Genomic DNA, 141183 nt, shown 5'->3' on the forward strand with positions numbered 1-141183 from the left:
TAAGCTGCCTAGCAGACCACCTCCGAGGGATCCACGGTCCCTGGCAGGTTAGAACGTTGGAGGTATTATTATATAGGAAGACAATATACATTCTTCTTAAGGAAATAAATACCGCATTTCCAAGATTCTAAAAGGCACCTTCATTTTGCAAAAGTACCATAAATAAACACATTGGAGCCGACTCTGTGGTTGCTATGGGTGCTTGAGCACCCCCAGTATTGAGAAAATTCCTTTTATGTGTCCAGGGAGGGGTTATTTCCATTGGCTTAGCACCCCCAATAATTTTGAAAAGATTTATTTGCCATTACTGGTAGCTATGTGGTGAGAATAAGGAATTAGGCTGTGTGATTTCACATTTTGGACCACAATTCTAAGTTGCCATCGAATATAAGCCGAACCTACTTTCCACAGACATTAAAACCGGAAAACAAGTGCATCTTAGAATAGAGGAAATGCGGTATAATACTTAGTTTGCAAGTAGCATCAAAACATGTAATTAGGCGAGATGATAGGAGCTAAATAATACATGTGGAACTGACTACTCCGGTACCTTGAGAATCTCCAATAAATAACACTTGAAACTAAACAACGGTGCAATCGATGGAAATTTTGTAAAAACGAATGAAACAACGTTTCTTTTTCCTTATCATATTTCCAACTTCCCAGTCTTATTGTGTGGAAGCACATCATCTTTTAAAAGTGACGTTTGTTGTTTATCAGTAATTCTTTTTATAGCACCTTCTACCAAATGTAATTTATCTTCTCTTCCAAAAAACACTCACTTGTGTATTAGATTCTTCAATTTGTGTAAGAAATAAATGTGGGGGTAAAGGAAGACTCAAGTCTCACCATAGCATCAAGCCTGTGCCCCTTCACCCTGTGCTCAGGCCCCCTCCAAAGTTATTATGGCACCTGTGCAAGTACTGACAGGGGTCCCCAGCCGAAGCGGTGTAGCTCACAACAAGCCCTGCCTGCCCTGTCCCGCTCTGCGCGAGCAGCAAAGAAGGCACGTGACGTGACGTCAGACAGCGGCGTGCTTTTAACCGCCGCACTCCCGCGCAAAGGCGCGCATGCTCAGTTACAGCATGAGCTGGTCGTATGCGAGAGTGCCGGTGTCGACTCGGCAGCAGCAGGCCGTTAATTTCTTCGCTGGTCAGGCAGTATGGGAGGGGGCTTGGGCAGTGGGCCACCTTGGCTGGTAAGGCTTGGGCATCCCCACCAGCAAAGGTACAATTTAACGCTGTCAGGAGGGGAAAGAAATTGGAGGAAATGCATCCCCCCCAAAAAAATGGACTTCAGCCTAAGCTCTTGCCATATACACTGTAAGGTAGTAATCAGTGGCTTAGAGGAAAATGCAGATTTAGAAAGTTGTAGTTTCAAATCGGATGACAACACTGACCTAACTGCCGCACCTTCATCACAAACTTTTGCCACTGCTGGAGTCGCGGCTAAACTCGGCATCTGTGTGACCTCAGTCAGGAAGACCCACTTCAGGACTCCCAAGACTCATCCAGAATGAGAGAGACACTCTTGCTTGAGGTCTCTCGACGCCGGCATCGAAGGTGGAAATCTTAGTTTCTTACCTGTAACGGTAGTTTTCCGTGGACAAAGGATCTTCTAGCCACACCTCTGAATATACGCCACGATGACGTGCGTGACCCGGCTATCCAATAGCAATGCTTGAGAAGTAAAAGCAACAAGTTAGCAGATTCCCGCCCATCAGCACAGTATAAATACCATTCGACAGCCCAGACAGTCAGTTTAATAATATAGCTACGACAACCAGGGAGGGTAGGGAGGGATGGTGTGGCTAGAAGATCCTTTGTCCACGGAAAACTACCGTTACAGGTAAGAAACTAAGATTTTTCCATGGACAGGATCTTCTAGCCACACCTCTGAAGACTCCCAAGCATACACAGGTAACAATCATGTGATAGATCAAACATGACTAATCCAATAAACATGATGAAAGAAAATTTGTTACCTGTGGTAGGAGGAGGAGGACAGTTGTCGTTTACATTACCTCCTGAAGGATCGACAGTCCAAATAATTAATCTGTACATGAAGCTGCATGGAAACAGTAATACTTTGAAAAGTATGCAGGGATGATCATGTAGCTGCCCTAGAGATGTAAAAATGAAGTTGAGGTCGCCATAGCACTCAACGTATGAGTTGTAACATGATGATGTGAAGCATGTTGATTATAACAAAATTTTATATATTGACTAACAACTGAAGAAAGAGTACATTTAGAGATTGGATGTCGATTTTTTTTTTTTTTTTTACATTGTAAGAAAGACATAACTGCGAAGGTATATGACCACCTGATGTACACTGTAAATAACTTGATAATGCGCTTGTTACAGTCCAATGTGTGCAATCTACTATGTTGAGTAGATAAGGAGGTAGAAAAATTACTGCTAAAATAACCGATTAATTTCTACTTTTGGTAGAAAACTCCAGATGAGATCGTAGTATCAGATCATGATGTACAACTTGAGTATATGGGGTGAACAATACAAGTGCATGTAGTTTCCTAAGTCTTCGAGGTGAAGTAATAGTAATAAGAAACTACGTTTTCCAAGGAAAAAATTGAAGGTAACCCAATGAAATGGTGCAAATGGAGGTTCCATGAGGTTTTCTAAAACCAAAGTGAAATCCTATACTACTGGGGGTAAGTGAATTGGAGATTTACGATTCAGAAGATCTTTCAAAAATCTGTTTGCGATAGGATGTGTCATTACTCTGTAATCATCAATCAAACCAGAGAAAAACAGAAAATATGCGCAATTTGGACCTTAACTAAAGAAGTAGCCAAACCTGAGTTGGATAAAAAGAGGAAATATTCCAAAAAATGGAGAAATTAGGCAAAATTTTAGGTAAATCTAATGTGTTATACAGACATAGCGAAATCTGTTCCAGTTAGACAGATAAACAAGTCTGATCGATTGTTTTGGAAGGCAAGAATACATTAATAACTGGTTGAGAAAAACAAAACAAAACCGAATAACCTATCTGGTTACTTGAAGATACCAATTAGAAAGATGGAGTTTATTGATTACTTGGATGAAGAAGTTGACCATTGATCTGCTAAATGAGGTCTGATATTGCATGAAGAAAACCATGGATGGAGGACAGTTAACTGCATTAGTCCAGGAAACTACGCTTGCCTCGGCCAATATGTTGTTATTAGAATTGGAGGAAAGACGTAAAAGAGAGAATTTGCCCAAGAAATAGTAATACTTCTGCGGCTATCATGTTCCTTTAATACCACCTTGAACAATATTTATGACAGTTGTATTACTGTGAGGACGCAAAAAGATGTACCAGAGTACTGTGCAAAGCTGAAAAAGGTCGTGAAGAATTGTGATATCACTTGTGTAAGACAAGTATCCTGCTTAACACATCTGCAATGTGATTCTCCCAATCTGATAGATAAATCACTTGAATCACAGAAGGGAGTGATAGAATTAGGGTCTAAAGTCTGACAGCTGCTTGACACAGATGAAGAGAGCTCATAAGCCCTTGCTTATTTATAGAAAATATTGCCACCTTATTGTCTATACTAACCTATATCACTTGGGATGGAAGTAGATGTTGAAAAGTTTGAACAGCCACTCTGACCGCTCTGAATACGAGGAGAGAATGGAATAGAAGCTGTCCTGAAGTGACCAGTGGCCTTGTGTTGACAAGGGTCCTAGATGTGTCTGTCCCCCAACCAACTTAGGATGCATCTGTAGTAAGAAACTTGGTTGGAAAAAGGTGATTGGAACGGAACTCCTACAAAGAGATTTTGTTCATATGACGTAAGAGGATGTCGATACTGAATCCACTTTTCCTTAAAATACCACTGTAGAGGCCTTATGTGTAGTAGCACTAGCGACAGAACAGCAAATGTTAAAGCCATATGTCCCAAAAGAATTTCGTGATGTTACTGAATGAAGATAATGAACTAATTGTATGAGGAAAATGAGCTCGCGGGAGTGGTGACTGTGGTATAGATTATGCAGAAACCAGATCCACTCCCATGAAAGTCAACTTCTGTGTCGGGATCACCTGTGATTTTTTTTTTTTTTTATTGATCAGTAAACCTAACCTTCAAAAAGAATAATGGTAGTCTGTAAAACTTGAAGATTTTGTTGTGGAGACTGAGCTACCATCAACCAATTGTCTTGATATGAAAAACAGGAGGATTCCTTATCGATGTAACTGAACAATTTGAACATCAAATGTACAAACAAATGAACCAAAAAGAGATCTCTCACAACTTATGTTTCCCAAACAAGGTCTGTATTTAAATCAATAAATTGACCTAATTGAGAATACCGTGAGATCTGACGGTAAGCCAAAATGTATGTTTGTACTGGTAATTTTGTCCTTGACAGACAAACCGAAGGTATCGTCGTGAATAGGGATGAAATAGTAATATGTAAGTCATCATCCTGTAGATCTAGGGCTGAAAACCCTACTCATTGACTTAATGCAGGAAGGAGAAGTGGCCTAGTGGTTAGGGTGGTGGACTTTGGTCCTGGGGAACTGAGGAACTGAGTTTGATTCCCGGCACAGGCAGCTCCTTGTGACTCTGGGCAAGTCACTTAACCCTCCATTGCCTGCCGCATTGAGCCTGCCATGAGTGGGGAAAGTGCGGGGTACAAATGTAACAAAAATTAAAAAAAAAATATTACAAGTAAAAATGGCATTCAAATCTTTGTTTTGGGAGAAACTTGTTGAGTTGTGTTATATCCAAGATGTAGGGGTTGTGAAAATACTAGAGAATAACCATTTTGAAGAATATCCAGAATCCACGTGTCTAATGTTATTGATCTCCAAACAATGAAAACGTGTTGAATTCTGCTCCCCACCAGACTCTGACACTTGGAAAGGTGAAAAAGAATGAGAAAGCTTTTGCTGCTGATGTGTCTGAACAGGCTTCTGAGAACGCTGTTCTCTAGCTGGTCTAGTGTGAAAATATGTGGATACTGAAATTTAAATTGATAAGCAGGACATTGATAAATAAAAGATTTACGCTGTTGAAATCTGGTTCCAGAGGTAAAGAAAGGCCACTTCTTATAACTGGATTTAAAAAATTGGTGTTTATCCTGCTCCGAGGTATCAAGTGTTATACCCAATCCTGTTCATTATACCCAGACTGTAAGCTCTCTCTTGTCAAATGTTCTGGTAGCGCTATAATATAGTATTGGTTGTACCACCCTTCTTAAAAGGTTCAATTAACTGTTTAACACGATCTTAAACGATTATAGGGATTTGAACTCACCACCGCTGGATTAGAAGCCAAATAAGAAAGCACCAGAAGAAAGGAGCATCAGGCACCTTTCATAAACAATGAGCACCCAAAACTGAGGCTCTTAAGCATGATAACCATCTTGAAGGAATTAAAGAAACTACATTTCTGACAGAAGTATCAAAGTGATCATATAAAGTAATGACCATTTGTAAAGAAAACCCCTACTAAATTGTCATAATCTGCTGAAAAAGAGGCATATCCTGTAGAGACATTAATGATTGTAATTGGGACAAATCCTCCCAATTAGTAGATAAATATACTATGTGATGAAGTATATAAACATAAATAGGGGCAGATAGCATAGGAGAGTGATAATTCTTTCTTGCTAATATATCCATAAACTGGAAATCCGTTATTCTTATACATCGTAGATTACACCACCAATGATGCGTGGGTAAGCTGACTCTTATGAAGACTAAAGAGTTCAAGAATCTTATATTTAGTATGTATTGATCCTTAGGTAGATTGAATAGAATATTGTATATCAATCTATGATGGTCCTGAAGCACCTGAGGTATAAGGAGCTTGACCAAATTTAAACCCTTAGTGACTGATGCTTTTATCCTTAGAAACCTCTTCTTGAGAAGTTAGAGAAAAATGCAATGCATGAACCATAAGTACATAAGTAGTGCCATACTGGGAAAGACCAAAGGTCCATCTAGCCCAGCATCCTGTCACCGACAGTGGCCAATCTATGTAAAAAACGTTTGCATAATATTCATCACTTAGAGAAAAGTCTTCCCTGATTAGTGTACTACATATAAAAAGTAGCAGGGATTTTCTGCCCTGTCTGAATAATATGAGTGTTAGGAAGAGCTGGTACAGAGAGTTGTGAGTTCACAGACAAATTGATTGGAAGAGAAGAAGAATGAGATACCCACCACAGCTTCTGCCCCTGAGGAGTGAGAGGACAAGAAGCTACGTAGATGAAATCAAATGCAGTGAGACAGCTTGTTCAGAGTGAAATATAGAACCCGAAAGTTCTGTAACCCTCTGTTGAGTCTGTATAATCCTGAAATTGAACTGTGACGAGACTTTCTTGAGTTCGAGGTTGTTTTTTTTTTGTTTTTGTTTTTTTTTAAACCTCCGATACAGAAGCCTATTTACAATTGTTGTTAACTAGGCAACAATACCGACAACATCCATGCCCAGATGGACTGACCTGTCGAGATGGACGGTTCTGACTGCCCTTCCAAGATGCTGAATTGGGCGCCCATGCCCGACGTCGACCTCATAGCCGACTTCGTCTGGACATCGACCTCTGGAGATGGCAGCGGTCACCAGCAAAAACATCCTAAAATGTTTGCTGTGTATACCGTGAAGAAAAGATGTAATCCCCGACACTGAGGTAAGGGGGAGAGCAGTAATTGAAGACACCTGATCCCCGGGCAGTAAGGCAAGGGGGAGAGCAGGATAATAGTATTCTCCATTAGAGCTAAAGTCTCCGATACCTGTAAAGAAAGTAGTGAAAAACTTACATTTAGATGGATGGCGATGTTGAGGTAAGTACCCTACCTGACATCGATGTCGAGTTCACTTCCTGAATTCGATCGTGACGTCACTGTTCGAGATCGTCGATCCCGTGATGAACATCGACGTCGATCCACAGACCTGCCCATGGAGTCAGGCAAACCCTCTCGAAACGTTTGCTGTCTGATGGGCGAGAAATTGTCCTGATCCCCGGGCACAGAGGCAAGGGGGAGAGCAGGAATTGAAGTCACCTGATCCCCGGGCACAGAGGCAAGGGGGAGAGCAGGAATTGAAGTCACCTGATCCCCGGGCACTAAGGCAAGGGGGAGAGCAGGGATAATATTATTCTCCATAGCAGCTGAATCATGCGATACCTGTAAAGACAGTACTGGTAAAGATTTGGTAAGAGAACTTACATATGAAGAGTACAAAGCTGTTAAATACTGTTTCTATAAGTAAACAATTTACTACATCGTGAGACAATACAAATAATTTTGACTGACTGACTGAATAGAAAAACCACCGGGTCGCTCTGTCAGCGCGGAAAAAATAAAACTGACTGTCTGGGCTGTCGAATGGTATTTATACTGTGCTGATGGGCGGGAATCCGCTAACTTGTTGCTTTTACTTCTCAAGCATTGCTATTGGATAGCCGGGTCACGCACGTCATCGTGGCGTATATTCAGAGGTGTGGCTAGAAGATCCTGTCCATGGAAAATCCTAACCTCTGATCTCAAGCTGATTTCCACCTCAGGCAAGACGGGTGGCTGACCTCTTTGCACTTCTCCTTCCTACAGTGAGGCATCGGGACCGTACTGCCATTGGCCCAGTTATGACAGCAACGAAATCCATGGGATAGGGATGCTGCTTACTCCTTTTAGGCATAAGGTGTTACTAGGTAATTGTTTTAATAGGAAAAATGATGTATGGCTCCAGAACCACCGCTCAGAGCTTTCTTTAGGCCCGTCTTGCCTCCTTATCAATCTGTTCCACCTTTGCTTACACCAGAGGTGCAGCCAGATCATGTTTTTTTGCGGGGGGGGCACATTTTGGCCCACCTCCCCTCCACTCTCCACCCCTACTGCAACCCCACATACCTAGGCTGGCAGGGGTCCCCAAGCCCCATCAGCAGAAGCCTTCCTGTGGTGATACTTGGCACCATCTGCCTGCCTTGCTACTTGGCACCATGCTGCCCACCCTAGTGGCGCACATTCTTAGTTTTAGTGAAATTGAGCATGCGTATGCTCAATTTTATTAAAACAGTGCATGCGCGTGAGGGAGGAGAAAGCGGGGCAGGCAGCATGGCGGCAAATATTGGCACAGGAAAGCTTCTGCTAACAAGGCTTGGAGACCCTGCCAGTCAAACCAGCAGACTTTGGGGGGCCCAGGCCCCCAAGACTCCCTTGTGGCTACACCACTGGCTTACACCCTATGCTGTCTATTAAGGTGTTTTACTGGTATTGTGTTGAGAACTTAAGTAGCATACTAAGCCATACTATGTACCGTTATTTGAATATTGTAACTGCTGTTCAAATTATTCTTGCTGTACACCACATTGAGTGAATTAAAAAAAAAAGCAGCAAATAAGTACTGTGAAAAGAGATCAAAATGGCCCGTGACAGACCATTACACAGAACTGCTTGTTAGCCATAGGCAGAGTTTGCCTGCTTTATTTGTGGAGGCAAGGGGGGGGGGACTTCCCTTATCTCCCTCCCCTTATCTCGGCAACTATTAGCTTTCTCTTTCCAGCCACACACATTCACCCTCTCACCCACACGCAGTCTCTCATACTCACACCCCACCTCCTCAACCTTCCTCACCCATGGTCCCATAATGACCTTTGTGGGCTCTTAGGCAGGCACCTTTGCCTTCGTGGACCCCTCCCTTGCTGGCATTGAATATATGACTGAGCTTTAAATTTGAATTGTAATTATCTTGTATTTGTATTTTATATTTGTGTGTTCTATTTATTGTGTATCTTTGCAAAGCCGAAAGGCAAGGCATGAAAATAAATAATCATTTCTCTAGCCTTTCCTTTTTAATCTTTTTTTTTTCCTTTGCCGCATTTCCTCTCTCCTCTGATTTCAAATGGGTTTATTTTTCTTCTGTTACTAATTTTTATTCTCTCAGCCTTTCCCCCTAGATTTGTCCATCCTGTTGTCATTTTTCTTTTGTTATAGCTTCCATTTATTTTATTTTCCCCATTCTATTTTTCTTTATCCTACCTATAATCTTTCATTTTCCTCTCTCTCCTTTGCTCTTCACTTCCCCACTCACTAACCCTTCCCCATATCTTCATAATTGCTTCATCGTTCACTTCTTTTCTTGATATCTTCCTCCACCCCTCCTTGCTTCTCTCTTCCACACCTTCTGCCTCCTATCTCCACTTTTGCCCCTTCCCATTCATCTGTCCTCCTCACCCTTCTCTCAGCATATCTTCCTCCTCTCTCTCTCCTTTCCCCCTTCCTCACCCTTCACGTGTCCTACCTTTGCCATGGCTCTTCCCTCTTTTATTTCTTCCTCAAACCCTCCACTCTTATCTCCTTTCTCCCATCTGTCATGTTCCTCTTCCTTCCCCCACACATTCTTCCTTTCCTCCTAGCATATTGTTTCTCTCCTGCTCCATCCTTCTTGGCACTCAGTCACTCACCCATGTCCTTCCTGCTATACTCTCTCTCTCCCTCCCTCTCTTGGCACATTCTCCCTCCCTTACCCAGAACTCCCCCTCCCTCATTGCCCCCAAGTTCCCCATCTCCTCCCTTATATTTGATCAAGTTATGATCACTGTTTTCCAGCAGATCCAACACCATTATCTCTCATACTATGCCCCACATTCCACTAAGAATTAGATCCAAAATAGCTGCAGTCATTTATTACATTCAGAAATTTTACCTCCCTAGCACTCCCTGATGTAACATTTATCCAGTCATTATTAGGATAATTGAAATCACCCATTCCATATCATCAAGCTGATCAATCCATAGACTGGTGGGTTGTGTCCATCTACCAGCAGGTGGAGATAGAGAGCAAACTTTTGCCTCCCTATATGTGGTCATGTGCTGCCGGAAACTCCTCAGTATGTTCTCTATCTCAGCAGGTGGTGGTCACACACAGCAGCAGCTCTGGCTAGGCCTCCAAGCCTAATTTTTAGGTTTTGTTGAGTGCCTGGGGTTGAGGGCTCTTTTGAGCAAGTGCAAACCTGGTGGTGCCAGGTCCCTCCTTTTCTCCCCCCTCCCGCTGGCTCCGTTTAAAAAAAAAAAAAAAAAAAAAAATTTTGAACGTCTTTAAGGGCGTTTATTTCGACGTTTATTTAAGCGTCTATTGCAGCTACTCACTGGGACACCAGGTCGTTACAACTCGGAGCGGACAGCAGGTAATTTTTACCTTTTTATAGCGGGCAGGGGGTTCCCCGATTCTTCTCCTCGTGGCATATGGCGTCGGAGGGCGAGGGCGCAAAGGGTCGCTCCCCGGGTCGCTTGAGCGCTTCTAGAGGGGATGCGGGGGTCTTAAAGCCTGATTCGCCCTTGTTGGGTGACAGTTTCGTGACCGATGAATGTCCCGGTCCTTCCTCCGGCGTGGCGGTTTTTCCCGCCATAAACGCCCATCCCCCGCTCCTCGCCTCCGCCATCTTGGCCGGCCACGCGGCTCGGACGGCTTCTTCTTGGGCCACCCTTGAGGTTGGAGACATTAATGCCATGAACGCCCTTAATTTGGGCGACGGCACAGAAGCGGCTAAAGTTAAGAGCCGTTCTTCCCGCATGGCTCCTTCGCGGAGTTTCGCGCCGGACGCCATTTTGGATGCGCAGCATGTCTCTCCCCCGCTATTGCGAGCGCCGGTTGAGGGTGCGTCTAGGGCTGTTGCCCAGGCTGCGGAAGTGCACAGTCTGGGGGGTTTCTCCCCCGAGTTTGTTTTGCTGCTGCATCAGGCCTTCCTCATGCACAACGCTGCCCCCGCTCCCTCGTCTGGTAAAGAGGTTGAGGTTCCCAGAGGTAAACGCCCTCGGGTTGATTCCCAGGCCTTGGAGGAATTTGTCTCCTCCGATGTAGATGAGGGCAGCGTGTCTGAGGTCTCCCAACGGTCCTTTGCGGATTCCTTGGAGGAGACGGATCCCCGCTCGGATGGAGCGGATGACCCCTCTGCAGTGCGGCTTTTTCGCCCAGAGGATTTGCCCAACCTGTTGTTACAGGCCATGGACACTTTGAAGATTTCCTCTCCGGAGGACGTCTCTCCCTCAGCCCCTGTTGGCTCTGCCATTATGCTGGGGACGAAGCGCCCGCCTAGAACCTTCCACGTGCATGATGCCATGCACACCTTAATTTCGGCTCAATGGGATGTCCCAGAAGCGAGCCTTAAAGTGGCTAGGGCTATGTCCCGCCTCTATCCTTTGGCTGTGAGTGAACGTGAGGCCTATCTGTGGCCTACCGTGGATTCTTTAATCACTGCGGTGACTAAGAAAACGGCTTTGCCGGTGGAAGGTGGCACGGCCCTAAAGGACGCCCAAGACAGAAGATTGGAGGCGGCCTTAAGGTCGTCCTTTGAGGCGGCTGCTTTAAGTTTGCAGGCCTCAGTTTGCGGCTCCTATGTGGCCAGGGCGTGCCTGACTATGGTGCAGCGGGCTTCCCCCTCGGATCATTCCTTGAGGGCTGATTGGCCGGCCCTGGAATCGGGCTTAGCCTATTTGGCAGACTTGCTGTATGATGTCTTGAGAGCCTCAGCTAAAGGCATGGCTCAGACAGTCTCTGCGCGGCGGTGGCTTTGGCTGAAACATTGGTCTGCTGACCACGCCTCTAATTCCCGCCTGGCTAGATTGCCTTTTAAAGGCAAGCTGCTCTTTGGGGGTCGAGCTGGACAAAATCGTGACCGATCTCGGCACGTCTAAGGGCAAGAAGTTACCAGAGGTCAGGGCTCGGGCTAGTGCTCGTCCCGGTACCTCCAGAGGACGGTTTCAGGAAGCCCGTCGGTACCGCCCGGGCAGGTCGGGTTCTTCTGCCCCCTCTTCCTTTAAGAGGAATTTCTCCCCCAAGCAGCATTCCTTTCGCAGAGACCGCCGTCCCGGAGGTGCTCCCTCCGGTCCTCCCCCAGGGTCTCGTACCCAATGACGGGGTCTTGGTCCACGCCCCAGTGCAGATTGGAGGACGGCTGTCCTCGTTTCTGGGCGAGTGGACCACAATAACTTCAGACGCTTGGGTGCTGGAAGTCATCAGAGACGGCTACAAGCTAGAGTTCTGCCGACCCTTAAGAGACGGGTTTGTACTCTCTCCCTGCAAGTCTCCGGTCAAAGCTGTGGCAGTGCAGCAGACTTTGGACAATCTGATCCGCCTGGGTGCGGTCGTTCCGGTGCCAGAAAGTCAGCTTGGCAAGGGGCGTTACTCCATTTACTTTGTGGTACCAAAGAAAGGAGGTTCTGTCCGGCCTATCCTCGACCTCAAAGGGGTCAATCGGGCCTTGAAAGTGCGGCACTTTCGCATGGAGACTCTCCGCTCTGTTATAGCGGCAGTGAAGGCAGGGGAGTACCTGGCATCCTTGGACATCAAGGAAGCATACTTGCATATTCCCATCTGGCCTCCTCATCAACGCTTTCTGCGTTTTGCTGTCCTGGGCCGACACTTCCAGTTCAGAGCCCTCCCGTTCGGGTTGGCTACTGCTCCGCGGACCTTTTCCAAAGTAATGGTGGTCATAGCGGCCTTCCTGCGAAAGGAAGGAGTACAAGTCCATCCTTATCTGGACGACTGGTTGATCCGAGCCCCCTCTTATGCAGAGTGCGGCAAAGCTGTGGACCGGGTAGTTGCTCTTTTGAGCTCCCTGGGATGGATCATCAACTGGGAGAAGAGCCAGCTGCGCCCGACTCAGTCCCTGGAGTATCTGGGAGTTCGATTCGACACCCAAGTGGGCAGAGTGTTCCTGCCAGACAATCGGATTGTCAAACTTCAGGCTCAGGTGGACCAGTTCCTAGTAGCCTCTCCTCTTCGGGCTTGGGACTATGTGCAGCTGTTGGGCTCTATGACGGCCACGATGGAAGTAGTGCCCTGGGCCAGGGCTCATATGAGACCACTACAACACTCTCTGCTGCAGCGCTGGACTCCGATGTCGGAGGATTATGCTGTGCGCCTTCCCTTGGATCCAGCAGTGCGCAAGGCGCTGAGCTGGTGGATGCAGACAGACAAGTTGTCTGCGGGAATGCCTCTGGTGACCCCAGAGTGGATTGTCGTCACGACGGACGCCTCGTTGTCGGGCTGGGGAGCCCACTGCTTGGGAAGGACAGCGCAGGGGCTCTGGTCTCCTGCAGAGGCAAAGTGGTCTATCAACCTCCTGGAACTCAGAGCCATTTGGTTGGCGCTTTTGGAGTTCATCCCGGTACTGGTGCTGAAGCCTGTACGGGTCCTGTCGGACAATGCCACGGCTGTGGCCTATGTCAACCGCCAGGGAGGTACCAAGAGCGCCCCTCTAGCCAAGGAGGCTATGAATCTTTGCCAGTGGGCGGAAGCGAACCTGGAGCAGCTTTCAGCGGCCCACATTGCCGGAGTCATGAATGTCAAGGCGGACTTTCTCAGTCGCCATACCTTGGAGCCCGGAGAGTGGCAGCTATCTGCTCAGGCGTTCTTGGACATCACGAAGCGCTGGGGCCAGCCGAGCCTAGATCTGAGGGCGTCATCGGCCAATTGCCAAGTGCCGCGCTTTTTCAGCAGAGGACGGGACCCTCGATCCCTGGGAGTAGATGCTCTTCTCCAACAGTGGCCGACACAAGAGCTTCTCTATGTGTTCCCGCCTTGGCCCATGTTGGGCAGGGTGCTAGACCGGGTGGCAAAGCATCCCGGCAGGGTAATCCTGGTGGGTCCGGATTGGCCCAGACGTCCCTGGTATGCGGACTTGATCAGGCTCTCAGTCGACGATCCTCTACGGCTGCCAGTGGAGCAGGGCCTGTTACATCAGGGTCCCGTGGTGATGGAGGATCCCTCCCCCTTTGGTCTTACGGCCTGGCTATTGAGCGGCAGCGTCTGAGGAAGAAGGGCTTCTCAGACAAGGTCATCGCCACTATGCTGAGAGCGAGGAAGCGCTCTACTTCTACTGCTTACGCCAGGGTTTGGCGTATCTTTGCAGCGTGGTGTGAAGCAGGCTCACTTTCTCCCTTCACTGCTCCAATTTCTTCAGTGTTGGCGTTCCTACAAGAAGGTCTGGAGAAAGGCCTGTCGCTCAGTTCCCTTAAAGTCCAGGTAGCGGCTCTGGCTTGCTTCAGGGGCCGCCTGAAGGGTGCTTCCCTGGCTTCGCAGCCAGATGTGGTGCGCTTTCTCAAGGGAGTTAATCACCTGCGCCCTCCTCTGCACTCAGTGGTGCCTGCGTGGAATCTCAACCTGGTGCTAAGAGCATTGCAGAAGCCGCCTTTTGAACCCTTGTCGAGGGCATCTCTGAAAGACCTGACGTTGAAAGCAGTCTTTTTGGTGGCTATCACTTCAGCCAGAAGAGTTTCCGAGCTCCAGGCGCTCTCGTGTCGAGAGCCTTTTCTGCAGTTCACTGAGGCAGGAGTGACTATTCGCACAGTGCCTTCCTTCCTGTTTCTCGCTTCCATGTGAATCAGCAGCTCTGTCTCCCTTCCTTTCGTAGGGAGGACTACCCAGAGGAGTACTCTGCTCTTAAATATCTGGATGTGAGACGAGTCATCATCAGATACTTGGAAGTGACCAATGATTTCCGGAAATCGGATCATCTGTTTGTCCTGTTTGCAGGTCCTCGTAAGGGTCTGCAGGCTGCTAAGCCTACAGTGGCAAGATGGGTCAAGGAAGCCATTGCAGCGGCTTATGTGGCCGCGGGGAAGGTGCCGCCTATCCAGCTGAAGGCTCACTCCACGAGAGCTCAGGCGGCCTCGATGGCAGAGGCCGGATCCGTCTCCTTGGAAGAGATATGCAAGGCGGCAACTTGGGCTTTGGCTCATACATTCTCCAAGCATTACCGTTTGACTGTGGCTGCACGGGCGGAGGCCCGGTTTGGAGCTTCAGTGTTGAGGTCAGGGATTTCAATGTCCCGCCCTGGGTGAGTACTGCTTCGGTACATCCCACCAGTCTATGGATTGATCAGCTTGATGATATGGAAGGTAAAATTATGTATAATCATACCTGATAATTTTCTTTCCATTAATCATAGCTGATCAATCCATAGCCCCTCCCAGATATCTGTACTGTTTTTATTCTGGTTGCATTTCAGGTTCAAGTTTAGTCTTCAGTTACTTCAGAAAGACTTCGTGTTCAAGTTTTTTCACTTGGATTCTTCAAGAGTTAAGACGAGTTTGTGTTACAGTGAGCTGCTGCATTCCTCTCCCCTCCGTTTTACGGGGCTGGATTGAGACTTAAAATTCTGCCGGCACTCCCTCCCGCTTCGTGCGGCTGTAGGGCAGCTTTGTACCCCTCCCGCTTCGGCGGTGTTAGGGTCAGTCAGCTCCTCCCGCGGTTGCGGTTGCAGGATAAGCCAGATCCCCCCGCATCGGCGGGTGTGGTGTCCCTCCCCCGCTCCGCGGGGATGAGCTGGACGGATTCCCCTCCCCCACTTGTGTGGGGATGAGCTGGGTTAATTCCCCTCCCCCGTTTCGGCGGTGGTGAGCTGGGCAGAGTGTCCCTTCGTGGGTGTAATTCTCTAAGTGCTGAGTCCTGCGGATGGAGCTTTGATATCGACATACTGAGGAGTTTCCGGCAGCACATGACCACATATAGGGAGGCAAAAGTTTGCTCTCTATCTCCACCTGCTGGTAGATGGACACAACCCACCAGTCTATGGATTGATCAGCTATGATTAATGGAAAGAAAATTATCAGGTATGATTATACATAATTTTACCTTATTATAATGTTGCCATTTCTGTAGACTTATTTTCATCTGTTCTTTCTGTCCTGGCAGACAGTAGTACTCCCTCCTTCCACACCTGGAATTTCTATCCATAAAGATTCCACACTGGTGTCTGTTTCATGTAGAATGTTTATTTTGTTTGATTCAATTCCCTGTTTAACAAATAGCACAACCCCCCTTCCAATTTGATGCAGTGTATCATTGTGATATAATTTTTACCCTGCTAACACAGTGTCCCATTGATTGTCCTCTTTCCACCAGGTCTCTGAAATGCCTATTATATCTACCTCCTCATTTAGTGCAATATGCTCCAGTTCTCCTATTTTATTTTTAAGGCTTCTAGCATTAGATTTAGATTGTAAGCTCTTTTGAGCAGGGACTGTCTTCATGTTCAATTGTAAAGCGCTGCGTATGACTGGTAGCGCTATAGAAGTGATTTATAGTACGGTAGTAGTAGTATTTGTATATAGTCACTTCAAATTGTCTTTTTTCCTTGCATCTATAGGCTGTTTTGAAGTTAATGGGGATAATTTGCATCCTTTACTCTGTTCTCCAGTAGAATACTCCTGGCTTTCTTTCACCATTATTGAAACCTCTGTATTGGGATTCCCTAAAGATCCTGTTTCAATAGTATCCTTCAAGGATACTCCACACGGAACCATGCGCTCCTGAGTGACTGTTGACTCCCCCCCTCCCTTTTTAGTTTAAAAGCTGCTCTATTTCTGTTTTAAATATTAGCGCCAGCAGCCTGGTTCCGTCCCAGTTAAGGTGGAGCCCATCCTTTTGGAACAGGCTTCCCCTTCCCCAGAAAGTTGGCCAGTTCCTAACAAATCTAAATCCTTCATCCCTGCACCATCGTCTCAACCATGCATTGAGACTTTAGAGCTCTGCCTATCTCTTGGGTTCTGTGCATGGAATGGGGAGCATTTCTGAAAATGCTACCCTGGAGGATCTGGATTTCAGCTTTCTAAGCCTACGACTCAACCTCTTTCTCACCCTTTGTCTCCATATAGACAGAAGTCTACAGTAGGGAAAACGTTCTCTGAGGCCTCTCACAGAACATCTCCCACAAAACATCAGTGTATACTCGGTATACATTTGTCCCCCACCCACCAGACCCAGGAGGCACATTAAACAGTCTGAGTTTCCCAAAACACATATTTCTCCATGGGACGGGTCTATGCAACAAAGAAAAAAACTTTCCATAGCATCCCCAGATCAATCCAGAGACTTGTGGGTTATGTCCCTCCACTAGCAGGTTAGATAGAGAGAACACCGATGTTCGCCCACAAGAGGGCATGTGCAGCCAGCTTACCTTCAATATTCTCTCCATCTAGCAGGTGAAGAGACATGCTGTGCAGCTCTGAAGTGATTTGGCTCCTATCCCGTTCCCTCGGGGGTTGTTGAGCTTGATTTGGGGTTGAGGTGCTTTGCGCACGTTGGGCTTACACCTGGTGGTGCCAGGTCCCTACCCGTCTCCCCCCACCAGCCACAAACATAGATCCCTACAGGTTAAGCAGTGTTTTCTCAGTCCTCAGAGTTCCAGGCTTCAGAGGTACGTGAGCGCTAGGCTGGGAGCCGGTCTTAGGGCCGATGTCAGCATCAGTCCGTCAAAAGGTGTTCACGCTGTGGGGCACGTTGGATGGTCATATCTGTGCAGCTCTGGATTGATTGGCTCCTGGCCTGGTCCCCTGGGTCTAGTTGAGTGGCTGGGGTCTGAGGTGTCCCGGTCATGGGACTTGGGTGCACACCTGATGGTGCCAGGTCCCTCCCTTCCTCCCCCTTCAACCCCTGTTCTCTACCTGACTGGGGTTTGTGGTTCTCACTCTTGTATATATATGGCCGCCCTTGCTCTCAGTAAAATACAGGTCAATGGCTCAGGCTAAAGAGCTAGGCCTCTGCAAGCAAATGGCTCATAATAAGAGCTAGGCTTCTTAAAATCAGAATCATCTCTGATATAAAAGAGAGCTAGCTTGTAAAAATCAGAGGTCACCTTTGACACAGTTACATTTCACTATGGCAAGTGCTGAACTGGCAAGGGTGGGGGCAATCTACTCTATAAACAATCCTGAGATTGGCACCTGCAAGACGTCATAAGCAAGAGTTGCTATGGTTACGTAGAGATAGTGCTGGGTCAGCTGCACCCCGGGTGAGAACATCCAAAGGGGGGGCTACAGGAAGGTTTGGGTACATGTGAAGTCATTCTGATCAACTGATAAGGACTAGGAGCCCAGTTGAGACAGCTGGGGTCCATTGAAATGAATAGGGCCAAAATTGTATATAAGCAGCAGTTTGAGGAGTATTAGTTCAGACGAGACGAGACGAGAAGAAGAAGGAGATGAGAGGAGAAGACAAACAGAGAAGGGAGACTCCAGAAGGCTAGAGAGAGAGGACGTGCCATGATATGCGGTTCCATTATGTGAATGCTTAACCTACCTGTATTACCATTGGTAAGATTGTAATAAACTATCTTATTATATCTACTACATACTGGGTTCCTTTCTAATTACAAGAGTCCATACTGCCTGACGGTGTAAGCCTGTCATGAGCAGATTCAAGGTTGGGAAAGCTAGATATTTGGAGGGCATATGTAACTTTGCCCAGAGAGATGAGACGGGCCACTGCTTCCGCTGCTGGATTAGCAAAGGCAGATTCAGAGAAAATAAACACTCTCCTGACTTTAAAATGGCGTACTCTCCTGCCTTAAAAAATAAGCATGCCGGCTTGCAGTACCGGCTGAATGGTGTGAGGACCGGCTTGGCATGTGTCAGTGATTACCGAGGGGGTGAGTACTCGCTATCCTATCTGCGCCAGTGGGCAGAGCAAAAGCGGCTCCCAGTGTGGGAGCCACTGGGCTGCTGCAGTTTCCCGTGCTGGGGTTCCACTGTACAGCCCAACTCCGTGGAGCGGTGCGCTCCTTCCCTCCCAGCTCATTTTGGGGGACGCGGGACAGTTGTTTTCTTGGGTGTGCATGCGCACATGATGGCACCATCTTTCTTGCCGCTCCACATGGCAATGCTGAAGCCCCATTGCTCCCATGGGCCCTGTTGTGCTTGCAATTCAGGCAGTTTTATATGTAGACTTTTCAGAAATGTGACTGGGGAACTGGTGTGGATCACTCCCAGTTTCTTCAGATTGGTTATTTAAGGGCTTCTAAGAAAGGAGGCCTGGGGAGGTTTGCAGACTCCAGTGGGAGTACTCGGGTCTCCCACAGCCTTGAGTCTTCCACAGCTTTCCAGGGGCGAGGTCTGACCTATTAGTCGCCTGCAGCGGTGCTGTGGCAGTGAGAGCCTTAAGCTGCAGCTTGGAAAGTACTGACTATCTGAAAGTCTTCTAGTAGAGATGCCTGTGCTTCACTTGGTGATTTTCACTAAGAATATTTCTGGACCCTCCTTAATGAGGTTCAGGGTGTGTGTACATCATTAATGGAAGGGAGAAAGGGATCAGGATTAGGGATCCTACTCTAGGTTTTTCACTCTTTTTTCTCTTCCCCTGTCTCAGAGCATGGCAGTACAGTTTGTTTAGTTAGTCAGGCTTAGGGCTGTTGACTCCATGTTTCTGTGAGAAATGGTACATTTTGAGGCTAGTGCAGGCCTCTCAGATTTCTCTGTTTCCATGGTAATCCTGCACCCTCTGTGCTCCGCTGGTGGCATTTGGTGTGTGTGTATTGTTTACATCAAACTAGTTTTGTTGAGGAGGGTGGCTGGCCTTTCAGCCTGAATGTTACAGGTTCAAGGCTGGTTTTATCCAGCCTATTAGAAACTGTGGGCTCAGCTAGATTTCCAGTGGGGCATATTTTATTTCATTCTCTCTTATTGCTTGCCTGGCCAAGTAGTTCTTACATGACTGGAACAGTTTTCAGAACTCTGCAGTACTAAAGATTGCCCTTCTCTCTCTCTCTCTCTCTCTCTCTCTCTCTCTCTCTGCACACTGATACTGGCCACTCCTTTGCATATTAGCCTCAGCTACCTGGTATCTGCAGCGTACCCGGTACCGGTACCTCTAATTGCTTCTATGGTATTTTTGGCATATTTTCATGGTATGGAGTATCTAAATTTCATGGGGAGTGGTCCAGGAGCTACTTCAGTGTAGAGATAGCTTAATAGTTGTTGCAATCAGCTGAGAGTAAGCACAGGGCTCTAGGGGTGCTGTTTCACGACCCACTGCAGCTTGCTTTTTGTAGCATGCAATGGTGCAACAGCCATATTCTGCTACACCATCTGTCTCTGGTTCTCAGCCGTACTTTTTAGCTCCAATGCACAGCAGTTATAGGGCACAGTCACACCAGCCAATTCTTCTCTATCTGTAAGAAGTTAGCGCTGGCTTAGGCATCAGACCACTGATGTGGCTTCCAAGTCACATTTGGCAACCTGCCTTTTGGAAGTAATCTTGGGACAGGAGAAGATCTAGGGCAGTTGGGTAAAGACCTGAGGGACTTCCAAGTCTCGGAGATTGCCAGGGGATGAGTTTAAGGCTGATTTTTAATCCGCTTGGTTTTGTCGTAGGTTTTGTGGGGCCAGGAAAACCACTTTCAGGGTTTCCACTTCCACTACGACAAGCCACCTGGCTGCTGGTAGAATGAGCTCTGTTTCAACTCCAGGTCAGCCTATGCCTGCTGCATCTTCCAATGCTGGAGTTTCAGTTCACTCCTCAGGCAGGACTCCTGTACTGGTTTCAGACAGAGTGGACCAAGATTACCTCAGCTCAGATGTGTCTTAGTTTTTTCTATTGCACAGTTACAACCTGGACTTCACTACAGATTTTTCTTGGAGTCTACATGCAAGCTCAAACGCTGTCAGGCAGTTCTTGCCACCTTGCCAATGTTTCTTCCTTTAGGCACAGTCGAGTCTGTCCCCAGTTGCAATTGGGGAATGGGAAGTTGTTCCCTTTGATTTGTAGTTCCAACCAGGGAGCTTCCTTCCAGCTGAGTTTGGACATCATAAGAGCCTAGGGTGTTTACGGTTCAACTTTTCACAATGGGAACCTTGCAGGCTTTGCTGGTTTTATTCATCCTATTAGAAACTGTGGGCTCAACTAGGTTTCTTCCTTTAGGCACAGTCGAGTCTGTCCCCAGTTGCAATTGGGGAATGGGAATTTGTTCCCTTTGCTTTGTAGTTCCAACCATCAGAGTCCGTCGGAGGCTCGGTTGTCAATCAGTCTTCTGGAATTGCGGGTGATTTGGCTGGCACTGCAAGCCTTTGAGACTTTGGTGCTGAACCAGTCGGTACGAGTCCTTTGCGACAATGCGACAGCAGTAGCTTATGTCAATTGACAAGGGAGTACTCGGAGCGCTCAGTTGTCAACAGAGGCGCTTGCCCTTTGCCGCTGGGCGGAAGCGCGGCTATTTCTTTTGTCAGCGGCTCTCATCGCAGGAGTCCTGAATGTGCAGGCGGTTTTCCTCAGCCGGAATCGGTTGAATGCGGGGGAGTGGGAGCTCTCTCCAGTAGCGTTTGACCGGATCATGTCTCGTTGGGGGATGCCAGTACTGGAGCTAATGGCCCGTTATTCCAATGCCAAAGTGCCTCGCTTTTTCAGCAGGGGCAGGGAATTCGGGTCCGAAGGAATAGACGCACTGTTGCAAAGGTGGCCGCAGTATCTCCTGTATGTCTTTCCTCCATGGCCCATGCTCGGTCGGGTGATCAGCAGGATCGCGCAGCATTCAGGAGTGGTCATTCTGGTGGCTCCGGATTGGCCCAGGCATCCTTGGTATGCGGATTTGGTGCGTCTGTTGATAGACGACCCGTTGCGGCTGTCAGACGTTCCCGATCTTCTGATTCAGGGGCCAGTGATCATGCAGGATTCCATTCTGTTTGGTCTTACGGCTTGGCTATTGAGCAGTCACAGCTCAGACGCAGAGGGTTTTCGGAGTCAGTGATTGGGACGATGCTGCAAACGCGCAAGCAGTCTACTTCGTTGTACGCTAGAGTCTGGCGAACTTTTGTTGCTTGGTGCTCGTCCTCAGCCATTTCGCCGGAATCGGCTCCTCTTGCGTCCATCTTAGCCTTCTTGCAAGAGGGGCTTGAGAAGGCCCTCTTTGAGCTCTCTTAAGATACAGGTGGCAGCATTGGCCTGTTTCCGAGGCCAGTTAGGTGGTCGATCGTTGGCCGCTCTTCCGGATGTGGTTCGTTTTCTCCGGGGCGTTAGTCATGTTCGACCCCCTCGAATGCCGGTGACCTAGTACTGAGGGCGTTACAGCGGGCCCCATTTGAGCCTCTGAGTAAGACGTCTTTGAAGGATCTCACGTTGAAGACGGTGGTTTTGGTGGCCATGGCTTCAGCCAGAAAGGTATTGGAGCTGCAGGCTCTGTCATGCAGGGATCCCTTTCTGCGTTCTTCAGAAGCTGGGGTCTTGGTCCGTACGGTTCCATCATTTCTGCCGAAGGTGACTTCGCATTTTCACCTTAATCAGGAAGTGCATTTACCAACCTTCAAGCGGGAAGATTACCTGGAGGATTTTCGCCAGTTGCGTTGTTTGGATGTCAAAGGGCTGTTCTCGCATATTTAGAGGTTACTAATTCCTTCGGGAAGTCAGATCATCTCTCTGTCCTGTTTGCGGGACACAAAAAGGGACAGATAACTTCTAAGGCTACGATCGCTCGATGGCTACGGGAAGCGATCATCTCTGCGTATCTTCCATGGGGAAGCCAATTCCTCTTCAGATTCGCGCGCATTCGACTAGAGCTCAGGCCACGTCCATTGCGGAGTACCGGCTGGTGCTGTTGGACAAGATTTGTAGAGCAGCTACTTGGGCGTCGGTACACATTTTTGCTGGACATTACCGACTTGATGTCGTGGCGCATTGGGATGCGTTTTTCGGCGCTTCGGTGCTGTCTTCAGGGAGTATGCAGTCCCACCCTTCTTGACTGCTTTGGTACATCCCACAAGTCTCTGGATTGATCAGGGGACGCTATGGAAGGTAAAATTATGTCTTACCTGATAATTTTCTTTCCATTAGTCCCTCAGATCAATCCAGAGGCCCTCCCTGGGGTGCGCATTAGCTGATTCTGTATGAGGTATATATGGCAGAGTTTGGTATAGTTTATGAGGTTTAGGTTCGGGTTCTGTTGGTCTGGAAGTTTGGATTCAACAAGTTATTGGAAAACAGTTGTTACTGTGAAGCAGCTGGAGGGTTTTCCTTCAGATTATTTGCTTTTTTTGAGAGACAGGAGAGTGAACTATGGTTCAAATGATTTCTTACTGCTTTGGTATCCTATACTGAAGGTAAGCTGGCTGCACATGCCTTCTTGTGGGCGAACTTCGGTGTTCTCTCTATCTAACCTGCTAGTGGAGGGACATAACCCACAAGTCTCTGGATTGATCTGAGGGACTAATGGAAAGAAAATTATCAGGTAAGACATAATTTTACCTTCTATCCCTCATGGCCTCACTCTAGCCAGAAAGTTTGGGTAAGCTAAGTATGCTAACTACTTCAGCAGGACTTGAACACCAATAGGTAGCTTCAAAGGCTGTTGTGCTAACTAGTACAAGCCTTTTCTTTGAAGAGTCTCCTTCCAGCACAGTTGAGAATGTCAGTACAGCTGTGACCAGCAAGTTGTCCCAAATCAATAGAAACACCCAGCTATTTAGATCCACCTGGATCAGGAATACTCAACCCAGTCCATGGGACACACGTTACCAGTCACGTTTTCAGGATACCCTCAATGAATATGCATGAGATATTTGCATAGGATGGCGGTAGTGCGTGCAAATTTATCTCATGCATATTCATTGTAAATATTCAACAGGGTAATCAATTACAAAAATTAACATTGATCGTTACAATATATATCGAACGATCTAAACTTCAGATAAACAATTTCTTTTTATTTTATTTTATTTTAATTTTATTTGTAATTTGCAAGTGAGAAAACCCATGTACATCAGCCTTATAACACATACAAAAACAATGGTCATAGAACACAGTGTTAAACAACAGAAGTCTTCAATATGTGGCCATAATATAGCCTGAACGGTGACCTTGTAAACCCCCTCAACCCCTCCCTCCCCCCACCTCTAATCAAATACATAATGTCAAATATAATATTGTTTTATTTATACATCACAAATTCTCTTACAAAAACGTAACTCAAACAAATGTCCCTCAGAACCCCCAGAGTGTGCTAATTGAGTAATTGACTAATTAGCACATTCTGGGGGTTCTGAGGGACATTTGTTTGCTTTTATGTTTTTAAGCTTTGGGAAGAATATAACATTTTTACTTTACTCATTGATGGAACTTTGAACATGAGGTTTCTCCGAGGCCAAGCAGGCTGGATATCATCACTGATGGGGTCGTCGTCCACGACGGCCCAGGAGACCGGAAGTCTAACAACAAAGTTTTAGAAAGTTCGGGAGCGACGCAGCATGCGCGGCAACAAACACACTGCGCATGCGCAAGTGACTTCCTGCCGGCGACACCCGCGTGCTTCCCTCAGTTTCTTTTTCTCTGCGAAGGGGTGGTGTTTTTTGCTGCTTCTCGTCTGTTTTGCCCAGGAGATCGCTTTTTTCACGTTTATCGCGTCCTTTTTCTTTCTTTTTCAATTACTTCAAGTTTTTTAAAAAAAAAAGTTTTTTTCCCTTAATTTTTAGATATTTTCTCATCTTTTTTGTTGCGGCCGCCTTTCCTTTTTCTATGCCTTTTTAAGTGGCACCATCAAGCCGTTTGATTTTACAGACACTATTTTCCTGCCCATGTCAATGAAGACTCCCAGCAGCTTCAAGCGCTGTACTCGCTGCAACCAGACCATCTCGTCTATCGACCCTCACGCATGGTGTCTCCAGTGCCTCGGGGCCGATCATCTTCCAGCTGCTTGTAAGCTGTGTAAATTAATGAAGAAAAGGACCCAAGTGTTTTGAGAGGCTCGCGAGAGACTTTTTTCGGATCGGTCCGGGCCTTCGATGTCAGCATCGGCACTGAGGTCGGCGGCGTCGACGTCAAGGGAAGCAGCACCGAGAGTCCAGTTAATGGCTGCCGAGAGACCACTTCGAGCTAGGAGTAGCGAGGCATTGAGTGGGTCTCCACCCGTCTCGAGGCCTACTGCTATGCAGGCCCCCCGGGACCCAGCCCCAAGGAGACGTGAGGATTCCACATCCTCATCGGTACCGAGGAGTGTTGACGGGCATCGGGTGAAGGCTAACAAGCATCGCCATCGATCTCCTTCCAGACACGGTACCGAGAGCTCTGGGGAGCCGAGGAAGTCGGCACCCAAGAAGCGTCAGTGCTGGGAGGACCACTCACCCTCCATTCAGGAGGTGCCAATGCGTCAGTCATCCGGCAGCCCCCTCAGATTCTGGCACCGACTCCTGCACCAGCCCCACAGCCTTTTTCGATGGTAGCTCTCGATGAGCGTCTCTGGGCCATTCTTTCAGAAATTCTGAAAGGACTGCTCCATCCATCTGCTTTGGTACCGGAGGTGCTTGCGCCTCCTGTTCCTACTGCTGAGACGGCATCTGGCCTATCTCCTGTGAGGAGGTCCCCGCCCTCGACTGTCCCTCGCCGTCGGTGGAGGAAGCTTCGCCGGAGTCCAGGCAGGGGTTGACTTCTCGACATCCCCCACGAGGACGTCGATCCTCGAAGTCAAGACAGGCTCGGGTTTGGGCTGCTCTTCGAGAGCTTCTGTCCGATACCGAAGAGGAGCGTTCCTGGGGAGAAGAGGAAGACCCCAGGTATTTTTCAGAGGAAGACTCCTGTGGGCTTCCTTCTGATCATACTCCACCTATTGAAGTCAGACAGTCTCCACCTGAGAGTCTTACTTTTTCATCTTTTGTGCAGGAAATGCCTAAGGACATTCCATTTCCCATGGAGGTTGTGGATGAGCCCAGGGCTGAGATGCTCGAGGTCCTGGATTATCCTTCTCCACCTGCAGAGTTTGCAACGGCCCCCCCCTGCAAAATACGCTCAGGGAAGCGATGTTGCGGAATTGGTCTTGCACTCTCTCTAACTCAGTTGTCAACAAGAAGTCCCAGTCCCAGTACAGAGTCCATGGTGAGCCTGTGATGGTGAAGGCCCAACTTCCTCACGATTCTATGGTGGTGGACTCTGCTCTCAGAAGAGCCAAGAGTACTAGAGACTATGCCTTGGTGCCCCCGGGCAGAGAGTCTAGGACCTTGGATTCTTTTGGGAGGCGTACGTATGAGGCTGGAATGCTCGACGCCAAGATCCAAACATACCAGCTGTACATGAGCATTCACGTACAGAACTCGGTGAGGCAACTGTCCATTTTAGTTGAAGCTCTCCCTCCGGAGCTTGCTGAACCTTTTCACCAGGTGGTCAGGCAGCAGAAGGCGTGTCGCAAATTCCTGGCCAGGGGGGTTACGACATTTTTGATGCCGCATCCCGAGTAGCTGCTCAGGGTATCATGATGCGCAGACTCTCATGGCTGCGTGTCTCAGACCTGGATCAGAAGACCCAGCAGCGAATAGCGGATGTTCCTTGCCCGGGGGATAATCTTTTTGGAGAGAAGGTTGAGGATATGGTCGACACCCTCAAGAAGCATCATGATGCAATGGATTCTCTCTCCCACCAGACACCTTCAGCTACTACCTCTTCCACTAGGAGGATTTTTGGAGGGAGAAGGAGTGCTCCCTATTCCTATAATAGGAGTAGGTACACTCCTATGTCTCGGCAGCCTGTTCAAGCTCACTCCCAGCAGGCTCGCTCTCGTCAGTGGCGTGCGCCTAGGGCCCCTCTGGCTACCCAGCAAAAGCAAGGGACGGGCTTTTGACTGGCTCCAGAGCAGCATAAGTACATAAGTAATGCCACACTGGGAAAATACCAAGGGTCCATCGAGCCCAGCATCCTGTCCACGACAGCGGCCAATCCAGGCCAAGGGCACCTGGCAAGCTTCCCAAACGTACAAACATTCTATACATGTTATTCCTGGAATTGTGGATTTTTCCCAAGTCCATTTAGTAGCGGTTTATGGACTTGTCCTTTAGGAAACCGTCTAACCCTCTTTTAAACTCTGCCAAGCTAACCGCCTTCACCACGTTCTCCGGCAATGAATTCCAGAGTTTAATTACGCGTTGGGTGAAGAAAAATTTTCTCCAATTTGTTTTAAATTTACTACACTGTAGTTTCATCGCATGACCCTAGTCCTAGTATTTTTGGAAAGCGTGAACAGACGCTTCACATCCACCTGTTCCACTCCACTCATTATTTTATATACCTCTATCATGTCTCCCCTCAGCTGTCTCTTCTCCAAGCTGAAAAGCCCTAGCCTCCTTAGTCTTTCTTCATAGGGAAGTCGTCCATCCCTGCTATCATTTTAGTCGCCCTACACTGCACTTTTTCCAATTCCACTATATCTTTCTTGAGATGCGGCGACCAGAATTGAACACAATACTGAAGGTGCGGTCGCACCATGGAGCGATATAACGGCATTATAACATCTTCACACCTGTTTTCCATACCTTTCCTAATAATACCCAACATTCTATTCGCTTTCCGAGCCGCAGCAGCACACTGACAGAAGGTTTCAGCGTATTATCGACGACGACACCCAGATCCCTTTCTTGGTCCGTAACTCCTAACGCGGAACCTTGCATGACGTAGCTATAATTCGGGTTCTTTTTCCCACATGCATCACCTTGCACTTGCTCACATTAAACGTCATCTGCCATTTAGCCGCCCAGTCTCCCAGTCTCGTAAGGTCCTTCTGTAATTTTTCACAATCCTGTCGCAAGTTAAGGACTTTGAATAAGTTTGTGTCATCAGCAAATTTAATTACCTCGCTAGTTACTCCCATCTCTAAATCATCTCTATATATAAAAGGCAACCCCAACGTTCTAATGAAGCCTCCACGGAAGTTGAGGCGCCCGAGATATCCGGTGTGCCCATGAGTGTCTGCACCGCCCTTGCGTCAAAACGTGATGACGTCGAGGGCGAAGCAATGACACTCGAGGGCCGAAATGGAAACGGCACAGGCACGGAGGCGCAGCAAAAAAAAAAAAAACCTCCCCACACAGAGCGAACCACGAACAACGTCCGACCGTCACACGGAGGCAGGCAAGCAGCTCGGAGGGAGGGGGCCCCTACCATTATAGAACCTTGCTAGCGCCCATTTCATTGCGCTCAGAAACAGGCCTTTTTTCCTAGTTTATAAATATATTAAAAAGCAGCGGTCCTAGCACAGACCCCTGAGGAACCCCACTAACTACCCTTCTCCATTGTGAATACTGCCCATTTAACCCCACTCTCTGTTTCCTAACCTTCAACCAGTTTTTAATCCACAATAGGACTTTTCCTCCTATCCCATGACCCTCCAATTTCCTCTGTAGCCTTTCATGAGGTACCTTGTCAAACGCCTTTTGAAAATCCAGATACACAATATCAACCAGCTCCCCTTTGTCCACATGTTTGTTTACTCCTTCAAAGAATTGAAGTAACTTGGTCAGGCAAGATTTCCCCACACAAAAGCCGTGCTGACTCGGTCTCAGTAATCCATGTCCTCGGATGTGCTCTGTAATTTTGTTTTTAGCCACAGTAAAAGTATCCATGCCGGACGATCTACCTGTTGGGGGGAGGTTGATATTTTTTCACCAAAGGTGGCCTCTTATAACCTCCGACGGGGGTTCTTCAAATAGTCCGGTTAGGATATGCTCTTAATCTGGTATCCAAACCTCCAAATTGCCCACCGGGAGCTCAGTCCGTCAGCTCCCAGCACAAGCAGGTATTCGCAGAGGAACTCTCCGCCCTTCTAAAGGCCAATGCGATCGAACCCATACCACCAGGAGAAGAAGGGCTGGGATTCTTTTCCAGGTACTTCCTTGTACAAAAGAAAACAGGGGGGATGAATACCATCCTAGACCTAAGGGCCCTAAACAAATTCCTGCTCCGAGAAAAGTTCAGGATGCTTTCCCTGGGCACCCTTCTTCCCATGATTCAGGAAAACGATTGGCTATGCTCTCTGGACTTAAAGGACGCCTATACTCACATCTCGGTTCTCCCAACTCACAGGACGTACCTTCGATTCCGCTTGGGAACTCAGAACTTTCAGTACTGTGTACTACCCTTCGGTCTAACACCTATGCCCAGGGTCTTTACAAAGTGTTTGGCAGTTGTCGCAGCATCGCTACGCAGACTGGGAGTGCATGTCTTCCCTTATCTCGACGATTGGCTGGTGAAGAACACCTCAGAGGCAGGAGTTCTACGATCCATGCAGATTACTACTCAACTGCTCGAGCTGCTGGGGTTTGTCATAAATTATCCCAAGTCTCACCTGATTCCAGTACAGAATTCATAGGAATTCATAGGAGCTCTGTTGAACACACGGACATCTCGAGCTTATCTCCCCCAGGCAAGGGCAGACAATCTTCTGGCCTTAGTGTCCTCAGCTCGAACATCTCAACAGATCACAGCTCGGCAGATGTTGAGGCTTCTGGGCCACATGGCCTCCACAGTTCATGTGACTTCCATGGCACGTCTACATATGAGATCAGCTCAATGGACCCTAGCTTCCCAGTGGTGTCAGGCTACATCTAGAGGATGTCATCCATCTTTCCTACAGTGGTTGACCATTCGCTCCAATCTGACCTTGGGATGTCCATTCCAAAATCCTCAGCCACAAAAAGTGCTGACGACGGATGCATCCCTCCTAGGGTCGGGAGCTCATGTAGATGGGTTTCGCACTCAAGGAGTTTGGTCTTTTCAGGAAACAGGTCTTCAGATCAACCTCCTGGAATTACGAGCGATCTGGAATGCTCTAAAGGCTTTCAGACACCAGCTGTCCAATCATATTATCCTAATTCAGACAGACAATCAGGTTGCAATGTATTACACCAACAAGCAGGGGGGCACCGGATCTCGCCCTCTGTGTCAGGAAACTGTCAGGATGTGTTGGGCACATCAGCACGGCATGCTTCACCAAGCCACGTATCTGGCAAGCGTAAACAACAGTCTGGCCGACAGGTTAAGCAGGATAATGCAACCTCACAAGTGGTCACTGAACATGGACATGGTCTGCAAGATCTTCTGAGCATGGGGCACCCCCTCGGTGGATCTTTTTGTCACAGACCAATCGCAGGTTCCCTCAGTTCTGTTCCAGGCTTCAGGCCCACGACAGACTAGCATCAGATGCTTTTCTCCTACATTGGGGGACAGGCCTTCTGTATGTGTATCCTCCCATATCTTTAGTAGGGAAGACTCTGCTGAAACTCAAGCAAGACCGCGGAACCATTATTCTGATAGCGCCTTTCTGGCCCCGTCAGATCTGGATTCCTCTTCTTCTGGACTTGTCCTCCAAAGAACCGTGGAGATTGAACTGTTTTCCGACACTCAGAATGAAGGCTCGCTTCTACATCCCAATCTCCAGTCTCTGGCTCTCACGGCCTGGATGTTGAGGACTTAAAAGTTGCCTCTTTAGGCTTTTCAGAGGGTGTCTCACGAGTCTTGCTTGCTTCCAGGAAAGATTCCACGAAAAGAGTTATTATTTTAAATGGAGGAGATTTGCCGTCTGATTTGACAGCAAGGCCCTAGATCCTTTTTCTTGTCCTACACAGACCCTGCTTGAATACCTTCTACACTTATCAGAGTCTGGTCTTAAGACTAACTCAGTGGAGAGGAAGTGACGTCATGAGGCTGAATGGCCGCTTGATCCTCTAGCTCCGTACTCTCTCACCCAAAAAAAGATACCCACAGCGGTTAAGAGCTCCTTCCTTCAAGAAACAAAGCAGCGTAAAGGCGGAGAGGCGATCCCCGGTGCGATGAGCAAAAAAAATCCCGCGCCGCCCCGGGACAGCGAGCGAATATCCGCGCGGCAGTCAGCGAAAGGCCCTCACCAGCCCGCGTCCCCTAAATCGCGGAGCACGTGCGAGCCGGAACCGCTTGCCCTGCGTGAAGAACGGGAGGACCCTGTCCTGCCAACGGCCCTCTCGACGGAGATGAAAAAATGCTTTGAAGCACTTCAAGCGGAAATTCGTGCATCCAAAGAGGAGATCCTGGAGCACGTTGATTCTCTCAGTGCAGACCTGGGGGGCAGGGTGGAGGTGCTCGAAGAAAGAATGGACACACAAGAAGAGAAAAACGAGGAAGCCGACAAGAGACTGACTAAAATAGAAGAAAAAGCTGAAGAGCTGCAATACCACTTAGACGACATCGAAAACAGAGGGCGTAGGCAAAATCTCCGCTTTCGCGGGGTACCAGAGGCAGGAGGCCTAGAGGACGTTCCAGAGGTAGTGCGCACTATTTGCGCAAAGTTGATGGGGGACAGTTTGGATGTGGCGGTAATGGGCATTGATAGAGCCCACAGAGCGTTGGGGAAACCCAGAGACATCATGTCGAGGGACATCGTGGTCAGATTCGCTGAATATAAGAGCAAGGAGCAGATTTGGCAAAAAGCTCGTCAGAGCCCTATGCTGGATTACAACGGTTCAAAGGTAGCAATTTACCAAGACTTGTCACTGTTTACTTTGAACCTAAGAAGGGAGATGAAACCTGTCATTGAAATTTTGACCAAAGAGAAGATTCCATACCGATGGGCTTTTCCATTCGCTATTTGTTTCGAACTTAAGGGAGAGCGGATTCGATGTCGCAAAGTGGAAAAGGCATAGCAACATCTATTCACAGCAGGCATGGCGGCGACGGAGACCATGCCGGCCGGGATGCCACCTACCACCAAGGCAAGACTGCAGCGATGGAAGAGAGTGGAGAAAGCAGCGAAGAAGAATACACCCCACATCTGAGCGGGACAGTGCAGTTTCATTTAATCGAAACGGGTGTCGCCGCCTTGGAGGCAGAATACTGCCAGATAAGGCTGTTGTGTTCTTGGAACTGTATATTGGTTTGAAAGGTGAAGAGCTGTTGGGAGTGAGTGAGAAATGTGAGGGTGGGAAATAGGGTGCGGGGAGAGGGGAATGAGGAGTAATTCAAGTGTAAGTATACTGTTAGTTTGTTACAACATTTGCTTTGTCTTGTTTGGCCAAGTGGGGTCTTGTTCTTCACAGTCCCAATTAGTGAGGTTTAAAGTGCTTGGTGGGTGGACCCTAGAGGACGGGGGAGGAGGGGAGGGGTGGGAGGGTTTGGGAAGGGATAGTAGGGAAGGGGGGGATACTAGGCGGGGGGAAGGGTGGGTATGTTTTAGGCCAGAGGCGGGAGGGGAGGTTAGGGACTAGACCAATCATTCATCCACTAGCTTGTTCTGAATGGACGTTAGATGGCGAACTTAAAACTTTTGACTTATAACATAAAGGGGCTGAATTCTCCCTATAAGAGGCATGCATTAGGGCGAGAACTCCGTTTGATGCACCCCCAGGTGGTCTTTTTGCAGGAAACTCATCTTCGTAGGAAGAATGAGGGGCTGCTCCCTTCTAAGTTGTATCCCTTGGTGTGTTGTGCATCAGACGTGAAAGGGGCTCAGAAAAGAGGGGTGGCCATCATGTTTCATAAAGATCTTCAGGTCCAAATCCTGCATGAGAAGCGTGAAGTGGAGGGACGTTATCTTTTTGTACATGTTATGCTGGAGTAGGAGGAATGTACGCTGGCCTGTGTGTATGCCCCTAACGAGAGGCAGGAACGTTTCTTCCTGCGTCTCCAGAAGGATCTGCAGTCATTTGCCAGGGGTAGGGTGCTGGTGGCAGGAGATTTTAATGCGACCATGCAGCCTGGCCTTGACAGGTCAGCACCTCCAACTCCAAGGGATAACAGAGTCTCTCAGGCTTTGAAGAACTTGGTGGATGGACTGGGACTTTGTGATGGGTGGAGACAAGGGAACCCGAGAGGGAGAGATTACACTTACTATTCCCAGGTGCATTTGTCCTATTCTAGACTGGACTATATATTTGTTGAAAAGACTATGCTAAGCGGGGGAGGGGATTATTCTATTGGGAACATTTCAATTTCAGACCACGCACCTGTCTGGGCGGTTATCCCCTCCCTTCAGGAGGAGGTACGAGATAGAAGATGGTCTCTCAATAATTGCATGTTACAAGACCCAGACACGGTGGAAGGCTTTGTCCCAATTATGAAGGAATATTTTGATATCAACATAGACTCGGGCCCCACTTTGGGGGTGGTGTGGGACACCTTCAAAGCAGTGGCCAGGGGATATTTTATTAAGTGTGCAAGTGGCAGAACCAAGGCACGCAAGGCGCGTCTGGTTCAATGTATGGAGAGACTGGGGGTGCTGGAGAGTAAATACAGGGTTACAGGCTCCATTTCGGACTATCGTAGACTTCAGGAGGTAAGACTGGAACTGACTGAGTTGCATGAAGAGAGTTTGCAGTTTGTACATGCCCGTTTAAAACAGATTTATTATGAAAGTACAAACAAGCCGGGCAGATTATTGGCAAACAAATTGCGAAAGATGAGGGCTGACCGGCAAATTTTGAAAGTGAAAGATGACAAAGGGTCCCTATTGCACTCCTCGGCCCAGATTAGGGACAGATTTGCCCAGTATTATGAATCGCTATACAGGGAGGATGCTGCTGTACAGACCGGGGACATAGATAAATATCTGAGTGACAGAGGCCTGCCGGTGCTCTCAGAGCAGAAAAGGAGGGAATTGGAAGCCCCGGTGCAAGTAGATGAAGTACTTCAAGTAATCAAATCTCTGCCGAATGGCAAGGCTCCAGGTTTAGATGGGTACACAAATGAAATTTTTTAAGACCTTTGGGGGGGGTACTGGCACTGTACTTAACAATGGTTATGAACTCAGTGCGGGAAGGTGACAGGTTGCCCCAATCGATGATGGAAGCTTGGATGGCGGTAATCCCCAAACCAGGCAAGGACAAGACAGAATGTGCTTCCTGTCGGCCCATTTCGATACTTAATGCCGATGTAAAGATACTGGCAAAGGTGCTCGCCAACCATCTGGGGGAGGTGCTTCCTACTCTAATACATCCGGACCAAGTTGGTTTTGTAGCTAAGAGGCAGGCAATGGATAATATACGTAGAACGTTGAATTTAATACATCGTGCAAAAGTAAAGGCCATTCCGATAGTGCTACTGGGATTAGATGCAGAGAAGGCATTCGACAGGGTCCACTGGGGGTACCTAGACAAAGTGTTGCAGCGAGTGGGGATTGGAAATTTCTATAGGTACTGGATCCGGGCTCTTTATTCGGCTCCACAAGCCTGTGTGAGAATTAATGGGGGAAACTTGGGGGCCTTTAGGCTGGGTAGACGAACTAGACAGGGGTGTCCTCTGTCTCCCTTGTTGTTTGCTCTGGCAATGGAGCCATTGGCGGCAGCAATACGCGAGAACGAGGATATCTCTGGAGTAGGGGTAGGGGCCCAGGAACATAAGATTGCATTATTTGCTGATGACGTTCTCCTGTACATGACAAAGCCAGTGGTATCACTTCCCAATTTGATGAGGGAAATCGAGGGGTATTCTAGGATTTCAGGTTACAAGCTCAATGCTAGTAAATCGATTGGTATGACTGTCGGCCTTCAACCGAGGGTGTCGGATGCTTTGAAGACATCCTTTGCTTGTAAGTGGGCAGAAAGGGAAATAAGGTATCTAGGGGTGCAAATCCCAAAACATTTGCCTGACCTGTTTGAAGTTAACTACCCGGGACTTAAAAAAGAAATATTAAGAGACTTGGACCGCTGGATGTCTACGGGACTGTCCTGGTTGGGGCGTATCGCCACAATAAAAATGAACGTGTTGCCACGATTACTGTATTTATTTCAAGTAATTCCTATGCGTATGTCCAGGGCTTTTTTGGCCGGTCTCCAAGATAGCATAAATAGGTTCATTTGGAACCAGAAAAGACCGAGGCTCTCCAGAGCACTTCTCTATAAGAGTAGAAAGAAGGGAGGCCTGGGAGTCCCTAACCTCTTTTGGTATTATTGTGCCACGCAGGCACGCGCGGCGGTGGAGTGGTTTAGAGCAGATGAGCATAAACTCTGGGTCCACCTGGAGCAATCTGTGGTTGGTTCCCGTAGGTTAGGGCATTTAATGTGGATGCCGGCGAGGCATAGAGGTCAGGTAGACAAATTCCCACCTACAGTACAGGCTACATTATATTACTGGGACCATATGTTTGGCGATCATCAGCCCTGCACCTCTGGCCTAGCGCCGATAGCGGACAACCCTGGGTTCCCCCCGGGGGTGGGGGACACGATTTTTCATAGATGGGCTAAAAATGGACTAGATATGTGGGGACAGCTGCATCTAGGAAGCAAAGTGACACCCTTTGAGAACCTGGTGGAAGACTATAGACTCAAGTCGGAGGACCATTATGCATATTTACAGGCCCTACACTACTTGCGGGGACCCACTTACGTGGGATGTACGAAGAGGGAAGCACACCCCCTGGAGGTTATATGTGTGGACTTTAAGACCACACGTGGATTGATATCTTCTCTTTATACCCACTTGTCAGAGTGCCACAAACCCTCCCTTATACATAGGAGGAGGTGGGAACAGGAGTTGAATTTCACTTTGCCAGACGAGGAGGGTAGCTTAATGAAATCTGTAAGATCGGTGGCTTTACAGGAGAACACATTAAAGGTTTTCTACAGGTGGTATCTCACGCCAGTAAGGCTGCACCACATGTACCCATCAGTGACAAAATCATGTTGGAGGCAGTGTGGGGAAGTGGGAAATATGGGTCATATATGGTGGAACTGCCGTAAGGCACAAGCGTACTGGAGGGGGGTTCAGGCTAGGCTCCAAAAATGGATAGGAAGGCCTGTGAAGTGGCATCCCCTGGTCTTTGTGCTAGGAAAGCGGCCTGCGGAACTAAGGTTGAGTCAATGGTTGCTGGTGAGGGGAGCTCTGCTGGCAGTACGGACTAACCTGGCAAGGCATTGGAAGGCCCCGAGGGTTCCCTCGCTGTCAGATTGGATCACGAAAGTCAGATATATATGTGAGATGGAGAGACTGACGACTGTGAAAAGAAGAATGGTGCCCAAATGGGAGAAAGTGTGGCTGCCTTTTCTGAATGCAAGTTCGGGATAGTTGATGTTTGGTCTGAAATGGGGGGGGAGGGGAGGGGGGTCTTGTTGGGGGGAATTTAGGAGGGAAGGGAAGGATGGATAATAAAAAATTGTATAAAAACATGAAGTATATACTGTGGTTATGGTGGGACCAATGACATTTAAAGTACCTCTTGAAGCTATTCACACTGGTGTTTGGCCCATTTGGAATATGATGTTATGAGCTGTGTTAACAATGGTCTGTATTATGTTCTTAATGCTCAATAAAGACTTCTATAAATTAAAAAAAAGACTAACTCAGTAAGGTTTCATCTTAGTGCAATCAGTGCTTATCATCAATGTGTAGAGGGTAAGCCTATCTCTGGACAGCCTTTAGTTGTTCGCTTCATGCAAGGTTTGCTTTTATCAAAGCCCCCTGTCAAACCTCCACCAGTGTCATGGGATCTCAATGTCATTCTCACCCAGCTAATGAAAGCTCCTTTTGAGCCGCTGAATTCCTGCCATCTGAAGTATTTGACCTGGAAGGTCATTTTCTTGGTGGCTGTTACTTCAGCTCGTAGAGTCAGTGAGCTCCAAGCCCTGGTGGTCCATGCTCCTTATATTAAATTTCATCATAACAGAGTAGTCCTCCGCACTCATCCTAAGTTCTTGCCAAAGGTGGTGTCGGAGTTCCATCTGAATCAGTCAATTGTCTTGCCCACATTTTTTCCCCGTCCAAAGCCCGCCCTGGTGAGGACAAGTTGCACACCTTGGACTGTAAGAGAGCATTGGCCTTTTATGTGGAGCGGACAAAGCCCTATCGACAGTCCGCCCAGCTGTTTGTTTCTTTTAATCCCAATCGGATGGGAGTTGCCATCGGAAAATGCACCATATCCAATTGGCTAGCAGATTGCATCTCCTTCGCTCATGCCCAAGCTGGGTTGACTTTAGAGGGCCATGTCACGGCTCACAATGTGAGAGCTATGGCTGCGTCAGTGGCTCACTTAAAGTCTGCCTCTATTGAAGAGATTTGCAAGGCTGCAACGTGGTCATCAGTCCACACATTCACATCTCACTACTGCCTACAGCAGGATACCCGACGCGACAGTGGGTTTGGGCAGTCGGTGTTACAGAATCTGTTTGGGGTTTAGAATCCAACTCCACCCTCCTAGGCCCATTTCTGTTCTGTTCTAGGCTACACTCTCACTTAGTTGTTTGTTTTCAGGTGAATCTCAGTTATGTCCTCACCGTTGCGAGGCCCAATTGACCAATGTTCATTGTTTTGAGTGAGCCTGGGTGCTAGGGATACCCCATCAGTGATGATATCCAGCCTGCTTGTCCTCGGAGAATACCTGCTACAGGTATGCATCTTCATTTTCTCCGAGGACAAGCAGGCTGGATATCATCACAACCCACCCTCCACCCCTTTGGAGTTATTCTTATCTTTTTGCTTTTTGTATAACTGAGGGAAGCGCGCGGGTGTTGCCGGTGGGAAGTCACTTGCTCATGCGCAGTGCGTTTGTCGCCACGTGTGCCGCGTTGCTCCCGAACTTTCTAAAACTTTATTGTGAGACTTCCGGTCTCCTGGGCCGTCGTGGACGATGACCCCATCAGTGATGATATCCAGCCTGCTGTCCTTGGAGAATACCTGCTACAGGTATGTATCTTCCTTATACATATTCACTTTGCAAAGATTATGCCTAGATTTAAAATTTTATCACTATCACTAAGGACTTAGGGCCCCTTTCACCAAGTTGCAGCAAAAGGGTGCCTGCATTCGTGTCGGTGCATGTTTTTCACACACGCCGCAGCCCCCTTTTTACCGCACTGAGTAAAAGGGAAGTCTCTCTTTTTTGCAGGAAATGGCTGTACGGCAAGTAAAGTACTTTGCTGCATGACCGTTTTGGGGGGTGGGAGCTCTTACCGCCAACCATTGAGGTGGCAGTAAGGGCTCCACTAACCCAGCTCTAATCGGGCAGCGCGCAGCACTGTCCAATTACCGCCGGGTACACTCCAGCGCTACAAAAATAAATATATTTTTGTAGCGCTGGATATGACGGCATGCTAGGGGTGGAAAGTATCACTGGGCTTACCGCCGCTTAGTTAAAAGGGGCCCTAAATTCTATATATCATGCCTACAAAATCAGCACCAAAACAAAATATGCCTCAATTTCTTTGTGGTTTATAGAATACACTGTGCGCCCATCTGTGTGACTATCTGTACCCTCATCAGTGAGCTTTCTCAGGAGTAGCCCCCACACTCTGGAACTTACTCCCAGAGGGGCTACTTCTAACTCAAGACTAACTCTACTTAAGGAAGCAGGTCAAAGCCTGACTTCTCACAAGCCTTTAATACATGACTGACTATACATTCACTCCGCACCTGGACTAACTTGCTGTACACCCTGTAACTTAGACCAGTTCCTCATATCTTGTTTAACTGTACAAAGATTTTGCCTTGAGTTTCACCGCCCATCTGGTATTTATCCCAATTGATTTTGTATTACCCTTCTTGTCCCCATCTATATAGCTGCACTTGGCCCCTAAACTAGATATTCATTAACCTCTTTTCTATGTTATTTGAATGTTCTATTGTGTTGCTTATTAAGTGTTTCGTTTCATTGGTATTATGCTGACATCATATTATATATGTTATTTGAATATTCTTCCATGCTGTCTATTATGGTATTATTTGTATTGTACTGACATATTTCCAAGTTTATCTTATTTATTGAATTTATGTTTATATTTGGCCTTTTTACTATTGTTATGATATTAACAAAATTGTAAGTTTAATGTTAAACTGGACCTGCTGTACACCACCTTGAGTGAATCTTCATGAAGGTGGTTAATAAATCCCAGTACATAAATAAACCCTGTGGTTGAGCAGTTGACAGTAGGAAGGAGCTGCTCTGATTGTGGACACTGAGGGCCCTTTGGACACTTCTCTCCCCCGTCTCTAACCCTCCTAAATCTACAGTCTCCCTAACCCATGGATTTGCTAGTAGTGTTTAAACCACAACAGTTGTCAACTTTGCATATCAGGGCATCAACACATGCTGTGGAAAATAGAGACACAGACCTTTGTATACATAAATCACAAAACATTGTATTTGGAACAAAAGTAAAACTATTTACAAGCGTTCTTGTCCATTGAACTCATTGTGGCTGCAGCTGCGTCCCACGGAGCATCCTGAGCTCCCTCAGAATTTGCCCCTGATCGTGGCATATGGCTGCCAGCTCCAGCTGCATGTCTCCGTGTATGCCTGTGACTTGCAGCAGGAGTTGGGCTAGGGTGGTTTTCAGGAGGGGCTTGCTAGCAGGCATGGCAGCCGTTTCAGGGGGAGGCTCAGCTGCTGTGACCTCCTACTCAGCTGCCTGGGGGTGGTTCTTTGTTGGCTCCTTCTTCCCCCTCTAGTGGGGGCATGACCTTTCAAGGGTCCTTCTCCAACTCTAGTTCAGTCTAGTGTTGAGTGTGGCCCTGTTGTGGGGTGAGGGGCATCTCTCACTGCCAAGAGTCCAACAGCACTTCCTCCAAGACCCTCTTGGCAGCAGGCTGGTCAGGGCTTGGCTGGGTGGCAGCTGAAGAATGATCTATGTGTTTAAAAGGTTTGCAATTGAGATCAACACATCCTGTAAGTCTTGCATAGTGGTGCAGTTGGCTATCGGTACACAGGGACAGCTGGTGGCTGTTACATGGGGAACATCTATGATCTGTGACACCAATGAGATCACATAACAGGGAACTCCAGAGCCACTGATGTGATAGCTGTCTAAGAGGGTTTTCTCTCGATGGGCTTGCAAGATGTGTCCTGGCCTTGCTGGAGGGCCCTAAGTAACCAGGCACTAGCTGGGAAGTAGTATGCCACTGAGCTATTGCAGGGATGGGGCCATTGCTAAAGTTTTTGTCAGGAATCTGTGTGTGTGTGCGCGCGTTCTCATGCCTATGTGGCCTACAGCTGACTGGGAGATGGCAGGAAACCCTGTTTGACCATCACATCCTTCGGGCCACTTCTGCTGGGACCCCCCCATGAGAAAGGCATTTTATATACTGCAAGTTGAGAAAACCTAGGATTATGGACATCTATCTGTGGTAGCTTTATGCTAGCTGGGTTAGGGCCCTCACAGATGCCAGTGGCTACACATCACCCCATGACTCATGGGCCTGCTCTTGGGGGGGACAGGAGAGAAGGGTACATAACATAAGAGTAGCCATATCGGGTCAGACCAATGGTCCATCTAACCCAGTACTCAAGGTGCAGTCACACCATGGAGCGATACAAAGGCATTATAATATTTTCGGTCTTATTCACCATCCCTTTCTTAATAATTCTTAGTATCCTGTTTGCTTTTTTGGCTGCCACCGCATGCTGGACAGAAGATTTCAGTGTATTATCTACAACGACACCTAAATCTTCTTCTTGAGTGCTGACCCCCAAGGTGGACCCTAGCATCAGGTAACTATGATTCAGATTATTCTTTCCAATGTGCATCACCTTGCATTTGTCCACATTAAATTTCACCTGCCATTTGGATGCTCAGTCTTCCAGTTTCCTAAGGTCTTCCTGCAATATTTCACAGTTCGCTCGTGTTTTAACAACCTTGAATAGTTTTGTATCATCTGCAAATTTAATCACCTCACTCACCGTTCCGATTTCCATATCATTTATAAATATGTTAAATTATACCGGTCCCAATACAGATCCCCGTGGCACTCCACTGTTCACCCTCCTCCATTGAGAGATATGACCATTTAACTCTACCCTCTGTTTTCTATCCAATAACCAATTCCTAATCCACACCAGAGCCTTGCCTCCTATCCCATGACTCTAATTTTATCAGGAGTCTTTTATGAGGAACTTTACCAAAAGCTTTCTGAAAATCTAGATCCACTACATTAACCGGCTCACCTCTATCCACATGTTTATTAATGCCTTCAGAGAAGTGGAGCAAATTGGTGAGGCAAGACTTCCCTTGGCTGAACCCATGCTGACTCTGTCCCATGTTTGTCTACATGTTCTGTAATTTTATTCTTTATAATAGTTTCCACTATTTTGCCCAGCACCGACGTCAGGGTTACCGGTCTGTAATTTCATGGATCACCCCTAGAACCCTTTTAAAAAATCGGCGTCTCATTGGCCACCCTCCAATCTTCAAGTACTATGGATGATTTTAATGACAGATTACATATTACTAACAGCAAATCAGCAATTTCATACTTGAGTTCTTTGAGTACCTTTGGATGTATGCCATCCGGCCCAGGTGATTTACATATAGTTGTTTTCCCTAAGGAGAGGTTTGTGTCACACTATCATGTCGAGGTTTCAAGGGCCCCCAGGTTTGGCCTTGAGGGATGTTTCGTAGGGCAGCATATCTAACTTTGGACCTCACAATGGTATATACAATCAGTGTGGCCTTTGGAGCATGAAAGGCCAGCCATTTTGGTGGCAACATGTACTCTCACAGCCCTCTGTGGTCAGTGCACTGTCCTTCATGCACATTTCTTTGTCAGGTACATGTGTGGCATATGGGTTAGTGCTGTGGAACTACAAAGCAGGGGGCATGAGTTTATTTCCCACTATGGTTTTTTATAGTTACCGTTTTATTTACCCTGCCATAGCTGCTGCAATATGCTAGTTAGCTGTGTGTGACATGCTGGCCACTTTTCTGTTGGTCACAGGACGGTGCTGCCCAATATTCCATCCCTCCTCCCCCCTTCTTTTCAATGTGGCTGCCACATTGTAGTGGATATGGGAGTTGGGGGCACACTACTGATTTTTAGCTGCATATTCAGGCCTTGATACAGGACAGAGCTGTTATAGGGGTGCAGTGCTAGTGGTACTTACATCCAGGTGCTCCCTCGTGCCAGGTGAGGTCTGGGTTTTCCCTCTGTATGCGCTTGTACCTATGCCTGAATGCGTCAAGGTCTCTGTGGATGTCAAATTGTCTGCAAAATAGAAGTTGGTGGAGACAGGGTTTGGGTGATGGGGCTTCTTGGCTTGACATACATAGTTCATTTTAGTACATTTTGTGCAATGCTTCTCACGTATCCTGTGACAGATGGCAACAACTAGATTGGAGGGGAGTGCTGAGGGGGTGCATAAGCAGTATACAGGCACAGGTGATGTGTGAGCTGAGGTGGCCATGGGGACAGAGGATGGCATGGTGCCCTTTCTGTGGAGGGGAGGTGGGAATTGGCAGTGAGGTAAAGCAGATTTGCCTTTGGGTGGCTGCATGTACTTTTGTGAGCTGCTGCCAATGTTTTATTTATTTATTTGTTACATTTGTGCCCCACATTTTCCCACCTATTTGCAGGCTCAATGTGGCTTACATAGTACCGTAAAGGCGTTCGCCAGTCGGTTGATAAAAAATACAGGTTATATTGTGGTTGAAATGAGGTAGGTGTGTATCAGGCACCATGAGGATGGAAGGGATGAAGATTGTATATTGTCCAGTACGATTATTGGTTATGTTGTGTTGCTGGATGTGGGGATTTACGTTGGATCGGTGGGGTAAGCCTTTTTGAAGAGGTTGGTTTTTAGTGATTTCCTGAAGTTTGGATGGTCATGGATTATTTTCACTGCTTTTGGGAGTTCATTCCATAGTTGTGCGCTTAAGTAGCAGAAGCTGGATGCATAAGTTGTTTTGTATTTCAGTCCTTTGCAATTTGGGTAATGTAGGTTTAGGTATGATCGTGATGATACGATTCTGTTTCTGGTTGGTAGATCTATGAGATCTGTCATGTGTCCTGGAACTACGCCGTAGATAATTTTGTGGACCAAGGTGCAGATTTTGAAGATGATCCGTTCTTTGATTGGGAGCCAGTGTAGCTTTTCTCGGAGGGTTTTAGCGCTTTCGAAGCGTGTTTTACCAAATAACAGCCTGGCAGCTGTGTTTTGGGCGGTCTGGATTTTTTTTACGAGTTGTTCTTTACATCCCGCACAGATTCCGTTGCAGTAGTCTGTTCGGCTTAGGACCATTGATTATATTAGGTTTCAAAAAATTTCCCTTGGGAAGAAAGGTTTTATTCGTTTGAGTCTCCACGTTGAGTAAAACATTTTCTTTATTATGGAGTTTACTTGGCTCTCAAGGGTAAGGTTGCGGTTGATTATGACGCCGAGTATTTTTAGGCTGTCTGAGGTAGACAGGGTGTGTTCTGGGGTGTTTATGGATGTGGGTTTGTACTTGTTATGTTGAGATGAGAGGATGAGGCAGTGTGTTTTTTCAGTGTTCAGTTTCAGTTGGAATGAGTTTGCCCAGGAGTCCATGATGTTCAGGCCGTCATTGGTTTCATTGGTTATTTCTGTTAAGTCATGACTGAAGGGAATATAGATTGTGATGTCATCTGCATAGATGAACGGGTTGAGGCCTCGTTTGGATAGGGACTTTGCCAGTGGGATCATCATCATGTTGAAGAGTATTGGTGATAATGGTGATCCTTGAGGTACTCCACAGGTAGCTTTCTACGGTGGTGATATGTTTGAATTTGATTTTACTTGGTAAGTTCTGGTGGTTAGAAAACCCTTTATCCAGTTAAGTACATTTCCATCAATCCTGAAGTGGCCAAGGAGTCTTAGTAGTATATTGTGGTTGACCATGTCGAATTGAAGGAGAAGTATACTTTTACCTGTGGCTATTTCTTGCTTGAATTTGGTCAGGAGAGTGACTTGGACAGTTTCAGTACTATGGTGGGGGCGGAATCCTGATTGTGAGTCGTGTAATATTGAGAACTTGTCCATGTAGTCCGTAAGCTGTTTGGTCACTGAGCTCTCCATCAGTTTGACTACTAATGGGATAGACGCAACTGGGCAGTAATTGGTTAGGTCGTTTGTGTTTTTCTTGGCGTCTTTAGGTATTGGGGTGAGTAGGATGTTACCGTATTCCTCGGGGAAGAGACCTTGTTGTAGCCTGAAATTTAGGTGAGATGTGAGGTCTGCCATGAAGCGGTCGGGGGCGGATTTGAGTAGCTGACTGGGGGCATATATCAGTTTGCAGTGGGTTTTGGCAAACCTGTGAGTTGCTTTTGTAACTGATTCAGTGGTGAGGGGGGGTAAATGTTGACCAGATACGGTCAGCTGGGCATCCACCAGGGATTAGGTCCAGGTCATTGAAGAAGTTTTCGATGTCGGTGTTGTGCTGAGGAAGTGTGCTGCATAACTTTATTATTTTTTCATTAAAGTAATTAGCGAGTTTGTCTGCGGGTGGGATGTCTGTGTTGGTCATGGTGATAGGAGTGGTGTCTAGTAACTTATTTACAAGTTTAAATACTTTCTTCAGGTCTTTGTAATCCGGTCCTATTTTAGTTTTGTAATAGGACCTTTTGGTTTGTCTTATTGCATATTTGTATTTTCTATGTGTTTGTTTCCATGCATTGAGTGTGTTCATCTTTTGGTTTTTTTTTTCCATGCTCATTCAAGTTTCCTGGATTGTGTTTTGAGTTTTTTTAATTCGTCATTGAACCATGGTATCGAGTTTTGTCTTCTTGATATTCTTGTCTTTAGTGGTGCTATTTTGTTTAGTATGTTCCCATCAGTATGGAGATATGGGTCAGCTTGCTGGGGCCAGAGGGTTGTTAGGGGTCTAGAATTATTCAGTCTCTCATTTCTGTATGTGTTGGTTAGTGGTGGGGGCCCCATGGGAGCTGGGGGACATGTTCTAGTTTGTTCTTCAGATATGGGGCATGAGCCAGAGGGGAGGGAGCCTGATGATCTTCAGAACTCACTGTATCTGACCCTGTCTATATGTGGTTCTTACACATGACTGGTGATGTGATCCTGGGGGGGGGGCACTACTTCATGCTCACCTTTCCAGGCTGCTCCTGATGGATCTCCATGCCCTCATAGAGACATTATGGGATGGCAGGTGGTGGTACCTTTTAAATATTTCTCTTCTGTGCCTCAGGCACAGGAGGACCAGGAGCTCAGACTCCTGCATTGAGAAATTGGGGTCTCTCCTAAGAGACACGTTGCCCAGACTGAGGAACGCCCTTCTATGTGTAGAAGTATGTATGCACATTTTGCAAGTAGAGGGAACGTCCTGCTGTTGCCACGGACATTTTTTTTACTTCGGGACCACTACTGCCTCTGGAACCATTTTAAAAAATTGACGTTACATTGGCCACCCTCCAATCTTCCGGTACTATGCTTGATTTTAAAGATAAATATATATTACTGACAATAGTTGTGCAAGTTCATTTTTCAATTCTATCAGTACTCTGGGATGAATACTATCTGGTCCGGTGATTTGCTACTCTTTAGTGTGTCAAATTGCGCCATTACATCTTCCAGGTTTATAGAGATGTCATTCAGTTTCTCTGACTCGTCAGCTTTGAATATCTTTTCTGTCACTGGTATCTCTCCCAAATCATCTTCGGTGAAGACCAAAACATAGAATTAATTTAATCTGTCTGCAATGGCTTTGGCTTTCCTGAGTGCCCCTTTATCACCTCAGTCATCTAGCAGTCCAACTGATTTTTTTGCAGGCTTCTTGCTTTTAATATACCTAAAAAAATGTTTTACTATGTGTTTTTGCCTCCAGTGCAATCTTTTTTTCAAAGTCCCTCTTTGCCCTCCATATCAGCGCTTTGCATTTGACTTGCCATTCCTTATGCTGTTTCATATTATTTTCAGCCAGATCCTTCTTCCATTTTCTGAAGGATTTTCTTTTAGCTATAACAGCCTCCTTCACCTCATTTTTTAACCATGCAGGCTGTCATTTGGTCGTCCTTCCTCCATCCTCTTTTTTAATACACGGAATATATTTGGCCTGGGCTTCCAGGATGGTATTTTTGAACAACAACCACACACATTGGAGCTGACTCTGTGGGTGCTGTGGGTGCTTGAGCACCCCCAATATTGAGAACATTCCTTGTATGTGTCCAGGGAGGGGTTATTTCCATTGGGTTTAGCATCCCCAATAATTTTGAAAAGTTGGCTCCTATGACCACACATGATGTAATTTTTTACCTTTGCAGCTGCTCCTCTAAATTTTTTTTTCACACCATTCTTCTCATTTTAGTCTCCTCTTTGAAAGTTAAATGCTAATGTATTGGATATCCTATGTGTATTTACTCCAAAGTTAATATCAAATCTCATCATATTATGATCATGGTTATCAAGCGGCCCCATCACCATTACCTCCTGTACCAGATCATGCGCTTCACTAAGGACTAGGTCTAGAATTTTTCCTCCTCTTGTTGACTTCTGTACCAGCTGCTCCATAAAGCAGTCCTTGATTTCATCGAGGAATTTTACCTCCCTAGCATGCCCTGATGTTATATTTACCCAGTCAATATTGGGGTAATTGAAATCACTGATATCAAATATTGGAATAAGTAGAATATAAATCAACTATTATCAAGAAAAATTCTACCCTATAAACCCCAGTATTGGAGGTGTAAAGTCACAATTCTACATGAATATAATTGTGGAGAAAAAAAGACTTCAGAAACCATGGAGTTGTCTCTTTAAAGGCAAACCTTTCAATATCCAGAGAGCTCCTCTTCAATCACTAGTCTTAACAAAAAAACTCCACGCTTCTTATTCATGAATTACACGTAAATACACCTTTCACAATACCTTATGGTAGAGGCTCATTCAAACCGCCATTCCTCCGGTGAAGCCAAGAAGAGGCTACTAGCGTGGTGATTGTTTGTAGCTCTGGATAGAAATTATGGATGCATTGTTTAGCCCTTGAAACAGCCCGATGGTGGCGAAACAGGGTTCTCCTGTTGGGCGTTATGGTTAACGTATGCTGTTGAGAATAATTTGCACTTGCTGCACCACTACTATCCAAGCTAAGTAATGATTTAATGTTTATTTCACTGGAGGAATGGCGGTTTGAATGAGCCTCTACCATAAGGTATTGTGAAAGGTGTATTTACATGTAATTCATGAATCAGAAGCGTGGAGTTTTTTTTGTGAAGACTAGTAATTGAAGAGGAGCTCTCTGGATATTGAAAGGTTTGCCTTTAAAGAGACAACTCCATGGTTTCTGAAGTCTTTTTTTCTCCACAATTATATTCATGTAGAATTGTGACTTTACACCTCCAATACTGGGGTTTATAGGGTAGAATTTTTCTTGATAATAGGTAATTGAAATCACCCATTATTATTGTGTTCCCCAGTTTGTTAGCCTCCTTCTACATCTGTCTGTTCATCCTGACCAGGTGGACAGTAGTACACTCCTATCACTATCCTTTTCCCCTTTACACATGGAATTTCAATCCTTAAGGATTCCAAGATGTGTTTTGTTTTCTGCAGAATTTTCAATTTATTTGATTCAAGACCCTCCTTAACATACAATGCTACCCCTCCACCAATTTGATCCACCCTATCACTACGATATAATTTATACCCTGGTATGACAGTGTCCCACTGGTTATCCTCCTTCCACCAGATCTCAGAGATGTTTATTATATCTAATTTTTCATTTAGTACAATATATTCTAACTCTCCCATTTTTGTTGTTCCTATTTACATCTTGCTCAGCAGTTGACAGTGATAATTTTGCAATCTTTTGTCTGCTTTTTCTTTAATTCTCCGAGGACAAGCAGGCTGCTTGTTCTCACTGATGGGTGACGTCCAGCGGCAGCCCAGGACCGGAAAATCTTCCCTAGCAACAAAAGTTTGCTAGTCTCGCGCTTCCGTGCATACCGTGCATGCGCAGCCGTCTTCCCACCCGATCGCGAGCGTGCTCGTCAGTCTTCTTTATTCGCGGTTTGGGAACGCTGCTTTGCCGCTTCTCTGCCCAGGATCGACCTCTTGCACTTTTTTATTGTTTCTTCGCCCGCTTTCGGCGAATTTTTTCTCTGTGAGTCTTTGACTCCTCTCTTTTTTTCTTTCTCTGTTTAAAAAAAAAAAAAAAAATCCTTTACTTTTCTTAGTTTTTTTTCCCCTTAAGTTTCCTTTTAGTTTTTTTGCGCAGCCATTTTGGGCCGCCCGGGCGGTTCCTTTTTTTCTTTTGGTGTCTTTTTTTCAGGCACCATTGCGTTCGACCTCGCCGGCGCGATTTTTCCGCCCATGTCCTCGAAGCCTACCAGCGGCTTCAAAAGGTGCACGTGGTCCCGCCGGACAATCTCCCTTACTGACATGCACGCTTCGTGTCTCCAGTGCTTAGGTGAGAGTCATCGACCTGACGCCTGTCTTCAGTGTCTCCAATTGAAGAAGCGGACTCAGGCAGTGCTTTGGCTCAGTAGAACGTCTTGTTCGGAGCCCGATCCGGTTCTTCGACGTCAACGGAGCCAGCGGTACCGAGGTCATCGCCGGTATCGATGTCAGCATCGGAGGGTGCATCGTTCTCCGGAGCGCAGGTAATGGCTGTCCAGAGACCCCATGCTGGTAGCAGTGAGCCATCGAGTGGGTCTCCGCCTGCCTCGAGGACTCCTGCTGTGCAGGCCCACCGGGACCGTCCTTCGGACCCAGCCTGAGGAGTCGTTTGGATTCGACGTCCTCCTCGGCACCGTGCAGTACCGGTACCGAGCTTCGAGCGAAGGCTAAGAAGCATCAGCATTGGTCACCGTCCCGACACGGTGCCGAGAGCTCCGGGGCGCCGAAAGACTCGGCACCTGAGAAGCACCGATGCCGGAGGGACCGCTCACCCTCGATTCAGGAGGTGTCGGTGCGCTCTGGTAAGGTTTGTCTCTTTGTGGATGATACCAAAATCTGCAATAGGGTAGACACCCCAGATGGTGTCTACCCTATTGCAGATACGAACACTATAGTTCGTAATGGTCTTCACACAACCATCTGCCGACCGAATCCTTTATGTGGTCCCACCACATGAACAGTATCTTACCCCTACACCACATTGTATTTGTTTACTCCGAAGTCTGGAAACAGCTCTCCGGCACTATGTAAGCCACATTGAGCCTACAAAGAGGTGGGGAAATGTGGGATACAAATGTAACAAATAAAATAAATAAACATGAGGAAGGGTTTGGCGAAGCTAGAGGAATAGTCTGGAATTTGCAGCTTAGATTTAATGCTAAAAAATGCAGGGTCATGCATTTGGGCTGCAAAACCTGAGGGAACAGTACAGTGTAGGGGGTGAAGAACTTTTGTGCTTGAAAGAGGAGCAGGACTTAGGTGTGATCGTATGTGGCCAAACAGGTAGAAAAGGCAATGGCAAAAGCTAGACGGATGCTTGGATGCATAGAGAGACAAATAGCCAGTAGGTGATGATGCCCTGTATAAGACTCTGGTGAGACCTCATTTAGAATATTGTGCACAATTCTGGAGATCGCATCTTCAAAAAGATACAAACAGGATGGAGTTGGTCCAGAGGGCGGCTACTAAAATGGTCAGTAGTCTTCATCATAAAGTGTATGGGAACAGACTTAAAGATCTCAATATGTATACTTTGGAAGAAAGGCGGGAGAGAGGAGATATGAAACATTTAAATACATATGCGGCATAAATGCACAGGAGGCAAGTCTCTTTCAATTGAAAGGAAGCTCTGGAATGAGGGGGCATAGGATGACGGTGAAAGGGGATAAACTCAGAAGTAACCTGAGTAAATACTTCTTCACGGAAAGCGTGGTGAATTTGTGGGACAGCCTCCCAGTTGAAGTGGTGAAGATGAAAACAATGTCTGAATTCAAGAGATCTTGGGACAAGTAAATAGAATCTCTAAAGAAGTGATAGGAGAGTAGATGGCTATGATGGGCAGATTGGATAGGTCATGTGGTCTTTATCTGCCTACATTTTTCTATGTTTCTATGGCAAGATTGCTTCCAGCAGCTTTATTGTTTTCAGTGCACTTCGGGAAGCCCAGGGGCATTAAAGAACCAAAAATGGAGGGGCCCAAGTTCCTCTAGGCCCATTTATGGCTTTGCTTCTGCCTTTGTTTCTCCCAGTTGCCCATTCCCCCTCTCCCTAGTCCCCCATTTCCATTCTGTATGTCCACTCTCTTCTTTGTCCTCATCTACCTTCCTCTGATTCTCATTCCTTCCCCAGCCCCAACTCCTTCCCTGTCATTCAACCTTTCCTGGCATCCAGTCCTTTCTTTTTCCTTCATCTTGTCTTCCTCAGTCCCCTTTCTATACTGTTTCATCTCTGTCACACATCTGTCTCTTTCTTCTTTCTCTTACCCCTTTCACAGTCCCCTGTTTCTTTACTCTGCCTTTCATCTCCTTCTTAGATCTTCCGCATCATCTCTTCAGGCATTCTTCCCCATTATCACCCCCTCTCTACAAATATTCTTCCCCCCTTTGAGACACTTCCCCCTTCTCAATGCTTTCCTCCCTCTAAATGCTCTTTCTCCTCAACATGTTCTTCCCAGACTTTTTCCCCTTATTACCCACCCTTTCTCTGGGTTGCTCTCCCCCATTCTCAACACTGGGCTGAGCATGGACTCACTATTACCTACTCTCCCAATCCTCCCCCCTATGCATTTCCACCCCTCCCTCCACACCACCAGTGCCAGTACCAGTAGAAGCATTTAATTGCCTCATCTCCTACTGCCTTAATCTTGCAGTGTGAGCTGTGAGATCCAATAGCTCATATTTGAAACTGGCCCTGCAGTAGCAGGAGGTGACTTTCAGTTAAATGCTTCTATTGGTACTGGCCTGAAAAGACAGGGGCACAGCAAAGAGGAGGATTGGTAACCATAGGGGCATGCTTAAATCTAGCATGGAGAGTGAGGGGAGGGAGGAAAGACAGAAAGGAACAGAGAGAACTACATCCCATCAAACTGGGCAGGGGGTAGGCTACCACAGCAATTCAGTGATAAAAGAAGAGGCAGTAGCAGCTAAGGAGCACTGTGTGGTAGGGGCAGGGAGCATAGAGAAAAACACTTCTGTGGGTGCTGTTAGCTCTGGCCTGCCCAGGCTCTTCTCTGTGCCAGGCAGCAGCTAACCTCTTGACCTAGTAGTCTGTCAGCACACCTAAAGACATTGCTGATTGGCAACCACTGAATTAGTACAGCTGACAGAGCCCCTGAAAATTTTAGGTCCTTAGCACAGCTATGCCTTAATCTGGCCCTGCTTAAATATCTTAAATGCAGACTTTGGCAATTATTTGCACAATACAGGTATAGCTGGAGTTCATGCAGCCTTTCTGTCCTATCCAGATATGCAAAGCAAACAGATCTGGGTGTGGGATATTTCCAGACTACAGCAGGCAGAGTGACTGATTACTGACCCAGAGAAGAGTTAGCCTACACTGTAGTGCAAGGGGGTGGGTTAAGAAACCTTTCCTCCACCCACTTCTTTTTCTTTCTCTTCATGCCTTCAGAAGCCACGTCACCTCTGATACAGCCTGAACTGGGATACGAACTGGGAACCAGCGATTTACAGCAGCAAGGAAAGCTGGTGCAAACTCTTTAAGCTGAAACAGAGCAGAAATTCATTTAGAAGGAAGTTTTACATTGAACTGCAGCAGGGTGGGTGGTTCCCACAGAGCATAAATTGTATTCAGAAACTAGAAAAGGCATTAGCATCTCACACTGGGACAGACTCCCAGAAAATAAAAAAAAATTAGGAAGGCAGTTATCACAAAACTTGGAGTCTATGTACTGGGACAGAGGAATAAACACTGGGCTGCAGGATAAATTAAATCACAAAAGGAGAAATGTCCATCTGAAAAATCACAACAGAGCCAGCTGAATACTGAGTTCAGAAGAGGAAGATAAAGTGGAGAGCTGATAGAGGCATCTTTTGCTTTGTCTCTTGCTTCAGAGGGATCCTTTGGATACGTAACACAGAACCCCCAGGAGACTACAATGAATGTGTTCCGGGTTCTGGGGGACCTGTCCCACTTGCTAGCCATGCTGATCTTACTAGCCAAAATGTGGAAGTCCAAGTCTTGTGCTGGTGAGTTACTTCTTCCTGAAGCACTAAAATATTTGTGGCACAGTAGAGGTGGTGGGGACAAGCTGTAGCATCGTGTAATGTAGCTGATCTCTGTGCACAGTGTAGCATGCCCTTCTTTTTAAAGCTATGGAAAGTCAGAAGTGAGATGGGAGAGGAAGGGGTTAAATTCAGAAAGCAGAAAAGAAAAGAGCCATTCTATGACACTTCTGTTCTCTGAACTGTTCTCTTGTCCAGTCTAGACCAATGTTTCTTAAGCTGCTCCTTGAAATGCCCCTATCAAGTCTGCTTTTCAGGGTATCTTCACTAAAAATAGGCATAAAATATATTAGCACTGCCTCCACTGCATGCAAATCTCTCTCTTGTTTACCCATTGTGGATATCCTGAAAACCTGAGGGTGCAGAGGGTATTCCAGCACCAGCTTGAAAAACATAAATCTCAGTGATGCTAAGTTAGCCAGTTCTAGGCTACAGACTTTTTGGCCGGTCCTGCTTTTAAACTTACATTCCAAAATAGTTTGGGATTTGTAGTGCTTGATCCTGCCCATTGAAATCAGTACTGCAGAATGGGATGGTCAGAAATCCAGGACTGACCCTACATCTCCAGCTTGGAGCTGGGTAACATGGCATCTCTGTGATCTAGACCACAACTGTTCTTTCCATCCTTTCTCACACAGTCTCAATCTCTTTTTCATCTTTCTTCTCATCACACTTTGTTGCTTTCACTTCCCCAATCTTTGACTTGTTTCCTTTCTCACATCATTTATTTTTCTTGTTCCATTCTGTTCCTCTCTAGCTTGCTCCCCTAGCTATTTCTTCTGTTTGGTTCACCTTCCTATCCCAAATTCCTCTGGTCCTCTTTCATGTTACCCCATTCCTCTGCTTCCCTCCTTCCTCTTGGTTTAGTCACACTGGTCTCTCTCCAGTATCATCCTGGGGAGGATGAGGAGGAGCAATGTGACGTGGCACAGGGAAAAACTTTTCTCACCCAAATAAAGTCAGAACTGAACAGGGTATAGGTTTGTGTAAGAGAACACCAAGTTTAAAGGGAAAATAAGTGCAGAGATCAGCACCGAGGCACGGTTCAGACAAATTAGGCAGTGGCCTAGGGTGGCAGTTTCAAAGCCAGCAGCTAAGTCAAAGCAAAGCAATAGATTCTGACAGCCACACAAAATAAAAAGAACAGTCAGGATGTACTCTATCTGCAAGAAGAGGGAGCAATAACCCATTTACTCTTAGGGATATGGTTTTAGGAAATTGCTCTCATTATGTGTGTCTATATCTCTCTGTCTACATCTATCTATCTATCTATCTATCTATCTATACACACTACAGTGGACAGAAAATAAAAAGAGAACCTGTACATTTTACCTCCTAGCGTGAGTTACTGTTCACTTGTTTCAGTCAACTTGTCAGTAAACATGTATTGAAGACGACAAGAATAATACACACCTTTTGCTTGTAAAATATAAGCCTCGAAAATTGGAACAAAACACAACAGTTATCTAGCATACACCCCCCCCCCCTCCACCTCTTTACAATGCTGCATTAGCAGCTGCCTGTGCAGTAATGCTGACACATCCCTTTCAAGTGAATGGGCTATGTTAGCATTGCCGCACGGCAACCGCTAGTGTGGTTTTGTAAAAGTGAGGGAAAGTTAGATACCAAAATCTAGGGCTCCCTTTTCTCCAATCACTGTGTATAAATAGATCTGGATGTGTGTGTGTATGTATTTATATATCAAAGTTTAATATTTAAAAGTAGATTGTCCAATTATGCATTTTTAGAAGATTACTAGTAAAAAAGGCCCGTTTCTGACACAAATGAAACGGGCGCTAGCAAGGTTTTCCTCAGCTCCCCCTGCAGCCACCCATGTCCAGCGACCCTCCTCGCCCACTGCAGCCACCCATGTCCAGCGACCCCCCTGCCCCCCCCTGCAGCCACCCATGTCCTGCGACCCTCCTCTCTCCCCTGCCCCCCCTCCAGCCACCCTCCTCTGGACATGTTTTTCCCCCCCCCCCGGGTTCTGAAGTTGACATCATAATGGCTACGGTGATGTCAGCCTGATCTACGGAGTCTAGCAGACCAACTCGGAATGAGCCACGGTCCCAGGCAGCAAGTCAGAAAGTTGGAGGTGAGAATTATTATATAGGATTCTGGAAGGGGTGGTGTTGAGGTGATTGTGAGGTGTTAAGTTTGATTATCAAAACCTCAGTAGGGGAGAGCTTAGGGATTGAAGGTTAATTGGAAGTCACCCAATATTCTCACACTAGCCCTGGCAGAGACCCCTTCTGGAGTTTCTTGAAGGAACTGATTTGTGCATTTTACCTGGAGAACATGTTGTATGTGTGTGTGAGAGACAGAGATTCACAGGAATGCAGTGGCGTAGCCACAGGTGGGCCTGGGTAGGCCGGGGCCCACCCACATAGGTCTCAGGCCCACCCAACAGTAGTATACGTTTAGCGGTAGCTGGTGGGGATTCCAATCTCTGCCAGCTGAAGACTTCCCCCTGATGGTAACGAAAATGCTGCTGTCCATGATACTGGCACCTACGCATGCTCAGTTTTCAGCACATGTCTGCTGCAGACTGCCAAGGTGGAGAGAAGCATTTTTCCACCAGCTGAGATATTTTTTTGGTGGGGTGGAGAACACTTGGTGCCCACCCACTTCTTGCCTAGGCCCACTCAAAATCTGCTGTCTGGCTACGCCCCTGCAGGAATGTATTTCTAGTGAGACTTCCACATGTTTCAAGTGTGGAACTGTCTGTGATTCTTATGGAGGATACATGTGTCCATGTATGGAAGTATTCTGTGTGATTTTGTCTGGCAGGCTGGCTGTGTAGGAATCGTGTCTTTATAAAATTCTAGCATAGTTTCATGTTTCTTTTTATTTGATAGCAGTTTAAAAGGCAACAAATGAAGAGACACAATTGGGAAATGAACTACAATATATATAGTACAGTCAAAGAAGAGAGAGGGAAAAAGTGTAGGTTGGGGGAAGGAAAAGAAAGCCCAGAAGGGTTATTTCAGTACTGGAATAGAGAAACATAAACATAAATATGCACCATCATATGAAAGTGAGTTTAAAAAGAGGCCAGATATGCATGAAAATGATTTTATAAAATTACCTCAATCGTGCTGTGCTGATAGAGGGATATGTAGCCTGACACTATCCACAAAGCCTTTAATAATATACAGATAGTGGACTTATACATTTGAAAATTGACCTTATAAGAAATACATTCCAATTAAAGTGGTGAAAAATAAATATTAAGGGGGTAAAATCAAAGCCTAAATTAAATCCCAAAGCAAAAATTCATATCACAAATTTTAAAGAACTGGCACCTGAAAGTTCTTGCACTCTATTGTTTAGCCCTCTGTAGTTACTCGTTACATCTCATAACTCACTTGCCTCTTCAATGGTCAACAACACTTTAATGATTTCCAACATTTTCATTTATAATATAAAGAAAGTAAATTTAGCATTTAGTTTTCTAGCAGGACCAATATGCCAACATAGGCCATGTTTCGCGACCAAATTCGCTGCATCAGAGCAAGGTCATGCTATTACAAATTCTGCCACTCTTAAAATATGCCTCATTCAAGAAATAAGTGCAAGAAAACCAAAAGGAGTCACATTCTAAAAATGTAGCCTGCTCTAAAAGGAAAGAAACAATTTCCTAGCAAACGCCTCAGGTACAAAGTGGTTGTGAGGGAGTGAATGGTATAGGGAAGAGTAGTTCCTCACTGGTGATACAGTTCAGCAACCTTGGAGTAGGTGGCGCTAGTCGGCTAAGGCTGAGCCTGTCAGAGGGGTGGGCACAGGCCAGGAGGGCATTAAATTCCCTGAGCCAGAACAGTTCAGACTGAGGTCCCGATACAGAGGCTTCCACCAGGGAGGTCTCTGTATCGGGACCTCAGTCGGAACTGTTCTGACTCAGGGAAGGAAAGGTGTATATGTGCAGTGGCGTACCAAGGGGGGGGGGGGCGGTCCGCCCCGGGTGCACGCCGCTGTGGGGTGCCGCGGCGCACGCCTTTCGGCTCCGAGTTCGCTATCTTCGCTCGTTCACTGCAGCTCCCTCTGCCCCGGAACAGGTTACTTCCTGTTCCAGGGCAGAGGGAGCTGCAGCGAACGAGCGAAGTTAGCGAACTCGGAGCCAACAGGCGCGCGCCGTGGCACCCCCCCCCCAGCGGCGTGCACCCGGGGGGGGGGTGTCATTTCGCCGGGGGGGGGGCGCATCAGCGATCCGCCCCGGGTGCCATCCAGGCTAGGAACGCCACTGTATATGTGTACATACTATGGGGTTAAAGCCAGTAGTTTACAAGCCTGCACAGTTGACTCTTAGTAAAAGAGCCTATACTTGTTGTTCTTTGTACCTGTGGAATAACAGGCTGCAGAAATGGTTTAATAAAAGAGTTTTGTTTTACTTGGCTGTACATTTATGAGGGCTTCCTGCCCAACTCAGTTAACACATTATCACAGTGATTTACCTGTATAAATCATCAGTGTGAGTTGCCCACACTATGCAGGTGTTTCTATTGGAAAAGTATTTACAAAAAAAGGAGCCGCAAGTCCATCGTACAGCCCGACTGAAAATAGGATCTTCAGTTTCTGCTGAAACTGAATCTGCAACCAAAATTAGCCACTCAGTTGTAGCAGAAATTGAAGCCAAAAATGAAATTGGCCCGTCCGCTGCCCACTAGCCCCCACTCCCTCCCCCCACCCAACCAAAAAGGTGGCTCTTGAACCCTCCCAATCTTGTCACTCCTGCTCGTGCCAGTTCCAGTCTCAAAATGACTCCCAGGATCTCCATCCGTGAGTCTTGCAAAACAGCCACTGGTAGTCCCGGAAGCTATTTTGACGTGGAGCCAGCTGTAGTCAGGAGCAAGTGGGGAATGGGATGCTCCTGCACCCACTACCCACCAAGGACAAAGTAAACCCAAGAGGGGGCTTCCACCGGGGGGGGGGGGGAGAGGCTTGGGAGCGGGGTTTTTGGTCAGGAGGAGGAGGTAGAGTTGGGAGGGTGTCGGGGACTGCATACATAGTTTTGGTTCCAGGCAAAAATGCACAAGGTTTTTAATTTTTTCCTGTTAAAGCTTTGCATCAAATGGACCCAGTGTATATTGCTGATAAGATGCAGTACTATCAGCCTGTTCCCTCGTTTCAATCCGAAGAGGAAGACTGACACACCTTCCATTGACAAAGGAGTGATATTAAGCAAGAGTTTGGGCTTGCTCTCTTTTCCAGAGCTGAGCGCGAGGTCTGCAGGCCCCATGTTGAATTTTGGAATAAATTGATTTGGGTCAGCCTAAGTGGATATTCATTTACATCTCTGTTTCCCTTAAGGGGATCTTTTACTAAGCTACGGTAGTGTTTTTAGCTCACAGTAGAAATCAGCTGGCAGTAAACACCGAGATGCCCATAGGATAAAAATGGGCTTCTTGGCATTTATCACCAGCTGATTTCTAAGACTCCCTATGTTAATAGTGGATTGGGGAGACAATATTTGCCAGTTTGCAGAGGTATTTATTTTTTTCTTGTTGCCAATTTCATTTTTATTGGCAAGTGTACGTTTGTCTACTTGTTTAATTGTGATTGGTTTTATTTATTTATGTATTGGGTTTGATATATTACCTATGGCCCAAAGCAAAAATTCATATCACAAATTTTAAAGAACTGGCACCTGAAAGTTCTTGCACTCTATTGTTTAGCCCTCTGTAGTTACTCGTTACATCTCATAACTCACTTGCCTCTTCAATGGTCAACAACACTTTAATGATTTCCAACATTTTCATTTATAATATAAAGAAAGTAGGGGGGTGATGTGATGCCTGCTACCTAGAAGGCAGCAAAGAAGAGAGGCTCCGCAATCCTCCCATCTATATCAGCTAATAGTACCAGACTAACAGGCTGAGATTTGGGGGAGAGTCGTGGCTAAGGAAGAGGACTCACCTTGGCAGTCGATTGAGGGAGTCCCTTGCGAGGTATGCCCACCAAAACCCCCAAAAAGTCGTCTAAAGCAACGAGTAACCGCATGGACAAAATGGCGGGGGAATCACCTAAGCAGACAACACTGGCGATTCCAACAACAGACTGGGCGCAGGAGATCTCCCGGTCTGTATCGGCAGCACTGGAGGACAAATTAAACAAATTGCAGTCCGCTGTAGACGAAATAAATGAGAAGTTTGACTCACATACGACCCGCATCACGGAGGTGGAACACCGGATCTCCGCTAGAGAAGAGGAGGCGCAGGCCGTTGCAGCGCAAGTCGCCACTCTTCAAAAGAATATCACGGAGTTGCAAGAGAAGGTAGAAGAGCATGAAAATCGGGCGCGACGAAATAATTTGCGGGTGATCGGGCTGCCTGAAACCGTGTCCGACAAAGGCCTGTATGACTTCTTTGTAAAATGGCTACCAAATCACTTAGGCCTGGCGGAACAGGAGGGCTACTTCTGCTGTGACAGAGCACACCGTATTGGAGCACGAGGCGAGGGGAACACAAGACCCCGGACGGCAATAGCCCATTTCATAAACTGGCAGGCGAAGGAGAGGATTTTAAAAGCGGCAAGAATGAAGGAAGCGCTCCTCTACGAGGGACACCGCTTGATGCTATTTAATGATTACTCCATGCGCGTGGCCCTAATGAGGAAGGCAATGGCGCCTATATGTACTGCTCTTTACAAAAAGGGGGTCAGATTCGCGCTGCTTTATCCGGCCAAGCTGAGGGTCTGGGTGGATGGGAAGACTCAGCTGATAAACGATGTGGCTGGAGCGAAGGTTTTTTTGGAGAAATGTAACCAGGAGAAGGCTGCAGACCACCCGGAACCGGAATAGCAGAGAGCTGTGGACAGGGACGGTGAGGCCTGATGCAGAGAGTGTTATCGCCATGCTGACAAGGGGACTGCGGACATTTTGCCTGGCTTCAAGAGGTTAAGAAGTGAACAATGTCTACTGATATAGCAGGAAGCCAGAGCACAACCTATACTCAAGATCCCGGGAAGAAACGGAGTGGGGACCAGCGCAGTACCTGAGAGAAAATGTTTATCTGATCATCTCTGTGAATATGTTTCTGTTTTTTCCCTTTTGGGGTTTGTTGGGTAGTTATGAGATAGTCACAGGTTAAAAAAGGGGGAAGCAAAAAAAAAAAAAAAAAAAAAAGTATGGTTTGGTACTGTTTTGAATTAAACCAGGTAGGGTGGGGGGAGGGGTTGGATGTCCTTTCTTTAAGCTGTTGTGGGTAGGTGAAGGATGTGGGGAAGTACATTGGGAGGGAGAGGGGACAGACAGGAGATGGGGGGTAGGGGGAGCGGGGGAGGGATGAGGGTGGGGAGAGGAATGAGTGTGTGTGTGATTGGTGTGTGGAAGTGAGTGGAAGAGGGGGGGGGCAGGGGGGGAGTAAAGGGAACACAAAATGGAATTAAGATTCAGGCTCTGATACAAGGAGGAGGGGGACGGAGAGGAGTGTGGGAGAGAAATGGAAGGTCTTTGATGGGGCAGCGAGAGGGAATTCACTGGCTTAGCTGGGAGGCCAGTGAATGGAATACTAACATAATGATAACAAGGAATCCCAACTATGGTGCCAATGGTTAATCTGAAAGTGGTCACTCTTAATGTAGACGGGCTTCATTCCCCGGTTAAGAGAACGAAAGTGCTCTCCTGGCTGAAAAGGGAGAGATCCGATATAGCTTTCCTCCAGGAGACACACTTGAACATAACAGAACACCAAAAACTCCGGAGGAGTTGGGTAGGAGAGGTAGAATATGCTTCATACAACTCTAGGCAAAGGGGGGTGGCTATTTTGATACATAAGCAGCTGCCCTTTAAAACACAGAAAGTGATCACGGATAAGGAGGGTCGATATGTGCTGGTACTGGGAGATCTCTGGGGACAGAGTATCTTACTGTGTAACATTTATGGACCCAACATTTACTCCCATAGATTCTTCTCAGAGTTAGTGGCTAAAGTGGTGCCCTTCCCGGACTGTCACATAGTGATGGGGGGAGACTTTAACTGTGTAGCGGACCAGACGGTGGATTGTAAACCCAGGAAGCTAAGGGGGGGGAATTGGGGGAGCAGAGGGGTTAATTTTTTATCATCCCAGCTAGGGCTGGTGGATATATGGAGACTTCTGCACCCACACGATAGCGAATTTACCTTCTACTCCCACCCGCATAACACTTACTCCCGGATTGATTATCTGCTTACTACACCATCTCTGCTTTCTAGGTCCTCTGGGGTTCACATAGTGGATTGCGCCCTTAGTGATCACTCAGCAGTTACTATGACAATATCTTTTGCAGGGGGAAGGGAAGAGAGGGTGTGGAAGTTTCATCCTTCACTGTATCATGACAAAGAATTCAGGGAATACATACGAACTAAGTGGATAGATTATCAAACATATAATCAAACATCGGATGTAGATGTCGGCATGTATTGGGAAGCATCGAAGGCGGTGATGAGGGGTCACATAATAGCTTATACCGCGGGGAAAAAGAAGGAAAGAGAGGCAGACCTGCTGAGACTGTCTAGTGAATACCATCAATTGAGAAGAACACATATAGGTACTATGAATGCAAGAGATCGCTCACGCTTATTAGAGGTTAGACACCACATAGACGACATCTTGAATCAGAGGGCGCAACGGGATATATACTTCCAACGTTTTAAACTATTCAAATGGGGGAATAAAGCGGGGAAACTACTGGCAACACTGGTCAGGCCATATCGTAAAAGGCAAACCATTACAGCTATCAGGGATGCGGCAGGGATAGAACACACCACAGATAAACATATTACACAACAATTCGTCACCTATTACAGCTCCTTATACGGGGCAAGAGGGTTTAACTCCGAAGCATGCGAGGGGTTCTTTCAAGATATTTGCATACCTACACTTACGCATGACCAATTACAAACCCTTAATGGTCCTATAGTGGAACAAGAGATCAGACAAGCCATCAAGTCTTTAAAGCTGACCAAGGCGCCAGGACCAGATGGCTATGGACCAGAATATTACCGAATAATGGTGGACTTGGTGGCGGGCCCCCTGGGAGATTGGTTCAATGGGATTGTGGATAACAACTTACCTATACAAAACAATATGGCTCATATAGTACTAATACCAAAGCCGGGCAAAGATCTAAATCAGGTGGGCTCATATCGACCCATTTCGCTGCTAAATCAGGATATTAAAATCCTGGCTGCCATAATGGCCCGGCGAATGAACGGGGTGATCTCCTCCTTGGTTCATGAGGACCAGGTGGGATTTGTCCCGGGAAGGCATGCCTCGATGAATATCATGAGAGCCCTCCTGGCTATACAGGAATGTAGGGGCAGAGGGGGCCTGGAAGGGATTGTGGGGTTGGACATGGAAAAAGCGTTCGACAGCATTTCGTGGCAGTATTTGTTTTGGGTCCTGAACCGTTATGGCATATCAGGGGCATACATATCTTGGATTAAAGCGCTGTACAACCTCCCTGTGGCCAGATTGCTGCTCAACGGCACACTCACAGAGAGCTTTCCCTTACAGCGGGGAACCCGGCAGGGATGCCCCTTGTCACCGCTCCTTTTCTTGCTAGCTATAGAACCGTTAGCAATAACAATTAGGGAAACTAGGGCCATGAGGGGGATCAGGGTGGGCAGAAGGGACTTTAGAGTAAATCTATTTGCAGATGACATCTTAGTATACCTGGCTAATGGGCCTAGGGATCTCCCCCGGGTGCTGGCAATAATAGGTGATTTCGGGGATATATCGGGGCTGCGGGTCAACTGTTTAAAATCAGAGGTGCTCCCGTTATCAGGAAGCACTACAGACCCGGGCTGGTCGGGATTGCCAATACCCCTAGCACGAGGAGCTATGAGATATCTGGGAATCTTTCTTAGTGTTAACACATTGATATTCTACAAAAAGAATGTGGTCGATATAATAGAAAATATCAGGAAGCTGTGTGACAGATGGAAGCACTTGCCGCTTTCCCTGATGGGCAGAATAGCCCTAGTTAAAATGGTTTTGCTGCCAAAGATCTTATACCCATTACAAGCGGCTCCCATATGGCTGTTAAGGAGAGACGAACGTTTATACCGATCTATCATACGTTCCTTCATTTGGCAGGGGAGGGGAGCACGGATAGGGCACCAGAAGCTCTCTCTGAGTAAGAACGAGGGAGGCCTGGCGCTGCCTGAACTACGCCTATATAACGTGGCGGCACTTATGCGAATTATTTTTGAGGGAATGACGGGGACTTATCGGTTTTTGCCGAGCGGAGGACTGGAGGATTGGAGTGCCCCATGGTCATTCATAAATCTTATACATATGAGGCCTAGTAATATATATGACACAGCAGGGAGACTGACCTTTTTGCAACCTCTGCGGAGGGCGTGGGCCTGGTGGAGAGGGCATCAAAACCGAGCACCAGAGGCATCCCCCTTCCTGGGGTTGGTGGGCAATGCAGATTTTCCGGCAGGCTTAGGATACTCTATATTTGACAAGTGGAAAGAGAAGGGCTGCGTAATGCTGGTCCATCTCATGGCACAAGGGCAGGAACAGTTAGAATCCTTTGATCAGCTGAAGGAGAGGTGGGATTTCCCCAATAAGCATTTACTACAATATCTTCAAGTACGGCATTATTATACTTCTTTACAACGGATACATGGAGATCGATGGCTGTGGGGGCCAATGGACAAGATTTTATTGAGTTTACCGTACAAGGCGAACAGCTTATCCACATGGTATAAAACATTGCAGATGCATAGGCCTCTGGGAGGGATGGAAAGATTGATGGACCAGTGGAACAGAGAGTTGAATAGAAACTACACGATAAAAGAATTTAGTAAGCTTTTTTCCAATATCTATGATATGGTTAAAGTAGCAAACCTGCAAGAAACCCAATACAGGATACTGCATCGAGCATACATTACAAAGGCTAAGGGGGCAGTCATGGGACTCTGGGGAGAGGGTCAATGCACCAAATGCCAGACAGGGCGGGGGACTTTTATTCATTCCTTTTTAGAATGCCCGTCTCTTTCACTGTGGAACCAGGCATTTCAGGTGATTACACAAGTCACAAATAGACAAATAGAGTGGGATTATGCAACCTTACTGTTGGGAGACCAAGACCTTCTGATTGCCCAGGGCCTTACTAAGTCACATAGGAGATTCATATACACATCCCTCTTATTGATCAAAAAGACCATTCTACAATTTTGGATACAACCAGACCATCCCCCAGTAGAAGTGTGGTACAATAAAATGAGAATGGTGGGCGAGAATGAGTGCCGTATCTATGCCACCTCAGCAAAGCTTACTATCAGGCAATATCGTGGTCTGTGGACAGCCTGTTTAAAAGTGCTACCTTTACAGGGCAATGAGGGGGGGGGGGGAGGGAATGGGAGGGTATGAGGGGAGCGTCTGGGATAGCTGTTGAGTTCTGGAGTGGGATAAAGTGCTGAGTGTGCAGTATGATTGGGGAAGGGGAATAAAACAGAAAATGCAGGGTGTAGTGCGAACCAGGCCAATGATTTATGGTTAGATGCTTTGTAAGCTTCAAAATGTAGTCTTTATGTGTTACTGTACATACATAATTGGAAGTTTTGGATATGTCTGTGTGAGCACTGCTGTACTGCGTTAATAAAAATAAATAAAAAAAATAAAAATAAAAATAAAGAAAGTAAATTTAGCATTTAGTTTTCTAGCAGGACCAATATGCCAACATAGGCCATGTTTCGCGACCAAATTCGCTGCATCAGAGCAAGGTCATGCTATTACAAATTCTGCCACTCTTAAAATATGCCTCATTCAAGAAATAAGTGCAAGAAAACCAAAAGGAGTCACATTCTAAAAATGTAGCCTGCTCTAAAAGGAAAGAAACAATTTCCTAGCAAACGCCTCAGGTACAAAGTGGTTGTGAGGGAGTGAATGGTATAGGGAAGAGTAGTTCCTCACTGGTGATACAGTTCAGCAACCTTGGAGTAGGTGGCGCTAGTCGGCTAAGGCTGAGCCTGTCAGAGGGGTGGGCACAGGCCAGGAGGGCATTAAATTCCCTGAGCCAGAACAGTTCAGACTGAGGTCCCGATACAGAGGCTTCCACCAGGGAGGTCTCTGTATCGGGACCTCAGTCGGAACTGTTCTGACTCAGGGAAGGAAAGGTGTATATGTGCAGTGGCGTACCAAGGGGGGGGGGCGGTCCGCCCCGGGTGCACGCCGCTGTGGGGTGCCGCGGCGCACGCCTTTCGGCTCCGAGTTCGCTATCTTCGCTCGTTCACTGCAGCTCCCTCTGCCCCGGAACAGGTTACTTCCTGTTCCAGGGCAGAGGGAGCTGCAGCGAACGAGCGAAGTTAGCGAACTCGGAGCCAACAGGCGCGCGCCGTGGCACCCCCCCCCAGTGGCGTGCACCCGGGGGGGGGTGTCATTTCGCCGGGGGGGGCGCATCAGCGATCCGCCCCGGGTGCCATCCAGGCTAGGAACGCCACTGTATATGTGTACATACTATGGGGTTAAAGCCAGTAGTTTACAAGCCTGCACAGTTGACTCTTAGTAAAAGAGCCTATACTTGTTGTTCTTTGTACCTGTGGAATAACAGGCTGCAGAAATGGTTTAATAAAAGAGTTTTGTTTTACTTGGCTGTACATTTATGAGGGCTTCCTGCCCAACTCAGTTAACACATTATCACAGTGATTTACCTGTATAAATCATCAGTGTGAGTTGCCCACACTATGCAGGTGTTTCTATTGGAAAAGTATTTACAAAAAAAGGAGCCGCAAGTCCATCGTACAGCCCGACTGAAAATAGGATCTTCAGTTTCTGCTGAAACTGAATCTGCAACCAAAATTAGCCACTCAGTTGTAGCAGAAATTGAAGCCAAAAATGAAATTGGCCCGTCCGCTGCCCACTAGCCCCCACTCCCTCCCCCCACCCAACCAAAAAGGTGGCTCTTGAACCCTCCCAATCTTGTCACTCCTGCTCGTGCCAGTTCCAGTCTCAAAATGACTCCCAGGATCTCCATCCGTGAGTCTTGCAAAACAGCCACTGGTAGTCCCGGAAGCTATTTTGACCTGGAGCCAGCTGTAGTCAGGAGCAAGTGGGGAATGGGATGCTCCTGCACCCACTACCCACCAAGGACAAAGTAAACCCAAGAGGGGGCTTCCACCGGGGGGGGGGGGGGGAGAGGCTTGGGAGCGGGGTTTTTGGTCAGGAGGAGGAGGTAGAGTTGGGAGGGTGTCGGGGACTGCATACATAGTTTTGGTTCCAGGCAAAAATGCACAAGGTTTTTAATTTTTTCCTGTTAAAGCTTTGCATCAAATGGACCCAGTGTATATTGCTGATAAGATGCAGTACTATCAACCTGTTCCCTCGTTTCAATCCGAAGAGGAAGACTGACACACCTTCCATTGACAAAGGAGTGATATTAAGCAAGAGTTTGGGCTTGCTCTCTTTTCCAGAGCTGAGCGCGAGGTCTGCAGGCCCCATGTTGAATTTTGGAATAAATTGATTTGGGTCAGCCTAAGTGGATATTCATTTACATCTCTGTTTCCCTTAAGGGGATCTTTTACTAAGCTACGGTAGTGTTTTTAGCTCACAGTAGAAATCAGCTGGCAGTAAACGCCGAGATGCCCATAGGATAAAAATGGGCTTCTTGGCATTTATCACCAGCTGATTTCTAAGACTCCCTACGTTAATAGTGGATTGGGGAGACAATATTTGCCAGTTTGCAGAGGTATTTATTTTTTTCTTTTTGCCAATTTCATTTTTATTGGCAAGTGTACGTTTGTCTACTTGTTTAATTGTGATTGGTTTTATTTATTTATGTATTGGGTTTGATATATTACCTATGGCCAGGGCTTTTTTCCAGCCTATCAAAAGTGCCCTATCCACCCCATTACATTTTGTTTCCCCCTCCTCCAATGGAGCACCAGCCAGTCTCAACCTGTAACCCTCAGGTTCAGAGGTAACCACCTTCCAGGTAGAGCTATTCTAGGTCACCTGGAGGGGCATAATCGAATGGGGCGCCCAAGTTTTCATGAGGGCGGCCTTGCAGGACCGCCCCACAAAGGGGCGGGGAAACCCGTATTATCGAAACAAGATGGGCGTCCATCTTTCGTTTCGATAATACGGTCGGGGACGCCCAAATCTCAACATTTAGGTCGACCTTAGAGATGGTCAACCTAAATGTTGAGTTGGTCGAGCTTAGAGATGGTCGTCCCCAGTTTTCAGCCATAATGGAAACCGAGGATGCCCATCTCAAAAATGACCAAATCCAAGCCCTTTGGTTGTGGGAGGAGCCAGAATTCATAGTGCACTGATCCCCCTCACATGCCAGGACAGCAACCGGGCACTCTAGGATGCACTGCAGTGGACTTCACAAATTGCTCCCAGGTGCATAGCTCCCTTACCTTGGGTGCTGAACCCCCCAAAACCCACTCCCCACAACTGTACACCACTACCATAGCCCTAAGAGGTGAAGGGGGGCACCTACATGTGGGTACAGTGGGTTTCGGGTGGGTTTTGGAGGGCTCACATTTACCACCACAAGTGTAACAGGTGGGGGGGGATGGGCCTGGGTCCGACTGCCTGAAGTGCACTGTACCCACTAAAACTGCTGTCATGGAACTGGGTATGACATTTAAAGCTGGCATAGAGGCTGGTAAAAAATATTTTTAAAGTTTTTTTTTTATTTTTAGGGTGGGAGGGGGTTGGTGACCACTGGAGGAGTAAGGGGAGGTCATCCCCGATTCCCTCCGGTGGTCATCTGGTCAGTTCGGGCACCTTTTTGAGGCTTGGTCACAAGAAAAAATGGACCAAGTAAAGTCGGCCAAGTGCTCGTCAGGGACGCCCTTCTTTTTTCCATTATCGGCCGAGGACGCCCATCTCTTAATCACGCCCTAGTCCTGCCTTCACTATGATGCCGACACGCCCCCGTGAACTTTGGTCGTCCCTGCAACGGAAAGCAGTTGAGGACGCCCAAAATCGGCTTTCGATTATGCCGATTTGGGCGATCCTGAGAGAAGGATGCCCATCTCCTGATTTGTGTCGAAAGATGGGCACCCTTCTCTTTTGAAAATAAGCCTGCTGGCTACCTACAACATACCAGCTGAAAAAACCCTGTTTACTCCGCCCCCCCCCCCCCCCCCCCAAGGTTGGCTTTGCATGAGTATCAGCACTGTTTATGACTTTGTCCTAAAGCAGTTTACAATACTACTAATAATAATTAGAGTTTGATTTATAGGTTTTAACTGCTAAACACATAAAATACAATCCCTAATGCCAAAATATTAAAATAGGTGTTAACTGGATAAACACCAGAAAAACACCACTTCCCCTAGTCCTCCCTCACCCTTCCCCTGGCTTCTTTTTGTACTCTCCATTCAGTTTTTGTGCCTTTTCTGCACTGATCCCTAAGTGACACACACAGATCTCTGATTCCAGTGGAAAAGGAATGCAGCAACAGAGATGGATTTGTATCATGGGCACTAAACTCCAAACTCTCTGGCTTGCAAACCAATAAGACACACTCAACGAAACCAAGATAAGTTTGCTTGCTGCATGCACCAATTATGTGATGATGACTCAATTGATTATAGCACTATATCATCATAAGTGTGGAAAGAATGAAGATGAAATGGTAAGAGGGAAAATTGGAGGAAGCAAGTTTTTTGCTGGTAGCTCCTGAGGATGTGACATGCTGTGAAACAGAGGGGCTCTGTAGAGCTTGTGCCATGCTGAGTAAAGAATAGAAGGTGCATTAATGATCTCTATATATAAAAGGCACCACCAACGTTCTAAATGAAGCCTCCAGCCGGAAGTGTGAAGGGGGAGAGATATCCGGTTTCCCCATGAGTGTCTGCCCCGCCCTCGCTCTCTCTGTAACACAAACAGTGAAGGAAAACACAGCAAAGCAGGAAATCAAATCGCTCTCTCTGTAACAGTGAAGGACTCAGAGGGGGGAGGGGAGAGAGGTCAGAAGCCCTCACTATCTCTGAAACACAAACAGTGAAGGAAAACAGCACAGCACGAAATCGCTCTCTCTGTAACAGTGAAGAACTCAGAGGGGAGAGGGGAGTGAGACGCCCTCACTCTCTCTGTAACACAAACACAGGACAGCAGGAAACTTAACACTGAAGGACTCGACTCGGAGGGGGGGAGGGGGGAGGGCAGAGGGCAGGGACACACACACTCCCACATGCATACTCTGAAGAAAACCTTGCTAGCCCCCGTTTCATTTGCATCAGAAATGGGGCTTTTTTACTAGTAAAAGATAAAACATTAAAAAAAGGATGGTATGACTTATGATGCAACAGTCAGCAGATACAAAATATTTTTAGCACTGTTAAAACTGAAGTCTTTTCTCCATTGTATAATCAATTGAGTCATCACATAATAGGTTTGCTTGTTGCATGCACCAATCTTGGTTTCATTTTGTATCATTGGCACTTATAGGCAACCCAGGGGGGGGGGAGAGGGGAAGGAGAGAAGGTCCTCCCCCACCTCCTCTTTTTGGATTCTACACTCTTCTGGCATCCTCTTTTACCTTTTTTTCAGTCCACAGCCCAATACCCAATCAACAGCAAATCTATTTCAAATTAATTCAGCATGGAGCCTGCAAACTCTGCAGCTCCAACCAGTGATGTGGCTATGGGTGGGCTCAGGCCAACCCAGGAGTGGTGCATCACTTCTCCCAAGGTGATATCTTCTGCTTTCTTTGCTCTCCAATGAGATGTTACTTTCTCACTGCCACAAGCTTGCTCCTTCATTGCAGGCTTTTCACGCGGCTTGCCAAGCCCCACCAGCTGAAGACTCCTGGCATACCACTGCCAAAGTGCCTTCTGCCTCGGCAGTTGTCTGCTGACTCTGAGATCATGGTCTCATACCAGGCCTGGGGTGGGGGTTTTCATTGCTCAGGACTGAGCATAGAGTCACATTTGCGAAGGTCAGAATCTCCTAATTCATGCCCCTGGCCCCAAGCCTGAACCACAGCAGCATTTGGGGTCAGAACAGTGTATTGTACTATAGATATCTGCATTCATGTTGGTACCAGAGAGGAATTGCCCTCGGGAGAGTAAGATAACTTTACCCTTCCATTTACTTTACTAATTTTTTTGTTTGTTTAGTAGTGTATGTGGGTGTGGTACATTTGTTGATGTTTTTATTATGTGTGTGATTTTGTAGCTCGCCTTGGACAAAGGCATGTTATAAATAATAAATCTAACCTAATCTAATCTCATTGAGCATACTATCTATATTGCCCCACTTTGCAAAGTTCTTGCATGTTTTGGGGTACATTATAGATTGTATAGTTATACAATTTTTCTTTCATGGCCAAGATAAGATGGATGATACATTTGCTTTTTTGAGATTGTGTTTAAGATCTGTAAATTCTAACAAACTCAGCCTTAATATGGTCGAAACTCGGATTTTCTTCCTTTCTGGAAAGTTGAAAACTGATTTCCCAAGGGTGTTTAACTTTGTTGATCATGATCTAGCTGTTGTTGATTAGATAAAATATTTAGGAACTATATTAGACTCTGCATTGAAACTAAAGCCTCATCTAAGGAGTGTGTGTCGTAAGTTATTTTTTAAATTGAAATGTTTGAGAGGTCTGCATGATTTTCTGAATGATGAACATTTTCGTACAGCATTCCATTGCATCATTGTATACAATGAAATTTGTTGCATTTCTATAATGCAGTCCAAGCATTGAGATCATCTCATCAACTGTACCCAGACAGAAGACTGACTGTAATTAAGCGATGCACTTTTCAATGTTATGCTGTATATACAACTGTGCTTTGAGTCTGATATCTTAGATTCTATAAAATGCTCAAAGTTTGGCTTTTGGACCAAGTTTTTACATAGGGTTTATCACTGTATATTAAGAAGATGGTTAGAATCATATTCTGAACTATGAATATTTTAGGCGTGACAGTGATATCAATGTTAGTGGTTTATTGTGTGTTTGTATATAGAGACTCCTTCGATTCTATCGGTGTGGAAGGTATAGACCTCTAGTGGTTCAACTAATAATTATCTCTGACCTTTTTATGCATACAGTACTTTTTAGAATTAGGAAAATTCACCTTGCCAGTGAGGTATAATGTTCCTTATAGCAGTGTTAAGCCTTTGATTGGTTAAGTCAACACCCTACGCATCCATTTGGCATAACACCAAAATAATGATAGATAATAAAACCCTACCCCCTCTTTTTACAAAGCCGCACTAGCGGTTGCTGGTGCGGTAATGCCAACATAGCCCATTCAAAGTGAATGGGCTGTGTAAGCATTGCTGCATGGCTTTGTAAAAGGGACGGGGGAGTATATTAGCAATCTTGATGTGAACTTGAAAAATGGTCCTTAAAACAAATTATTTTTGAGAATTAATTTGTATCTTTTCAATTTTTAATGAAAAAATACAACATCCCCACCACACAATTTTATAATTTGGATACAGTTACAACATAGTATCAAAAAAAGTCTGCCTAACATCACACTTTATACTGATTTCCAATCTAGAAATAGAATGTAATTTGACCATTATACTTATTCAGACTACCTCATTCTTTTATAAGAACATGAGAAATAAATTGTTTCCTCTTAGTTCATCTTTAAAAACAAAATGGGAAGCAGATTCCAATTGAATTGGTACTGACACAGAATGGCAAAATTATTTTTGTTGTGTTAATAGACCCTCTCTTTCTACCAGCCTCACTAAAACATTGTACTTTTTAATCCATAGAATCTAGCATAACTTTGGACTGGATATCACAATGTCTGGCTAAGGTAAATGCAGATAGAAGAGGAATAGATCAGAGGCATTCCAGAGGTGGAGTTAAAAGATAAGGGGGTATTATTTAGCTGGTGGGAGTCAATGTTCTGTTAAATGCTGGCCGCCGATGGCAGAGAAAGAGAAACAAGATGGCCACAGCATGGATGTCTGTGAGTTAACTGGCTCCGTGTGCCATCAGAAGATCTGACCATTATCGACCACAACTAAGCCTGGTCTAATCGGGAAGCTCATGTTTTGTAATTGTGGAGCCTTTACTACTCCTTTATTACTCCTGGTCGACTGTCCCAACTGTCCGGTGCATCGAAAAACTATCGGACTTATATCAGGCCTATTACACGTGAGTGCCCGTGATCACGACCACACGGTCTAACGGTCCATCTCTTGGTTGCCTAACTTCACTGTCCCCGACATCGCCGAGGCTCCCAAGTCCCTCCAAAGACATCGATCACTAGGCGTTGGCGAGTTTCACCTGGTTCGGCCACTGTCCGTTTGCTGGAGCCATCCGTGAGTGGTTTGTCATTCCTCAGTCTCGCCCCAGGTTTCGCTGTCGTGCTATCGGTTGCCGGAACTGAGGATCGTAGGGGGTACTGGTGAGGAGGAAGCGGAGCGATGGATGAGGCCAGTGCGATCTCCTGGGCAGTTGTCTTATCCCTGAGTCCACCTTGAACTCCACTACCGGATTGTTGGCTGTGGGCGCAGAAGGTGTGAAAGGAGTTGGCCGTTGGGAAGCGGAGCGTCAGGTGTGGAAAGGGAGAACGGCAGTGCATGAGGGTTTAGCGAGTTAGTGGTCGGCAGAAGCTACATTCTGAAGGCGATCCCAAGTGCCGATGCTTCTCGGTCCTGGATGTTATGCTGACCCTCCTACTTTTTTTAAAGCCCTACTTGCATTTCACACCGAAGACAAAACAACGCATGAAGGAGGCCCGTGACACCATCGTGACAGACTGTGATTATCCGGCAACACAGTGAGCCTGAATCATCTGTTCCTGCCTGCATCCTCTGCCCCAACCTGCATCGTCTGAAGCCTCTACTCCTCCATTCCTACCTGCGTCCTTTGCTCCAGCCTGCATCACCTACTCCAGCCTACATCGTCTACTCCAGCCTGCATCACCTGCTCCAACTTGCATCATCTGCTCCAGCCTGCATCACCTGCTCCAACTTGCATCACCTGCTCCAGCCTGCATCATCTGTTCCTGCCTGCATCCACTGCCCCAGCCTGCATCGTCTGAAACCTCTACTCCTCTATTCCTGCCTGCATCCTCTGCCCCAGCCTGCATCGTCTGAAACCTCTACTCCTCTATTCCTGCCTGCATCCTCTGCCCCAGCCTGCATCGTCTGAAACCTCTACTCCTCTATTCCTGCCTGTGTCCTTTGCTCCAGCCTGCATCCTCTGCCCCAGCCTGCATCCTCTGTTTCCAACCTGCATCCTCTGCCCCAGCCTGCATCCTCTGCCCCAGCCTGCATCGTCTGAAACCTCTACTCCTCTATTCCTGCCTGCATCCTCTGCCCCAGCCTGCATCGTCTGAAACCTCTACTCCTCTATTCCTGCCTGCGTCCTTTGCCCCAGCCTGCATCCTCTGCCCCAGCCTGCATCCTCTGTTCCAACCTGCATCCTCTGCCCCAGCCTGCATCCTCTGCCCCAGCCTGCATCACCTGTTCCTGCCTGCAGCTTGAACTCCAGTCCTGCAACCTCAACTCCTTTGTTCCAGCCTTCAGTCTCAACTCCAGCTGCCTCACCTTTGTGACTGCTAACGCCTAGGACTGCCTGAGTCTATACATATGGCTCCATTCCACATTCTCCTCCTAGTACTGTCCCTCCCCAATCTACTCCTCCACCTGAAACCACTGTGCACTACAGTCATACATTGCCCTTTTATTCATTTTGTTACCTCACCATCTCTCTTGTCCTCTTCCTCCTTCCTTCCTTCCTTCCTTCCTTCCTTCCTTCCTTGCTTTCTGCCTTCAACACTTCATCCCTTCCATCGTACCTTCCCCATTCTACCTGAACTCATCTCGCCTTCATCACCTTCATCGCCACTCTTCTCCTACTGTCCTCCGTACTCTCTTACTCCTTCTTCTTCTCTCTGCTGGAGAAATCAATTCCAATCCTGGTCCCCCGTCACCAACCCTCATCCTATTTGTGCAGGTCACACCGTGATATCTCCAATCTCATCTCTATTCCTCTCCTCCCCCCCTCTTCTCTGCCCTTCTCATGCGCTCTATGGAATGCCCGCTCCATCTGCAACAAACTTTCCTTTATCCATGACCTTTTTATCACTCATAGCCTCCATCTGCTCGCGATAGCTGAAACGTGGCTCTACCGTGATGACTCTGCTTCAGTCGCAGCCCTCTGTCATGGTGGTTATCTCTTCTCCCATACTCCTCGCCCTATTGGCCGCGGTGGTGGAGTTGGTCTATTACTCTCACCCTCTTCCAAATTTCAATCTCTTCTGCCACCTCAGTCTCTCTGTTTTTCTTTCTTTGAAGTCCACTCCGTCCGCCTATTCACTCCTTTGCCTCTTTGAATAGCAGTTATTTATCGTCCCCCTGATTAATCCCTTTCATCCTTTCTCAGCAACTTTGACGCTTGGCTTTCCTTCTTTCATGATCCTTCCTCCCCCTCCCTCATCCTTGGCGACTTTAACATTCATGCTGATGATCCCTCCAACTCTTACGTCTCCCAGTTCCTCACCCTAACATCCTCCTTCAATCTTCAACTATGCTCCACTTCCCCTACCCACCAAAATGGTCACTGTCTTGATCTTATCTTCTCCTATAACTGCTCTCCCTCCAGTTCTTTCACCTCAGATCTTCCCCTCTCTGACCATCATCTAATAACCTTCACACTTAAACTTCCTCCCGCCCAATCCCATCCAATCTTAACCAATTTATCTAGGAATCTCCAGGCCATTGACCCTACTACCCTATCCTCCAATGTCTCAAACCTCTTCTCTACCACTACACCATCCAAATCTGTCAATGATGCCGTCTCTTCCTACAATACTAATCAATCCTCTGCCTTAGACACTCTTGCACCTCTCATGCCCTGTCCTATAAGGCATTCCTATACTTGTTCCGCCGAACGCCTCTGGCTGAAATCTCGTGCCCTTGCTGACTTCTCACACTTCAAGTTCATGTTGACCTCCTTCCAATCTGCTCTCTTGCTTGCCAAACAGGACTACTACATCCAGCTGACTAATTCTCTCGGCTCAAACCCTCAACTTCTCTTCGCCACACTTAACTCTCTCCTCAAGGTGCCTCCACCCTCAACTCCCCCCTCACTATCTCCCCAGACCCTAGCTGAGTTCTTCCATGACAAGGTTCAGATGATAAACCTCTAATTCTCTACCAATCCACCCCCACCTCTCCCTCCCCTTGTCCATTCTCCTATTTCCTCAACCTCCCATCCTTTTCCTCCTTTCCTGAAGTCACTGATGAAGAAACATCACATCTTCTCTCCTCCTCAAAATGAACTACCTGTTCCTCTGATCCCATTCCTACCCACCTTCTTAACACCATCTCTCCTACTCTCACCCCTTTTATCTGTCATATCCTCAATCTCTCTTTTTCCACTGCGACCGTTCCTGATGCCTTCAAACATGCTGTGGTCACACCGCTCCTGAAGAAGCCTTCACTTGATCCTACCTGTCCTTCCAACTATCGACCCATCTCCCTCCTCCCCTTCCTTTCCAAATTACTTGAACGCACCATTCACCACCGCTGCCTTGACTTTCTCTCATCTCAAGCTGTTCTTGACCCATTCCAATCTGGCTTTCACCCTCTTCATTCAACTGAAACTGCACTTACTAAAGTTTCCAATGACCTGTTCCTGGCCAAATCCAAAGGTCTCTACTCTATCCTCATCCTTCTCGATCTATCCGCCGCTTTTGACACTGTTGATCACAGTCTACTCCTTGATACGCTGTCTTCATTTGGATTCCAGGGCTCTGTTCTTTCCTGGTTCTCCTCCTACCTCTCGCTTCAATGGGTGGGTATGGATGGCTGGAGGGGGGCAGGGGAGCGAGGACAAGAAATGAAGAAGAAAGGCAGAAAGTAAAGAAATAAATGGAAAGGAAGCCCTGGAAACGGAGTTAAGAGGACAGATAGCAGCAGAATCGGATACTGGGCCAGCATGATCAGAAAAACAAAGTCACCAGACAACAAAGATAGAAAAGATAATTTTATTTTCATTATAGTGTTTGGAATATGTCCACTTTGAGAATCAGGTGCTAAACATTACATGTTTATATTTATTTACTTATGTATGGCATTTTATCCCACATTAAACATGAATTAGGATGTTTTGTGGCTCTACATGAGAATTGTGATATTATGATCCTTGTTTCATATTGTTGACGGTCTGCATTTTCCGTATGGGTGGTATATTGGTGTATTAGGTTCTGCCCAGTGTAATATGTATGGTACAGTAAGGTTCTGAGTGTGTTTTTGCACAAAGTTGTGCATAGTGTTTTGTGGTTACGATTGTGGTTAGTATATGCTTTGAGCAACCACTTTATTCTTTGACATATGATACATATCTAATATCTAAATTTAATAAAGGCTATTAATTGTGACTTTTTATTTATTTATTTTTTCTGTGTGTTATTGATATTGTCAATATATTAAAAAAAAAAATTCTTGTAAAAAGAGCAAAATTGTTAAAATCTATTTGGAAATAAATTAAAAGTTAAAATAATTCTTTCCAAGCAAGGTTTTTATGACCAGTGATGAACACCACGCCCCCAGTTAAAGCCGCTGAAAACTGAAAGTAAGCAGTCGGGCGTTTTGAGGTCTTTTCCTTGCTTTTTAGAAAGATGTTGTTAAAATCAAACATTATATTTCCATATAAATTTTATTGGATTCCTCTTTATATGATCGTGACCTTACATCTTGGAGTCCTGTATGGTAATCCTCTTACTATTGTCTATTTAACTGCCTCTTTAATTGCCACAGGCAGAATAAGTGAAAGAATGTTGTTAGAGCGTACACCAGGGTTGTCATCGTCGCTGCGGCGGAACTGTAAGACTTTAATACTGGCTGAACGAATAGAAGTTCTTAAAAAATTAGAAAACAAACAAAGTCAAGCATCCATTGCTAAAGAATATGGTGTCAATCCCAGTCAAATTTCACGTGTATTGAAGCAGAAAGACCAGCTTCTGGAAGACTGGCAAAATAATACAAATTCACAACGGAAACGAAAAGAGGCAGGAAAAGCTGAGGAGGTAGAAGATGTTCTTCTTCGGTGGTTTTCTCGAGTCAGGAGCAGAAGGTTTCCTGTCAGTGGTCCACTGCTTAAGAAGAAAGCTAACCAGCTAGCTGAAAGTCTTGGACTAAGTGAATTCAAAGCCACTGTTGGATGGTTGGAAAGATGGAAGGAGAGGAACAGCATAAAATTCAAGAAACAGCGTGGTGAAAAACAAGATGCTGATGACTTTGGTGCTGAAAATTGGGTTCTTTTAGCTCTTCCTACCATCTTGAACGAGTTTGCACCTTGTGACATTTTCAATGCTGACGAAAATGGTCTCTACTGACGAGCGATTCCTGATGGAACACTTGCATTCAAACATGCCGAAACTACTGGAGGTAAAACGTCGAAGGACCAACTGACGATCCTCCTTTGCTGCAATATGGATAGGAGTGAGTTGGAACCCCTCGTCATTGGAAAGAGCAAACAGCCCCATTGCTTCAAGAAAGTTAAGCAACTTCCTGTGTCATACGAGGCTAACGCAAATTCATGGATAACTGGGGAAATTTGGAAGCAGTGGTTAAAGAAGTTAGACACTAGAATGCAGGCACAAAATCATCAGATTTTGTTGCTTTGTGATAATTGTGCTGCACACAGGGATGATGTCAGGCTGTCTAACGTCAAGATGGTCTTCCTGCCACCAAACACTACCTCTCTGATCCAACCTATGGATCAGGGCATAATAGCCAATTCAAACAACATTATCGGGCTCTTGTGCTACGTTGTCTGATGAGCGTTATGGATGACCAGACTGGCAAGGACAAACATGCTGTTGAACTGGCTCGTAATCTATCACTGTTGTTAAGGATGTGGAGAGGGATGAAACAGATGCAGCTGTTGCAAATGCGTCAGATGAAGAGGTTATTGACATCCCAGCCGGTGTTACTGAAGAGGAGTTCCATCACTATGTAGCTGTTGATTACGATCTACAAACAGCTGAAGACAGCACAGATGTCGAGATATGTGCCTACACGCAGGCAACAATGGCTGATGATGGAACAGATGACGAAATGAGCAGCGAGGCACATGCTGACAAAATTCAACAACCTCCTCCTGTCACTTTTGCAAGAGCACTGGAGAGTCTCAACACCGTGCGGACCTATCTGGAGGCCACTGGATGTCAGTGCTATGACAGTTTTTACCGTCTGGCAGATGTAGTCTATGGAACTCACAGACCCAAGATTGTACAGAGGACTATAACTGATTACTTCAAGTAAGCCTAATGTCAGTTAACGGAGACTGCATACTGTACGTATAATAATAAACATTACTATACATATGTTTATCAGATGTCAAGCTTCTTTGGGTCACAACGGTAAGTGCACGCTCTGTTTAACTGCATGCATTTCTTTGGTCCCAGACCCTTGCACTTAAGCGGATTGCAATATATATATATGCAAATAATTGATTAAACAAAACTAAAGATAAAAAAAAAACAGTCCCATAAAACCTCTCAGATGTATAAGAGGAGTGCCAAAACAAAAGTAAATTACCCCTCAATACAGCACTCGAATCTAACAGGAAGTTTGCTTTTACAAGCAGCAGTTACAGTAACCACAGCAACCTGGCATACAGGCTGCCTTCAAATTAAAACAGTTTCAAATGTTGTACAACTGTAAATAAATAAACACTAGCCTGTACTCAGTTTAACAATTGTTTATTGATATATCAATATATGAAAACATATAAGGCTTAATGGCAAACCAGGTGTGTTCTAAATTCTGGACAGAGGCCAGTTCCTTATATAGGGAATTTGGCATCTTGAACACAAAATGATCAAAAGAATACATAAAAGATTTACTATTACAGGCGCATAGGTTAGTTTAGATTCCTTTACCCCTTGACCATCAGATTGCACATTATATATTGGAATCATAAATTGCTCCCAAAGTAAAAATACAAATGACTTAAGTTAACACTCTGATCACTCTGTGCTTTATAGTTAAACAGTGAAGTGATACATATTCAGAAAGTGGTCATACTTACTAAATTCTAACTTACTGTTAAAATATATTTCTAAGGTAGAATATTTTCCACAATGTTAGTGGGGTCAAGGTTTGCAATTAAGTACTCTCTTCCCCTGAACTCAAGAACAAACTTCATTAATACAAATTGTCAGAATAATCCCTTGATTAAATATATATTAAGAAAGTTAATAAAATCACATTTAAAAACAAATAAAAGCTCATCTTCCAATAATCTGAAATGCTGCTTTTCTGGAATTTTCAGCCTTAAAAACAGCTCTAAACATTTTAAAAACCGCTAAAAAACAAAAGTGCTCCGATTTAAAACCTGAAGGTGGCATATGAAAAAATAATGCATTCCAGTGATATAATATGTGTATAAACATAGGAACTGAAAGGATAACAAGCAGAAACCTCATAAAAACCACAGGGAAAGCAAAAGAATCATATAACAAAGGAAGTACTTAATGGCAAACTTTGACCCCACTAACTAACATATGAAGCTGTTTACATTTGAAGCACCTGCATGCCAGGTTGCTGTGGTTGCTGTAACTGCTGCTTGTAAAAGCAAACCTCTTGCTAGTTTCTAGCACTCCTCTTATACATCTGAGCTGTTTTATGGGACTGCTTTTTTATCTTTAGTTTCCTTTAGCCCCTGATGCAGCTCTTGTAGAATGAAACATGGCCATGTTGGGCTATTAAAGGAAATTGTTTGCTGTTTTGATGACTTGGAAATAAATATAATTTTACTTTTTATATGGCCTGCTCTTTTTTTCCGTTGTTCTGGATCTTGCAGATAATTTGCCTCTTTGTTTCTTGGGACCTGTGGTCAAGAGCTGCCTTGCCCACCCCCTCCAAGGCAGACTTCCTTTCAAAGGAGGTCAGGACACAGCAGCCTGTACTTAGAGGGTCCAAACAGTACTCACTATTCTTACAACTTTGGGGCTGGCATAGAAGAAGATAGTCTGTTGCAGGAAGGGAAAAAGGAAGGGGAGATGAGATGCTGCCCAACAAGGGAAGGGGTGATGAGAAAGAAAGATGTTGGCCACCTTAGGGGAAGGGGATAGAGAAGGTAAAAGGAGATGCTGCCTATCTTTGGGGGATAGGTAGAAAGGGGAAGGAGTGATGCTGGCCACTTGGGGGAGGGTAGAGAGAGGAAGGGGTGTAGGTGAAGGGAAGATGCTGGCCAACTGGAGGAGGATTAGGGAGAAGAAGAGATGCTAGACTGAGGAGGAAGGGGGTAGTAGGGTCTTCAGCCCAGCCCCCACCCCCCCCAGGAGTGAAGGAGTAGCCTAATGGTTAGCAAAGTGGGCTGAGATCCTGGGGAATCAGGTTCAATTCCCATTGCAGCTCCTTGTGACCCCTGGACATGTCACCCAACCCTCCATTGCCCCAGATACAAAAAAAACTTTGATTGTGAGCCCACCAGGGTCAGAGAAAATCACTGCATATAACATATAGGTAAACCACTTTGGCTTTACCACAGAAAGGTAGTATATCAAATCCATGACCCTTTACCCTTTAATTTTGCTTAGGGTATCCAGTACCCCTTGGGCTGGCACTGGTAAACACACACACAGAGGTTGGAAAGAATTCCATGAGGCATGCTCCACTCCAAATACTTTCTTCTGCTGTTCTGATTATCTACTTCACAATACAGGCCAGCCAGTGAAGCCTCAGATTACAGCCCCTAACAGGTGCTACTTGCAACTAAAAAATGGAATAAGTGGCCCCTCTTCACAAAAGTGGAGACAGGGAAGAAGTGGGAAACTACAGACTGGTAAGTCTCACGTCGGTGGTAGGAAAAATAATGGAGTTCCTGCTGAAAGAAAGGATAGTTAACTTTCTAGAAGCCGACGGGTTACAGGATCCAAGGAAACATGGCTTTACCAAAGGAAAATCCTGCCAAACGAATCTTATTGTCTTCTTTGACTGGGTGACCAAAGAACTGGATGAAGGACATGCGCTAGATGTAATCTACTTGGACTTCAACAAAGCCTTTGATACGGTCCCCCACAGAAGACTCGTGAATAAGCTGAAAGGGTTGAACTTAGGACTAAAAATGGTGAACTGGATAAGAAACTGGCTGACCGACAGGTGACAGAGGGTGGTGGTAAATGGAATCCACTCGGAGGAAAGGAAGGTGAGCAGTGGAGTTCCTCAGGAGTCGGTGCTGAGGCCTATTCTGTTTAATATATTTGTGGGAGATATTGCTGAAGGGTTGAAAGGAAAGGTGTGCCTTTTTGCGGATGACACGAAAATAGCCAATAGAGTGGATACCCTGGAGGGAGTAGAAATGATGAGAAGGGATCTCCGAACGTTGGAAGAATGGACGAGGGTCTGGCAGTTAAAATTTAATTTCTGGACTGTGAGTTCCCTCTTCAGGGGAAGCTTCAATCTTCCTGGGTCCCAGGTGGGGCCCCGGATGCCTCGATAGTTGCCTTTGAACGGCTTGTTTTACGGGAGTTACGGCAACAGGAGGGAATTCATAGTCGTAGTTTGGGGGGATTTAATATGACTAAGAGTCAGAGGAGAGCACTTGCAGATTTCCTTGCGGATACCTCCCTTGTCATTAAGCGTGCTGACAAGGGAGGGTCAGTGGTGGTCCAGGACATGTGCCTTTACCTTCAGGAGGCATACGATCAGTTTTCTAATGTATTACATTATCAGAGATTGCCCTCTGATCCGACTTTGCAGGTACAATGGAAAATATCCCTTTTGTTAGCAGAAGCAAATGTAGCTGGTACTATCTCCCATAAGGAATATAAATATTTATACAGAGAACATCCTCGGGTTCCACATATTTACTTCCTCCCTAAGATTCATAAGTCCTTAACACGACCACCGGGACGCCCGATTGTATCTGGGTGTGGGTCTTTGCTGGAACCCCTGTCCGAGTATGTGGACCATTACATCAAGCCGAGAGTAGAGGAAGCACAGTCCTATGTGAAGGACACCACTCATCTGTTGGAGATTCTTGCTGGGATTAATATTCCACATGACAGGCCTGTATTGTTAGCCACTCTGGATGCTGTGGCTCTTTACACGAATATTCCCCAGGAGGAAGCTTTGAAGATCATAGCGGAATATCTATCCCCATTGTGTATCTCTTGGGAGAAGGTACAACTGCTGAATAATATGAGTGAGTTGGTCATCAAGAACAACTATTTCATGTTTGAGGATCAATATTTTCTTCAGATTAAAGGGGTGGCAATGGAGGACACAGTTGCTCCTTCGGTGGCATGTCTTTATATGACAAGCTTTGAAAAATGTCACGTGTATCCTGCCCCCCAAATAAGAAAAATCCTCGCGAGGGAAGTGACGTCAGCTCCTGGAGATGGCTGCCTAATTGCAGAGCTCCGTCCACTCCGGGACGATTCTCAGCGCTTCCCCGCTAAAACGAAGCGAAAATCCCTCAAACACAACAATCGCGGAAGCGATGGCAGCAAAGAAAAAATTAGCCAAATTTAAATTCGCATCCGAGGCCCCGAATGCAAGTAAAGCAGCAGGTTCCCGGGCGGTAACACGAGGGACCAAGATGGCGGCTGAGGAATACGACTCGGAGCCAGACCTCGAGGAGAACGCGATTAGCGATACAGAGATCAGTAAGCAAGATTTTGTACGCTGGTTCAAAGAACTCAAAACGGAACTGGTAACGACGAGGCGCAGTATCCACACAGCAGTTGCGGAGCTGCGGGAAGAGATGCGGGAGATCGGGAACAGACTGGCAGAGACGGAGGAAAAGGCGGAGGCCTTAACGGAAGAGGTGAGAGAGCTACAGAAGTCCCTAAAAGCAGAGAAGCAAACAACAAAAGAGATGGAGGTGATATTGGAAGATCTAGAAAATCGCACACGACGATGCAACCTGCGCTTTAAGGGAGTGCCAGAGGAAGACCAATTTAAAGAAGCAGTACAAACAGTTAAGGATTTCTGCACATTCCTGTTCCAGCAAGACAGTAGCTCTAGCGAGGCTGTAGAAATGGAAACTGTGGAAATAGAAAGGGCACATAGAAGTTTAGGCCCGCAGAGAGGTGGAACACTGAGAGACATAATAGCTTGTTTCCACAAATTCCCAACTAAAGAGGCAATATGGCGGAAAGCGAGATCCATGGGAGTAGTCGAGTGGAAAACAGGGAAAATTACAGTATTTCAGGACTTGGCTCGAAAAACATTACAAAGGCGCAGAGACTTTAAAGAAGTCACGACCTATTTGCAGAAAGCAGGGCTGCGGTACCAGTGGTTGCATCCGTTTGGAATACAAATAACAGCTGGCAATATCACCCGGAGGCTGCACTCGCACGTGGGGGCCTGGAAAGTACTGAGTGAAATGGGATGTACAGACCTCCCGAAAGAGGGGGCTGGGACACAGCAGCAACAGCAGCAGCAACGAAGCCCAGTCAGAAGGGAGCAGAATGGCTGGCAGAAGGTGCAGGGGTGGCGTGAGCGCCTTTCGCAGCGTGCGGAGAGACAGGACCTTGAGACTGAAGATGGAACCTGAACAGTATAGAATACGGACTTTCAGGACATAATTTTGGTTAGAGGGAAAGCTGGAAGGGTAAGGTAGGGGGGAACACTTGTGACACTGGTTTTAGGGGAAAATGTTTAGAGTGGAAATTTGAGGGGAAATGCTGAATAGAGCTTGTTTTCACTTCAAAGGCTGCATGGCCCGGATCTGGGAGGGATTCACTTCCTTAAGTGCAAACTGGCTGGAGAGGGTGGCAGCCAGTTGCGGGACAGGCCCATGGAGGGGAGGGGGGAGGGGGGGTTCCGGGGAGGGGGGAGGGGGGTTAAAGGTGGGATCGTGGAATATAAATGGTTTAAACTGCCCAAAAAAGAGAAGTATTATCTTTAGAGAACTGCACAGAATGAAATGGGACATTGCTATGCTGCAAGAAACCCATGTTAGGACACAGGACACACCACTAATTTTGAATAAGGGTATGGGAGAAGGCTTTACATTGGCCGATCCCAGAGGGAGTAAAACAGGAGGTTTGGTCATTTACGTGAAAGAACACTTGCAATTTGTCAAAGAGGCCATCTATAAAGATGGAGAAGGAAGATGTATTGCAATTAAGGGGAAGACTAACAGTGGTCCGCTCACATTAATAAATGTTTATGCCCCTAATGTGGGTCAGGGAAAGTTTTATGAACATATCAGAGCAGAATTGACGAATTTTGTAGAAGGCAGGGTCATTTTGGGGGGGGGACTTTAACTTTCCGGTCGATGAATTGGATAATTCCAAAGGACGGATGGGAGGGGGAGGGAATAGTAGACGCCTATTACTAAAATTGATGAGGGAATTAGATCTAATTGACGTGTGGCGAATCCACCATCCAGCCCAAAAAACATTCACTCACTATTCACATGCCCAAAGCTCTTACTCCAGGATTGATGCGATCTGGTGTAGTAGGGAGCTATGGGGAGTGGTGAATAATGCAGAAATCGAAAGTATACACGCATCTGATCGTGCCCCAGTATGGATCTCATTGGGGGCTATGGGCCACCGTGTTGGTGGACAGGTCTGGCGGCTTAATGAGACCTTATTGGATCAGGAGGGGGACTGTCAGGAGATTCGAACAGCGATTAAAGAGTATTTAGAAATCAATGACAACGGGGAGGTGAGGGAGGGGACCCTATGGGATGCCTTAAAGGCGGTGATCAGGGGACACCTTATTCAAAAGGGAACCTACCAGAAAAGGACACGGGAACAGCACGAAATGGAGGTGCGTAGAGAATTGGTGAGGCAAGAAGCTAGGCACCAACGGGAAGGGGGAACACAACAGTTACAGGAACTCCTTAAGTGGAGATCAGAGTTGCAAACTATACAGATGAAAAAGATGGAATTTCAGAGGCGCTTGATGCAACAGCGATTTTTTGAATTTAGTAACAGGGCAGGAAGTATGCTCGCTAGGAGGTTGCGTGAGAAAAGGGTGAAAAACACGATTGTTAAAATAAAAGGAGCAAAAGATGCAATGTTTTATAGGGATGAAGACATCAGAGAGCAATTTGTGAAATACTATACAAAATTGTATACTAAAGGAAAAGAGCATCAGAAAGAGGTAATACAAGAGTACTTGCAGGATTTAGAATTGCAGAGGATTACACCAGAGCAAAGGGAGGCACTGGAAGCTCCGATTGATTTACAAGAAGAACTGTCTGTCATAAAAGGCCTAAAGGGAGGGAAATCACCTGGTTTAGATGGGTACACGGCAAAATTTTATAAGGTTTTCCAGCAGGAGTTAGGGCCATTATTGGTGAGGATTGGGAATGCTTGCTTTGTAGAGGGCAATCCGCCATTAAGTATGCGAGAAGCAGGGATCTCAGTATTGTTAAAACCTGGCCGAGACCCAACAGTGTGTGGATCCTATAGACCAATCTCCCTCATTAATATAGATGTTAAGATCCTAGCCAAAATTATGGCTGAGAGGCTGAAGGAGATACTTCCCACCCTGATACATGAGGACCAATCAGGCTTCATAGCACAACGACAAGTAGCAGACAACATTAGACGCACTCTAAATCTCATCTGGGGGGCACAGAAAAGGGGCGACTCCCTAGCACTCCTCATGGTCGACGCTGAGAAGGCGTTTGATCGGGTCGAATGGGAGTATTTATGGGATGTAATGCTGGAGATGGGATTGGGAAGTGTTTTCGTGGGATGGGTAAAAGGCTTGTACTCAACACCGGTGGCTAGGATTAAAGTGAATGGGGGCTGGTCAAGTCAATTTGCTATTCAAAGGGGGACTAGGCAGGGGTGCCCCTTGTCCCCACTACTATTTGCGATCTCGATAGAGCCGCTGGCCCAAAGAATTAGAGAATTAAGGGATCACAAAATGGCATTATTTGCAGATGACATTTTATTCTATGTGGGAGCACCATTGCTGACATTACCTATAATTATGAGGGAATTAGATGCATTTGGAGCATTGACGGGATTCAAAGTAAATTTCGACAAATCTGAAATAATGGGAATAACAATATCAGAACATGAAAAAGAGCAGATGGGAAGACACTTTGCATTTCGGGTAGTAACCACTAGTTTTAAATACTTGGGTATTTGGATTCCATGTGACTTAGACAGCTTATATGTGTTGAATTATGTTCCCCTAATCAGAGAAATACAAAAGGACCTAAATAGATGGAAGATGAGCTGGCTGTTCTGGTGGGGCAGGATAGCAGCCATAAAGATGAATATTTTACCTAGATTACTGTTCTTGTTCCAAACCCTACCAATCCCAGTCCCAAAGGGGGAGCTACAGAAGATACAAACAGAGCTGGGTGGGTTTGTATGGGGAGGGCAGCAAGCTAGACTTTCCCGGAGGACCCTATGGAGGGCGGTGGAGCAAGGAGGGAGAGGTATGCCAAATATACTTTGGTATTACTGGGCAGCTCAACTGAAACAAATTGGTGTATGGAGCAAAGTGGATCTGTCGCCTATCACTAGGTTGGAACAGATTTTTGTTCAGGGGGGGCGGCTTGACGCCCTTCTATGGGGCTCTACTCCAGAAGTTAATTATAGGAAGATGGCATTAAACCCTTTTGTTTCTCATCTACTTACGCTGTGGGGAATGCTCAAGAAAAGGTTACGGGGAACCCAGCACAAATCTACCTATGCTTGGATTACCCAGGAACCTGGATTTCCAGGAGGGAGGGACGGTAGGATATTTTCTACATGGTTCCAAAAGGGCTTGATTAGATTTCGGGATTTCCTAGACAATGGTTCAATTAGAAATTTTACTGACCTTAGAAGGGAATATGACTTGCCTGAGACGGACATGTATGCATATCTTCAGGTGAAAGATTATATTATAAAAGAGAAGGGGATGAAAGAGGGCCCAATTAAAAGTGAAAAGTTTGAAAATCTGTGGGGGGATATAGACCTGAGAGGGAAAGGGATCACTAAACTTTACGAATATATCAGGAGAAGGGATTTTGTAAAATTGCCATTTATGTATGCATGGGAGCGAGACCTCGAGACCGAATTTACAGAAGCAGAATGGCAGAAAATATGTATGGAAGTTAAGAGAGCATCCATTTGTGTTCTTATCAAAGAAAATGCCTACAAAATATTGAGTAGATGGTATTACACGCCAGATAAAATAAAGGCAATGTTTCCCAATGCTTCAGACACCTGTTGGAGATGTGAGAAGGAGAAGGGCACCTATTTTCATATTTGGTGGGAATGCCCAGTTTTACAGGTGTTCTGGAAAGAAGTAATAAACTCATTAACTAAGATAGTGGGTATCTTGTTTCCCCGCGATCCAAAATGGTGTCTTCTAGGTTGGGGAAACAGAGGGAGGAAGAAGTGGCAAAACAGAATACTGCGTATGGGTCTGGCCGCTGCAAAAACAATGGTGGCACTAAAATGGAAACAAACTAGGGGACCCACAAAGACAGAATGGGTAGAGAAACTTAGATTGGTGGCTGCTATGGAAAAGATGACAGATAGATGCAAGGGGCGTCATAATCCCAATGCAGAGGAATGGGTACATTTGGAAAAGTTTTTTTCTGGTTGAAGAAATTTAATGAAGAGGGTGGGTTAAACCAAAGAAATAAGAGAAGGGGGGTGGGGGGGGGGGGGAAGGGGAGGGGGGATGGGAGGGGGTAGGGGGGGAAAAAAGAGGCTTGTGGAAAATGTTCATATATTTATAAGTTGAATTGTTGAGGGAACCTGTGGTTTTGGAATGTTGTAAACCTGTTTGATCAATAAAAATTTTATAAATGAAAAAAAAAGAAAAATCCTCGCTTGGAAACGTTACATTGATGACATCCTGATTATTTGGGACAGCACAGTGGATGACCTACAGCAGTTTGTGTCATATATCAACAGTGTAGATGTTCATATGTGCTTTACTGCCACGTGGGATTCTAAATTTATCAACTTTCTGGATGTCACTATTTGGATTGAAGAAGGACGATTATGCACCTCTATTTATAGAAAGAACACAGATAGTAATATGGTGCTTCATTATTCGAGCTTCCATCCCAGACATCTACACAACAATATTCCATCGGGACAATTTCTACGTTTAAAACGCCTCTGTTCGGCTAAGGAAGACTTCAAAAAGGAAGCTACAGTTATGCATCAGCGTTTCATCCATCGGGGCTACCCACACACAGTTGTCCATAAGGCATATAAGAGAGCGGCCAATGGGGATCATCATTGGCTTCTTCAACCTAAAGCCGAGGAGAAGGCAAAATCGTTGGTCTGTGTAGTCCCTTTCTCTAGAATATCAAACTCCATTAGCTATGTGATACACAAATATTAGCATATACTGAAGGTTCAAGCCCCCTTTCAAAATCCACTTTATTTTGCATACAAGAGGGGCCATAACCTTGGGAAAATCCTTTCCAGTCACAGAGGGGATGTACATGATCACCCTGGTCATTACAAATGTGGCCAATGTATGTACTGTCAGTATGTCCAAGAGGGAAATAGGATTCAGCCCCCCTACAATAGGAGTCAGTTTTACATGCGTAAAAGAATGAATTGTAATTCTCAGGGGGTGGTGTATTGCATCTGGTGCCCATGTAAACTATTTTACATTGGGCATACGACCCGAAAAATTAAAACTCGCATTGGAGAGAGCATGTGAGTAATATCCGAACATGCAAAGTGGAGGCCCCCCTGTCTGGGCACTGGCAGGAGTTTCATCATGATATTGAGGATCTGCGATACACGGTCCTCTTACATATTGAGTTAAAGAGAGGGGGTTCCCTGAGTGAAATACTTCTTCAGAAAGAACAACGTTTTATTTTTTTCTGGGACACTGTCCAACCTCAGGGTTGAATAGAAAGGTTGAGTGGCTGTGACTCATTGGGATTGTGATGCGACTGATGTTCACATGAGGAGGGGTCCAGTATATATTGGTGGCCTTAGAGAGGGAGATACCGATGTTTACAAAATGCTTGGGCATTAAGATTGTATTCTCTTGTTACTATGTAAGCCGCATTGAGCCTGCGATGAGCGGGAAAGCGTGGAGTACAAATGTAATAAATACATTAATTAACAGTGGAATTTGTGGAATCAAGTTTGTGTAAAGCAGATATGTACTATTTCTTTAAGGGAATGCGATCCTCAACTCCAGTTCAACCAATGAAGGAGCCTGCATAAGTGTCTATGTGGGTATTTAAAAGAGCGCGGGAAATATGACGTCACACGCTCTGAGCTGGAGGAGAGAGAACTCAGACACGGACCTGCCCAAGTTTTTGTGTCCATTACTGGTTTCAAGAAATGCGATTTGTAAGAAATTTGTTATAATTTTTGTTGGAATTTGTGCTTATTGGTGAAAGGTACATTTCAGCATGTGTGAAATGTAAGTTTGTTTATGGAATATTTTGTTTGCAGTTTCCTTTTCTGACGAAGCTACGCGAAACTCGGCCAGAGTTAAAGGGAACCTTTACCGAGTTGCAGAGAATGGTTAGATTGAATGGACATGGTTAGAATGAATGGACTATGAGCGATCTTTATGAAGCACAAGCACGAGCACGCCATACCCCAAAGGGAAGTGATTATCATATGTATTAGTTTATGTATTTGTTATACCATTTATAACATATGAAAAAGTGGGTTTTTATCTATATAGGTTTGTAGCACTTGTTATACTGTACCTCCTTGTGCTCTTTATTTGAGATTCATCAACAGCTAAATACTGTGGTACTGTGCACATATGACATCTTATGTATTTTGTAGCAATATGTAGCTATATTAGTGAGGGTGCAAGTATATGAATTTCTAATTACAGTACACAGATATCCAAGCAATTAAAGGCAATAGTTGCACAAGTTTATAAGCTTTGGTTGGCTTATATGTATGTACATACATTTTCTAGGAAGCGGAACACCAAATGTGCTATGATGTTTCCTTCTATGATATTACCTCATATTCTTTTTGGGATATAATGGTTGGAATGGGTACGGACTGAGCACATTTAAACACATATCATGTTATGTATGACAGTGAGTGTATGCATTTATTGTTTATTGTTTGATTTATTGTTCTAAGTTACTATGGGGAGTTAAAATTTAATGCCAAAAAGTGTAGAGTGATGCACTTGGGGTGCAAAAACCCGAAAGAGAGAGATACCAAATAGGAGGGGAGAGATTAGTAATCTCGACTCAGGAGAGAGACCTTGGGGTGTTGGTGTCTGAGGATCTAAAGGTGAAGAAACAATGCGACAAGGCGACAGCCGTGGCCAGAAGGATGCTAGTCTGTCTGCATAGAGAGGGGCATAACCAGCAGAAGAAAGGAGGTGTTGGTGCCCCTCTACAAGTCATTGGTGAGGCCCCACTTGGAGTATTGTGTTCAGTTTTGGAGGCCAAATCCAAGGCACTTGGTCTTGGGAGGAGCCAGCATTTGTAGTGCACTGGTCCCCCTCACATGCCAGGACACCAACCGGGCACCCTAGGGGGCACTGCAGTGGACTTCACAAATTGATCCCAGGTGCATAGCTCCCTTACCTTCGGTGCTGAGCCCCCCAAAATCCACTACCCACAACTGTACACCACTACCATAGCCCTTACAGGTGAAGGGGGGGCACCTACATGTGGGTACAGTGGGTTTTGGGTGGGTTTTGGAGGGCTCACATTTACCACCACAAGTGTAACAGGTAGGGGGTGGATGGGCCTGGGTCTGCCTGCCTGAAGTGCACTGCACCCACTGAAAACTGCTCCAGGGACCTGCATACTGCTATCATGGAGCTGGGTATGACATTTGAGGCTGGCATAGAGGCTGGCAAAAAAAATGATTTTTAATGGGGGTTTTTTGTGTGTGTGGGAGGGGGTTGGTGACCACTGGGGGAGTAAGGGGAGGCCATCCCCCATTCCCTCCGGTGGTCATCTGGTCAGTTGGGGCATCTTTTTGAGGGAGGGAGGGGGGACAGAGAACATTGCAGGAGTGACGTCAGCAGGTGGTTACAATCCCAGTGACACACATTGGAACGTTGGAGGAGAACGTTGGAGGAGTGATGTCAGCAGGTGGTTACGATCCCAGTGAGGCCCATTGGAATGTTGAGGAGCAAATTATTATATTAGATATACTCTATTCATATTATGAGGGGGGGGAGGGAGATCGGGGGGAGGGATGGGGGGGATTATTTGATATGTTTACAATTGGAGTGTGTCGAGTGGAGAATCCGGAGGGGAGTTGGAAAGAGTTGGAGTCTGTATGGGAGGGGGTGGAGGCTGGGCTATCTCCTCCCAATTTCACAGAAAAGATATTTTGATATGCTACTTTGGGGTCATTGGCTCATAGAGTGAAGGTGGTAACATGGAATGTGGGTGGCATAAATTCACCCATTAAGCGGACAAAAATATTACAACACCTGCACAGGAATCACATTGATATTGCATTTTTACAGGAGACCCATTTGGACGCTGGAGAACATGGTAAGCTTAAAACCTGGTGGGTAGGCGATTGCTGGGCTGCAGATGCCATCCATAAAAAAGGAGGAGTAGCCATTTTATGTAAGAAGGGTACCATTGATAGTCATCGGGTGGTATATGTAGACTCAGGGGGGAGATATATAATGGTGGAAGTAACAATAAAAGGTCGCCCCTATCTGCTATGCAACATTTATGCCCCGAATCAGTATGACAAGCAGTTCTACAACCGTATAGTACAGTTATTATTACAACAAAGGAATTTGGATAAGGTGGTGGGGGGAGATTTCAACACAGTGTGGGACCCAGAGATGGACAGCACGGGGAGGAGGGCTTCAGAGACATATAGAGGGAATAGAGGTCTAAGGCAGCTGGTTCATCTGTTCGATTTGGTGGATAGCTGGAGAGCGCTGCACCCCACTGAGAAAGATTATACTCACCTTTCGAGAGCACACTCCTCTCAGGCAAGGATAGATTATCTTTTAGTTTCTAGGGGGGTATTTGGGAAGGTGGAGAAAGGGGAGTTGGGACCATATGTGATATCAGATCACGCTTGGGTGCTAATGGAGTGGTCGGTGGGTTTGGCAGATGATAGGCCCAAGAGCTGGCAATTCCCAATTGAATTATACAAAGATGAAAAATTTAGAGCACATATCATTGACTGTTGGCATCAGTATGCGAGTCACAATAAGGAACATATAAATGACCCGATTCTGTATTGGGAGGCCGCAAAGGCAGTTCTCAGGGGGGAAATAATTAGCTACACGTGTAGGAGTAGGAAGATTCGAGATAAGGAGATATTAAGATTGGGGGAGCAGTTGCGCAGGGCTAGGAAGAGATTGGGGGAGGAACAATCGGGGAAGACCAGGCAATTAGTACTAGAGACACAGGTGGCATTGAACTCATTGCTCCATCAGCGAGCAGCAAAGTCTCAAACATATTATAAATATCAGCTATATAAGCATGGTAATAAAACGGGGAGATTGTTGGCCAAATTGTTGAGACCTAGAGCCCGCCCTCAGGGGATACTGCAAATTCAGGAGTCAAGGGGCCATTTAGTCCGTACTGATCGGGAGATCTCTCAGGTATTTCACCGTTATTATACAGAACTATATAAAAGCCCTCCGGACTTGGGTTTGAGGGGGGACGTATATTTGGAGTCCAAGCTACTGCCCATGATAGATGAGGGAACTAGAGGACAGTTGAATGAACAAATAAGTGTGGAAGAAGTGGAGGGGGCGATAGGGAAAAGTGCGTTGAACAAGGCACCTGGAGCTGACGGGTATAGAGCCGAGTTTTACAAACTAATGGGTACGGAGATCACAACCCCGTTGGCTGCTATGTTTAATAAAATTATAGAATTGGAATCTATGCCGCAGTCCTTAACGGTGGCACAAATAATTGTGCTGCCAAAACCGGGTAGGGACCCGTTGTTGCCAGAATCTTATAGGCCGATCTCTTTGCTTAATTTTGAAGCGAAGTTGATGGCAAAAGTTTTAGCTAATAGAATGGCTAAGGTGCTTCCGGAAATTATACATGAAGCACAGGTAGGATTCGTGCAGGGAAGATCAATCACCAAGAATGTAAGGAGAATTTTGACTTCATTGGAGCAGAGATCAAAGAGAGGGATACCATCTATTCTAGTAAGTTTTGATGCAGAGAAAGCATTTGATAAGGTGAGATGGGACTTTATGTTTGAAGTATTGAGGGCATATGGCTTTGAGGGTCTCTTTGTTTCAGGAATAAAAGCATTATATGCGGAGCCACAGGCAACAGTGTTGGTGAATGGAATGTCGTCAGCGATGTTTCCAGTCCTACGGGGTACCCGGCAGGGATGCCCTCTATCGCCGCTTCTTTTTGTGCTGACTTTAGATCCCTTAATTAGAGAGATACTGACAACAGATGAGATTCAGGGGATTCGAGTTGGGAAGGGCTGTTTCAAAGTAGCGGCATTTGCGGATGACATACTGGTACATATGGAGAGTCCTAGAAGTTCCTTGGCGGCTCTTTTGGAAATCTTTGGTGAGTATGGAGACTTTGCAGGTCTCCAATTGAACTTGGGGAAATCGGAGGCTTTACCTTCCTCAGACCAAGTGAAGGATGAATGGAGAGAGGGTTTCCCTTTGAGGTGGGCATCAGATTCATTTCGTTATTTGGGGATTAATTTAAGCATGGATGTGACAAAACTATACCAGCTTAATGTGGGGAAATTGATCGAAGATACGAAGGAGAAGCTGGAGCGGTGGCGTTTATTGCCAATTTCTCTAATGGGTAGAATTAATTTAATAAAGATGGTTCAGTTTCCAAAGTGGTTATATGTTCTTCAAATATTGCCTATACGCCTTCTTCAGAAAGATTTGAGATTAATTTATAAATGGGTGAGTGCTTTTTGTTGGGCAGGGAAAAAGCCGAGGCTGAGAATGGCACTATTGATAGGTCATTGGAGGCAGGGTGGTCTGGGACTGCCAGATTTGAAGTTATATAACCAAGCTTGTATGCTTCGGCATGTGGGAGATTGGATTGAGGGGACAACTGTTTACACACCATTATATTTAGAACAGGAACATTTTGCGCCTTATCATCTTTATTTTCTGTTGCACTGCAAAAAAAGGCAGTTGCCTGAGGGTATAAAGGGGAGTGTGCTCTTGAATTCATTGAGAGAGGGGTGGAAGGTTTTAGTGAGGCGGTTAGGTGGGGACCCGGAGGTGTCGGATCAGTTGCCTATTAGAGGGAATGGAAGGTTTAGATCAGGATGGGATAATGTTTGGTTTAAGAAATGGGAGCAAAAAGGGATATATCTTCTGGAGCATGTAATGGGAGCCACAGGTGAGTTGGAACCGTTAGGAACTTGGGAGGAAGAGTCTTCGGAGGGGTGGGGTGCACAGTTTGCCTACGCACAGCTAACACACTACGTAAGGACCTTGGACAGGAATAAGTTGCAATTCAAGCTAGGAGTAGAGCTCAGGTCATTCTTTTCAAAGATTTCTGATAGTGGGTTGTCCATCTCTGGGTTAGTGCAGGCCCTTGTTCAGCTATGCCCTGCTAGAGGGTTTGAGGGGATCAAGGCAAAATGGGAGGAGGATTCCGGGGTGGGGCTAGGTACTTGGGAAGTTTTGCAATCTTTAAAAGGAGTTTATACTTTAACATCTGATATGCGGTTGAGGGAATGTGGGGCTCGGGTGATCCTACGGGCATATATGACTAAGGCGATGTTAGCACATGTGGAAGGGGGCCAAGATTCGCAGTGTTCCAAATGTGGTCATCCTAGACATACATACTATCATGCATTTTGGGCTTGCCAGAAAGTGAGGAGATTTTGGAACCAGGTGGTGCGTTTTTTGGAACGCCTGGTGGACAGATCTCTTCAAGGTTCAATGGAACAATTACTGTTGGATGTGCCTGGAGCATTTCGCAGTTTAAAGGGGCCTGGGCGACTGCTTTGTAGGAAATTATGCTTGGTGGCTCGGAAAACAATTTTACAATACTGGGTGGGGACGGAGACTCCCGCTTTGGGGCATTGGAGGAATCAGATACACCAATTGATGGCATGGGAAGCTCGAGATGCGAAAGGCACTCTAAGACGCAAGAAACAGTTTTTGACAATTTGGGACCCTTATTTGCAAATAATGAGCCCAAGAGGTAGGAGTTTCATTATTAACAATTTGTAAAATTCCTGGGGTAAAGTCCATAAGAGATGAAGGAGGTTAAGTTGCTTACACTCGAGACAATTGTAAGATGATTTGGGAAGGGAGGGGGGGGGAGGGAGAGAGGGGAATTGCTGTTTAGTAAGTCAAGTTATGGGTGGTTAAGGAGTGGGGGGAACAGGGGGAGGGAACAAAGTTTTGTGGAAACACTGTATTTTGGTTCACTGCTGGAGTTCCATGTCCTTGCTGGGGTAGATGGAGGGCATGCAACTTGTTCAATAATAGTGGAAGAGACTGGAGTTTTCAGATGGAGGGGCAGTTACGTGTGTATTAGAACGGTCTGATTAATATTATGTTAAAAGTGAGTCTTGGGGATTCAGTTAACACAGGTTTACAATTAAACGGAGGGGAGGGTGGGGGGAGGGGGGTTGTTTGGGGATAAAAAGTAGAAAATGTTTTGACGTATGTGGACGGATTGATAGTTCTCTGTTGTATTAGGAAGGTTATTCGTTGACATTGTGTATCGATGCTTTATATAATACGTCAATAAAAAGATTTAAACATAGATATACTCTATTCATGGAGGTGTTTTCCTCTGTTTTGTAGACCTCTATCATATCCCACCTCAGCTGACTCTAAACCGAAAAGCCTTAACCTCTTTAGCCTTTCCTCATATGAGAGAAATTCCTTCCCCTTTATCATTATGGTTGCCCTTCTTTGTATCTTTTAATTCCACTATGGGGCTCATTTTCGAATGATTTAGAGCCCCTTTTACCTAGCTGTGGTTAAAGGGACCCTGTGGTAGTGTCGGTAGATGGATTTGCTATGCACCAAGGTCCCTTTTACCACAATGGGTAAAAGGCAAAAACTAAGGTCCGTTATGTGCAAAGCTGGAATTTCGATTTGGGGATCCAGCATACTTCTGGTCAGTTGACTAGGAATGCCCTAGATGAGGAACTTCAATATAAATTTCTTTTACGTTTGTATATTTCCCCATATCATGCGTTCAAGGCCGCTCTCTGGGTGGATGATCTCCGGGTGTTCTCAAGTACACCCAACATTCTGCTACCCCGGTCCATATGTTTTGGGGTTGGTTGAAAGTGCAAGTGTTTTGGCAGACAATGATTGTGCATGCGTCTTCTCTCTGGCATTGGATGTGGCTTTTTGAGCAATTTAGCTGTTCCCATCCTGCTTCACAGGGATATGTAGGTTTTGTAAAGTGAGCTATGTTACTGGGCAAGAAATGTATACTGCAACAGTGGTTGTCCACAGATCCACTTACACTTCCACAGTGGAGATCCCTGATGATTCAACAAGCCTCTTTGGAGTGTTGAGATTTTTCTGATATGGATCCTGTGGCGGGCAAGTGGTTTTGTCATGTATGGGAACTTTTTTGATCCTCACTCACACCATCGATCAGAAGTCACTTTCTCAATGCCTGATTTATCTTTGACTGATGGGTCTTCATAGAGCCATAAGGAAGGGGAGAGGGTATAGGGGGGTTGGGTGGGAGAGCTTAAGGTTGTTTCTAAATTATTGGTTCAACATTTATTGCTGTTCTTCTTAAGTCCTGTAATTGTGTTTGTACTGATCCTAATAAAGATGAATGAAAAAAAAAAAAGGAAATGGCTGTTTGGTAAGTGAATCCACATGCCACATGGCCATTTCTGGGGGGGAGCCCATACCACCACCTATTTAGGAAGTGGTGCGTGCTCCTGAGCTAACTTGGCAGTAACCAGGCAGCGATTACTGCCAGGTAAGCCCCTAGTGCACAAAACCCCACATTTCTGTCACACTGGAAATGGTGAGCGGTGGGGGCAGCACTTCCTGCAGTGGGCCAGCAGTAGTACCAAAACGACGCGCGGCAAAGTGATGGTACAGATATGCCGCTTTGTAAATGGGGCCCTTAGACTTACAAAGATCCATAGGTTACCATGTAACTGTGTAAGTCTAAGTGCTTTGAAAATACACCTCCACATCTTTTTTGAGATGCATCAATTAGAATTGCAACACAATACTCAAGGTGAGGTCGCACCATTGAGCAACACAGAGGTATTATTATATTCTTTGTTTTATTTTCTATTCCTTTCCTAATAACTCTTAACATTGTGTTTGCTTTTTTTGGCAGCTGTCACACACTGAGCAGATTTCATGATGACACCTAGATCTTTTGTGTGTGTGTGGTGACTCCTAATGTTGAATTAAAAAACAGAAGGAGAAAAACCAAACCTCATGGACTTGTAACAGCAACGCAAAAGGAGTGAGGCAAAAAATTAACCAGGATTCTAGAAAGTCAATATAGGACCTTTAATCTTATCAGCAAATAGTACATCAAGGACCCGACATGGCCATGTTTCGGTCTGTGTGCCTGCTTCAGGGATCAAAGAATGTGTAGCATATGTTGGTACAATATAGGTCCTGTATATGTATGAAAATGCTTGTAATCAACCGCACTAAGTGGCAAAAAATGAAGAAGTGCTCAGTGTTGTGGCTGGAGGGGAAACCGGCAGTGTTCCAAATGCACCGCCATGTCTGGTTCTTGATGTATTGGATTTGCTGACTAGATTAAAGGTCCTATATTGACCTTCTGGAATCCTTGTTCTTTTTTTGCCTCACTCCTTTTGTGTTGCTGTGATTCCTAATGTATAATATCAAGTAACTGTGATTTAGATTATTCTTCCAATGTATATCACTTTGCACTTATCCACATTAAATTTCATCAGCCATGGAGACCACGTGATGCACGACTAGAGGAAGGACGTCGTCGTGCAGAGCTCCCTCCCTATCTACAACTATTTGAGTCTATCATTCTTCAATCGGAGGGACCCCACTTACGCAAACCATATCGCTGAGTGTGGGAAGTGTTACAGACACTTTTGGGAAACGCGGAGCGCGAATTACAGCAGCGGATGGCAGCAAAATCCAGCAAAAAGGAAGGAGCGCGAAACCGAGCGCCTGAGCAAAAGATGGTGGACGCAGCTGGTGGAGCTTCTCCGACGGTGGGCTCCGCATGGGCTGCGGAGGTGGCGGCGGAGGTCTCCTTGGTGCTTGAGGCATCCGTAGATTTAAAGCTACAAAAGATAGCAGACCAGTTACAGGGCATCGACGGTAAGCTGGATGGTATACAGTCTGAATTTGCCCAGTATAAACAACGTTTATCGTATGTAGAGGATGCGGTCCAACAACAGCAGAGCTCCGGAAAGGCCTTGCAGCAGAGGGTGGACAGACTTGAAGCAAAGCTGGAGGACCTCGAAAACAGGGCGCAGAGGAGCAACGTTCGAATGGTGGGGCTGCCGGAAACGGTCAAGGACAGCGAATTGAGATCTTTTTTGGAGTCCTGGCTTCCCAAGGCCCTTAAACTGACATCAGCAGCGGGCCCGCTGCGAGTGGAGCGGGCCCACAGGTTGGGGCCAATGCGTAAGGAGGATCCGCGCCCTAGAGTGGTGATCTTCAAAGTTTTGAATTTTGCCCATAAGCAGGACATATTTCAGGCTCTCCAGAAGCTAGGGCAGCTGAGATATGAGAATGTGGTGGTGCGTTGTTTTCAAGACTATTCCAACGCGGTATCTTTGCAACGCAAAGCGTTTCGAGAGGTCTGCCAGCTATTATTTTCCAGGAAGATACAATTTGCCCTGCTATACCCTGCCCGCCTGAAGATTTGGCATCAGGGATCTCAGCAGTTTTTTACCAAAGCTGAAGAAGCATTGAAGTTTGTCCAGCAGGATTTGTCTGGTGTCTGGTGTAGACCCGGTTTGAAGATCTGAACCCTCAGACACTGGGGTATTGAAGTGAAGAGCGGAGAGACAGGACCTGGTGTGCGGCTGATGTGCTGTGGAGGCATGATGGCCCAATATGGACATTTAAGTATTTCTTTTGCAGTTCATGATGTAGGAATGGCCTGCCTGTAATGTTGTGTGTAGTGCGCAGGGGGAGGGTTTTTGCAATGGGATGTTTGTTTTCTTTTCTTTTTCCTTTTCTCTCCCCCTCTTTTTAATGTTGGGGTGTGTTGGGAATTTAGTTGTATGGGATTGTATGGAAGTATGTAAAGTTGTAATAAAAATGCGCTGGAGAATGTGAGAACATTACTTATTTTAATAAGATGGGGAGCTCACTCGCGTGATTTGGCTCTGATAGGGCTATGAAGGGTAGATTAGGGACTGGGTTGGGGTTTAGGGGGCTAGGGGTTAGGGCGGTGGGGAGAGAGTTAGGAAGATGCCTATTTGCAGCCTGGCTTTAATTGCACAGGGGTCTACTGGTGATGATATCCATAACTCTAAAGCCTTCCAGCATCTTACCTATGCTCTAAGGGTGGTAGATGCTTGGAGGCTAGCCAATCTTAGGCATCGATACTATATATTTTATTCCCATTCTCCCATTCTAGGATCAATTGTTTGCTTGTTGATGCTGCTTCTCTCACTGCTGATTTTGTATCCTCTATAAGCATACTTGCTGTTTCCGATCACGCTCCTACTTGGGTTGAATTATTTGATGTTGAGGGAGATACTGGTCCCTTAATAATGCATTGTTGGAAGACGAGACTCTGGTTCAAGTTTATAGAGCTTTGCTGAAGATTGCATTGAGCATAACCAGGAATCTGTCCCACCCTTAGGTATTGCTTGGGACACCCTTAAGTCAGTTTCTAGGGGAGTTTTATGTGAAGTGGCAGGAGACTAGATTAATACAAGACTGTACTTTTCAAATTAACAACTTAGTGCAACAACATAAACTTACAGGTTCGTAACCTGTTTTCTGGTAGCCACAGGCTGCCAGATTGCAATTAGATAGCTACTACACAGAAAAAGTGGCCTGTGCCTCTGCCAGGCTGAAACATCAAGCTTATGAGAAAAACAAAAAGATAACCCATATGTTGACCTTGCACCTGCGTAGACAACAGGCTGATAGAAAAGCATATTTAAATCAAAGATAGATATGGCATTTTATTGACCCGTACCACTCAGAATGGGAGTGGTTTAAGGAATATTACAGTAGAGAGATGTGGTAGCCATGTTAGTCCACTTTTAAAGGTAATCAATAGAAATAAAATAAAACATAGAAAAGAAAATAAGTTGATACCTTTTTTATTGGACTAACTTAATATATTTTTGATTAGCTTTCAAAGGTAGCCCTTCGTCATCAGATCGGAAATATTACAGAGACTTATGAGTGTGGGTCCATAACAGAAATCACTTAATTATACTTGGCACACCTGTTGAAGACACTGGGGGTCTCCTGTGGCATCAAAAAAGAATCGAGGCCAAATGATCTCTCCTCAATTTTGCCATAAAAGGGGGCGGTGGCTAAATCGAGGTCAGGGCTCTGGCCAAACAAGTAGGCCTAGCCAAGTATGAAAAAAAAACAAAGAAAATTTTGAAAGGCTGAAAAAACTAATAACTAGGGCAAGAATTAAATAAAACGATGAAGCAAAATGTAAAAAATAATGACAGGACCACGCAGGAAGGCACTGAAAAGCCTTAGTAAATGCACTATGTTGAGAAAGACAGGTCTTCTCGCTTTTAGAAGACTGAGGGACCTACTCTTGCGTGTCACATAGAAAGACACCCAGGCATGCACGATGGGATTCTACTATTCTACACATAGCTAGTCAGCGTCCGCACCCATCTGTAAGAATACAATGGCCTGCTTGTCCTCGGAGAAATGGATACTTCATAGGCCCACGCAAACCACACACCTTTAAAAACAATGTGCTACACATATAGACGTGTACAATAAGTAACAGCTTTTCTAAACATACTATTTGCATGTGTAAATCCACTACAGTATTTAAACAAGCAAATGCCATGGAAGCCTTCTAAAATAACTTATGGACTTTTAGGAAAAGGGTTTGGATGATTTCCTGAAAGAAAAGTCTATAAGCCATTATTAAAATAGACTTGGAAAACTCCACTGCTTATTTGTAGGATAATCTGTTTTACTGTTCTGGGATCTTGCCAGATACTTGTGACCTTGGTTTGGCCACCGTTGGAAACAGGATGCTGAGCTTGATAGATTTTTGGTGCATCCCAGTATGGCAACGCTTATGTTCTTCCATCTTGGTCTATCTGCCCTTCCTGCGTTTGTTTTTGTCCATTACACTTAAATACATATTTTTGATCGCATCAGTCTATTTAGTTAAAGAGTTTATTTCCTGTCACTGGTCTTTCTTCAGCTGGCCTTGTGTCTTCTCTTTCTTTCATACAGGGATATCAGGGAAAAGCCAAGTTCTCTTTGCACTCGTGTTCAGCACCCGATACCTTGATATGTTCTTCATTTTTATATCAGTCTACAATGTGGTCATGAAGGTAAGAGTTATGTAGGATAAAAGGTGGTGGGAAAGGGTGAAGGGTTGTCAAAGAATAGGAGTTGCACGATAAGAAGAAACTCTCATTGGGAATTTTGGCACAGGTTAGCAGAGAGCAGGTATTCTGATTATTTACCAGCATGAAAATAATTAGAATATCGGCATATACATGTGTGTATGAGCACATACTTGTGTAAATGCTAAAAATCTGCTTAAATGCTATTCTGTAAATACGTGCATACCTTACATAGTGCATGGATGTACACATGGGTGAGACTTACACTTAACATACTCAGCTTCTTACAGAATACTATAAGTTCTGCGCACATCTCCAGCATTTAGATGCTCACATTTACACCAGCTCTATGGATGGCATTAACTGCTCGTGCCTAACTGCATGCATGTTTATACACCCATTACACTAGTAGTCTATAAAGGAAAATAGGCTCCTAATAGACACACTCCCTCCAATATTCAGTTCTATTTAACTGGTTAGAAATGGCTCCTGGCCGGTTAAATATCACCTAACTTGCTATCCACAAATATTCAGCAGGGCTATCTCTTGCTGAGTATTTGCAGCCAGCGCATAATGGCTAACTGGCTCTATCGCGAATATTCAGCACTTCGCTGGCTACATTTGGTGGCCAAATGAGGCCACCCAAGAAGCAGTCCTATCTTTGGCCGCTATAAACTTAAGCAGCCAGCACTGAATATTGGCTTGGCCAGTTAATTTGAAACTGCCCAAAAACAAACTGAATATTCAAGACTGGTCACTGGAAACAAACTGGCATTGAATATCTAACCTCATTGCTGACTGTGGGATTTAGCCGGGATGCCTCCCGTGATCTGAATATCGTCCCCACTGTTATAGAATGTGCTTGCTTATGGGTGTAAATATCGACACATACATACAATATTGTTCTGGGAGAGGTGGTGTAGGAATGGTTATGATCGTTGAGTTTAACAATCAAAATCTCAAGCAAAGAAAGCAGACACACACTAGGGCTTAAATTTTGCCTAGGGTGTCTAGTACACTTGCACTGGCCCTGCTTGGAAGGCTAAAAACACTCACCACTACTAATGAGCCCCTTCAAGTGGCAGTAGTTTTTACCTTTAGTGCAGTCTTGATTAGTCTACAGGAAGCCTCCTGTTGACCGACAGTGCTTCTGTCTTTAGATCGTGAGGTTCCTGATGGTCAAGATTGCTATTAAAATGAGTAGTCGTGGCAATTCAGTGAAATGTGTATCCATAGAAGTCCCTCTTTCTCACTTTTCCTCCTCCAGGTAATTTATTTGCTGTGCAGTTACATCACCATTTACGTGATCTATGGAAAGCTTCGCAAGACATATGACAGCGAAAATGACACCTTCCGCTTGGAGTTTCTGCTGATCCCCGTTATTGGGCTTTCATTCCTAGAGAATTATGATTTTGCCACTCTGGAGGTAAAAAATGACATGGAGCTAAGAGCACCACCTATTGGCGACTGTGTTGGGTCCACATTTATCAGCGTTAACTTACAGGATCATCATTTGTGAGGGTTCCATATTCATTAACACTAACCTACCATCCACTCAGTGGTGCAATTCCAGTTAAAGTAGGAATTTTGAAATTTAGCTTCAAGCTCTCAGGTCCCAAACTACTACTACTACTTATCTATAGTGCTACTAGATGTACGCAGCGCTGTACACTTGAATATGAAGAGACAAACCCTGCTCGACAGACTTACAATCTAATTAGGACAGACAAACAGGACAAACAAGGGAATTACTAAGCCATACCAGTATTTAAATTAGTATGAAATTCTTACAGTTCTGTGCAAACATTTAGTTATCACAGTTAAATGGGTATGGCAAGATTTTTCTTGGCTAAATCCATGTTGGCTGTAACACAATAAATCATGTCTATTTAAATGTTCAATAATTTTATTCATTTTGTTTGTTCTTCTCTTGAACCATTTTTCTAGGGTCTGCTTTCTATTTTCCTTTTCATCTCTCTCTTGCCTTCTCCTTTCTTCCCTACATCTGTCTCTAATATTGATCTTTCTCTCATCTTTTTTTCTCCATTTTTCTCTTCTCTGCCTCTCTATTTACAGCTACATTTCACCTCTTCCTCTCCTTCCATCTCCCACTCTGAAGCCTCTCCAATCAGCCTATTCCCCACCCCCATCGCTCTATCCTTTTCCAGCCTTCTATTCCGCTCCTGTCTATCATCTATCCCCTGTTTTCACCCTCTGTAGTCACAGTTTTCCAGCCTCTTCTGCCTTTCATCCTCTCCCCGGCCTCCTGCCCCTTCTTTTGGCTTGTACCCCCTACTCAGTTTCTCATTCCCTCTTTCATCTCCTTCCTCGCTCCCACATTTCCATCTTCCACCTGAGCAGTAACATATCACTCTGCCTCTACATCTCTGAAGGTGTGGGAGCAATTGAAGATATGTATACAAATATACATCAAAAATATAAGGAAGCTTAATCATCATAATTAAGGAACCCTTTTACTAAGCTGCATAGGTGCATACACGCGTCCTACTTGCATCAATTTGGAACTACTGCCCAGCTACCACGTGGCCTGGGCGGAAATTTCATTTTTTATTGGCGTCCACTAAGCGCACTGGAAATTTTCTGACACGTAGCGCTAACCAGGCGGTAATCAGCATTGTATGCACGTAGACCATTACCGCCCGGTTAATGCGTGAGATTTTACCACTAGGTCAATGGGTGGCAGTAAGGTCTCAGGCCCAAAATGGACGCGCGCCAATTTTTATTTTGCTGTGTGTCTATTTTGGCCCCCCCCCCCCCCCGAAAAAAAGGCCTTTTTTGCAGGCACACTGAAAAATGGACCACCGCATGTCCAATAAATGCGTCTACAACAGCGCAGGCCATTTTTAGCGCACCCTAGTAAAATGACCCCTACATTTAGAGTGTCCTAATGTGGGACTTTCCTGTGCACTAATCCCATTTCTAGCACAGCCATACATTTGACCTTTTTCAATTATTTCATTTTCTGGCCATGCACTAATGTTAGCATTAGCACGTGGCCACTTGAAAAAAGTTAAAGTGGGAGCACTTGCCATGTCCTATTTATGAGGCACCAAGGGCTCCTGCATTAAGTCAGAATCATTCAGTTAGCACACTCTAATGTCAGCATTCCAGCTGAGTAGAACTTTTATACCTATTCTCCACCTGACACGCCCCCTCCTAAAAAAAAATTAAATACCACGTAGCTGGCATGTGTAGATGGCAAAACTGATGCAAAACGCTTTACCGTGTACTATGTTAGGCCATTTTTCCTGTGTTAATGGTTAGTGCAGTGGGCTTTGATCCTGGCAACCTGGGTTCAATTCCCACTGCAGCTTATCGTGACCTTGGGCAAGTCACTTAACCCTCCATTGCCCCAGATACAAAGAAAAACAAACCTTAAGATTGTGAGCCCTCTAGGGACAGAGAAAGTACCTGCAAATAATGTGTTCAGCGCTGCGTATGTCTAGTAGCACTATAGAAATTATTAATAGTAGTAGTAGTACTTTTAAGGGGAAAGATAAAGGAGGAATGTTTTTATTTCATAAACTGTGTCTAGTGGCACAGAAGTGTATACTACAATATTAGACATCTTCTGATACTCCAGCTTATTGGCATTGAAGGAATCAACTACATCTTCTCGCAAGCTGGGAATCAAGAGATGCTAGAGGTTCCCCAAAAGGGAAAAAACTTTTTTTGTTGTTGGTGTGGGAAACTTACTTACATACCTTAAGTTCAAGAGGGCAAAAATCAAATGTATTGCTAGATTGCTTGTAATGTTTCAATTGTGAGTGGGATGAGATATATGGGGTCACTAAGAGTTGCAAACTGGGCTTATGGGGTAGGAAGGAGGGGAGTGGGGATATTTTTGACGTATAGACTCTGAGGGTCATAAGAACCAAGGCCCTTAGATAGTTATGCAAGTCAAGCAGAGAAGTTGGGTTTGCAGGTGGAATGGGGAGGGGATAAATTGCCTGGTTTTGGATTATAGACTTTAATGGCAGTTTTGCATATGTGATATGCGCGTTGTATACATAAGGGGGTAGGACTGCTGAGCTGTTTGGGGGGCAGAGATTTGTTTGGGTTATATAACAAACTGCTGATGTCTGTTCTTATATTATTGCTTTTACGTTTTTGTATTTGTTTTTTCAAGTCATCAATAAAAACTGTTTTAAAGTAAAATATATGTGTATGTATATATATATATATATATATATATATATACTGTATAATCATAATATTTTAAGTCAGTAGCTCAGAGCTGAGTTCTGAACCCTCTTTCTCCCTCTGCCCCAGCTCCTGTGGACATTCTCAATTTACCTGGAAGCGGTGGCCATCTTGCCTCAGCTATTCATGATCAGCAAGACAGGAGAAGCCGAGACCATCACTACCCACTACCTGTTCTTTCTGGGCTTGTATCGAGCCCTCTACCTGGCAAACTGGATCTGGCGCTACCACACAGAGAACATCTATGATCAGATTGCCATCGTATCTGGAGTAGTGCAGACAATCTTCTATTGCGATTTCTTCTATCTCTACGTTACAAAAGGTAGTTATAGAGTGGTGACAATATATAACTGAGGGACAGAAGTCTTGCATTACAGTCCTACATGAGCTGGAAACAGTTGACCTCTCCATGGCTTGGATTACAGAATAGAAAAAGTATTATATGAGAAGCAAACTATATATACTCACAAATACAAAAAATTAGTTAACAAACATTGGACCTCTTTTACAAAGCCGCGCTGCGGAGGAATCCCATTCAATTCCTATGGGATTCCTTTCATTTGCTGCACAAGAATTGCTAGCGCGACTTTGTAAAAGAAGTCTATTGGGAGGAAATGCAATACACTTCAGCATTCAAAATTAACAAAGGAAACCTCAAAGCTCCAGGCAACGCTCAATGTTTCAACAGCGTTATTCTACTTTACGGAGATACCAATTTTATCTTAGGTTTCAATTAAACACGGGGAAAAAAGGGGCCAGCAAAAAAACTCCAAAACATGGAGAACATGGAGTAACATAGGGGCCCTTTTACTAAGCCGCGTTAGTGTCTACGCCCGCCAAAATGGGGTTACTGCCCAACTATCGCGTGTCTCTTGCCTTAATTTCATTTTTGGCGTGTGTCTGATATGTGTGGCCGAAAAATAATTGTTATTTTCGGACGTGTATATTGGACACATGCCAAGTGGCATTTGACAAGCGTAGGTCATTACTGCTCGGTTACCGTGTGAGACTTTACCGCTAGGTCAGTGGCTGGCAGTAAGGTCACAGACCCAAAATGGACGCGCGGCAATTTTGATTTTGCCACACATCCATTTTTGAGAAAAATATAAAAAAGGCCCTTTTTACAGGTGCGCTGAAAAATGGTTCAGCGTGCGCCCAAAACCCATGCCTACACTACTGCAAGCCGTTTTCAGCGCACCTTAGTAAAAGGACCCCATAGTAATATAGTAACATAGGAAATTACAGCAGATAAAGACCAATTGTTCCAAAAAACCCTGTGAGCCACTATACAGTGTAATTACAAAACCCTACAATGCAAAACTATGTTCCAAAAAAGACTATGCACGGATGTGAAAAAACAAATTCAACCACTTATCTTCAAAAGTGTCTGTCAGTGCCACTCTCTGCTCTTTAAAATGAATTAAATTTCACAAATTCCAGTAAAAAGACCCAGCAAGGACACCTTATTTCGCCACACTCTGTATGAAAGCTGTACCTCCTGAAGCAGCATAATCTTTTTTGGAACATAGTTTTACATTGTGGGGTTTTGTAATTATACTGTACAGTGGTTCACAGGGTTTTTTTTGAAATAGTTGTTTTTCTCCATGTTTTGGAGTTTTTTTGCTGTTCCCCCTGTGTTTAATTGAAACCTTTAATAAAACTGATGCCTCCGTATAGTAGAATAACACTATTGAAATATTGAGCATTGCCTGGAGCTTTGAGGTTTAATTTGTTAATTTTGAAAGCTGAAGTGTATTGCATCTCGTCCCAATGTTTGCAAACTAATTTTTTGAATTTGTTGAATTACAGAATATAATTGACCACTGATAGTGATGACACCATGAGGGCAGTTCTACAAAAGTCACCTATTTTTACACACCTACAGCGTGCATACTTGCAGCCTATTCTCTAAAGAAAAAGAAGCACCTAATTTCTTTACTAGTGTAATCAGGTATATACTGTCATGGGCAGGAGGCTTCCAACACCAATTAGCTTGCCTCTCAACGTTTTCTTTCTGGCTACAACTGTTCTTCCATCAAAAAACACAGTTCTCAAGAGCCATTCCTTATTAGTCATCATCAGGTTTTTATTAGGGCTTCAAACACTCAAACACAGACTTGGCTTCCACTGCTCCATTAACCTTGCAGTATCCATACCAAAGTTGGCACAAGTCTGTCTGTACAGTCTCTCCTCTGGGCTTCCTCTACTTTATGCAAGCCCTGGGCCCCCCCAGGTTCATCTCCACTGAGGTTTTGGAACCGTCGCTCTTACTCCCACCCCTATTACTCTCTTTTTCCACTTTTTTATTTACAGTTCCGAGGCAAGTTTGTTCCCTCCAGTCTTTTTCACAGTCAACAAACAGTTCCCAACGTAAACCCCTCAACACACAGCCCTGGCTTTTTACTTCTCAGCTATAAGGGCTGGGGCAGCCTCCTCCCTTGCCAAGTCCCAGCACACCGGCCCACCCCAAGTCGCTTTAATCAGCAAACGCAGTACTTGGCCAACAGAAGCCTCCAAAGGCTCAAATAAAACTTTTCAAAACATATATTCTTGGCTAAGTTTCCTCTTCAGCTCCAGGGCTATTCCTCGCCCACCTCTGATCTCAGGATGCCCTTCCCTCCAGGAACTTACACCATCCAGTTCCACCACTTCATGGGTGAGCATCTATTTTGGAGTCCTACTCGCCCCAGGCTGGTTAACTTGCTTACCCCCTACAAGCCTTTTTTGACCACCACTTCCTGGTTAATCGTCTACTTTGGGATCCTCCTTGCCCTGGACTAGATAACACACTTCTTGGACAAGGGCTTGCTCTGGGATCTTTTGTCAAAGCTGGGAAGGAACTGCCTTCTCTCCCTGTCCTCCCATGTCTGAGCTCTCTCTCTCCCTGGGCTGGGCTTCCTAGCTGTGGGAGTTCTCCAATCCTTCCCCCCAGTCCCTCCCACCTGTGAGTGACAGCTAGAGGGCTTGGATTAATTGGAACCTTCCTTCGATTGAGAGGCGTTTCCTTTTGCTAAGAGACACTGCAATTTCCTTCATTCCTGGGATTCTAGCCCATATTCCCTCTTGAAGGTCCCATATACTATTCCAAATGGTGGACAGAGGGCTCTAAGCCCTGGGACCATGGTCTGAACACCACAATACACGTCTTTTATTTTAAGTGAGAGCACTTATGGTGCAAATGCTTATGCCTGTGGCCTGCCCAGACCCCACCCATATGAATGCTCACCTGCAAAGTACATGCCATCATACAGAGGCACTCACTTACAGAACAGTGGGTAGCCAGATGGCTGTCATTTTTGCACATATGCATTCACATACTTGTGTAAATGACTTTTCTCCGAGGACAAGCAGGCTGCTTGTTCTCACACTTGGGTCGATGTCTGGGTCGGCCCAGGATTGGAAGTTTTGCTAGCAAAAACTCAAAAAAATCTAGAGTCTTCTGGCACGCGAGTGGCGCACACTGCGCATGCGCGGACCGGTTTCCCGCTCGTCACATAAGTAAGTCCCTCAGTGTTTTTTTTTCTCTGCATCTGAGGTGACACGGTTTTGTTTTTCGCCTTGTTCCTCGGGGCCCAGGAAGAGTCTGTGCGTGATTGCTTCTTTTTTCTTCTCTTTTCATTCGTCTTTGAAAAAAAAAAAAAAAGTAGAGTAGTTCCTTTAATTTGAAAAAGTTTTTATTGATGATCCAACAAGTCAATGTACATTCAAGAGTATATAAAAAAAGATGTACAATATGCAGCAGATTAAGCATCCAACACTCCTCAATATAAGCAAGAGAATACAGTGTATCATCAAAGTTTTAACAATTTTCACCCCTCTCCCTCGAGATTAATTCTCCTTCAGTGTAGTCTTCGTAATATACACGGTGTAAGGATGCCAAGAGAAGAATAGTACATTGCCAAAATATGTAACATAGAACCCCCCCATAATATTACTCTGTCTAAAAAAAACACACACACAAAAAACACCATCATATTATAAGCAATAGTCAGTAAGACTTCAATATGTATATAATTCTTCTGTAGCATATTTATCCTGAGTCATTCTATAGAAGCTGTTTTCAGCTGCCTCTTCTTCAATTGTAATTCCATCGGCCATCCCTGGACCCTATAGTCCAAAGGCTCAGGGTACAGACTCAGACGAGGAGGTCAATTTTGGTAGTTTCTCCAAAAAATCTAAAGCTTCTCCACCTTTAGTAAATAAATGTGTTTGGTTCTCATATGTAATCCTAAATTTTGCTGGGTACAATAATGCAAAGCGCATATGGTTCGCAATCAGCAAAATGCACGCCGGTGCAAAGGCCTTCCTCTGTTGCTGCACTTGCAATGAATAGTCTTGAAAACACAGTACCTTAGTATTTTGGTGCTGCAGCATCACCCCTTCTCGAATCGTGCAGAGGATCAGTTGCTTATGCGAATAGTTCAAAATTCTGAAAATCACCACTCTGGGTCTCTCTCTCACCCCATTATTGGGGCCTAGTCTGTGGGCTTTCGCAATATGAAAATGTGTCATGCGATCTTCCAAATGCAGCGTCGCAGGCAGTCATGACTCCAAGAATTTTACAAGATCCTTCCCACCAGCAGATTCATGTAATCCAACCGGCCATAAGTTATTGTGGCGTGAGCGATTTTCTAAATCGTCAAGCTTACTTTCTAGCTCGAGCACCTGCTTTTTCAGGCCCTCTGTCTCTTCCGCCACAGACAACATCTGCGTTTCCAGTGTGGATGTTCTGTGTAGGCCAGCATCTAATTCCAAGCAGATATTATCAAGTCTCTCATGTGCCTCTTCTGTTCTATCCATGAGTTGGTGCAATCTAGAGTCCAACTCCTCCTCGACGGCCGTTTTTATCTCCCCCACCAAGTCCGCCATCCACATGTCAGATCTCTGAGGACTTGCAGTTGTGCTAGTGTCCGCCATTTTAGGTTCTATCCCCTTCTGCTTCTCTCACTCTTTACGTGGCGGTTTTGAAGCCATAATCTCAATCTTCCTTCTTAAAATAATGTTCACTCTTTCTTCTTCTCTTCCCACACTAATCTGGGGAGGAAATTGCAGTCCAGTATGCCGAATATGAGCTGATCAAGAGGGAGTTCTCGGGAGCTAGTCTCAGCTGCTACTGCTCCCGACCATAGCGATCACATGACCCCCGAGTAGTTCCTTTAATTTCTTAGTTTTAGTCACTGCTTCTTAAGTTTCTTTTCTTTTTACCGCGGCTGGGTTTGTTTTTTCCCTTTTTGTGCCTTTTTAATTGGCATAATCGCATCCTTTGATTTCGCAGATGCCATTTTTCCGTCCATGTCATCGAGGACTCCGAGCGGCTTCAAACGTTGTACTCGGTGCAACCGGACCATCTCGGGTACCGACCCCCACGCGTGATGTCTCCAGTGCCTTGGGCCCAATCGTCTACCAGCTGCTTGTAAGCTGTGTCCTTCGATGAAAAAATGGACCCAAGTGTTTCAGGAGGCTCAACAGGAAAAACCTTTTGCTGATCAATCTGGTCCTTCGACGTCGGCATCAGCACCAAGGTCGGCGGTGTCGACGTCGAGGGAAGCATCGACTTTGAGAGCACAGGTAATGGCTGCCGAATGACCACATCACACTGGGAGCACGTCCTCCTCTTCGGTACTGAGGAGTCTCAATGACGGGCGTCGAGCGAAGGCTAAGAAGCACCATCATCAATCTCCTTCCATGTGCGGTACTGAGAGCTCCAGGGAGCCGAGGGACTCGGCACCCAAGAAGCGTCGGCGCCGAGAGGACCACTCACCCTCTCTATACAGGAGGTGCCGATGCGTCGAGCCCCCTCAGATTCTGCCACCGGCTCCTGCACCGACCCTGCAGCTTTTTCCAATGGCAGCTCTCGACGAGCGCATCAGGGCCCTTTTTCCAGAGCTTCTGGAGGAATTGCTGTGCCAGTGGTGCTTGCGCCTTCTGCACCGTCTGTTGAAGTGGCATCTGGTCCTTCACCTGTGGTGAGGTCCCTGACCTCGGTGGCGCTTGCGGCATCGACGTCGGCTGCCACCCGGGTCGAATCTCCTTCGACGTCAGCAGAGGAAGTTTCACCACAGTCCAGGCAGGGGTCAACTTCGCGACATCCCCCTCGAGGTCGTCGTTCCTCGACATCGAGACTGGCTCGAGTTCGGGCTGCTCTTAGAGAGCTTCTGTCCGATACCGAGGATGAGCGTTCATGGGAAGAAGAGGAAGATCCCAGATACTTTTCTGAAGAAGAGTCCTATGGGGTCCCCTCTGATCCTACTCTGCCCATTGAGAGAAGGATGTCTCCCCCTGAGAGAGTTTCTTTTTCCTCCTTTGTTCGGGAAATGTCTAAGGATATTCCCTATGGAGGTTGTGGATGAGCCCAGGGCCGAGATGCCCAAGGTCTTGGATTATCCTTCTCCACCTACAGAGGTTGCAATGGCTCCTTTGCATAACACACTCAGGGAAGTTCTTAAGCGAAACTGGTCGTTCCCTCTCTCTAATCCAGTGGTCCCCAAAAAAGCTGAGTCCCAGCACAGAGTCCATGGAGAGCCGGTAATGGTGAAGTCTCAACTTCCTCACGATTCCATGGTGGTGGATTCTGCTCTCAAGAGAGTCAAGAGTACTAGGGACTATGCCTCGGCGCCCCCAGGCAGAGAGTCTAGGACCTTAGATTCTTTTGGGAGAATGACGTTTCAGGCCGCTATGCTCGCAGCCAAGATTCAGACATACCAGCTCTACACGAACATTCACTTGCGGAACTCGGTGAGGCAACTGTCTAGTTTGGTGGAAGCGCTTCCTCCGGGGCTCGCCGAACCTTTTTACCAGGTGGTCAGGCAGCAGAAGGCGTGTCGAAAATTCCTGGCCAGGGGTACTTACGACACCTTTGATGTAGCATCCAGAATAGCTGCTCAAGGTATAGTGATGCACAGACTCTCATGGCTGCATGTCTCTGACCTGGATCATAAAATCCAGCAGCGAATGGCGGATGTTCCTTGCTGGGGGGATAACCTTTTTGGCAACAAAGTAGAGGATGTGGTCGATCAGATCAAAGAGCACAATGATGCTATGGAATCTCTCTCCCGCTGGGCATCTTCTGCTACCACCTCCTCATCTAGGAGGTTTTTTGGAGGGAAGAGGAGTGCTCCCTATTCCTATAATAGGTATAGGTACACTGCTGCTTCTCGGCAGCCTACCCAGGCTCAGTCCCAGCGCGCTCATTCTCATCAACGGCGTGCGCCTAAGGCCTCTGCGGCTCCCCAGCGAAAGCAAGGGACGGGCTTTTGACTGGCTCCAGTGCAGCATAGCCACAGTGCAAGTGTCCGTACAGGATGACTTACCGGTTGGGGGGAGGTTAATATTTTTTCACCAAAGGTGGCCTCTTATAACCTCCAGCTGGTGGGTTCTTCAGATAGTCCGGTTAGGATACACTCTCAATCTGGAATCCAAGCCTCTATTGTCCACCAGGAGTTCATTCTTACAGCTCCCAGCACAAGCAGGTACTTGCAGAGGAACTCTCCGCCCTTCTAAAGGCCAGTGCGGTCGAACCCGTTCCACCAGGGGAAGAAGAGCTGGGATTCTATTCCAGGTGCTTCCTTGTGCAAAAGAAAACAGGGGGGGATGCATCCCATCCTAGACCTAAGGGCCCTAAACAAATTCCTAGTCCGAGAAATGTTCAGGATGGTTTCCCTGGGCACCCTTCTTCCCATGATTCAGGAAAATGATTGGCTATGCTCTCTGGACTTAAAGGATGCCTATACCCACATCTCGATACTCCCAGCTCACAGGAAGTATCTTCAATTTTGGTTGGGAACTCGGCACTTTCAGTACTGTGTGCTGCCCTTTGGCCTCGCGTCTGCACCCAGGGTTTTCACAAAGTGCCTGGCTGTTGTCACAGCATCGCTACGCAGACTGGGAGTGCATGTGTTCCCTTATCTTGATGATTGGCTGGTGAAGAGCACCTTGGAGGCAGGGGCTCTATAGTCCATGTGGATGATTATTCGAATGCTAGAGCTACTGGGGTTCGTGATCAATTATCCCGTCTCATCTTGTTCCAGTTCAAAAATTGGAGTTCATTGGACACACAGACGTCTCAAGCTTATCTTCCACAGGCAAGGGCAGACAATCTCCTGGCCCTCGTGTCCATGGCTCGAGCTTCTCAACAGATCACAGCTCGGTAAATGTTTGTTTATTTATTGATTATGTTTGTATCCCGCACTTTCCCACTAAAAGCAGGCTCAATGCGGCTTACATAGTAATAGGTAACACAGAATTTTGTTATGTAAAGTAGGAAATTAAGTATAACATAATAGAAGGATGGATGGGTAGTAATGGATGGGTAGGTAGGTAGAGACAGGTGATAGAGAGGGGAGGATAAGGTGGGAGATAGATTCTGGGTCAATGTCGTTTTCTCTTCAGTATATGTAAGGTAGATGGGTTCATGAGATTAATCTGGGTCTTTTGGGTAGGCTTGTTTGAATAGATGGGTTTTTAGTGCTTTTCTGAATGGTAGGTGGTCATGGATTGCTCGGATAGGTCTAGGGAGAGCATTCCATAGACGGCTGCCCAGGAAGGAGAAATTGGATCCATAATAAGTTTTGTACTTGAGACCTTTACAGCTGGGGCAGTGCAGGTTGAGGTACTTTTGTGAGGATACAGGCATGTTTCTTGCTGGAAGGTCGACCAGATGTTGAGACTCTTAGGACACATGGAGGCATATTTTCAAAGCACTTTGGGAGGCTAAGTTCCATAGGTTTCTATGGAACTTTGGGAGGCTAAGTGCTTTGAAAATATGCCTCATGGCCTCCACAGTTCATGTAACTCCCATGGCACGCCTACATATTAGATCAGTTCAATGGACCCTAGCTTCCCAGTGGTGCTAGACCACAGGGAATCTAGAGGATGTGATCCACCTCTCCACCGACTTTTGCAGTTCCCTTCAGTGGTAGACCATTCGATTCAATTTGACCTTGGGACGTCCATTCCAAATTCCTCAGCCACAAAAAGTGCTGATGACGGATGCATCCCTTCTGGGGTGGGGAGCTCATGTAGATGGACTTCACACTCAAGGAGCTTGGTCCTTTCAGGAAAAGGGTCTTCAGATCAACCATCTGGAATTATGAGAGATCTGGAACGCTCTCAAGGCTTTCAGAGATCGGCTGTCCGACCAAATCTTTCTGATTCAGACAGACAATCAGGTTGCTATGTATTACACCAACAAGCAGGGGGGCACCGGATCTTGCCCTCTGTGTCAGGAAGCCGTCCGGATGTGGTTTTGGGCATGCCGTCACAGCATGTTTCTCCAAGCCACTTATCTGGCAGGCATAAACAACAGTCAGGCTGACAGGTTGAGCAGGATCATGCAACCTCACGAGTGGTCGCTAAACATGGGCGTTGTTCACAAGACCTTCCAAGCGTGGGGCACCCCCTCGGTGGATCTTTTTGCCACTCAGATCAATCACAAAGTCCCTCAATTCTGTTCCAGACTTCAGGCCCACGACAGACTAGTGTCAGATGCCTTTCTCCTACATTGGGGGACAGGCCTTTTGTATGCGTATCCTCCCATACCTCAAGTAGGGAAGACTTTGCTGAAACTCAAGCAAGACCGTGGAACCATGATTCTGATTGCGCCTTTTTGGCCCCATCAGATATGGTTCCCTCTTCTTCTAGAGTTGTCCTCCGAAGAACCGTGGAGATTGGAGTGTTTTCCAACCCTCATCACCCAGAACGAAGGGTCACTTCTACATCTCAACCTCCAGTCTCTGGCTCTCACGGCCTGGATGTTGAGAGCTTAGAAATTGCCTCTTTGGGTTTTTCAGAGGGTTTGCCGTCTGGTGTGACAGCAAGGCCCTAGATCCTTTTTCTTGTCCTACACGGACCCTGCTTGAATACCTTCTACACTTATCAGAGTCTGGTCTCAAGACCAACTCCGTAAGAGTTAGCCTTAGTGCAATTAGTGCTTTTCATCAACATGTAGAGGGTAAGCCTATCTCTGGACAGCCTTTAGTTGTTTGCTTCATGAGAGGTTTGCTTTTGTCAAAGCCCCCTGTCAAACCTCCACCAGTGTCATGGGATCTCAACATCGTTCTCACCCAGCTGATGAAAGCTCCTTTTGAGCCACTGAATTCCTGCCATCTGAAGTACTTGAACTGGAAGGTCATTTTCTTGATGGCTGTTACTTCAGCTTGTAGAGTCAGTGAGCTCCAAGCCCTGGTAGTGCATGCACCTTATATCAAGTTTCATCATAACAGAGTAGTCCTCCGCACTCACCCTAAGTTCTTGCCGAAGGTGGTGTCAGAGTTCCATCTGAACCAGTCAATTGTCTTGCCAACATTCTTTCCCCTTCCTCATACCCACCCTGGTGAAGACAAGTTGCACACCTTGGACTGTAAGAGAGCATTGGCCTTTTACATGAAGCGGACAGAGCCCTACAGACAGTCCACCCAGTTGTTTGTTTCGATCCCAACAGGAGGGGAGTCGCCATCGGAAAACGCACAATCTCTAATTGGCTAGCAGATTGCATATCCTTTACTTATGCCCAAGCTGGGCTGACTCTAGAGCGCCATGTCACGGCTCATAATGTCAGAGCCATGGCTGCGTCAGTGGCTCACTTGAAGTCAGCTTCTATTGAAGAGATTTGCAAGGCTGCAACACAGTGGCGTAGCCAAGGGTGGGCTGGGGTGGGTCCAGGCCCACCCACTTTAGGTTCAGGCCCACCAAGTAGCAGCACACCTATAATGTGGCTGGCAGGGACCCCAAGCCCCACCAGCCAAAAACTCCCAACAACTTTTTGCTGCCGGTGAAAATCTGCTATTTAAAAGGTATACGGGGAGAGAGGGGATGTTTGAAAGAATATATGGCATGCAGGCGAGAGAGAGAGAAACCAAATCACTTGTAGGACAAGGCGGAGTGCTGCCCACCCACCTTGGGTCCAGGCCCACCCAAACTTGGGTGTCTGGCTATGCCCCTGCTGCAACATGGTCATTAGTCCACACATTCACATCTCATTACTGCCTTCAGCAGGATACCCGACGTGACAGTGGGTTTGGGCAGTCGGTGCTGCAGAATCTGTTCAGGGTTTAGAATCCAACTCCACCCTCCTAGGCCCACTTCTGTTCTGTTCCAGGCTGCACTCTCACTTAGTTGTGTTTCTTTTCAGGTCAATCTCTGTTATGTCATGTCCTCGCTGTTGTGAGGCCCAATTGACCAATGTGCATTGTTTTGAGTGAGCCTGGCAGCTAGGGATACCCCAAGTGTAAGAACAAGCAGCCTGCTTGTCCTCAGAGAAAGCGAAGATACTTACCTGTAGTAAGTATTCTCCGAGGACAGCAGGCTGATTGTTCTCACAAACCCGCCCTCCTCCCCTTTGGAGTTGTTTGTTGTTCTCATCTTGCTTTTGGACTATACTGAGGGACTTACTTATGCGATGAGCAGGAAACCGGTCCGTGCATGCGCTGTGTGCACCGCTCGCACACCAGAAGACTCTGGAAGATTTTTTGAGTTTTTGCTATCAAAACTTCCGATCCTGGGCCAACGTGGACGTCGACCCAAGTGTAAGAACAATCAGCCTGCTGTCACTTCACTGGCTCCCTATCCGTTTCCACAAACAGTTCAAACTCCTCTTCTTGACTTATTCGTGCATTCACTCTGCAGCTCCTCAGTTCCTCTCCACTGTCATCTCTCCCTACACTCCTCCCCGGGAACTCCGTTCACTCAGTAAATCTCTCCTATCTGCACCCTTCTCCTCCACTGCTAACTCCAGACTCTGTTCCTTTTATCTTGCTGCACCATATGCCTAGAATAGACTCCTGAGCCAGTACGTCAAGCTCCATCTCTGGCTGTCTTCAAATCTAGGCTAAAAGCCCAGCTTTCTGATGCTGCTTTTAACTCCTAACCATTACTCACTTGTTCAGTACCCTTATTTTATCATCCCCACCTTAGTAATTCCCTTATATCTTATTTGTCTTGTTTGTCTGTCCTAATTAGATTGTAAGCTCTGTCGAGCAGGGACTGTCTCTTCATGTTCAAGTGTACCACGCTGCGTACGTCTAGTAGCACTATAGAAATTATAAGTAGTAAGTAGGAATACTGGCATTTACTTGAATCCTTGCCACCAAAATCTATGTGGTTCTTTATAGAATTACCTGTATATCAGGGGTCCTCAAATTCATTCCCTGAGGTCTGGACTATGAATATGTACGAGATCTATTTGCATTCACCATTTCCATAAATAGATCTCGTGCATATTCATTGTGGAAATTCTGAAAATCAGGCTGGGTTGTGGATGTCATGGACTGGATTTGAAGACCCCTGTCCTATATGTTAAATAATTTTCCACTCAGGAGCAGTTGTGCACTTCAACAGCCACTGTCACAGTGAGTGTATATGACTGTAGTAAACAGAGGGGTCATGTTTTGTAGAAAAATGGTACAGCCTGAGGCCTTGTGGGAAAAGATAGGTCAAGTAATAGGACCTAGAAATCAAATGGGCCTCTCTGTATCAAAAGATGACAAAGAAAACAGTGACACTTCTTTCTGACAGTTTGGCAGATGCCAGATGTCAAAACTAAGAGATGACAAAGATAACTGTAAACACCAGGTGCAGGAAAAGGAGAAGTTGCAGTCAGTCCAGTACGAAGCAGGTGTGGAAATTGGGGTTTTTCAGTTCTGAAAATCTGCGGTTAGAAGTGTCATATCGGTCATCTGGAAAAATTTGGCATAAGCACGTTTATCGGTTGTGATTAAAAATAATGTAGGCCAAAAGAATATTTAAGGAACTGACAGCTCAGATGCCAGGGGAGTATCTTGGACACGAGAGACCGGTCTGGTCACTCTGTCGGACCTTCCCTAAGAATATGCTTATATTCTTATAATCCATTTGTAACCTTTGATTGGGTGAGTAAATAAAATCTTGATTAATCTTATCTCTTTCTCTGTATATTATTTCTGGTCTGTCTACCGTTTTGGTAAAAGCAAGTGCACTGCTTTACTGAATTTGGGAGTCAGTGAAAGATTAATTGCAGCCTGGGATTCCCCCTTCTCAGTCATAGAGGCTGGTCCTCTGTGATCTCAGAATTGGGAATACCCGAAAAACAGAACAGTTTGAACCTAGAAGCACAGATACTTTTGCATTAACAAGAGTAAATTCAGGGGTCATTTACTAAGCTGTGGTAAAATCTGGGCATACCGTCGGACCTTCCTGTACATTAAGCCCAGATTGAATGCAGCATTTTTTTTAGGGCTTTTTCTTCTGTTGTGTTAACTGTAGGTTGTGCACTAATGTTACCACTTTCATGTTGCATCTGCAAAGAATTATCACGACAGCACTTATTGCCTCCTAGTTTGAAGGCACTAAATGCTCCCATGTTATCCTTGCATTATCTGGTTAGCATGTACTACTGTAACATGCTAGCTGGATAATACAGGAATGCCCACTTTCTGCCCATGACACGCCCTTTCCCAAGGAGGTTTAATAAGACAGGAGATGGCATGATGTCAAAATTTTGAAGCTGTTTTTCCCCATGTAGCTGCAATATTGGTGTACCCAAAACAAACTCCCCAAGCCCCCCAACTCCTCTCATAACAGAAAGAAAGCAAAACCAAGGAGGTTTCATAAAACAATATAAACCTCACAAGTTTGCTATTGTTTTTCAATAGTGTCTGCAAATGTTTTGGGTCACTCAATATGGCGGCAAGCTTCAGCCCACATAATGGGCCAGATAGACTTATGCTATCTCCTGTCTTATTAAACCTCCTTGCCCCTTCCAAAACAATATTTCTAAAAAGGGGCAAACAGGCAAAATACCACAAAATGCATTAATGCATTCTGCAGTAGCACCAATGTCTTAGTACTGAAGGATAGTATGGGAAACATGTCCCATCTGAAAGCCCCCATGTAGTCCATCACTTGCAGAATGCACGTTCAGTGTCATTAAAATCTGATTGTACAATGTTTCCCTTATTGTTTCCCCTGCAGTTCTCAAAGGGAAGAAACTGAGCCTCCCGATGCCTATCTAAAAATCGTCCTACTGCTCACAACTGAGTCTGCAACGTTTCTGCACATGTAGCTGCGAGATAAAGAGACTTTGTACTGTTTTCAGCTCAGACTTGCCAGGTCTCCTTCCTCCTGCTGTGACCAGGTTCAGGTTTATTTACATATAGCGCTGAATGGGACACGGTCTCAACTGTTAATGATAAAAATATATCCAATCATGCAGAGGAAAGGAGAGAAAGGGGAACAGAGTAGAAATGTCACATAGTGGAAAAAAAAAGAAATTGAATAAAAGTAAGAAAAGAAACCAGAACTTCTAGGTACCCTCAGCACTTCAGAGTCCCCTCACCAAAACATGTCTGTCTAGTCTGGAAGGTCTTTGGGCACAGCAAAACAGCCATGGGGACAAATGCTGAAGTGCTTCCTACCTGGTTTCCCAGCTATTTGTTAAGTGCTGTGAAACCTGTCTGTTGAGTCTATTGCAATGGACTCGAGTCAGACATTATTGGTTTTCAGAGCAGGTGGTCCAGCTATCCAGGTTTCACATCCATCATATTTGTTACGCCAGTAAAGAAGGGGAGAATGGTGAAGACTGGGGCAATTTAACATTTTCAGTGATGTCCCCTAATAAACCCCATAAAAATCACATGAGGCAGAGCTAAAAAAAAATCTCTCTATTATAAGATTATTGGTTTTAAAGATTTGGGATTATATAGACTGATAGCTTTGTTTCACTTGGATTCTCAGAAAACACTTAATATATCTGCCATAAGTCAGCAGGAACTTTGCAGAAGGGTTGAATATTCATTATCTGCCATCTTGCAGAGTTTAGTGTTCCCCGTACAGCTTCACCACTCTTCTTTGTGAAACTAAGACTGGGGTATTGTATTGAACTAATAACAGCTTTTGAAAAGCATGAGGTAAGCTGTTTGTATTTATAGGTTGATTGTTTTGTCCCGCTAGAGGCTTTTCAGCGTTAGTGCCTGGCAAAGTTTCCTTGATTTAAACAGTATGAAGGCAGTAATGTATGATAACTGTAATAATCTAATTATCATATGCTCCAAGTAAGCAGGAAGGAATAAGGTGAAGGAGAGAGGTTTTAACTTCTCAAAAAGAGCAGTAATTATGGTGTCAATACACTCCTTCTGAACTGTATTATTACTCTTACAAAACAGATTTTAACATAAAAATAAAATGCCTTTTTTTGTATTTAAAACAGTTGCAGTTCATGATCTTCCATGTTCCATTAAAAAAAAAACAAGTCTTCAGGCCACGGCTTCCACACCTCCTATCCCAGGGCATTTTATGTTGCACATCTCAGGCCACTGCCATACCACACATTACAAAGTACTGCCATACCACACGTCATAGACCACTTCCACACCACATACAGTATAGTCTCGATTATCTGACATAAACGACCGACCCGTTGTCAGGTAAGTGAAAAGTCGAATAATACGGAAAACACTGCATAAACTCCTCAAACACTGCATTAACAAAGGCATAGATAAATGTGATGATGTCACTGGGGGGGGGGGGGGTCGGTCGGTCGGATATGCCAGATGGTCGGATTAGCAAAGGTCAGATAAAGAAGACTGTACTGTATCACTTCTATGTCACACATCACTGGCCATTCTACGCTGCACATCCCAGGGCACTGCCATACCACAGATTGCACATTGAAAGGTACTTCCACACCACAATCCGCTGACACATCACACTTTGCAAGGTACTGCCACATCTTTCCCATTTCTGACTGGCTGAATTATAACAAATGGAATAAATGACAGAAAGCAAGTATTAGCAGAGAAGTGGTTTTCTGAAAAAGAGCGAAGGGATTTCTAACTAGATCAAAGTTTGGACTGCATTAAACACTGCAAACTAGTTAGCCAGTCTCTCAGTTGGTCTGGTTTGAGAGTGGCCTTTGTGGAGTCTTTGTAGCTCTTTCTGCTATAATAACATGGAAAAATTCCCTGATTGGCAAGCAGTATGAGAGTGCTGAGCATGTATCTGATATCACTGCCTGACCTCTTTCTGTGCTACACCAGTCATACACAGGAGAAGATGCTCTCGAGACACAAGTGGGACAGGGTGATCTTTCCCCTGAAATAGCAGTGCTTTTTTCTGCAGTGCCAGAAGCCCCCTTACATTTAAGTTTTCCCTGTTCCCACCCTGATCTCCAAGCCCCTGTGCTCCCAACTCAGTTTAAATACCTAAACTGGCGAGGATCCCCAAGTCCCATCAGCTGAAGAAGTCCTCCTCTGGTAGCCAGAATCTCCCCAATGCTGGCAGTCGGTGGCACTTTCCACGGGCGTCCACTGCTTCCCTCCCCCATGTATGTTCAGTTTTTGCATCTGTGTGAAAACAGAACACATGTTCGGGGGAGGGGAGAATCAGCATGGTAGCCAATGGAAAGTGTCACTGACCATGAGTGTTTGGGAGTTTCTGGCTACTGGAGAGGCTTGAGGATCCCCTCCAGTCATAGCAATGGTGCCACAAATTAGGGGTGCCTGAGCCCACAGTGGCAAAGTAATTTAGCACTGCCTCTTGAATCCCTCTCTGTGTAGTATCAGCACCTCATGCCACATGCTTTGCTGCACTGTGTTTACACTTTTAAGAGTAAAGGAAAACGCAGAAACTAAAATAAACCTGACCTCCCTGAGGACAAGACTGTGACAGAAAGCATGCATGTGTTCTAGAGAAGAAAGGCACTGAGGCAACAACCTGCAACAGCACAGAGGACTGCCCTGCAGGGTCTCAAACACACAGAAACACCATTTACACAGAATAATAATGGTGCAGCCCTGCTAGGAGACAAGATTCATAGTGCTAAATCATCCATGGAGAAAACTGGATTCTTATACGGGTTGCAACACTCTTGTTCCTCTATTGTTTTAGACAAAGAAAACAAATATCCAAAGATCTTGTACAGGAGCTGATGAGCCTACATTAGTCCTTCAACTCATAAACATTTGACAGAGACATCTTTGTAAGCAGTTCAAACAAGTGAGGAAAGCATGCAATACAGGAACAAAGCTTACAGATTTCTTTCCAACCCGTGTGTGTGTGTGTGTGTGTGTGTGTGTGTGTGTATCTCTGTGTTGTCTCCATATGTCATTAACCTGAGAGAAAGAGGGGAGGGGGAAGTTTGAATGGAACATTCTTGAAACCAAGTATGATAATATATCTGATCATCAGATGTCACTGTCAACAGTTTTCAAAGTAAAAATTGTTACAGTTTAAAGACCGATTGTAGTCACGTGATGCCTTGCTGAGAGAGCGGGTGTTAGTGAGAAGAACTCCTGAAACTCGATCCTCAAAATTTGGCTCCAACTAGTTTTTTTTTGCTAAAACCATTGAAGAATTGGAAGTGCTAAGGAGTCGTGAGTCACAAAATTGGACAAGGCTGTTTTTTGTGTTCATTGATGGCTTCTAAAGTGCAACGGTGTGAGAAAGAAAAGCTACAGCACAGCGAATCAAAGATGGCAACCGGGGAAGACGCAGGATCTTCTTCCGTTAGCTCTGCATGGGTGGCACAGATAGTCACAGAAGTGAAACGAGCTATTGAAACGTCGCTGGATAAGAACCTGAAAGCGGTTACGGACAAATTGGACATTGTCAACGGAAGGCAGGAGGCACTGCGAGGAGAATTCTCCACATATTGCCAACGCGTCTCAGGATCAGGTACAGCAGTTATCTGCAACAAATTCAAATCTACAGAATAAACTCAAGACATTGGAGGCAGTGGCGTAGCCAGAAGGCAATTTTTGGGTGGGCCAACAGGTCAGATGGGTGGGCACCAGGGTTGCTAACTTTTTGAAATTGAAAAACTTGCCACCTGATTCCCCACCCCATGCTCCACCTCTACCCCACTCCCAATAACTTCAATGAGGGTAGCAGTGCAGGCTTCAGTGACTGCAGGCTACATTGAGGGCTAGGGGGAAGTACAAGAGATTGCACTCTTCAGCCTCCATTGAGCCTCTGTCCCCTAACACACATACTTAGCCTGTATAGCAAGACCAAATACTTTTCAGCATATGTCTCCAGTTACAGCTGTAGAAATTATCCCAGAAAGTATAGTCTAGTATTAAATTCTGCAAATAAATTCTGCATCCACAGAACCCGCAATGGGTGCAGTGCAGAGTTAGGACATTTCCCCATAAAACTCACCGTAATCTCAACAGCCACCATATAGTAAATAAAACAATCTTTAAAACAAAATAATAACTTAGAGCAAATCTACAATGCCAGCACTAACTTCCAAAACAAGGATTCTACTTATGAAAAAGGCATTGCAGAGGGACCTTAAAATATCAATACATCTATTGGGAAAACTAAACAAACCAAACTTACTACTGAAGGCTACATAGAAAATTCATGCTAACAGAATACCTTGATCACACACATGGAACAAAAATGCTAAATATAAAATAATTGACTACAAATTATAAAAATAACCAAAACCCCAGGAAGCCAACCTTGCATGCAATACAATACCAGAAAAAACAGAAAGAAATGAATTTCCTCCTGTGCAAAATATAAAGATAGTATGTTATAGGGATGGTGTTAGAGGAGTGCAACTGGAGCAATTGCTGTTTGTCCCCTGGCCAGAGAGAACCACAAGCATAATGGAAGCTGAAGGCAGTGCAGCCTGGTGATGGGCTTTGGGGTTCCCTCCCAAATTTATGGCCTGGGCTCCAGCCATGTCTAACACCAGCTCTGGCAAGATGTACATTCCAAATCTGACATATTATAATCAGAAAATAGAAAGTACAATTATTTTTCTACCTTTTGTTGTCTGGCTATTTTACTTTTCAAATCAGTCTCTGGTTTCTTCTTTCCTCTGTCTTAACTCACTCACCAGAGACTCCTGTCTATTTGTCATGTCTTCTCTCTCCATGTCCACCATCCATCTCCCTTCTCTGTGTCCCCATGGTTCCTTGTCCAGTATCCCCTACCCCTGTGTCCAGCATCATCCGTTGTGTCCCTATGCCCTCCCATGTCCAGTACCTCCCTTCTGAGTTCCTATTCTCCCCTATGTCTAGTATCTCTCCCCTGTGTCCATATACCCCTCCCTCCCAGTGTCCAGCATTGTCATCCCCATATAGCATCTCACATCTGTTTCTGTATTTCCCCTTTTCGTAGACTTTGTGTCCGATTGTTGGGCATGGCTATTGTGGGGAGAGGGTTCTTCAGTTGTCCACCCCCACCCCACCCCCAACACATACCTTTAAAGATGGCCATACACACCATCTTTCTCCCTGCAGGACTGACTGTGTGGGCCAGGTCACAGTGCTTTCTTGTCTGTGTCCACAGATTCTGGGGCTGTCATTTGCAATGACCATGTACTGCCAGGTGGCGAAAGCAGATACATGTTATGCCTAAGAGGTGCAAGGCTGTTCGACCCTCTGCTCTCCAAGAAGGGCACGGACGGCTCTTCTTCAGGCTACTTCATTTGATTTATTTTCTCCCCTTTTATTGACCATATGATGCTTATACTGACATCCCATACAAGTTTAACTGACAGTGGAAAAAAAGAAAAAGGGACAAAAGAGATTTATATACAGAGAGGCTACAGGAGGAAAGAAAAAATTATTCTGTTTAGAAAAGGTGACACCACCACCACCACTAAGAAAGGTCTTAATTGAGGTTCCCCAGAAAGTGACAGACCTATGTGAAGAGCAAGAGCATAGCCAACAGTAGAGAAATGCAGAGATCTGTGAGACCTCATTCAATCCAATTCAATCCTCTGGTCAATGGAAAGGAACAGAAGAGGCAGTGGGTGCAAATGGCTTTTGGGAATAGGGCAAGGACATGGTAATTGTGTAGGTTGCATGAATGTCTTATTAATTTGGGTGTACAGGATGCAGAACCCCACAGCATGACAGAGATGCAAGTTGTCACACTGTTAACAGGCTCTTTTCGTGTTTATTTTGGGGGATGGGGAGGTTAATGTACTGCTTTAAAAATAAACCACACACCTGATGCAACAGGAGAAGGTGTCCTGAGCTGCTGCCCTCTCCCGGACCCAGCCACCTGTAAAGAACGAGAACGTGGATGCAGCAGCTCACAGGTTTGCTTGCTGTGTTTGCACTCCCGAAGTTGCAGCGACGAATGGCCGGGCAGGCGGCGGTAGTAAAAGCAACAAGGAGGCAGGTTCGACTCTTTCCTTCACTTCCCTGCCCTCTCAGCGTCCCGCCTGCCCGAAAGGAAATGACGTCAGAGGAAGGCGGGACGCAGAGGGCAGGGAAGCGAAGGACGGAGTCGAACCTGCCTCCTTGTTGCTTTTACTACCGCAGCGCTGCCCGCCCGTTCATCGCTGCGACTTCAGGTAAAAGTCGCCGTTCCAGTCGTCGTCATTTGGGTGGGCCTGAGCCGAGATTGGGTGGGCCTGGGCCCATCCAGGCCCACCTGTAGCTACGCCCCTGATTGGAGGACAAGATCGATGACATTGAGAACCGCTCCAGGAGAGGGAACTTACGACTAGTGGGCCTACCTGAGACCATCATTGAGTCAGAGTTAAGAAGGTTCCTGGAGTCTTGGCTAGCCTCCGAATTGCAGCTGCAATCAACGGCGGGTCCTCTGCGAGTTGAACGGGCCCACAGGTTAGGACCAAAGAGGACGGAAAAGTCACCACGTGTGGTTATCTTTAAACTTCTGAACTATGCCCACAAGGCAGAAATCCTGAGGGCCATTAGAGCTAAAGGCCAGCTAAAATATGAGAACAAATCGGTTTTATGCTTCCAAGACTTTTCTGCCAGAGTGTCAAATCTGAGGCGTGCAGAGCTCCATAAACGCCATGTACAATTTGCTTTATTATACCCAGCAAGGCTCAAAGTCTTTACAGATGGTAAACCGCAACTTTTTGAGACACCAGAAGCAGCACAAACTTTTTTATGAAGGGCATGAGCTGGGTTGATAAGGCGTTGGAGGGATCAGCAGAGTGCAGGTCCTGAGAAAAGAACAAGTAACATGGCGGGAGACATACAGGTCATGTTCTACCGGCTATTTGCTAATGACTGATAAGTGACTCCTGATCCCTCATTATAAGAATCTGATAGTTAAATGTTGCTTAATGGTGCTACATGTGTGTTTTGTTTTTTTGTTGTGTGTGGATAGGTATGGGTGGTGTGAAAGAATGAATGGCATGTGCTGGGGCTGGACAACTTTGAAGAGCATTGTATTAAGTTAGAGAGCAATGTATTAAGTTATGTCCAATAAAAAAGGTATCATCTTATTTTCTTTTCCATGTTTTATTTTGTTTGATTTCTATTGATAACCTTTAAGAGTGGACTAATACGGCTACCACACCTCTCTACTTTAGATTTTCAAAGATTTCAGGTTATAAAATAAATTGGGATAAAACAGAATTGATGCCTCTGAATGATGTTTGCACTCCTTTTTCCATTCAAGGATTGCCTCTCAAATGGGTGCCCTCCTCTCTTAAATACCTTGGAGTTCTCTTTGACAGGAATCTTGTTACCACTATTAAACTTAACGCTGACAAAATACTTGCGCAGGTTGATTCCTCTCTAGCTGCACGGTCTCCATTAAACCTCACTTGGTGGGGAAGGTTGGATACCATCAAGATGATGATAGTCCCTAAAATTACATATATTATGAGTATGATTCCCCTTCTTTTCCCTTTTTCCTTTTATAGACGGCTGGAAAAACTGCTCTCAAATTTCTTGTGGAACCACAAGTTACCTTAAATTTCCCTAAGTAAGCTAAAACTACTGAAAAGACGTGGTGGAGTTAAATTTCCTGACCTTCTGCTGTATCACAAAGCTTTCATTATGCGCCAAGGCGTGGAATGGGTTGCTCCGTTAAATGCTGATCCCCAGCTCAGATGGCTGATCTTTGAACAATCCATTATTGATCCGCTTGTGCATTCATATCTAATTGGCATGCGCCTTCCTAAAAGCATTACCTCTAACCCGATCATCAACACTACCCATAAGTTATTGTTGCTCTTGGACAAATCTTTGAGTATTCCTTGGTCTGCTACGTCCTATATGCCCATATGGTATAATCCCAACTTTAGAATTGATAAAAAACAAATCTCTTGGTCTTAGTGGCAACGCATAGGAATCTGGGCCCTGAGAGATCTGATTCATCCGAATAACCAGTCGTGGAAGTCTTTCTCAGATCTGAAAATGGAATTTTTGCTGCCGGATGCTCAGTTTTATCAGTGCCTACACATTAGTTCCGTGCTACTAAAAGTAAGTTGCAAATTCAGCTATTACCTCAAACCCCTGAGCTTATTAATTTCAATTTGAGGCTCCAGCATTCGTGTCATGCCGCTTCTTACATATATAAGCATCTCTTAAGTATGTCCCCTGCTAAGTGTACAGGTTTGCAAAAATGTTGGGAGGAAGACATACAACAGCCTATTACAGATAAGCTATGGGAACAATTATGGAACTCCCTCTTTAGGTGTTCTAACTCTTCCTCAACGATCCAATCTTTATATTTTTTTCATGCATAGAACCTTATGGACGCCGCATAGATTACATGCTATTTCGGCCTCAAATTCTAACATATGCTGGTCTTGTCAATCTCATATAGGCAATATTAAGCACCTTATATTTGACTGTGTGTGTATCCAAAATTATTGGAACAAAATTTGGGCACAGCTGGCTCAATAACTTTTCAGTTTGTAATACTTAAAGATCATTACCTTAAAAGCTTATTGATACCCAATGAATGTATCCTTGTTAACACCATAATATCTTTAGCTCTGAAAGTAATCTTTAAGCACTGGAAGTTTTTACATCAAGTCACTTATCAAGAATGGTGGAACTTGTTACTTCAAACCTACAAATATGAAACATACCTTGCACAGAAATTTTCTCGCTTTGCCCCGTATAGGAAAAAATGGCTTCCTCTTGTATCTTACTTTAATGATGTAAAATGATGATTATCAAACTTAGTGTATCTTGTGGCCTATGCATGTTTCATGTTCTGTTGTAAAATAATTTTTTTTCTCTTCTCTCTCTCCCCTTCCTCCTTCTTAATTTTAATTCTGATATTGTTCTCATGATTGTGAGCTCCTAGTTCGCCTTGTATTGTAATTTGTTACTTGTCAAGCCATGAGCTCTTATGTTAATGTTTTATTGAAAAGCAATAAAAGAAATTAAATGTAAAAGCTTTCTTGAAAGGATTATATAACCTTTGGATGCATGGCTAGGAACAAAAGAGCCTTGCGCCTCACACGTATTTAATATAGCAATTTTCAGTGCAGTATTTCAAAATAACATTGTATCCAACAAATGTCTTAATATCTTGTTGTCTTTTTACTTTTATCTTTTTTTATCACAGACCTCATTGGAACAAAACGTGCGGCGGCAGTTCATTTGTTAAGAGATAAACACTCAACTCTCTTAACTCACCATTGCCTCTTCAAATTATTTGTCTATTTTATTCAAACACTAGAAGCTTATTATTTTAAAAATTGATCTCTTTATGTACTTAGAATTTTTGTTTTTTAGAACTTAGCTTTAAGGCTGGTTGCAAACACCAGGACCACTGGCCAACATGTAGCATGTTTCGCTCTAGCTGCGTCAGGGTCGGGTCCACTAAAAACAAGCATAGATACAAAGAATTACTCAAATATCTAAATACTGTTTACCAAACCTTTTTACTACACTATATTTCATTCTCCATTATACAAACTGCTTACCGTCTTCAACGCCATCATCAAACTTTACTCAAAGATGGCACCAAGGCGGCTTTAGCAATTAAATAGTACTGCCCACAGATCCCACCAATCAAACACCTAACATACTTAACCTATCATCTGAAAGGGAATAATTACATCAAAGAAGGGAACCCCAATCCAATTGACTATTGAGACCCCATGGAATTAGTGTCTAAAGAAAATATCCAGTGCTGCTCCTTGATCTGATTCAGATCATAGTGATGATATTTGACAAAGAGATACAGGTCAGCCCGAGCGACTTTTTTTAAGGGGGCGTCACCCTTGAGGAAGGTCCTGAGGGAGCAACCGGGCAGGATTCCACGAGTCAACATATCAGGTCCACATACTCGAACAAGGATGCCCAAAGATCAACAGTTAACAGTACTATCTAACTGTGTATTAACTGACAATCAATGTCAAGTGTTGCAGCTAGGTTTAGGTTTTGTACCTACGGGGAAATATGACCCGTTCCAAATGAGAATAGCTCCTGAAGTAGTTCCAGATTGGCACATGCCAACCCTTTAGTAAAAGGGCCCCTCAGTGCATAAATTCAGTCTTGGAGTTTAAAAATCAATGCTGGTTTTAATGAATTACTAAAAAAAAACACAAAAAACTGAAATGGTGCCATCTGTTTTTCCAGCTAAACGCTGGAGGGTAATAAACAGGTGACACCTCTGCCAAAAAAAATCTATCATTGCAATTAGCCTGTGTCATATTTAAAAGTTTGATAACAATTTGTGAATTGCTTTCAGTAATGGAGAACTGCTAAATTCCAGCTGCAGTGAGTATATTAGCATAACATGTAAGAGTGTGTCAGTGGCGTAGCCACGGGTGGGCCTGGACGGGCCCAGGCCCACCCACTTGCCCTCCAGGCCCACCATCCAAATCCTTCATCGCTGTCGCTGCCTTTTCTCCCGTGGCTTCCGGGAGGCAGCGATCAGCGTTACCTGTAGTGCCTGCCCTGAAATTATGCTTCTTTTCTCCCCAGGCTTCGCCCCGCTCGTTTCTTTGCTCGTCGGCAGCGCTACGCTGCGCTGCTATTCAAACAGGCAGCTCCGCTCCTCTCTGCCGCGTCCATCCGGCCCTCTGATGCACTTCCTGTTTAGTAGGGCCGGATGGACGCGGCAGAGAGGAGCGGAGCTGCCTGTTTGAATAGCAGCGCAGCGTAGCGCTGCCGACGAGCGAAGAAACGAGCGGGGCGAAGCCTGGGGAGAAAAGAAGCATAATTTCAGGGCAGGCACTACAGGTAACGCTGATCGCTGCCTCCCGGAAGCCGCGGGAGAAAAGGCAGCGACAGCGATGAAGGATTTGGATGGGTGGGCCTGGAGGGCAAGTGCTGGATTTGTGGTTTGTTGGTTGGGGGGGGAAGGGATACTTTTGCCAACAGTCAGACTTGTAGGAGGAAGGGGATTAGAGGGAACTGGGAAGGAAGAGAGCTGCTGGAGGTGGGAGGAAGGGGCTGGAGAGCTTCTGGAAGAGGGAGGGAAGGGAGAGAGCTGCTAGACATGGGAGGGAGAGGAGGAAGGGGTTGGAGAGCTGCTGGACAAGGGAGGAAGAGGAGGAAGGGACTGGAGGGAAGGGAGGAGAGCTGCTGGACATGGGAGGAAGAGAAGGATGGGGACGATGGAAGGGAGAGAGCTGCTGAAGGAAGGGGAGGAGGGGACTGAATGGAAGGGAGAGAGCTGCTGGACATGGGAGGGAGAGGAGGAAGGGGCTGGAGAGCTGCTGGACACGCTAGGAAGAGGAAGAAGGGACTGGTGGAAAGGGGGAGAGCTCCTGGACATGGGAGGAAGAGGAGGAGGGGACGATGGAAGGGAGAGAGCTGCTGGACATGGGAGGGAGAGGAGGAAGGGGCTGGAGAGCTGCTGGGACATGGGAGGGAGAGGAAGAAGGGACTGGTGGAAAGGGGGAGAGCTCCTGGACATGGAGGAAGAGGAGGAGGGGACGATGGAAAGGGGAGAGAGCTGCTGAAGGAAGGGGAGGAGGGGACTAAATGGAAGGGAGAGAGCTGCTGGACATGGGAGGGAGAGGAGGAAGGGGCTGGAGAGCTGCTGGACAAGCTAGGAAGAGGAGGAAGGGACTGGAGGGAAGGGAGAGAGCTGCTGGACATGGGAGGAAGAGAAGGAGGGGACGATGGAAGAGAGAGAGCTGCTGAAGGAAGAGGAGGAGGGGATCTGGGTGGAAGGAGAGAGCTGCTGGACATGGGAGGAGAACTGGAGGGAAGGGAGAGAACTGCTGGTACAGCACAAGGAGGGAGGGAAGGGAAACAGAGATACCAGACCCAAGGAGATGAAGGAAAGGGAATATTAAACCTACAGCTTGAGGGAGGGAGGCAGGAAATCAAGCAACCAAACCAGATGCTGGAAAGAGGAGGGAGTGAGAAGGAGAGAAGCTGGATGGGGTAGGGTCAGAGAGGGTAGAAATATATTGGCACTGGGGACAAAGAGAGGGGAGAAGATGGACAGAGTAATATAGGAACACAGAGAAAAGGAGATACTAAACATGGAGGAAGATAGAGGTACAGAGATGGAAGAAGATGGAAGGATGGCAGAGAAAGAGGGAAAACGGATGGGTGGGGAGAGAGACACTGGATGGAAGGATGCAGAGAGAAAGGGGAGAGACTGGAAGGATGTGGAGAGAGAAGGGACACTGAGCAGAAAGGGTAGAGAGATAGACACTGGTTAGAAGGAGGGAGAGAGACATTAGATGGAAGGATCAGGAGAGAGGGTAGATGGGTAGAAGGATGGGGAGAGAAAGAGGGAAGACACTGGATGGAAGGATAGGGAGAAAGAGGTGACACTGGATGGAAGGATGCAGAAAGAAAGAGGGGAGACTATTGGAGGATGGGGAGAGAGAGGGGAGACACTGGAAGGATGGGGAGAGAAAGAGGAGAGCTGCTGCATGAAAGGGGGAGTAGTGAAAGATTGGAGAATAACAGAAGAGGCATGGGGAGAACAAGGGTGAGAAAAAGATGAAAAGCCATAAGTAGATGAAGGAAATTAAAGAATGGATAGTAAGAATGAATTAAATCTGGACACAGAGAGAGGCAGAAAAATATTGAAGAAAGCAAAGAAAAAGGAGAGAAAAATGAGAAATGGCCAGGAAACCCTGGCAGAAGAGTTAAACGAAAGAAAGCAGAATCTAGAGACACAATGAGACAAAGTAAATGACCATACAACAAAGGTAAGAAAATAATTTTATTTTTAATTTAGGATAAAGTAATATGGTGTTAATAAAGTTTCAGAGACCAATACTTCCTTCCTTAGGTCAGGAGAGGATACCGTAACAGCATTATACTGACCTGAGGCAGGAGGTTTTGGCCTCTGAAAGCTCACTGACAAGGATTAGTAACTTGTCTGAAATCGGATGCACTGAAAGCAGCACTTTACCCTGTGTGACAAATGCATCTGAGTGTGACTAAATTTTGCTGGGGGGGGGGGGGGGGGGGTGGGGGGGGTACAGAGAAAATTTTTATGCCCACCCACTTTGGGTTCAGGCCACCCAAAATTGGCAGTCTGGCTACGCCACTGGTGTGTGTGTGTGTGTGTGTGTGTGTGTGTGTGTGTGTGTGTGTGTGTAAAAACAACCTCAACGTTTGTAAATAATGTAATTAGGTATTCATCGTGTTTATTTAGAGTGAATCTGCGTGTTAATTAATGTGTTATATGGAAGTGACAGAATCTTACATTTGAAATCTTTAAAGATAGAAAGAAAAAGAAATAAGAGCTATGTCATTTGTCGAAGCTGTGTTTTAAAGTAAAATCAAAATTTGGGTTAGAGAAACTTTTTATATTCTTGAAATGCTATTTTCAATGATGTGTATTAAACAGACTTGGCCAATGGGACACAGTTTACTTTTACTGTTGTCAAATTCACTTTGTTTAAACAGTAAATTGTGAATCATTTGCATTTCTTTGGCAAAGAATCTGAGAATTAATTCTGTGCATGTTATCTCTAGAAAAGAAAAAAAAAGAAAAAGACAGGCTGCGTCCTTAAACATGATTCTTTCAAGAGGCAGAGAGTTTCAGAAAGGAAATAAAAGAATCCCACAGAAAGCAGACTTAAACCAGCCTTTTTGCAACTACAATTTAGAAATGTATTTATTTCTTGTATTTCTTAACTGCCTTTATGAGGAGATTATCCAAATAATAGTTTCATACATGTATAGTTCCTGGATATTTTTGGGATATTTTGGGTTAGGTAGATAATCTAACTGTATTATATTTTGCATTGAAGGGTCCTTTTACTAAGATGCGGTAAAAGGGGGCCTGCACTAGTGTCAGCGTGTGTTTTTGATGCTAGCTGAGCCCCCCTTTTACCACAGTGGGTAAAAGGCTGGCTTTTTTTTGTCAAAAAGAAATTGCCGTATGATAAGCGAACCACTTGCTACACGGTCATTTCAGGAGGGATCATCCATTGAGGTGGCAGTAAGGGTTCCCGCACTAACCTGGCAGTAACTGGGCAGTGATTACCGCTGGGTAAGCACCGTTGCTACAAATATAGAAAAGTTTTTTGTAGCGCAGGAAATGGCATGCGCTGGAAATGGGTAATACTGCCAGGCTCCAGCTCTAGCAAACTATGATATGCATTTTTCAAGTTAGGTAAGAACTAAAGCTGATTCTGTTATGGACAGCAAAGCAAAGAACATTGTCGAGGGACTTTTATAACCAAAGATCTGTGAGGTGTACAGATGCAATAGAACTGATTCAGCAGAACTTTAATAACATTTTAGCTTCTGGACTGATACAAAGGTCAATAAGGATATGTGAACGGCAATTCTATAACTGAGTGTCCGTATTCATCTGCCCCTTGCGCCCCTTAATGTAGAGAATACTATCACTTACCCATGAAAGTACCAACAGGGTGTCTAAATGCTATCCTGTTCAAGGCACACATAAGTGGCATAGGGGCGAATTCTGTATATGGTGCTGAAAAAAAATCACTATTCTATAAGCCGCATTTAAAGTTAGACATGGTTTATAGATGTTTACGCCTGGGACTCACGCCTATCTATAGACACAGCCATTTGCACCAACTGAAATGTGGCACAAGTGTGTGCACCTAAATTGGGCATGTATTCCCCCCTATTCTATACCAATGTGCGTAAACGCTAGGAACACCCCATTCTGCCTATGATCCTCCCATTCCTGCACCTCTTTATTTTACTCATGCATAAAATTTAGCTGCATAAATTCCAATTAAATCTAATTAGTGCCAATAATTGCTTGTTAAAAAGCCAATTATTGGCATTAATTAGCTTATTTAATTAAATTGCAGGGGGTGCATGTGATTTTTGGTAACTTTTATAGAATTAGGGGGATAGTGCTTAAATGTAAGGGGGATGTATTAATGGACTCCTACCTACATGCAAAATTTTACAAAATACTGCAAGTTATGCATGTCCCTGTGACACTTATATGACCGTGGTTATGCCGCATCTCTGTCTGGTGTAACTGAGGCTGCTTAAATATAAGGCGCGCCAATACTGGGTTACACTAGTATTCTAAAATGAAATGTGAATGCCCAGATGCAGTTACAGAAGTCTCTCACCACACGGCATCAGGGCACTGAAGTGGAGGGGTCCATTTACAGAGTTGTCACTAAGAGACTGGCAAGAATAATAACAAAAAGCCTGCTAAATTTGGTGCAGAGACTGATCAATGGCCTGCATGAATATGAATACCACATGTGATAAAAGATTTAGTGGATATGTTTTAACTAATTGACTGTTTTGAACTGTGACAGCAGCTTTTTGTAGAGCCTTCATTTAACATTTGTTGAGGCCTTCCACTTATAGGTCATCCCAAAGGGCCAGAAGAGATGTACCTTTCGCATATGGTGGTTGTGGGAGGTCACATCAGCACAAGCTTCCACTAAAAACCTCGCTGGGAAGGCCCATACTGAAACACGAAGGCCCAACATGAATCCACATATTTTACAGCATCAGGACCTTCTACTACTACTACTATTTAGCATTTCTATAGCGCTACAAGGCATACGCAGCGCTGCACAAACATAGAAGAAAGACAGTCCCTGCTCAAAGAGCTTACAATCTAATAGACAAAAAATAAAGTAAGCAAATCAAATCAATTATTGTGTACAGGAAGGAGGAGGGTAGGTGGAGGCAGGTGGTTACAAGTGGTTACGAGTCAAAAGCAATGTTAAAGAGGTGGGCTTTCAGTCTAGATTTAAAGGTGGCCAAGGAAGGGGCAAGAGGTAGGGGCTCAGGAAGTTTATTCCAGGCGTAGGGTGCAGCGAGACAGAAGGCGCGAAGTCTGGAGTTGGCAAAGAGAGCTGAATGATGCTGCAGATTCATCTGCCATTCAGGATCACTGTAATGTCTCCACTCACCCAAGGGTATGGGTCCAGTGTCCATAGTCTTCTCACCACCTACACGAGGATTTAGGCCGAGTGCCCATGGTCCTGTCACCCATGGCTACTGATGGACCTCAGCCCACCCAACACATCCTCCTCCCAGGGTTCAGTTCAACAGAATAAGGCCCAATAAAGGTCCAAATGTTTTTCTATGTATATACATTTATTTATATCACCTGTTTAGGAAACTTCTACACACATACCAAATCTATCCAACGGGGTCAGGTCTTGTTCTGGCCTGTCCACTTGCTGCATAGCTTTGCCTTCAGTTACCACCTCATGCTGACAGGAAAACAACCTGTCCTTGATGACAAACAAAAATAAATGCTCAATAAAATAAGTAATCTGGTAGTCCACAGTAGTCTGGCTAAAATTATGCAAAGAGAGAAAACTGTAGATCAAAGATTGTAACTTCAAGTTGAGATCCAGCATCCTTCTCAGTGGCCTCCCTAGAGGAGACTGAGCTCTGCTTTAGGCTGCTGCTTCTTATAGAGCAGTTGACTCCTCCCCTAAGCTCGTTGCCAGAGAATGTGGTAAAGGCAGTTAGCTTAGCAGAGCTTAAAAAAGGTTTGGACGGCTTCATAAAGGAAAAGTCCATAGACCGTTATTAAATGAGCTTGGGGAAAATCCACTATTTCTGGGATAAGCAGTATAAAATGTTTGTACATTTTTGGGATCTTGATGGGTATTTGTGACCTGGATTGGCCACTGTTGAAACAGGATGCTAGGCTCGATGGACCTTTGGTCTTTCCCAGTATGGCATGTACTTATGTACCCCGGGGACTGGATTGGTGAGGAATAGTTGCCTTGGCTCCCTATTGGAGGGCTAGAGAACCTGCCTTTTTGGGCTCGGAGAAAACATTTCCCTAGCTTTCTTCTCTCTGTGGTTGATTTTGTGGTTCACAGACAAAACCTGTTTTATACCTTCCAATGGATCTGGCCCTGATTCTTGGCTTATGGTTCCCCCTTCCTTCCCTCGTTGGTGCCTCTACATGAGAGAATGTAGACACCCTCACAATTACTAACCTGAGCCATTTCATCTCTTTATTGCTACCAAGTCAATTAAGGTAGGGTGAGGTGTAAGCCACCTCTCCCCTATAGAAAGAAATCCTTCCCCTCTACAACAAGCCTGGTTCCAGAAAGGAGGAAAATCTAAGGGATCCTTTTACAAAGGCACGGTACAAACTGGTCTACGGTAGTGTGGATGCATCTTTTTGGCGCACGCTGGGCCATATTTTACTGTGGTTGGGAAAAAGGTCACATTTTAATGGTCAGGGAAATGGGCATGCACAGACATTAAAACTTGCACATGCCTATTTATGGCCTGAATCCTTACCACTAGCCATTGACCTAGTGGTAAGGGATCATGCTCTACCCATGCAGTAACCATGCAGTAAGCGCCTACAAGGTCGCACTGCTGATTACCGCTGGGAATGCCCCCTATGGTAGAAAATAGAAAAATATTTTCTACCACGGGATTCGGTGCACGTCAAACTCAGAATTACTACCAGGCGTATGCGCTACCCAAGCAGTTGTCCTGATTTGGCGCGTGCTACCTATACGTTAGCCCTCCCGCAACTTTGTAAAAGGGCCCCTAAGTTAAGCTCATTGATAAGGTTTGATTTACTCAGAGGAGGGTAAAGTTTATGAACTAGTGATCTGAGCAGAGGCGATAATGTTTTCTTCTGTTTTCATTGGCCATCAGACCACAGCAAGGAACTGCTACTAGGACATTTTATTTGCTCTGATAATGGAGCCTCTTGCTTCAGCAATTAGTCATAACTTTGACATTAGGGACATTAGGCTACAAGAATCTGAGTACAAAATTGCTTTATTTGCGGGAGATGTTCTTTTGTCTTTATCATCCCCTGTCATAACTTTGTCAAGTTACATAGAGAAGTTCAAGATTTTTCAAAAGTCTTAAGGTTTTAAAGTTAATATAGGAAAGACTGAGGCTTTGAATGTTAATCTGGATCATATCTTACTGTAGAGGTTGAAGTGGGTTTCCAGAAGAATAAAGTACTTCAGGGTTAATTCAATAGCAAATCTGTCTGCTTTATTTCAGGCTAATTACCCTCCTCCTTTTGAAGCAATGGGATCTCCTGTCCCCTTTCTTGGTTTAGTAAAATACCCAAATTACAAGCTGAATCTTCATACACTATATGTGTACTTCTATCTTGTATCAAGTGATATCTTTTTTTAATTTTAATTATTTTTATTTATTTTCAAAAAATGGAGAAAAAAGACCTCATCAGCCCCTGCATGACGATATTTTTATTCAATTTTTCAATCGATACAATCGTCTGCTTGTTCTGGGGCTCCGTTATAATCCTCGGTCTTAAAAAACTCCACCTCCCTTTTTAATACCAACAAAAGTGTTCAATTTCAATGTTCAAATATTATAATCGTGATTGTTCTCAACAATTCCTACTCTAATGTTCCTACTCTAAAGTAGAAAGCTAAGTAACATTAGAGTAGGAATTGTTGAGAACAATCACGATTATAATATTTGAACATTGAAATTGAACACTTTTGTTGGTATTAAAAAGGGAGGTGGAGTTTTTTAAGACCGAGGATTATACGGAGCCCAGAACAAGCAGACGATTGTATCGATTGAAAAATGAATAAAAATATCGTCATGCAGGGGCTGATGAGGTCTTTTTTCTCCATTTTTTGAAAATAAAATAAAAATAATTAAAAATTAAAAAAGATATCACTTGATACAAGATAAGAAGTACACATATAGTGTATGAAGATTCAGCTTGTAATTTGATTATTCATGTGGATTTTGCTGAAATCAAGTCCTGAGTTTTTTGTGTTTTAGTAAAATACCCACCATTAAGATAAATTTTCTTCCCAGATTGTTTTATTTCGAGTACTCGCCATTCCACTGAATAGAAAGTTTCTGTCTCCTTACAAGAGCAGTTGCTTAAGTTTATTTGGAATAATAAGAGGCTTCAGTTGAATATTGTAGGAATAAGAAGGGGGTTTGGGTGTTTCCAAGTCTATCCCTCTATTATAAGGTGGTCCAAGCCAAGACAATGAAGGAGTGGTTTCAAAATCAGGATCACAAAGTATGGGTAAAATTTGAACAGAGGTTAGTAGGGTCTACTAAACTTGGCCACTTTATGTGATGTCCTGGAACATATATTTCAGAGAGAGCATTTCTCCTACAACACTTTTTACCTTACGGATTTGGGACAGCATGGGCAAGGATCCAGACTTTCAATTATCAAAACACTCAAGCAATGACAAATAATTTTATTTTTAAATCAGGGCTAGAGAGCTTGGTATTGGTGTAATGGAGTTAACTTTTTGAGGATGCCTCATTGAAAGACTGTAATACTGTTGGCCTCATGCATCAATTCCCACCCCAACATTTTTTACATCTGCTTCATCTTGCTCATTTTTTTTGTACAGCAAGAATATTCAGAGGAGATTGCCTGTGGAAGATATACGTGATGATTTTGTGGGCACAAGGCATTAATGGCTGTTTTTGTAAATAAGTATCTTAAGAATTTTAGTATTGGGACAGGTTTGCCCATAGGAAGAGGGATTCAGGAGAACAACGTGGAGATAATGTACTGCTGATACCTTACTCCTGTTAGTCTTAGTCACTGCTTTGACCAAGTTACAGTGCAGTGTTGGAGATGGTGTGCAGGCCAGGGATTTAGGGGGTCGCGTTGGGTGGTCTTGTCTGAAATGGAGGGCCTATTGGGAATCTGTCCATTATAGAATTTGGGTATGATGCCTGGGGCCTGGGCATCTTTTTACTTAATAGTCGGATTCCATGTGAGACCATAGCTCAGGGTAATTTCATTTGACGTTGTTTGAATGCTGTAAGGCTGACAGTTCAGCTTAGAGGAAGATGGAGGTTATTTTTTCTCCACAAATGGGAAGTGAACGTGTGATATATACATGATATGGAGACACTAACTGTAAAGGACTTTTATCCTTGCACAAATCTGTGGTCCCAAGAAAGTAGTAGCCAAAAATATTCTAGCTGGAGGTTTGGAAATGTGAGTTCTTTTAACCTCTATGTGTAGGTAAGCTTAATGTACTTTCCTAGTGTTGGTGGTTTGTTACTGTGGTTATGGATTTTTCCTTCACCCCTCTTCTTTCTGTTTATTTGAGTTGGGGGGGGGGGGGGTAGTTCAAGGGATGAAATCTTGTGAAAACTATGGGGCCCTTTTACTAAGCCAGGATAAGGCCACCTGCACATGGAGCAGAATAGGCCAGATGAACAGAGATTTCAGAGAACATATATATCCCAAGTGTCCGTTGTATCAGCAATGACATGTCTCCATTGCTCTCCTTATGTATTGCTTCCGATCAGGGCATATCCTATGCTAGAATAATGAAGTCTTCCAAAGGCGTTCACAGAAATTAGTACTAGTAGTAGCTGATACTGTTAATTCCACAGGGATAGTAGAATAATATCAAAATATATAACCCACAAATTCCACTATTATATACCTGGGTATTGGAGGTGTGTGATCGCTAACATATATGAAATGTGGAGAAAAAAAGACTTCAGAAATCCTAGAGAATGCTCCTGTGTGGAAACCACCATATATCTGTGGAGCACCCCACTTCTTCAATCACTAGTCTTCACAAAAAAAACTCCACTCTTCTTATTCATATACTGCGTGCACATACACCTAACACAATACTCAAAGGTGAAGGCAACTAATCCAAAACATTCGGTGAAAGAAAAAACTACTTAACTTAAATGTTCTTAGAACTGTCCAGTCTTCATCTATTTCCAAAGCCCAACAGGAGACCCTGTTTCGCCCCGAATAGGCTGTTTCAAGGGCAAAAACTTTAATCCAGACAGCTGATTTCCATCATTCAACTTCACCGCATTCAACTGCCTCCGGTTGGCGTCTTAAACGCGAATCTCACTTCCTTCTTCTATATATACGTCATTTCCTTGTTCTCAAACGTAATAATTCAACACAATAACTTTATTGGCAGACATCCAATTCACAGAAAAGCTTTCCATTCAATTGAAATGTTCAACCCTTTAGGGATTACGGTTTGCAGCGTGTAAATCCATCTTTGCTCTTTCTGTCTTAATTTCTTTCTTATATCCCCTCTGCGTTCTGAAATCTGAATTTGCTCCAGGACCACACACTGTAAATCACCAAACTCATGTTGTTTCAAGAGACAATGTGAAACAAGAGGTTCATATGTTTTCTTAGCCTGTATACAGTGTCTATGTTCAATCAATCGCGTTTTTAGCATTCTAGAGGTTTGTCCCACATAATACAAATTGCAAGTGCATTTTAATAAGTAAATCACATTCATGGATTGACAATCCGTACAGGACTTTAAATGATACGATTTTCCCGTGCAAGAATCCACAAATGCATCCACATCCAACATAATGTGACACACAGAGCACTGCCCACATGCTTTATGATGTCCTATTCTGGCAGCCAATTGTGCCTCACGATTCCATGTGTCCGCTACACATAGCAAATCGTTCAAATTGCTCTGTCTTTGATAAGCAAACAAAATCCTTAAATCCTGGAAACAAGGATAAATATGCAACATTGCTATATGTTTTTTGATGACCTTTATCATCCTATTTGTGTGGGTATTGTATTTTGTTACAAAAGTCACCACCTCTTGTTGTTCCACTGTACTGTTATTTGGATTCAGTAACCATTCTCTATGATTATAATAAGCCCGTTTTCTTGCTCGTGATACCAAGGACTTCGGATAACCTCTATCCGAAGAGAACGGCCCCATTTAGTTCCCACAGATTTTGTATTAAACCTCATCCGGATCACATTAGCTGAAAATTATTTCACCTGTAATAAGAAATATTATATACAGAAATCAGGGGTTTCTATGGGAGCAGCATGTTCGCCTACTATTGCAAATTTGTTCATGGAACATTTTGAATGCGAGTGGGTGTACAATTCAAGATGGAAACAGATGTTGAGAAGTTGGTGGCGGTACATAGACGACATTTTTGTTCTTTGGGGCGGCACTGCCACAGAATTGCATGAATTTGTGACATATCTTAATGAATGTCATGAGACAATTAAATTTGAACACGCCTATAGTGAGGTTTCTATCTCCTTTTTGGATGTACAGGTTCAGGTCGCTCAAAGTAAATTAGAAACGTCGGTGTTCGTTAAATCCACGGACCGGAATACTACATTGCATTTCCAAAGTATGCACCCGAGTCATTGCAAGACAAATGTCCCCTTTGCACAATTTTTGCGATACCGTAAAATTTGTTCCACCACTGAGAGATATTTTCAACAAACATCTTATTTACAACATAAATTACAAGATAGAGGTTATCCGAAGTCCTTGGTATCACGAGCAAGAAAACGGGCTTATTATAATCATAGAGAATGGTTACTGAATCCAAATAACAGTACAGTGGAACAACAAGAGGTGGTGACTTTTGTAACAAAATACAATACCCACACAAATAGGATGATAAAGGTCATCAAAAAACATATAGCAATGTTGCATATTTATCCTTGTTTCCAGGATTTAAGGATTTTGTTTGCTTATCAAAGACAGAGCAATTTGAACGATTTGCTATGTGTAGCGGACACATGGAATCGTGAGGCACAATTGGCTGCCAGAATAGGACATCATAAAGCATGTGGGCAGTGCTCTGTGTGTCACATTATGTTGGATGTGGATGCATTTGTGGATTCTTGCACGGGAAAATCGTATCATTTAAAGTCCTGTACGGATTGTCAATCCATGAATGTGATTTACTTATTAAAATGCACTTGCAATTTGTATTATGTGGGACAAACCTCTAGAATGCTAAAAACGCGATTGATTGAACATAGACACTGTATACAGGCTAAGAAAACATATGAACCTCTTGTTTCACATTGTCTCTTGAAACAACATGAGTTTGGTGATTTACAGTGTGTGGTCCTGGAGCAAATTCAGATTTCAGAACGCAGAGGGGATATAAGAAAGAAATTAAGACAGAAAGAGCAAAGATGGATTTACACGCTGCAAACCGTAATCCCTAAAGGGTTGAACATTTCAATTGAATGGAAAGCTTTTCTGTGAATTGGATGTCTGCCAATAAAGTTATTGTGTTGAATTTATTACGTTTGAGAACAAGGAAATGACGTATATATAGAAGAAGGAAGTGAGATTCGCGTTTAAGACGCCAACCGGAGGCAGTTGAATGCGGTGAAGTTGAATGATGGAAATCAGCTGTCTGGATTAAAGTTTTTGCCCTTGAAACAGCCTATTCGGGGCGAAACAGGGTCTCCTGTTGGGCTTTGGAAATAGATGAAGACTGGACAGTTCTAAGAACATTTAAGTTAA

The 141183-nt window shown here is 45.3% G+C and overlaps 1 protein-coding gene across 2 annotated transcripts; it reads left to right on the forward strand.

Annotated features, from left to right (window-relative positions):
* Nucleotides 1-50711: 50711 nt before the first annotated feature.
* KDELR3 (KDEL endoplasmic reticulum protein retention receptor 3) lies at nt 50712-120789 on the forward strand. Of its 2 annotated transcripts, XM_030210671.1 has the most exons (6): nt 50712-50847; nt 51143-51277; nt 99484-99584; nt 100867-101025; nt 103893-104145; nt 117768-120789. In XM_030210671.1, exons 2-6 carry the CDS (start codon nt 51187-51189, stop codon nt 117806-117808), a joined length of 645 nt encoding a protein of 214 aa, XP_030066531.1. In that variant the 5' UTR covers nt 50712-50847; nt 51143-51186; the 3' UTR covers nt 117809-120789. The 2 variants fall into 2 exon arrangements, with proteins under 2 accessions (XP_030066531.1, XP_030066525.1); XM_030210665.1 differs by having other exon boundaries at nt 50712-51277.
* Nucleotides 120790-141183: the final 20394 nt, after the last annotated feature.

Source organism: Microcaecilia unicolor, chromosome 1, assembly GCF_901765095.1.
Source record: "Microcaecilia unicolor chromosome 1, aMicUni1.1, whole genome shotgun sequence".
Classification (NCBI taxonomy): Eukaryota; Metazoa; Chordata; class Amphibia; order Gymnophiona; family Siphonopidae; genus Microcaecilia; species Microcaecilia unicolor.

Coding starts and splice junctions, on each gene's coding strand:
- KDELR3 (XM_030210665.1), top strand. CDS start 51,187: ATGAATGTGTTCCGGGTTCTGGGGGACCTGTCCCACTTGCTAGCCATG. Junction 51,278..99,483: donor GAAGTCCAAGTCTTGTGCTG/GTGAGTTACTTC, acceptor TCTTTCATACAG/GGATATCAGGGAAAAGCCAA. Junction 99,585..100,866: donor TCTACAATGTGGTCATGAAG/GTAAGAGTTATG, acceptor TTCCTCCTCCAG/GTAATTTATTTGCTGTGCAG.